At 40.8% G+C, this 144,179-nt stretch overlaps 2 protein-coding genes across 3 annotated transcripts; both read left to right on the forward strand.

Moving 5' to 3' along the window:
* Positions 1 to 13,370: 13,370 nt before the first annotated feature.
* On the forward strand, positions 13,371 to 81,424 carry ALPK2 (alpha kinase 2). Of its 2 annotated transcripts, XM_058171853.1 has the most exons (9): positions 13,371 to 13,419; positions 17,444 to 18,891; positions 62,450 to 65,351; positions 67,237 to 67,384; positions 69,328 to 69,455; positions 69,553 to 69,588; positions 75,146 to 75,420; positions 77,431 to 77,519; positions 81,105 to 81,424. In XM_058171853.1, exons 2-9 carry the CDS (start codon positions 17,566 to 17,568, stop codon positions 81,343 to 81,345), a joined length of 5,145 nt encoding a protein of 1,714 aa, XP_058027836.1. In that variant the 5' UTR covers positions 13,371 to 13,419; positions 17,444 to 17,565; the 3' UTR covers positions 81,346 to 81,424. The 2 variants fall into 2 exon arrangements, with proteins under 2 accessions (XP_058027836.1, XP_058027837.1); XM_058171854.1 differs by lacking the exons at positions 75,146 to 75,420; positions 77,431 to 77,519; positions 81,105 to 81,424 and adding an exon at positions 71,683 to 73,529.
* Positions 81,425 to 86,767: 5,343 nt separating this feature from the next.
* LOC131193035 (alpha-protein kinase 2-like) lies at positions 86,768 to 113,438 on the forward strand. Its single transcript, XM_058172779.1, has 3 exons — positions 86,768 to 87,068; positions 95,589 to 95,637; positions 109,542 to 113,438. Exons 1-3 carry the CDS (start codon positions 86,972 to 86,974, stop codon positions 109,756 to 109,758), a joined length of 363 nt encoding a protein of 120 aa, XP_058028762.1. The 5' UTR covers positions 86,768 to 86,971; the 3' UTR covers positions 109,759 to 113,438.
* Positions 113,439 to 144,179: the final 30,741 nt, after the last annotated feature.

Here is a 144,179-nt window from a genome sequence, read left to right on the forward strand (position 1 = left end):
TTTCAGCAAGAACTTTGCCATGAAGGTTCTTTCAGAAGAATGGATTCGTGACTTTATATAGGATTACACAGAAAGAATGTATTTAATTATTCAAAAATACAAACTGAAAAAAATGGGGACTTTTTGGATCAAGGCTTGGAAGAAATTAACCAGTGTGATCAGGACTTAAATGCAATGGAGGAGATACAAATAAAAATGGATAAATATGAAGATATGATCGTGAATAAACAAGTTGATGTAAAGAAGTTTCCTTTAAATAGTTTGGATGAAATGTCAGAATTTGTGCTACAGGAGGCTGTCTCCGGAACCGAAAAAATTTATAGGCTTAATGCTTTTCAAGAATTCTCTCTTTGGATTGATGGAATATATGGTAGTAATTTGTGGATTTTTGAACATAAGGATCTATTAGGCGATATTGTGACTGACTTTTCAAAAGGAGAAATGAAGGAAAGACAGAGATTAATGCATCAAAAAAAATGGCAAGAGACAAAAGTATTATCCTCTGAATTATGCAACTTATTCTGAGGAATTCTTGATGCTCTCTGAGTTTGGTTGTTTGCTTGCAGAGACTTCATTACACAACTAGATAACATAGAGATAAACTAGCTTTAGAGATAAAAAACGTAGTAAGGGAAACAAAAAGTCTACAGGTAGTCCTCGACTTACAACAGCCTGTTTAATGACAGTTTGAAATGACAACAGCACTGAAAAAAGTGACTTATTACCATTTTTCACACTTAAGATTGTTGCAGCATCTCCATGCTCACATGATCAAAACTGATGACTGGCATGTATTTATCTCGGCTGCAATGTTTTGGGGTCACGTGATCACCTTTTGTGACCTTCTGACAAGCAAAGTCAGTGGGGGAAGCCAGATTCACTTAACAACAGTGTTACTAACTTAACAACTGCAGCGATTCACTTAACAACCGTGGCAAGAAAGGTTACAAAATAGGGCAAAACTCACTTAGCAACAGAACATTTGGGCTCAATTTTGGTCATAATTCGAGAACTACCTGTACAACAGATCCATTCCAGCGAATAATATTTAGATAAGCAGGGGTTAACACCAGATAATAAAATAGAATAGAATAGAATAGAATAGAATAGAATAGAATAGAATAGAATAGAATAGAATAGATTAGATTTTTTTTATTGGCCAAGTGTGATTGGACACACAAGGAATTTGTCTTGGTGCATATGCTCTCAGTGTACATAAAAAAAAAGATACCTTCATCAAGGTACAACATTTAAAACACAATTGATGGTCAATATATCAATATAAATCATAAGGATTGCCAGCAACAAGTTATAGTCATACAGTCATAAGTGGAAAGAGATTGGTGATGGGAACTATGAGACGATTAATAGTAGTGCAGATTCAGTAAATAGTCTGACAGTGTTGATGGAATTATTTGTTTAGCAGAGTGATGGCCTTTGGGAAAAAACTGTTCTTGTGTCTAGTTGTTCTGGTGTGCAGTGCTCTATAGCGTCGTTTTGAGGGTAGGAGTTGAAACAGTTTATGTCCAGGATGTGAGGGATCTGAAAATATTATAAACCATCATGCAGAAAACTATCAAAGAACCACCAAAGAGGAATCCACCAAAATGGCAAAACACCTAATTTAGATGTGCTTGGTAAGTAACTACATAAATATCATAAATTTTTAACATTTTGTTTCATTTGTATGAGGGTGGGGTTTATATGGTGAATTCCTCTTTAGTCGTTCTTTGATAGTTTTCTGCCGGATGGTTCATCTGGGGTTAATCCCTGCTTATCTAAATATCACTTATCAAGCATATCTAAATTATATTAAAATAACCAAATATCTTTACAATCCCCAGGCATGTCACAACTTTTGAGCAGCTCTAATGTTTAGAAATTGATAATTGAAAAATTTGATACACTCTACCATACACCACCAATGATGATATTACCTAGTGGGGTAATGCAAATGGCTACAAGTGGCTCAGTAGCTAAGACGCTGAGCTTGTCAATCGAAAGGTCGGCATTTCAGCGGTTCAAATCCCTAGTGCCACGTAACAGGGTGAGCTCCCATTACTTGTCCCAGCTTCTGCCAACCTAGCAATTCAAAAGCACATAAAAAATGCAAGTAGAAAAATAGGGACCACTTTGGTGGGAAGGTAACAGAGTTCTGTGTGCCTTAGGCATTTTAGTCATGCCGGCCACATGACCATGGAGACGTCTTCGGACAGCGCTGGCTCTTCAGCTTTGAAACAGAGATGAGCACTGCCCCCTAGAGTCAGGAACAACTAGCACATATGTGCGAGGGGAACCTTTATCTTAAGCAACCAAGCTCAGCAAACATCAAGAATTCCACAGTTTAACCCCAAGCTAGCTATGTTCTCTTCTATTGGAACAACTTGTTCCCTCGCAGTAAAAAACCATGTAAGTATATCCTCTAGATATGTTCATCAAGTAACACTGGGGAAACATTTATGGGAGCCTTAGCATTGCAAATGTACGTGCAGGAATTCGAAAAGCGTCAATAACAAATGCCTCTTCAAAGGAAAATACTTGCAATTTAGGCTGAGCAGATGGTTTGATTGTCTTTTCTCCATGGCAGGGGAAGAAAGAGAAGGAAACACGTTGGCAATCAAATATAAAAGCTGTTTCATTCAAAGTGGAATAATTACACGTGTGCACTTAATTTACCCGTTTGTTCATATCTGAGAAGATGACTGTGGAGCAAATGCAGTAAACAAAAGTAAAGGATTAAAAAGTAATGGAGTTAGCCTTTCCAAATATTGTTTGCGTAATAATTATTTATCCTTGCACACTATAGTTTGCGAGTTCTTTTTCAACAAAATGTACAAATCAGCAGATGAACGCAAATAGTATTTGCTTTATCTACTTGTTGAAGTGCTATCGGTGTTCTGGCTGATATTCCATGAAACATTTGTGGCACGTCCCACAAAGGTGCTTCCCCCCTCACCCCCCCAAAAAAAGCAACTGGACTTTTTTTGCTTTTTCTTGAAGATGTTTCGCTTCTCATCTAAGAAGCTTCTTCAGTTCTGGACTCCAACTCTGTTTACAAGATGGATTTGCAACTTTATTATTTGTAATTCATCCATTATCTGGGTTCTCATAAAGGTGAACTCACCAGACAGGCTGGATATGTCCAATATCCCAAGTTAAAGACATAAAAAAAGCCCCAACATTATCCCAAGTTAAAATGAACCAAGCATAAAGGTAGTCCTCAACTTACAACAATTCATCTAGTGACCGTTCAAAGTTACAACAGTACTGAAAAAGTGACTTTTGACTTTTTTCACATGAAACATTTGTGGCACATCCCAAAGGTGCTTTTTGTCCCCCTTAAAAGGCAATTGGACTTTTTTTGTTTTTGCTTGAAGACATTTCGCTTCTCATCCAAGAAGCTTCTTCAGTTCTGAACTTGAGAACTGAGGAAGCTTCTAGGATGAGAAGTGAAACATCTTCAAGGAAAATAACGAAAGTCCTTATGGAGAAAAAAAGCACTCTTGGGACAACCATGATGTTCTGGCCTCCCTCGCCTCCGGACGTAATTAAGCCAAGTGATGGCTTAATTAGCCGGCACTATCAGCTCTGGCAGCAGAATAGCCAGCGTCTGCCAAGAGCGTCCGTTCTCTTCCACGACGCTGGTGAGTCACCCAGGAACAAACATCAGCTCAATCAGTGGATTTTCCTGTTACAAAGAGACACAGCAGCTCTCGCAGCCTTTTATATCCTGTGGGGGTGTGGCTCCATGACTCAGCACTTCCTAGGCCTGCCCCACCCTTGCTTCTGTTGTTCCCTCCTCTCCTGCCTACGAAACCTAGGGTTCAACCAAGCCTGATTGCTGTCAGCTGGGTCTGCAGACGTGGCCTGTGGTGGGGAAAGAGTCAGGGGACAGAGGCCTCGTTATCTCTTCCACCTGGCCTGTTTCTGGCTTCTGGAGCTGAGCTTAGGGAAGCCGGTGCTCCTGAGGTAAGTCCTGACGGCCCTTCCCCCTCACTGTCCAAGTCACTTTCTGGCAGCAGGGCCGGCTCCAAGTCACTTTCTGGCAGCAGGGCCGGCTCGGGGGGCACAGACACAACACATGATCTGAATGGCTGAGAATCTCTATAGACATTTGTGGCAATTGTAAAAGCTAAGTATATGGGAAAAAAACCAAAGTAAGGATAATTCTCTCTGCATATAATTTCAGAAGGTTACAGGTAATCCTTGCCTTATGACCGGTTGCTTAGTGACTTATGACCAACCTGCAAAAAGGGACTTATGACCCATATCTGAAGTTCTGATGGTTCACCTCACCTCCCATGATCACAATACTACATTTTGGGCTCTTGGCCACACAACGGCATTTTCAGTCACAAGTGTGAAAAATGGTCCTAAGTCACTTTTTTCAGGGCTGTTGTAACTTCGGACGGTCACGAAATGAACTGTTGTAAGTCGAGGACTCCCTGTATTATTGCTTAGGCAGGTGTAGCATCAGTCATGAATTTCAGTGCCAGGCACTGAGAACCAGCCTAATAGCTGCAAAACCTAATCTTAGCCAACTAGCTCAGGGATCTCCAACCTTGGCAACTTTAAGCCTGGAGGACTTCAACTCCCAGAATTCCCCAGCCAGCAAAGCTCCAGGTTGGAGACCCCTGAACTAGCTGATAACCACCAAGAATGGTAAGATTGGGAAGTTGCCTTTACCCAAACAGCTCACCTACTTAACTGTGGTCAACAGATAGGGAAAATTAGTTGCAATCTTTAGGGCTAGGATTTGGGGCAGGGCTTTGAGACTGTTTTTCCCCTCCCTCCCTTTAAACCCTATTTCCCATCTATCCACTCTTACAGGCATCCACCCCCAATGTTCCAAGGATTGAGTACTTTGTCACTCAAGTACTTTAGAAAATTGCAAAGTATTAATGCAGAAGTCAAGAAAGCTGGGGAAACCCCACACAGTAAGATTGGAAGAGGACGCCCCCATCCTTATAAATGGATGACCTGTTTTCTATTATGTTCTATAGATAGTGTAGTGTGGTATACCTACGGTAGAGCATTCCACGTTGCTTCCTGTTGCTTTCAATGGGAATTTCCTCTCTTATGTTCCAGGCCCATGAGTACTCCACCCTGTAAAATTAGAAGCCACCCACCTGGAGTCAGGAACAGCTTCCAATATAGCCATGTGAGGTTAGAACAGGGATGTCAAATTCAATTTCATTGAGGGCCGCATCAGGGTTGTGGTTGGCCTTGGAGGGCCGGGGCGGGTGTGTGTGGCATGGCTTGGGGCCTGACACGGGACTCAAGTCGGGGGCACCTGTGGTGGCCAAGTGCTAAGGCAGGTCTTCCCTGAGATCCTTGCTCATAATCTTCCTTCCTTCCTTCCTTCCTTCCTTCCTTCCTTCCTTCCTTCCTTCCTTCCTTCCTTCCTTCCTTCCTTCCTTCCTTCCCTCTTCATTCTAATTTCTTCTTCCATTCCCATCTTTCTTTCTTTTTCTTTGACTTTCCTCTTTCCCTTTCTCCTTTCCTGTCCCTTCTTGCATGTTCAAATTATGCCTTCCACCGATCCGTATACTCACACAGAGAGGGTCTTCTCAGGGTGCCGTCCGCCAAGCAATGTCGGCTGGCGGTCCCCAGGGGAAGGGCCTTCTCTGTTGGAGCACCTATTCTCTGGAACGAACTTCCCCCTGGTTTGCGTCAATTACCTGACCTTCGGACCTTTCACCGTGAGTTGAAAACGCATTTGTTTATCCAAGCGGGACTGGCTTAATTTTTAAATTTCTTGAATTTTAATAATTTTAATTGGGGTATTTTAACCCTGGGTCAAATTTGACGGTTTTAAATCTTTCGGCCACTAATATAATATGTTATTTTAATTGTTGTTTTAATCTGTATATTGTTTTTGTTTTAAATCTGGCTGTATACCGCCCTGAGTCCTTCGGGAGAAGGGCGGTATAAAAATCTAAATAATAAATAAATAAATAAATAAATAAATAAATAAATAAATAAATAAATAAATAAATAAATGCAAAAGGGGAAACATTTCTCCTTTTGTTTTGTTTTTAGTTAGTTTTGATAGCCATCTGCCAGCGAAAATGGAGGGCTGTGTGTTGATGGCCTCCTGCAGGTCTCTCCCAGCAAAAATGGAGCCCGGGGGTGCATGCATCCCCCTCTGTGTCGTCCCCCCTCCGAGCTCTGATTTCTCTGGCAGAGGCACCACAGGCTGGTCCTTTATTGTTTCCAGGCCAGCCCTGCGGGCCAGATTTAAGCACCCCACTATCCGGATCCGGCTTGCGGGCCTTGGGTTTGACACCTCTGGGTTAGAAGAAGATACAAGTACCTTTAATGATTTTGCTTAATAGGACTGAGTTTCAATGGAGGTAGATTTAGGACTGACATATTAACATCCCCTTGTTTAGAATGGAATGGAAGGGACCTTGGAGGTCTTCTAGTCCAACCCTCTGCTTAGGCAGGAAACCCTACATCACTTCAGACAAATGGTTGTCCGATCTCTTCTTAAAAACTTCCACTGTTGGAGCATTTACAACTTCTAGAGGCAAGTCGTTCCACTGATTAATTGTTCTCACTGTCAGGAAATTTCTCCTTACTTCTAAGTTGCTTCTCTCTTTTTTTTAAGATCAATGTTGCATCGCTCACTTTTGTTTACAAAGCAGTTTGCCCTCAAGATGCTGGCTATGCCATTGTGTTTGAAGCTCTGCTGGGTTTAAATTATACTTCTCAAATATGATTGTAAGGGATACTTATCAGTTTAATAATACCTAGTGTCAGTCCTGCTGCAACTAGAACCCTACGCAAGAATGACCCATGACTCCATTGTAAGAGTGAGGTATTGTTTTACTAAAGTCAAGTGAAGTACAATAAAGCAAAGTGAAGTCTGTGGTTCCCACGCCAATTCCCTAGTGAAATCCCCCTGTTTCCCACATCTGCCCTCCCATTGGTTCTCTTGTGTCCAATCATATTCAAACCAGATGTTTTTGGAATAGCAGTTCCTTGGAATGCAGCTGCATTCTTCTCTCTGGCCAAGTGCCCTTGAGATGTTGTTTCTGGCCGGCAAAAACTACAGATACTCCTCGACTTATGACCACAAGGGAGCCCAAAATTTCTGTTGTTAAAGGAGACATTTGTTTAAGTGCGTTTTGCCCCGTTTTACGACCTTTCTTGACACAGTTGTTAAGTGAATCACTATGGTTGTTAAATTAGTAATATCGTTGTTAATGTGAATCTGGCTTCCCTGTTGATTTTGCTTGTCAGAAGGTCGCAAAAGATAATCGCATGACTCCGGGACACTGCAAACCGTCATAAATATAAGTCATTTGCCAATGCATCTGAATTTTGATCACATGACCACAGAGATGCTTCAATGGTCGTAAGTGTGAAAACGGTCATAAGTCACTTTTTTCAGTGCCGTCATAACTTCAGATGATCACCAAACAAACTGTTGTACGTCAAGGACTACCTGTACTTTGGAATTCCCTCTTCCCCCATCCCAAACAGCTTCCCTCCTCACCCAGAGTCTATGGCAGGCTGGCATTGAAGCAAAGCGAAAGATCTGATACCTGTCTTCCAAGTTAATTCATCTGCAACCAAACAAATTGTTGTGTCTTCCTGAGCCTGGCCTCCTTGCAGAGAGTGACTCAGATACTGAGGGGGAAGAGATGACAGGGCTTCCCTCTGCAGGACCTTCCTCTCTGGTTCCACTCCAGGTCCCAGAGGCAGGCCAGGTGGAGGAGATGATGAGGCCTCTTTCTCCTGCACCTTCCCCCTCCCAGGCAACACCTCAAGACCCAGCTGCTGACAATCAGTCCTGGTTAAATCCCAGGCATCACAGAAAGGAGAGATGGGAACAACAAAAGAAGGGGTGGGGCAGGCCTAGAGAGTGCTGAGTCACGGAGCCACACCCCAAAGGGTATAAAAGCAGGAGGAGCTGCTCTATAGTTTCTTGTGACGGACAAAAACAGACTCTTGGAAACTTTGGCTGCAATATTTCGAGACTAAGAATTTGGCTTCTGGATTTCTGTTTATTTCTGAACTCTTCGTTGCTCCAGCAACGAACTACAGTTACGCTGGCTTCTGAGGAGATAAGAGACCTTGGCAGGCAATTGCAGGTTCGTTACCAGAACTAATATCTGTCGTAGGAATAAATTGCTGGCAGATATAGTCAGCTCGCGTGTCTTCTTGGTTGTGGTTGGGGGGGGGGATAGAACACAAATGATGGATGTCTCTGTGCAATAGAAAGAGAAATAGTTCGACTTAGAATTGTCTCGATATGATTGATTGATTGATTGATTGATTGAATGATTGATTGAAGGTTAAGATGTGCAACAGACCTACTTATATTACTGCCTGTGTTTGTCCCAAGTGAAATATGTAAATTAAAAATATAAACCACTTGGCTGGTGAATTATTTAGTCCTGTGCTCCTTGCAGGATGGTCTACTCTAGGCAGATGAAACCATTCCATTAAGATTTTTAGAAAAATCTAGGTTGTTTCCCATCCTCATTTTATTTCCTGGCTAACAAGAGACAGCAAAGAAGTTTCACGGAAGTAAGATTGCTGTGATTGATGGATGATGTTCTTTCTGCACAAACTCAGGAAGCTCAAACTGCCCAAAGAGCTGCTGATTCAGTTCTACAAAGGAATTATTGAGTCTGTTATCTGCACCTCCATAACTGTCTGTCTACACCTCCATAACAGACAAAGACAGACTTCAATGGATAATTAGAACTGCAGAAAAAAACAATTGCTACCAACCTACTGAGCACCTGTAAACTGCACCAGTCAAAAAGAGGGCTGTGAAAATATCTACAGACCCCTCACATCCTGGACATAAATTGTTTCAACTTCTACCCTCAAAAAAACACTATAGAGCACTGCACACCAAAGCAACTAGACACAAGAACAGTTTTTTCCCAAATGTCATCACTCTGTTTAACAACTAATTCCTATAACACTGTCAAATAATTTACTAAGACTGTATTACTATTCTTCTTCTCTTCCTTACTAGTATTGATCTCTTCCCACTTATTACTATAACCATGTTGCATGTATCTTTCAATTATATTGTTTTTATTTGTTTCCTAGTACGATTTGATAGCTTATGAATAACCTTGACTATCACTAAGTGTTGTATCTTTTTATTCTTGAAGAATGTATTTTATTCTCCTTATGTACACTGAGAGCATATATATCTAAGATAAATTCCTTGCGTGTCCAATCACACTTGGCCAATAAAGAATTCTATTCTATTCTATTCTATTCTATTCTATTCTATTCTATTCTATTCTATTCTATTCTATTCTATTCGATTCGATTCGATTCGATTCCCAATCCCAATCCCAATCCCATCCCATCCTATCCTATCCTATCCCTATCCCTATCCCTATCCCCATTCCATTCCTATTCCTATTCCTATTCCTATCCTATCCTATCCTATCCTATCCTATCCTATCCTATCCTATCCTATCCTATCCTTATCCCTATCCCTATCCCCATTCCATTCCAATTCCTATTCCTATTCCTATTCCTATCCTATCCTATCCTATCCTATCCTATCCTATCCTATCCTATCCTATCCCCATTCCATTCCTATTCCATTCCATTCCTATCCTATCTTATCCTATCCTATCCTATCTATCCTATCCTATCCTATCCTATCCTAATCCTATTCTATTCTATTCTATTCTAAAAATGAGGAGAGAGACAGACATCTCTCATTAGGAGAATTCTGTCTTTGTCAGAAGATGGAGATGTCATGCTTTCTACTGAGGTAGCTGGCAAGGGTCTCTCGGGTCATGTTCAAAGGCTTATTTGAATTCTTTAATCAAAAGACTTTTGTAGAATTAATGACTTGCAGACTTTGCAGAAGTATCTTGGAATGTATATAACATAATGGCCCTAAGAAATAGTTCTATCATTAAAGTTTAGACAAATTCATAAAAGAAGTAAAATCGTTGTTGAGTTTATTACACTCCTGTGAATTAAATGGACAGATCCATATTTTTGCTGGTAATGATTCGGAAGTCATTTATATTTCCTTCTCTTGAATTTTTTTTTTAAATTGCTAGTCTAGCCTATAACTCTACTGAGGGTTTTTTGAGGACACTTAAGTTTGGGTAGGCACTGAAGTCTGGTAAATCAACACTATTTTTTAAAATATTACCACCCCCTCTAGATTTTCTTTCTCTCTTTTTACTTCACACAAAATTCTAACCAGAATTCTAGACTTAGTTTTTAAACAATGGTTTTGTGGTTTAGTTCAATGCCTAAACCATGGGTAGTTTCTACTTACATCCGCTACTGGTTCGCAACAGGAGCACATGTGCGTATTTCTGCACATGCTCAGATCGTTTATGATGATGTCTGGGCGGGTGGGCGGAGCGTCCTGCTGCCATTAGTACCCATTCGCAAGAACTGGACCGAACTGGGAGGAACCTCCACTGGCCTAAACCCAATGTTTATTCACTGACTGGGCCCAAATATTGTCATAAACCATTATAAACTAAAATTTATAAAATAAATTACAGCATACTGTACTTATTTGGATTTGTACAATTTGCACTAACTATACTTTACAAGTGTAAAGATGAGTTCCCTCAACTCACATGTATACCCATCCACCCAGAGTTCATATGTTAAGAGTTATGACCATATCAGTTTTTATGAAATACTGTATTTCATATGGGTCACCCATATTTCTGTATGCATTCATTATTGACCTTCTTGTCATTTAACCAGGCAGCCTTCTTAAATACCCCATTGCATTCAACTTGATTTAGATTTCCTCTGACACACAAGTACTCCTTGGTTAATGATCACTCATTCAGTGACTGTTGGAAGTTATGCCACTGCATTCTTTCAATGTACATTCCCCATTGTGTGTCTGCTTACTCTCTTAAAAATCCCTTTCTCTCCAATGAAAGTAAATATAAACATTAATTCCCTTCTTGCTAATTATTTCGGCACTGGAGTGAGCATTCCAAGGGGCAGGGGGTGGGGAAAAGAAAAGTACAATCATGGCCATGTGATTTTCCACTTAGTGACTATTTGATAGCTTATGAATAACCTTGACTATCACTAAGTGTTGTATCTTTTTATTCTTGAAGAATGTATTTTATTCTCCTTATGTACACTGAGAGCATATATATCTAAGATAAATTCCTTGCGTGTCCAATCACACTTGGCCAATAAAGAATTCTATTCTATTCTATTCTATTCTATTCTATTCTATTCTATTCTATTCTATTCTATTCGATTCGATTCGATTCGATTCCCAATCCCAATCCCAATCCCAATCCCATCCCATCCTATCCTATCCTATCCCTATCCCTATCCCTATCCCCATTCCATTCCTATTCCTATTCCTATTCCTATCCTATCCTATCCTATCCTATCCTATCCTATCCTATCCTATCCTATCCTATCCTTATCCCTATCCCTATCCCCATTCCATTCCAATTCCTATTCCTATTCCTATTCCTATCCTATCCTATCCTATCCTATCCTATCCCTATCCCTATCCCTATCCCTATCCCCATTCCATTCCTATTCCCATTCCCATTCCCTATCCTATCTTATCCTATCCTATCCTATCCTATCCTATCCTATCCTATCCTATCCTAATCCTAATCTATTCTATTCTATTCTAAAAATGAGGAGAGAGACAGACATCTCTCATTAGGAGAATTCTGTCTTTGTCAGAAGATGGAGATGTCATGCTTTCTACTGAGGTAGCTGGCAAGGGTCTCTCGGGTCATGTTCAAAGGCTTATTTGAATTCTTTAATCAAAAGATTTTTGTAGAATTAATGACTTGCAGACTTTGCAGAAGTATCTTGGAATGTATATAACTTAATGGCCCTAAGAAATAGTTCTATCATTAAAGTTTAGACAAATTCATAAAAGAAGTAAAATCGTTGTTGAGTTTATTACACTCCTGTGAATTAAAAGGACAGATCCATATTTTTGCTGGTAATGATTTGGAAGTCATTTATATTTCCTTCTCTTGAATTTTTTTAAAAAACTGCTAGTCTAGCCTATAACTCTACTGAGGTTTTTTTGAGGACGCTTAAGTTTGGGTAGGCACTGCCACCCACTGTGATGGTTTTACACATGCTTTCAATTATTTTGTATTCAAGTCTGGTAAATCAACACTATTTTTTTAAACATTACCACCCCATCTAGATTTTCTTTCTCTCTTTTTACTTCACACAAAATTCTAACCAAAATTCTAGCCTTAGTTTTTAAACAATGGTTTTGTGGTTTAGTTCAATGCCTAAACCAGGGGTGGGTTCTACTTACCTCCGCTACTGGTTCGCAACAGGAGCACACGTGCGTACTTCTGCACATGCTCAGATCGTTCATGATGATGTCTGGGCGGGTGGGCGGAGCCTCCTGCTGCCATTAGTACCTGTTCGCAAGAACTGAACTGAACAGAAAGGAACTTCCACTGGCCAATGTAAACAAACCCAATGTTTATACACTGACTGGGCCCAAATATTGTCATAAACCATTATAAACTACAGTTTATAAAATAAGTTACAGCATACTGTACTTATTTGGATTTGTACAATTTGCACTAACTATACTTTACAAGTATAAAGATGAGTTTCCTCAACTCGCATGTATACCCATCCACCCAGAGTTCATACGTTAGAGTTATGACCGTATCAGTTTTTATGAAATACTGTATTTCATATGGGTCACCCATATTTCTGTATGCATTCATTACTGACCTTCTTGTCATTTAAACAGGCAGCCTTCTTAACTACCCCATTGCATTCAACTTGATTTAGATTTCCTCTGACACACAAGTACTCCTTGGTTAATGATCACTCATTCAGTGATTGTTGGAAGTTATGCCACTGCATTCTTTCAATGTACATTCCCCATTGTGTGTCTGCTTACTCTCTTAAAAATCCCTTTCTCTCCAATGAAAGTAAATATAAACATTAATTCCCTTCTTGCTAATTATTTCGGCACTGGAGTGAGCATTCCAAGGGGCAGGGGGTGAGGAAAAGAAAAGTACAATCATGGCCATGTGATTTTCCACTTAGTGACTATTTTGCCTAATGATAGAGCTGCTACCAATAGGTTTAACAACCACTAGTAGGGTTGTTAAACAAAGTCGATGTGTAGTTTCTGCACATCTCCATCGATATAAACTTCCTTATTCTCTATAAATGCCATATCACCTGTGAAATCACCATAGATATGACTCTTAGCAAGCTTATTACTGAACACAGATCAGCAAACTTGTGAATGTTTCCCATATCTATGGATTGATGGTGACTATTCAGACATACATTGAATGTCTCAGATTTATTCACAATGGAATATGTAGATTTGCCACTGCTCTGATCATTTTCTGTTCTTTATTTCCAGCTGAAGACAGCCTGAACATAAAACCCATTCTCTGATATTCTCAGGTAATAAAACTTGAATTGAAGTGTGTTGTTCAGGAAGAAGCTAATGTTTAAAAATATTTCCCTATAAATATGGAAAAGCAATTTTTCTCTTTTCTCATGTTCCCAGGCAAACAGAAACCACAGATAATTTGATTTAAGAATAAGCAAGAGATCAGTTAAAAAAAAAGCCAGGAAGATATTTCCATATTTGAAATTCAAGGAGATAATCAGTTTTATGACCTAAATATCTTATTGCCATTTTCTTCCTTTTTGGAGCATTTCTAAGAAATGAATCTAAAACTAGAAACTTGTCTATAAACACCAGTCCATGACAATGTGATCCTATGAACGTTTATTCTGAAGTAATCCTCCCTAGAACAGGGGTCTCCAACCTTGGCAACTTTAAGACCTGTGGACTTTGCTGGCTGAGGAATTCTCTGAGTTGGAGTCCACAGGTCTTAAAGTTGCCAAGGTTGGAGACCCCTGCCCTAGAACATAAGGTTGAAGAAACCTTGGAATTCGTCTAATCAGAGGTGGGGTTCACATACTTTATCTACTGGTTTCCTCAACACCCAAAATGTGAGCGTACACGCACCCTCCAAGCATGCTTGCAGCCTTCCGTGCATCCCCACAGCCTTCTGCACATGCGCTTTGCTCATGTGTGCAGCTTGCACACATGTGTGCGGCTTAGAAAAACGTGACTAAATAGGACGGCATAGTGCCGGGGCGGGTGGGTCACCCACAGGTTGCTACTACCAGTTCGCCTGAACTGGTCTGAACCGGTGAAATACCACCTCTGCTTCTAGTTCAGTCTCCTGCCCAAGGAGAACTTCTCTTATCATTCCAGTCAAATGGGTGTCCAACTTTGGCTTGAAAACTTCCAGAGACAGAACATCCATGACTCCAAGAAGCACAGCATTCCATAGTTAACCCACCACTGGTCTTAAAGATGCAATGTTACTCCTGTATTGGAGAAAACTGGCCTTCGAATAGAATAGAATAGAATAGAATAGAATAGAATAGAATAGAATTTTTTATTGGCCAAGTGTGATTGGACACACAAGGAATTTGTCTTGGTGCATATGCTCTCAGTGTACATAAAAGAAAAGATACGTTCATCAAGGTACAACATTTACAACACAATTGATGGTCAATATATCAATATAAATCATAAGGATTGCCAGCAACAAGTTATAGTCATACAGTCATAAGTGGAAAGAGATTGGTGATGGGAACTATGAGACGATTAATAGTAGTGCAGATTCAGTAAATAGTCTGACAGTGTTGATGGAATTATTTGTTTAGCAGAGTGATGGCCTTCGGGAAAAAACTGTTCTTGTGTCTAGTTGTTCTGGTGTGCAGTGCTCTATAGCGTCGTTTTGAGGGTAGGAGTTGAAACAGTTTATGTCCAGGATGCGAGGGATCTGTAAATATTTTCACGGCCCTCTTCTTGATTCGTGCAGTATACAGGTCTTCAATGGAAGGCAGGTTGGTAGCAATTATTTTTCTGCAGTTCTAATTATCCTCTGAAGTCTGTGTTTTCTTGTTGGGTTGCAGAACCGAACCAGACAGTTATAGAGGTGCAAATGACAGACTCAATAATTCCTCTGTAGAACTGGATCAGCAGCTCCTTGGGCAGTTTGAGCTTACTGAGTTGGCAGAAAGAACATTCTTTGTTGTCCTTTTTAATGATGTTTTGATGTTAGCTGTCCATTTGAGATCTTGCGATATGATAGAACCTAGAAATTTGAAGGTTTCTACTGTTGATACTGTGTTGTCAAGTATTGTGAGAGGTGGAAGTATGGAAGGGTTTCTCCTAAAGTCTACCACCATTTCTACGGTTTTGAGTGTGTTCAGTTCCAGATTGTTTTGGTTGCACCACAAGGCTAGTCGTTCGACCTCTTGTCTATATGCGGATTCGTCATTGTCTCGAATGAGACCAATCACTGTTGTGTCATCTGCGAACTTCAGTAGCTTAACAGATGGATCATTGGAGATGCAGTCATTGGTATACAGAGAGAAGTGGGGAGAGCACACAGCCTTGGGGGGCCCCTGTGCTAATTGTACAGGTATTTGATGTGATCTTGCTTAGCTTCACCTGCTGCTTCCTGTTTGTTAGGAAGCTTGTGATCCACTTACAAGTCTGTTCCGGTACCTGTAGCTGGTTTAGCTTAGTTAGAAGAATGTCTGGAATGATGGTATTGAATGCTGAACTAAAGTCTACAAAAAGGACCCTTGCATAGGTCTTTGGAGACTCAAGATGTTGTAGGATGTAGTGCAGAGCCATATTAACAGCATCATCTGTTGATCTATTTGCTCGGTATGCAAATTGCAAGGGGTCTAACAGCGGATCCGTGATGGTTTTCAGGTAGGAAAGCACTAGCCTTTCAAAGGTTTTCATGACTACAGATGTTAGAGCAACTGGTCTGTAGTCATTCAGTTCCTTGATGGTGGGCTTCTTGGCACTGGGATGATGGTAGAGCGTTTGAAGCAAGAAGGAACATAACACATCTCTAGTGATTTATTGAAAATATGGGTGAAGATGGGGCCAATTGGTAAGCACAGACTTTTAAGCAAGAAGGAGTTATCTTGTCTGGGCCTGGAGCTTTTCCTGGCTTTTGTCTGTGAAATAGGTCCTGCACTTCCTTTTCTGTGATCACTAGGGTTGTGAACCCAATGAAATGGGGTCAGTTGTAGGAGGCTTGGCTGTTGTTGGTGTGTCTGAGATGGGGGTTGTGGAGATAGGTGGCTGTAGTTTCCTTTCAAACCTGCAGTAAAACTCATTCAGGTCATCTGCCAGTTGTTGATTACCTTCAGCCTGGGAAGGAGGTTTGCCATAGCCGGTGATATTTTTAAGAGTTTTCCACATGTTTGCTGGTTCATTTGCTGAAAACTGATTCTTTAGCTTTTCAGAGTAGCTTCTTTTTGCTGCTCTGATCTCCCTTGTTAGTGCATTTCTGGCCTGATTGTACAGCATTTTATCACCTTTTCTGTAGGCTTCCTCTTTGGAATGTCGTAGCTGCTTAAGTTTAGGTGTAAACCAAGGTTTGTTGTTACTGTATATTCGCAAGTTCCTTGTAGGTACACATAGGTCTTCACAGAAGCTGACATATGATGTTACAGTATCTGTGAGTTCATCCAGGTCTGCAGAGGTATCTTTAAAAATATTCCAATCAGTGCAGTCAAAACATGCCTATAGCTTTAATTTTGATTCCTCCGTCCAGGTCTTTACTGATTTAATTATTGGTTTTGTGGCTTTAAGTCTTTGCCTGTAAGCAGGTACAAGGTGAATCATGCAATGATCAGAATGTCCTACAGCTGCACGTGGTAAATAGCAGCCGCAGGGTAACCATGGTAGAAGAGGGGTATATCTCTATCTATCTCCTACTTGTGAGTTGTCCAGAGATGTTTGGTCAGCTGCCCTGTGAAATAAAATACTGGACTAAGCCTTTGGAAAGATCCACCAGGCCTGGTCTTAACTTTTATAACCACACGAAACCTCTGCAGGTAATCCTGGAGTCATTTCTGCTCTAAAGAACATTCTGCTTACTTGATTCATTCTCCCTCCTTTGGAATTCAATTTACGTCATAGATTAGATGCTAGATCTCAAGAGTATTGTCTTTTATTCAATGGTTGAATTTTTGTCATTTGATAGTCAAAGATGCTTCTTATTTGGAACACTTCAGTCCTACATTAAAACATGTCTCTGTTAAATGAATGTATATTAATTGTTTAATATTACTATTACATGGATGGAATTGGAAGGCTTATAAATATAATAGTAAAGATTAACATTTAATGTTCTATGTGTTTTAAAATCTAGAGGTGTGCGAGCATCAAGCTGGTGTGTTTGGCTAGAAAAACCGGTTCTTCAGCTTTCTTAAACTGACTTCAAGAGAATCTGAAGAATATCAAATCTAGCTTGGCGATAAGTCATCATATAAAAAACTGAAATAAAAGTGCAAAAATTATAAAAGCTTTAGCTCTTACAAAATGCTCGTGACTTAACTCATGATTCGTCTGATTAATCATTAAATTTTCCAGAACCAGAATCCGTTGGACTATGAATGAAGAAAATCATAGGAGCAACAGTCTTCTATAAATGAGACACTTTTCCTACAATAGAAAATCATTATAAAAATGCTAATTGCTTGAAGAGGGAAAAAATGGAAATTAACAATGTATCCTCTCTGAAGAAAAATGACAGTTTTATTCTGAGCACAACCCAAAGTGTCTCTGGTCTTTTTATTTATGATGTGGTTGAAGAATGTTGGAATTCTATCGAAGGCAAGGTAGATGGATCTGACAGCTCACAAGTAGATTCCATGCTAGCAAGTCAGATTTATGAGCGCACGGACAGCTGTTGCTTTAATGCTAAAGTCTTAACTGCTTGTCAAACAACCGAATATGCCAAGACATGTGAAAAGGGTAGCCTCAGCAAAGTTTTGAAAAAGGACATGCTGTCTAAGAGTCACACAAGGGTTCCTCTAGAAGATAAGTTCTACTTAGCAGAGAATTCCACTTTTACGGCGGATAGTGGCCTTGACCTTGACCTGGATGGAAACTTTATTGAAGCCACTGAGGTTTTTCAGAATGATTTCCTTGAAGATACTGAATGTTCTGATGTGATGAAGGAGGAGATCTATGAGGACTGGGAAGCAAAGCTGAAGTTTCTGTTGGAAAGTGATGAGGAGGAGGAGCTAATCCCGAGTACCGATTGTGATGCGTGTTCTTACTTCCTCAGTGAAATGCCTCGTCTGTTTCAAGTATCAGATGACACTATGCCTATGGAGACCACCATTGGCTTCAGTAGACATCCGTCAAAGTCCAAAGAGGTAGCTGTCAGGAGCAACTTGACGGCGTGCAGACCATCAACTTTGCAAACAGGAATGACACTGACTGTTGGGCAACAGCAGAGTATGAATCTTGGTATGAAAACCAAAGAAAAGCAGAAACAACCGGTTATAATTAAAAATAATTACTCCAGAACAGGAGAAGAAAATCGTAGCAACAGTTGCTCAAGTTGTCATGTTTCTGCTCTTAGATCACAAGGCGTAGAAAATGGAACTTCAGCAATGAAATCACCTTCACGACGCTTAGATGTTTCTTCAGCGACAGCAGGCAAACAAGATACTGCAGAATGCAGAAACTTCTCAGGGGAAATCAAGTCTCAGCGAGTAATGCAGGTGGGAAAGAAAACGATGCGAGGGAAGTCCGGGCTGCCCCATTCCGCAGAAGATTCTTTAAAGGCGCTACCCACTAAACCGCTTCACAAATCCAAACTTCATACAATTCAGAGGGAAACAAATCATCTAGGTTCAGCCACTTCGCTTCACAGACAAGGAAAGACCACCTTGGGGTTAACCAATGTTGCAGACAACGATACTTTATTTTGTGGTCAAGGAAGCGAGCAAAGGGACCGATTGGTAGGCGAATGGATTACTGGCCCATCAGAAGAAAGCCAAGCAGCAGAGGAAAGTGCTATGCCGAAGGTAAGAAAATGTTTATTTCTGTAACGTATCTTTGGGAAGATGCATCTCCAGGGACTTCAAATGCACTTGATTCCAACATGTCTTGAAAGAATGCGAGCCATTCAAACTGTTGATTGACGGCTACTGCTGTTGAGGAAATCTGGTTTTGAAAAATGGCCCAGATTAACCATAGCTGCTGTCCTAATTATAGAAAGAGGGAAGGCGTGGAAGGTCCTGATAATAGCAAGTGGTACTAAGGGGACCAGTAGACAGCTGGAAAGAGAAATCTGATATTGAATCTATTCAATGTCCTTTATTGAAGCAGTGGCTTTTTCCTACCGGGCAGCTTCTCAACTCTGGACAGAATGAACTCCTTATTGCTTTGGAATTAGGAAGAGTTTAGAGAAAAGAGGTTGCTTGCAATTCTCGAATTACCTGGATGATATATTCTACTTCTTTCTCAAGAATTTTAGAATTGTAATAGGATCTCCTGCTTGAGCAGAGGGCTGGACTAGAAGATCTCCAAGGTTTCTTTCAGCTCTATTCTGATTCTCAGAACTCTAGCAATAGCACTTGGACTTATATACTGCTTCGTAGTGCTTTGCAGCCCTCTCTAAGCGGTTTACAGAGTCAGCATATTGGCCCCAACAATCTAGGTCCTCACTATGATTTCTCATTCCTAAATTTTCATGATCCTTTAAACAATCTTGAATGACTTAGCTAAACTAAGGCTTACTAGGCTATTGATCTATCATAGTATAATATTGCCATGCATAGAAAAGTGTTATTGCAATTTAACAATGAAAGAAATAAGGTAAATAGTAGCTGGGTCCAGCTATCATTTTCTACATGCATTATTATTTTTTTGCAAGCTCAGCAGAAAAAAACCTCTTGAAAAATGTCCTTCTTCAACTTCATTCATGGTGTGTGTTTTTTAAATGTAGAGAGATGGAAAATGAAAGAGAAATTATACAAAACAGGAACAAGGTAGTATTGGGAGGGTGTATGAAGAGTGGTGGTAGTGAACAGCTTTCATCTTCTCTTCCCATCTGGTGGCATATGGTCTTTCCATTTTTTCCCCCTCTGTGAATCTCACATTTGGACCAGCCAGAGTGTCAAGTCTGCTTCAACTTAGCAAACTTTACTTTCTACATTCCTTGCTACTCTTTTATTTTTTTTTAAAGGTGATGGGGGAGTGAGAACAAGAGAATTAAGTCTGCCATGAAATTATAATTGATCTGGAACATTTTGACATTTGGATCTTTATTTATTTATTTATTTATTTATTTTTGTCACAACAATGTACACAAGCATCACACAAAATGATTATATAGTATATAAACATATATATGAGGAAATATAAGGAAGTATAAGCATATATATATAAGACAAAAAACAATGGGACAGGAACGGTAGGCATGTTTGTGCTCTTATGCACGCCCCTTATAGTCCTCTTAGGAATGGGGTGAGGTCAACAGTAGACAGTTTTTGGTTAAAGCTTTTGGGATTATGAGAAGAGACCACAGAGTCAGGTAATGTGTTCCAAGCACTGACAACTCTGTTACAAGTCATATTTTCTGCAATCTAGATTGAAGCGGTTAACATTAAGTTTAAATCTATTGGTTGTTCTTGTATTATTGCAATTGAAGCTGAAGTAGTCTTTAACAGGAAGTACACTTTGCGATGTGTACTTTTTGTACACATCTTTTTGTACTTTTTGCATACACTTTGTGATGTGGTGATTGTACAAGAAAAGCTAATATGAAAGGACCTTGGAAATCATTATTATTATACACAAGAATGTAAAGTCACAACTGTTAGTCCTTTAGCTGGTGTTGACCTTCATTTGCATTGACTTCTTCCCAAGAACCTAGGATGTCATAGTGTGTTAGTGTAGTATATGTGCAGATCCACAAAAATTACCCCATATATTACTAGGACCATCATTGCCAATTTATACCATAATATTTCAATTTTAATTTTCAGATCTTGATAATTTCTGGTCTTCTCAAATTCTTTCCCTTCTGTTCTACAGTACTGGTACTGGTTCTGCCATCTCAGTTATCCACGATTTCTTTTTTACCCGTTTGTATTTGGAAAACCCACAATATTTTAATCCGCTCATTTTCAACTACTTTTCCAACAATATATCCCAACCAATTTTTCATTACTAGTGCATGATAATTTTTAGAAATGTTTCAGGACTCATTTTTGTGACTGTGTTATACAGTTGTTTATAATCAGTTTGTGTGATCTTCCTGCATGAGCACAATATATGAGCTACTGTTTCTTCTGCTTCTTTCTACAATTTGCACTTTGATTCATTTGATGATTTTTTTCAGTTGTGGTCTTGATTAGTTCAAATAGCTTGCTCTTGAACAAACAAAATTAAGCCTTCAGTTTCTTTTTTTAACATTCAGGTTTTAAGCCAGCTTTTATTTTTATCCATTTTTTCCTTGATGTTTTGTAGAACTTGAGCATGTAAAGCTTTTCCTTGCCAGCATTCTGTTTGTGTTTTTATTACATTATTTTGATATTTATGCTTTGTTACTTGTACCTTCAGGAAGTTCTGATTTTTAATTTTAACTTCAGTACTTGTTCTTGACTATCTTTTACATAATCAGTCAATAATTTCTTCTTGGACAGTTTGTTTGACTTGATGCGAGCCTCTGCCTCTATTCTTTTATAATTATGATGATGAAAGGCAATGTTGAGTTGATAGGTAGATGTTATTTGAGAGTGTTAAAGATATCATTACAGGATGCAAGGTGTTCCAAACAAAGCTGCCTTTTGCAATTGACTGACAATGATTTTGTTCAAAGGCAGTGAACATACTTAATGCTCTTGTTTCCTATTTCCCTCATCACAACAATTGTGAGATGAGCTTTGCTGAGAGAGAGGGACTGGCCCAAAGTCATCAGTCAGCTTTCATGCCTAAAACCAGTGCTGGGATTCAGCCAGTTTGCACCACTTCGGGAGAACCAGTTGTTAACTTTCTGAGCAGTTTGGCAAACTGGTTGTTGGAAGAAATCATTAGGGCAGAGAACCGGTTGTTAAAATACTTGAATCCCACCACTGCCTAAAACAGAATTAGAACTAATAGAACTCCAGGTTTCTAGACTAGTACTTTAACCACTACACCAAACTGGTTCTCTTTGTAAATTTGAATTAAATTTTAAAAAATACATTTTCTCTTTAAGACTATGTTTAGGTATATGTGTATATGTCTTATTTTATTGCCTGAATAAAGGATACTCCTACAGTGGAACATATTTCAGCAACTAACACTGAAAAAATTAGAACGGAATAAATAAAGCCAACTTCTATTGGAAAAAAAAAACAAGCTGAACTTTTAGCTTTCTTGATATATTGTCTCCAACTTTTATGTGCTTAGGTTTAGATGAAATTTTCAGGCTGAGCCCTGATGACATCATGGGTAGCTTCCTCAGAAGTAATTTCTGTTGTCTTCCTCTATTCCCAACCTAGCCTACATCCCTGGCATTTCCTGATGGTCTCCCATCCAGTGTGACCCAAGTTTCACTTTTGAACCTAGATAAGGTCAACCAGCTGCTGCCACTTTCTGCAGCTCTTCAGATTTAAGCACATGCTTAAATAACGATGGCGTATTGGTTGTTGACCATTGTTAATCCCACGTTAACCATTTTAATCTGATGTTAAAAAGCCGGAAATATGAAATAAGCTTTCCAATGCCCAACTTTATCCTTCCATTTCTAAAAACAGAAATGTTTTGGACTATTTAAAAACACATCAGTTGCTCATGGGCCCTAGAAGCCAGGTCATTGGATAGTCATTTTGAATCCAGCATGCTTCAGAATCACAGCATATTTCCATTTGCTCAGAGAGTGAGCAGAAACCATACGAACCCTTCCACGTCACCAGTTCAGAGTCATTTTGGTGACAGGCCTACCATGACAAATTGACATTTCTTCAACTTGCCAAAAGGTCAGAGGTGTCAGTGAAGGGTTGATGCAATCTGTCAGCGGGCAGAGTTTCAAGGCAGAAGAAGGAGAAAACAACCAAGCAAGTTCTTTATGTACCATAATGTTCTCGTAGTTTTCTTCCATTGCATCACTTCAGAGTTTGCCCACACATTGAGGTTGTCTGTCTTTCAGAAAGCAAAGGGCCACAACAATGGAAGATGTTTCCATAAGCAACCTCCAGCAGTGTCTCATTGTAAAGCTGCAAACAGACAAACTTTTTTATAAAAGAAAAACCAAACATAAAATCAACAATGATCAATGTAGGGGGGGGTTGTTGTAATTTTTTTTGTATTTTTTTACAAAAACAAACATATAATACATCAATCATTCCGTGTGCCATCTTGGTGTTTCTTTAGTAACTACTTCTTATTTATTTATTTATTTATTTATTTATTTATTTATTTATTTATTTATTTATTTATTTATTTATTTATTTATTTATTTATTTATTTATTTTGTCACAACAGTATACACAAACTTAATATATAAGCAAAAGTATGCAACAACTATATTAATTTGATATAATGAAAGGGAACAGTAGGACAGGAACGGTAGGCACTTTTGTGCTCTTATGCACGCCCCTTATAGTCTTCTTAGGAATGGGGTGAGGTCAGTGGTGGGATTCAGCCAGTTCGCACCACTTCGGGAGAACCGGTTGTTAACTTTCTGAGCAGTTTGGTGAACTGGTTGTTGGAAGAAATCATCAAGTCAGAGAACCGGTTGTTAAATTATTTGAATCCCAACATTGGGTGAGGTCAATAGTAGACAGTTTTTGGTTGAAGTTTTTGGGATTTTGAGAAGAGACCACAGAGTCAGGTAATGTGTTCCAAGCGTTAACAACTCTGTTACAGAGTTATTTACTGTCCTTTTGGACAGTACAGATAGTCCTTGATTTACAACAGTTCGTTCTGTGACCATTCAAAGTTACAACGGCTCTGAAAAACAATTCAGATTAAAAGTTAATTACTCCTCCTATCATCATTTCTTCCCTTATAGTTTCCATTTCTCTATTACAATATTTCCCCCCCAAGTACAATATATTTAATATAATGTTCTCCTCGTTATCAAAATCTTTATCTATTTCTCTTTTCTAACCAATTATAAAATTTTCCTCATATCTTAAAATATTCCGTATCTTCTCTCTCTTTAATCATCAAGGTTAGTCTATTCATTTTGGCACAGTCTAAATTTTTTTTAATTACTTCCCCTTCCGAAGGGATTTTCTCTGCTTTCCATCTTTGTGCAAATACTATCCTTGCTGCAGTTATTATATGAATAATCAAATATACATTTTCTTTATTAATTGTCTCTGGTAGGATACACAGTATCGGTTTTAAATCAATATGTTGTTGGGTCATTTCCTCTAGCCAAATCTTAATTCTGTTCCAATAAACTCTACCTGTTGTGTCTTGCCCGCTCTCACAGCAGCCGGGGCCTTCTTATCTGCTCCCGAACACGGAAGAATGTATGCCTCCTGGCCCCAGTCCTGGCTCCATGCCCAGACAAGCTGAAGAGGAGGGGGCACCTCCCGGTCCCAGCCCTGGCTCCATGCCCAAGCAGGCTGCAGAGGAGGGAGCATCCCCCAGCCCCAGCCCTGGCTCCATGCCCAGGCAAACGGAGCAGCTAGACCCCTCCCCCTCCTCCACAGCATGTGAGCCTGAGGAAAGTTTATTTCCAACAGCTGCTGATTGGAGTGACCCTCGCATCAGAAGACTGGATAGGCGGAGGCAACAGAAGGAAGGGAGGGGCAGGCCTTAATGAGTGCTGAGTCATGGAGCCACACCCCATGGCCTATATAAAGGATCTGCTTTCTGGCAGTCTCTGAGTCAGGCAAAGTCGAACTTATCTTGCTGAAGTCACTTTCTGGTCTCCTGCCTGCTCTGAGGACTTTGCTAGGACTTTGGGCAGAGCTGCAGAGGCAAGCCTGATTCGGATTTCCCTGACCCGGCCGTCAGCGGAGGAGTGGGACACGACACTACCTTTTTACCATGTCCACCACATATGATAATAAGATCCTGGTATTTGATGGCATTTCCAACAATTGGATGATTTGTCTTTAAACATTTTTGCCAATTTTTCAGGGGGCATATGCCATCTATAAAACTATGTGGGTTTTGTGTGTGTGTGTGTGTTGCAAGCAGTTTCATCTTCCCTCCAGCTTTGCTTTCTGTAAATCCAGAACCTATTTCTTGTTCTTTATATATTTGTCTTGGGAAACATTCCAAGGATTTACTTAAAAAGCAGATATTGCTTTTTTACTGTAGGAACAACGGATCAAAGCCGAGGACGGTACTGTGGGATTATCAGAATTACCTGCAAATTCATACTGTGAAATTTCCCTCTGGCTGCAATGCAAAAGAGAGAGGGAAAAATAAAACACCTTTTCCTCTGAACATAATCTGGTTAATAGTTGTATATCTGAGTAATGCATGATGTGAAACTGCTTTTATGCCCAGCCAAGCTTATCGTTATGTATCTCCAATGGGAGAGCTGAAGGTTTAATTTGAACGGAATGGAATTTTAATTGGCCTTTGGATAGCTGTGTAATTTGACGTACCCTTGTAGTTATTTTAAAAATGGTTAGTGTTTGGCACGAGTTATTTTCAGCTCTGGAGCAAGTCATTTTGTCATATGTATGTAGCATGTGGCGAAAATCATCTCTCAGAATTCCTGCTGATGTCATAGGACCAGGGGTGTCAAACTCGATTTCAGTTTGCATCAGGGTTGTGTTTGACCTCAGGGGGGCCGGGGTGGGGGGCGTGCTCAGGATGGGTGTGGCCAGCTTGACGTTACTTGTGTCAGGGGCGCCTGTGGCGGCCCGAGTGCTCTGCCAGCGAAAATTGGCTCCCAATCTCCATTTTCAGCTGGGATGGTTTCTGCAGCAGGGGATTGGACTAGATGACCTACAAGGTCCCTTTTAATCTGAAATTTTTTCAGGACCGTTATAACTTTGAATGGTCAGAAAATGAACTGTTGTAAGTCAAGGACTATCTGTACTGTCCAAAAGGGCTCAGCAGGAGGGGCTGACCAGTCCCTGATGCCTTGAACCCTCTGCCAGCGAAAACGGAGCTCCAGAGGGCTGCACGGCCCTCCCGAGTTCCGTTTTCACTAGTGGAGGGTTACAGGAGGCTGTCCCAGCTGAAAATGCCGATTGGGAGCCCATTTTTGCTGGCAGAGACAAGTCTGGTCCTTCGCTGTTTCCAGGGTGGCTCCACAGGCCAGATCTAAGCCCCTTTCCATAGAAGAGATCAGAGATCAGAAGAGATTATTTTCCAGTAACAAGTATATAAAACTCTTTTTAACCTATTCAACATCAGTTGAGAATATTTTGGAGAAATGTATGGTTTGGTGAAGTTATGAATAAATGTTTCGGAATGAAATGGGATTAGAATTTCAACACTTGTTGCATTCCATAATAAATTATTTTCTATTATGTTTGAGTTTTGTAACACTGACACCACATTTAGAGGAAGGATACAATCTCTTCATTACATATGCAGCATTAAAGGAGTTTTCAATAAAACTTCCCCCCTTCCTGTTTCCTCTTCTACTCTTACCTGTTACACCAAAAACCCAGCTGACTTAAAGCAACCAAGTCACTTTCAATTTGATTTAGCATGCAATTAATAAATGTTATATGCAGGGGTTCTAGCAAAGTTTTGGCACTTTGCCAAGTAATCCTGAGCAAAAGTTGACCCACTGTTTGTATAACTTTGACCCAATATATTCAAAAACAAGACAAAGGTGGACCAAATATATATCACAGAATGACGTTGTACCAGTGGTGAAATCCAATTTTTTTTACTACTGGTTCTGTGGGCGTGGCAGGGGAAAGATACTGCAAAATCTCCATTCCCACCCCACTCCAGGGGAAGGGTACTGCAAAATCCCCATTCACTCCCCACTCCTAGGGGAAGGATATTGCAAAATCCCCATTCCCACCCCACTCTGGGGCCAGCCAGAGGTGATATTTGCCAGTTCTCCGAACGACTCAAAATTTCCACTACCGGTTCTCTAGAATCTGTCAGAATCTGCTGGATTTCACCCCTGCGTTGTAATTTTTTTGATAAATCATTATTGCTCCCATCCTATTAGGTCAGCATGCTAGCCATACAGGTAGTCCTTAGGTTATGACTGTAATTTGGCCTGGCAATTACAGTCGTAAATCGTGAAAGTGATAAAGAGCATCACCATGCGGTCAAGAGGGCTGTTTTCACAACCTTTTTTGCGGTAGTTGTTAAGCAAATCCATTGATGGTTATTGGCTGATTTTTGCTGGAAACTGAAAGTAAACATGGTTTCTGGCACAACTGTCTTAAATTATGGTCATGTGACTACAGTGTACTGCAAAGGGTCATAAATGAAGGCTGGATACTAAATGGCTAAAATGCGGTCACATGATCTGTAGGGAGATGGCAGAACTTCATAACTCGATCATAAAGTCTTTTTTGGAGGTTCCATTGTAACATTGAATGGTTGCTAAACCAGGGGTCTCCAACCTTGTCAACTTTAAGACTTGTGGACTTCAACTCCCAGAATTCTCAGCCAGCTTTGCTGGCTGAGGGATTCTGGGAGTTGAAGTCCACAAGTTTTAAAGTTGACAAGGTTGGAGACACCTGTACTAAACGACCAACTGCATATTGAGGACTATCTTTGAGAAATGGTCAATGAATATAAACAATTTGGTTCACTGGGCCCTAAATTCTCTTCCTGTCACCTTCAGGGTCTTGCCGCAGGGATGTAAGATGAAAAACATGTGGTTGACTGTTTTGCATGTTTGGGATTTGACTGATTATGCGCTATCAGATGAGTGTCAACCCTTAGAAACCACATAGAACAGGGGTGTCCAAACTTGGCAACTTTAAGACTTGTGGACTTCAACTCCCAGAATTCTTCAGCCAGCTTTGCTTTGGAATTCTGGGAGTTGAAGTCCACAAGTCTTAAAGTTGCCAAGTTTGGACACCCCTGACCCAGAAATAGAATAGAATAGAATAGAATAGATTTTTTATTGGCCAAGTGTGATTGGACACACAAGGAATTTGTCTTGGTGCATATGCTCTCAGTGTACATACAAGAAAAGATACGTTCATCAAGGTACAACATTTACAACACAAATGATGGTCAATATATCAATATAAATCATAAGGATTGCCAGCAACAAAGTTACAGTCATACAGTCGTAAGTGGAAAGAGATTGGTGATGGGAACGATGAGAAGATTAATAGTAGTGCAGATTTAGTAAATAGTTTGACAGTGTTTGAGTGTTTGAGTGTTTGACAGTGTTGAGGGAATTATTTGTTTAGCAGAGTGATGGCCTTCAGGAAAAAACTGTTCTTGTGTCTAGTTGTTCTGTTGTGTAGTGCTCTATAGCGTCATTTTGAGGGTGGGAGTTGAAACAGTTTATGTCCTGGATGCGAGGGATCTGCAAATATTTTCATGGCCCTCTTCTTGATTCGTGCAGTATACAGGTCCTCAATGGAAGGCAGGTTGGTAGCAATTATTTTTAATTTAGCAATTTAATACCTTACCTAGGATGATCTGGTTCTCAACCATCCTGGTTCTCAAAGTCTGCCAATCGTTCATCTGTTGTCACAGAAATTGAGTGTATGTATTTACCTTATTAAAGGGACGCAGTGGCTCAGTGGCTAAGATGCTGAGCTTGTCAATCGGCAGTTTAGCGGTTCGAATCCCTAGTGCCGTGTAATGGGGTGAGCTCCCGTTACTTGTCCCAGCTTCTGCCAACCTAGCAGTTTTGAAAGCACGTAAAAATGCAAGTAGAAAAATAGGGACCACCTTTGGTGGGAAAGTAACAGGGTTCCGTGCACCTTTGGCGTTTAGTCGTGCCGGCCACATGACCATAGAGACGTCTTCAGACAGCGCTGGCTCGGACAGCCCCTAGAGTCGGGAACGGCTAGACACATATCTGCAAGAGGAACCTTTACCTTTACCTTTATCCACCTTAATGCTGAAATTGCTGCATCCATTTTTCCCCTCTTCCATATTTCCGATTTCTCAAACGGGCTAAGTCTTTGCATAATGTGTCAAAAATATAATATTTGAGCCTGTTCATTTATGCTTTGAATGAGAACCTTGGATTGATTTGTCTCGTGAGCTTAGAAGTTAGGGTTTTGCGGTCCAATTTAATTTCATTAGGGCAATGAATATTTTTCAAGAGCAAGTGTCAGATCTGAAAGGCTTCCTTAATGGCAAAAAAACTCCTTGTTAAAAATGTCATTCTTTTGTGGGTGGTGGGTAGTGGGAAGCTGCTGGCAGTTGTTAAGAAAATTCACAGGGGAGGCTGTTGCCTAGAAACCTGGAGCGGATAAAAGCACAATTCCCAAGGTGAAATCAGAGGCACCAGACTGTGCAACAAAGAGGCAAAAGAATGTATAGTAGATGAACAGGATGGCCCAACGGTGCTTTTTCAAGAGGCAACTGGAACTTTCTGGTTTTTCTTTGAAGACATTTCGCTTTTCATCCAAGAACCTTCTTCAGTTCTAGCTGAATGGTGGGGAATGGCAGGATTTATAGTCCTTGCAGACAGCTGCTCATTTGTATTCTTTTAGAGCAGGGCTGTCAAACTCAAGGCCCGCCAGCTGAATCCAGCCCATGGGGTGCTTAATTCTGGTCTGCGGGGCCACCCTGGAAACAGTGAAGGACCGGCCCATGCTGCCAGAGCTCTGTTTTCACTGGCAGAGGGTTGCAGGAGGCCGTCTCAGCTGAAAACGGAGCTCGGGAGCCCGTTTTTGCTGGCAGAGCTCTTGGGCTGCCACAGGCACCCCTGACAAGAGTGACATTGCACTGGCCCCGCCCCCGCCCATCCTGGCCCCACCCACCCAAGGTCAAACACAACCCTTATACGGCCCTCAATGACATCGAGTTTGACACCCCTGTTTTAAAGAGTTGTTGAGGCCACCTGGGGGTTTGTCTCAGTGGTGAAATCCAATTTTTTTTACTACCAGTTCTGTGGGCGTGGCTTGGTGGGCATGGTGTGGTTTGGTGGGCAGGGCAGGGGAAGGATACTGCAAAATCTCCATTCCCACCCCACTCTGGGGTCAGCCAGAGGTGGTATTTGCCTGAACTACTGAACTACTCAAAATTTCTGCTATCGGTTCTCCAGAACCTGTCAGAACCTGTTGGATTTCACCCCTGGTTTGTCTGTGTCCTCAAATATAAACCCTTCCATTCCTCACCACTCAGTCAGAGCTGAAAAAGCTTCTTGGATAAAAAGTGAAATGTCTTCAAAGAAAAATAAAGAAAGTCCAGTCGCCTCTTGAAAAAGCACCTTTGGAACAACCGTGATCTGGATGATGGAGAATCTCCATAAGCAAGTAGGGCAAGAATTTTTACTGTCCTACATAATAGGCCTACCATAAAACATAGATCTGTGTACAGAAACATCCTGGAAGTGAAATAAATTCACAACAAATAATAGATATTGGATAATTGAGACCTGGATGATTAAGAATCTCCATAGACATAAACAGGATAGTTTGAGAAGGGGCTACCTGAGGTGAAGAAATGGCTGCTGAGCTTTGAAATGCCACTTAAATGGATCCACCTTCTTGGTAGTACAAGGCACTGGTGTGGCCAGAGGTAACAAGTGGGGAATAAATAATTAGAAAATGAGGAATACATTTGTAGTTTAAAATGGGCATATCCAAGGTGGTTTGTACGTTTCTGATGGTGGAGGGATGAGGACTTCAGGGGAAATACACTAGCCCAGGGATCTGCAAACTTGGCCCTTTTAAGACTTGTGGACTTCAACTCCCAGAACTCTGGGAGTTGAAGTCCACAAGTCTTAAAAGAGCCAAGTTTGCAGACCCCTGCATTAGCCCAAATGGTCTAACACAGACATGTTTCATAGGGCTGTCATTATAGATATCAGGAAGCTTAAGATAAATAATTGAAATCGACTGTCATGCATATATAGGTAGCTCTCAATTAGCAACCACTCATTCAGCAACGGTTCAAAGTTACAACCGTGCTTACGGCTGGTAATAGTGCTTAGGAAAGATTCTTACGGCCAGTCCTCAAAGTTATGGCCGCCACAGTACCTCCACAGCCATGTGGATTGCAATTCAGGCACTTGGCAACTGACTTGCCTTTAGAATAGTTGCAGCATCCCATGGTTACACGATCAATTCGATTCTGAGCGGCTCAAGGTTGACTCAGCCTTCCATCCTTCAGAGGTGGGTCAAATGAGGACCCAGATTATTGGGGCCAATAGGCTGATTCTGTAAACTGTTTAGAGAGGGCTGTAAAAGCACTATGAAGCGGTATGTAAGTGCTATTACTATCAGCATTTGCCATCCTCCCTGCCAACTTCCCACAAGTCAATGGAGAAGCTGGCAGGGAAGTGGTAAATTGCCCCTGCTGCCATTGTATTTATTTCCTGAGGAGCCCAATGGGCAGCTGGGTAAGTGTGGGTCCCAGGCAGGCAGGTGGCTGCCCTGCTTGGTTGCGCTCGCACTGCACCTGCCACCCCCAGCCTTGCTGTACTCAGGGTGCAGCAACCCCTCCTCTGCCCAACAGCCCTCCATAGTGCTCACCTGCCTGCCCACCAACCTGCTTGTGACGACCAGGATCCATGACTTCCCGCTGGCTTCCCCATTGACTTTGCATGTTGGAAGCTGGCAGGAAGTCATAGGTCCCAGTCACATGAGGTTCTCTCTGGATGACCAACAATCCTTGTTTACAAAAGCAATGGGGATGTTGGGATGCTGCGATTGCTGTTGCTTAGTGATGCAGTGATATGACCTTGTGCTATTAAACCACATTGTTTAGCAATGAAAATTGTGGTCTCGGTTTTTTTTTAAAATTTGCATTTATATCCCGCCCTTCTCCGAAGACTCAGGGCGGCTTACATTGTGTCAAGCAATAGTCTTCATCCATTTGTATATTATATACAAAGTCAACTTATTGCCCCCAACAATCTGGGTCCTCATTTTACCTACCTTATAAAGGATGGAAGGCTGAGTCAACCTTGGGCCTGGTGGGACTTGAACCTGCAGTAATTGCAAGCAGCTGCTGTTAATAACAGACTGTCTTACCAGTCTGAGCCACCAGAGGTTGCTATAGTTAAGCAAGGACTACCTATAAACTTGTCCCGGTATCATGGAAAAGGTGATTCATGAATCTTTTGAAAGGTTGATGTTTTGGTTGGCAATTCATAAGGCACCACTGTACAGGCAGTCCCTGACTTACGGCCAGTTGCTTAGCAACAGTTCAAAGTTCTGACAGCACCCCCCCCAAACTGGCTCTGTTCTGAAATTCTGACAGCCACCCCTCCCCATGTGATCACATGACCACAAATTGGGTGCTCAGCACATTTAGGGCCATTGGCACCATCCCACATTCATCTGACCACATTCATCTGACCCACAATTATGACAGCTTTGCTGAAAATGGGCATTTATTTCCAGTTATCAGCAAAAATGCCCCATGGTGAGCAATGAGTTTACTTAACAACTGCGGCATTTGTTTAATGACCGCAGATTCACTTAAGGACTGCAGTGCTTTGCTTAATGACTGCTGCAAAAAAGGTTGTAAAACCAGATTGGTCACGTGATGATCCAGCGTATGACCATCAAGACTCACAACAATAATGAGCAGGCTCCATTAGAGTCATAAGTCAAGGACTAGCTGCGTATTCATACTTCCCTGTGGCAATAATCAAAGGCTGTTAAATATTTAACTCGTCTTTCATATAATTCAAAGTGAAGATCCCCAGAGGTTCAACTTGACAGCGGCTACAACTTCTCTAGTTGTTCAAAATGAACGGAAAGGGATAGCGATTTTTAATATTTAATGATCCAGTAGTTATAATTTCACTTTTTATTTCTCGTCCCAAATTTGGATGCATCGGCAGGAGAGGACAAAGTCAGCTTTTCTATAAGTTATTGCCAGTAAGTGTCTCTAGGCAGAATACCTCTGCTTGGATGTTTTTTAGGAATTTGGGCTCCGGGAATAAGGCTAATTGTGCAGTTACAGACTGATGTGTGCAGACAGATGTGTCTGCCTTAGTTTCTGAAAACATCTGCCTGGTCCAAATATTTGGAAGGTAAAACAGGAAGATTTACTTTATGAATGCTGCAGGTCCTTGCAGGTTATGAGCCTTGCAGCTTGTGTGCATGTGTGTGCATGTGTGCGCTTGCACTCGCACCCACACACTTGCCAAAGGTGCTTTTTTCAAGAGGCAACTGGACTTTCTGTTGTTGTTTTTGAAGACGTTTCACTTCTCATCCAAGAAGCTCCTTCCACTCTGAAGCTTCTTGGATGAGAAGAGAAACATCTTCAAAGAAAAACCAGAAAGTCCAGTTGCCTCTTGAAAAAAGCACCTTTGGGACAACCATGACCTGGATGACTGAGAATCTCTATAGACATGTGTGTGTGTGTGAGGATAATAGAATAGAATAGAATAGAACTTTTTATTGACCAAGTGTGATTGGACACACAAGGAATTTGTCTTGGTGCATATGCTCTCAGTGTACATACAAGAAAAGATACGTTCATCAAGGTACAACATTTACAACACAAATGATGGTCAATATATCAATATAAATCATAAGGATTGCCAGCAACAAAGTTATAGTCATACAGTCGTAAGTGGAAAGAGATTGGTGATGGGAACGATGAGAAGATTAATAGTAGTGCAGATTCAGTAAATAGTTTGACAGTGTTTGAGTGTTTGAGTGTTTGACAGTGTTGAGGGAATTATTTATTTAGCAGAGTGATGGCCTTCGGGAAAAAACTGTTCTTGTGTCTAGTTGTTCTGTGCTCTATAACGTCATTTTGAGGGTAGGAGTTGAAACAGTTTATGTCCTGGATGTGAGGGATCTGTAAATATTTTCACGGCCCTCTTCTTGATTTGTGCAGTATACAGGTCCTCAATGGAAGGCAGGTTGGTAGCCATTGTTTTTTCTGCAGTTCTAATTATCCTCTGAAGTCTGTGTCTTTCTTGTTGGGTTGCAGAACCGAACCAGACAGTTATAGAGGGGCAAATGACAGACAGACTCATTAATTCCTCTGTAGAACTGAATCAGCAGCTCCTTGGGCAGTTGATGTTATGGTCTCAAATGAATACAGATAATCCTCGATTTACAACCGTTCCTTTCAAACTTACAAGGGCACTGAAGAAAGTGACCATTTTTCACACGATCGTGAGAGCATCCTGATGGTCACGTGATCAAAACTCAGATGCTTGGTAACCGACTCATATTTGGAACGGTTGCAGTGTTTCAGGGTCATGTAATCCCATGTTGTGACTTTCGAACAAGCAAAGCTAATCGGCAAGCCAGATTCACTTAACAACCCGTGTTACTGACTTAACAATTGCAGTGATTCACTTAACAACGGTGGCAAGAAAGGTAGTAAAATGGGGCAAAAAACCCCTTAACAACTGTCTCAGTTAGCAACAGAAATTTGGGGCTTAGTTGTGGTCTACGTCGAGAATTACCTGTACATGGCTTGTGAATCTGTAAAAGGAGGATGAGTAAGGTAATAGGGCAGAAGCTCCTGATTGTTGCCTAATCTATGAGAAATCAACAGTCTAAATAATAGCAGCGTTCCAATATTTAAGGGGCTGCCACAAAGACCTGAGGGCAGGACAAGAAGCAATGGGTGCAAAGAGAGAAGCAACATAGAACTGAGGAGAAATTTCCTGACAGTTAGAACAATTAATCAGTGGAACAACTTGCCTCCAGAAGTTGTGAATGCTCCAACACTGGGAGTTTTAAACAAGATGTTGGATAACCATTTGTCTGAAGTGGTGTAGGGTTTCCTGCTTGAGCAATGTGTTGGACTAGAAGACCTCCAAGATCCCTTCCAATTCTATTATTCTAGTATTCTGTTATAGGAAGTGTTATGTATTTAAACTTTAGGAGGGAAGTTTGGGCGGGAACAAGCACGTTGCTGATTGGTTGATGCCTCAGCCAAAATAGTATTTAAAGAGGGGTTTTGCCTGTTGGTCTTTTGCTGGGTCACAATAAACTAAAGAGCTGTTGTCACTTGTATGGTCTCCTGCCTCGTCATTGCCCAAACTTAATATTGGCGACGAGGATGGGATACTGAGGCAGCGAGACCAGGAAAAGAGCTGAAGGAGTACGGATTCGCAAAACCCAGCCAGTATCAGAATCGGTTACATAGCCATGTCTAGCTATACACCGCCAGCACCATTTGACCCTGCCAAAGAGAAATGGGGGTCGTACATGGCTCGTTTCGAGTGTTTCCTTGAAGCAAATGAACTACAGGGAGTCTCGGACAATCGGAAGCGGGCTTACTTCCTGAGTCACTGCGGACCGGAGGTTTTCGATACTGCCGAATCGCTGTCGGAACCAACGCCGGTACAGTTGGTGCCATGGCAAACGCTGCAGACGACACTGAAGGCACACTACGCTCCGGTGCCGTCGAAGTTTGTTCAGCATTTCGAGCTAAGACAGAGAGTTCAGCAAGAGGGCGAATCAATAAGCGTGTACATGGCCGCATTAAGGAAAGCCGCGAACCACTGTGAGTACCGGGATTTGGATGACTCTCTACTGGAACAACTCATTTGTGGGGTCCGGGACATTCGTTTACAGAGGAGGTTGCTGTCCAAAAGCAACCTAACCCTGGCCCTGGCCCTGGACAAGGCTAGGGCACACGAGATGTCCACCAAAGCGGCGGAAACCCTACAGAAACCGAACACACCGAACACCGGCACGAAAGCAACGCCAGTCCACAGCGAAGTCATCGAGGCCAAATCCGGGGGCGAGGAAGAAGAAGAGGTTTTCCATACCGGATGGGCAGAGAGAGGCAACAGGGACGAGCGCGTGAGCTGCGGAGGCCAACGCCAATGACAAAATTGCAGATTCAAGGACGCAATTTGCCGGCGGTGCGAAAAGAAAGGACACATCGCACAGGCCTGTCGAGCCCCTCAACCGTCCCGCCCAAAATTCAAACCGGCCAATCAGCAGAGCGCTGGATCGACGAAACGGCCAGGGATTGGCTCATCCAAAAGAGGTGCGAAATTGAACCAAACAACTGTACGAGTGGGTCACACATCAACGCGAATAGAAAAGAAGATATTCACACAAACGCACATCGAAGGGGTGCCGTGTAAGATGGAGGTGGACACCGGATCGTCGATCACGATCATGTCCTGGGACACCGTCGCGAGGAACCTGCCAGAGGTCGTGAAACGCCAACTGCAAACCCAAAAGCTGAGAGTGCAAGACTACCAGGGAAACCGGATCCCTGTTCAAGGAGTCACGTCCATCAAAGTGAGATACGGGAATTTTAAGAAAACTCTACTGATCACCATTGTAGATGGAAACCTTCCGAGCTTGCTAGGCCTGGACTGGTTCAGAGCCCTGGGGATGGAAGTGACCGGGGTTCACAGAAACGGAGTCAACCTAAAAGATGAACTGCTGAAAGAGTTCGAGGACGTCTTCCAGGACTGCCTGGGCAAGTACGTGGGGACTCCTATTTCCTTTAATTTAGATCCCCAGGTGGCTCCCATTAGGTTAAAGGCTAGGCGGGTCCCCTTCGCCCTTAAGCCCAAGATTGACCGGGAGTTAGACAAACTAGTAAACCAGGGCATACTAGTCCCCGTCGACCATGCAAAATGGGAGACACCAATTGTAACTCCAGTCAAGCCGGACGGATCGGTCCGGATTTGCGCTGACTACAAGGCAACGCTTAACAAGGCGTTGCAAAAGAGCGCATACCCCGTTCCCGTAGTGCAACATCTGTTACACTCATTGGGACAAGGGCAGGTCTTCGCCAAACTCGATTTGGCCCAAGCCTACCAACAATTGCCCATAGACAATGACACAGCCGAGGCGCAAACGATTGTAACGCATCAAGGCGCATTCAAATGCACTCGACTCCAGTTTGGAGTCAGCGTAGCCCCAGGGTTTTTCCAAAATCTAATGGAAAGTCTGTTACAAGGAATACCGGGGGTCGTGCCATATTTTGACGACGTACTAGTTTCAGCAGAGAACCTAGATGAGTTAGGGGCCAAACTACGGAAAGTCTTGGGCATTTTCAGGTCTGCTGGACTTAAGGTCAAGCTCAACAAATGCCAGATAGGAGTTGAATCCGTAGAATTCTTGGGTTACCAAATAGACAGAGAAGGCATCCACCCCAAGGAGAGCAAAGTGCGAGCCATCAAAAAGGCTCCGGCTCCCAAAAACAAGGCTGAGTTACAGGCATTTTTGGGGCTTGTGAATTTCTACGCAGTTTTCTTGCGAAATAAGGCAACAGTAGCAGAGCCGCTGCACAAGCTATTAGCAAAAAAGGCTGTTGGACATGGGGCAAGGTTGAGGCTAGGGCATTCGAGGACGTTAAGAACCTCTTGTCCAATGATAACCTGCTAATCCAATACAACGGGACATTACCACTAGTGCTAGTCTGCGATGCGTCACCCTACGGGGTAGGGGCTGTCCTCAGCCATAGGTTACCGAACGGATCGGAAGCCCCATAGCATATTTCTCCCGTACGATGTCAGCAGCAGAAAGAAACTACAGCCAGCTAGATAGAGAGGCCCTGGCCATAGTTTCGGGAGTTAAAAAATTCCACGAATACCTATTTGGGCGACAATTCAAAATAACATAACATAACATAACATAACAATAGAGTTGGAAGGGACCTTGGAGGCCTTCTAGTCCAACCCCCTGCCCAGGCAGGAAACCCTACACCATCTCAGTCAGATGGTTATCCAACATTTTCTTAAAAATTTCCAGTGTTGGAGCATTTACAACTTCTGCAGGCAAGTCGTTCCACTTATTAATTGTTCTAACTGTCAGGAAATTTCTTCTTAGTTCTAAGTTGCTTCTTTCTTTGATCAGTTTCCACCCATTGCTTCTTGTTCTACCCTCAGGTGCTTTGGAGAACAGCCTGACTCCCTCTTCTTTGTGGCAGCCCCTGAGATATTGGAACACAGCTATCATGTCTCCCTAGTCCTTCTTTTGTTAAACTAGACATACCCAGTTCCTGCAACCGTTCTTCATATGTTTTATCCTCCAGTCCCTAATCATCTTTGTTGCTCTTCTCTGCACTCTTTCTAGAGTCTCAACATCTTTTACATCGTGGCGACCAAAACTGGATGCAATATTCCAAGTGTGGCCTTACCAAGGCATTATAAAGTGGTACTAACACTTCACGTGATCTTGATTCTATCCTCTGTTTATGCAGCCCAGAACTGTGTTGGCTTTTTAACAGCTGCTGCACACTGCTGGCTCATATCTAAATGGTTATCCACTAGGACTCCAAGATCCCTCTCACAGGTACTACTATTGAGCAAGGTACCACATATACGGTACTGGTGCATTTTGTTTTTGGCCTAAATGTAGAACCTTACTTTTTCACTGTTGAATTTCATTTTGTTAGATAGCGCCCAATGTTCAAGTCTGTCAAGATCTTTCTGTAACTTGAGCCTATCTTCTGGAGTGTTGGCTATTCCTGCCAGCTTGGTGTCATCTGCAAATTTGATGAGTTCCCCTCATCCAAGTCATTGATGAAGATGTTGTAGAGTACTGGGCCTAAAACAGAGCCTTGGGGTACTCCACTGCATACTTCCTCCATGTGGATGTAGTTCCGTTGAGGACTACACGTTGAGTGCGGTTGGTCAGCCAGTTACGAATCCATCTGGTGGTGGTGCTGTCTAACCCACATTTTCTACTTTATCTAGTAGTAGGTTATGGTCTACTTTATCAAATGCTTTACTGAAGTCCAAGTAAATTATATCGACAGCATTCCTCTGGTCTACTAATTTTGTCATTTTGTCAAAGAATGCGATAAGATTAGTCTGGGATGATCTTGTTTTGACAAACCCATGTTGGCTTTTGGTTATTACTTTGTTTGCTTCTAGGTGTTTGGTGATTCGTTGCTTGATTATCTTTTCCAGAATCTTCCCCGGTATTGAGGTCAGACTGATAGGTCTGTAGTTTCCTGGATCTGTTTTTTTTCCTTTTTTGAAGATGGGAACTACATCAGCTCTTTTCCAGTCCTCTGGCAGCTCCCCTGTGCTCCAGGATCTTTGAAAGATATAGTTCAGTGGTTCTGAGATCACGTCTGCCAGTTCCTTCAGAACCTTGGGGTGTAATCCATCTGGTCCTGGTGATTTGAACTCGTCTAGGGTAGACAGGTGTTCACTTACCATTTTCTTTTTTACCTATTTTAACTTGTGTTTCTAATCTGTTTTTTGTAGTGCTGTTTTTGATAGGTTGGATTGTTTTTTCCTTTTGTGTAAAGGCAGATGCAAAATATGAGTTAAGTAGATCTGCTTTCTCCCTGTTGCTTGTCATCTTCTTGCCACTTTCTCCCAGCAATGGGCCAATTGTTTCCTTGACTTTTTTCTTGTTTTTAACATGTTGGAAGAAGCTTTTTTTGTTATTTTTTATTTTTGTCACTAGCCTTTGTTCATTGTGAGCCTTAGCTTTCCTCACTTTATCTTTACAGGCTCGGGCTATTTGCTGATATTCTGCCTTAGTTATTTGCCCCTCTTTCCACTTTTTATATTTGTCCTTTTTGTCTTTCAATTTGTCAGATAGTTCTTTATGCATCCATGCTGGTTTCTTTTGAGATCTATTATTTTTCTTCTTCATTGGTATTGTGTTAGATTGTGCTTTTATAATCTCACTTTTCAAAATTTCCCAAGCTTCTTGAGTCGTTTTCCCCCTGAGGATTCTCATCCATTGAATCCTTCTCAAACTCTCTCTAAGTTTATTGAAATTAGCTAGTATAAATAGTAACAGACACAGACCACTATTGGGACTCCTGGCGGGGGACCGTCCAACTCCGGTTGCATTATCGCCCAGAATGACCCATTGGACTATCTTCCTGGCGGCGTACTCGTACAAATTGTCCTACCGTCCAGGGAAGGACATAGGACATGCAGACGCTTTAAGTAGATGCCCCTTACCAGAGACGATCGAAGACCCGACCCCAGGGATGCCCATCCTACTAATTGACTCTCTAGACTCCAGCCCGGTCACTTCTATGGAAGTGACTAGGGCATCGTACAGGGACGTTATTATAAGGACTGTAATTGGTTGGGTACAGAGGGGATGGCCTGATGCACCGGGAGATCATTTCAAAGACTTTACAAAAAAACGCTCGGAACTGTCGGTTCAAGGGGGTTGTCTGTTATGGGGGGATAGAGTGGTTATTCCAGAGAAACTGTGAGAAAACGTGTTGGAACTGTTACATGTGGGGCACCCGGGGATTGTGAGGATGAAAAGCCTGGCGAGGAGTTATGTGTGGTGGCCACAAATGGATAAAGACGTTAGCGACAGGGTAGGAAAATGCCAGGCCTGCCAAGAGTCAAGGCCACTACCCCCAACAGCCCCCATAAGAGAGTGGGAAAAACCCCAGGGTCCTTGGTCCAGGATCCACATAGACTTTGCCGGGCCATTCCATGGGCAAACCTTTTTAATCGTGGTGGATGCATTTTCAAAGTGGTTAGAAATATTGCTCATGAAGTCCACAACAGCCGAAGTCGTAATTACAACATTGCGGCACCTTTTTGTAACACACGGGTTGCCAGACACCCTAGTGTCCGACAATGGCCCGCAATTCACAGCTACCCAATTCGAGGGGTACTTAGCAGAAGAGGGCATCCGACATGTCCTCTCGGCGCCTTTCCATCCAGCGATGAACGGACTTGCAGAAAAATTTGTTCGCAGTGCCAAGGAAGCGCTATCTAGAATCACCCCCGGTGATTGGCAAGCCAAAATCGATACCTTTCTAGCGGTACAACACAGAACCCCCTGTGTAGCCACAGGGCACAGCCCATCCAAACTATTGATGGGTAGGAAACTAAGGTGTCCCTTAGATTGATTAAACCCAACATACTCCCCTGACAGGTACCAAGGCATTCAGGAAAAAACCAGGGAAATGGCAACGGGTGATTTAGTGTGGGCACATAACTATAGTGAAGGCCCAGCATGGCTTAAAGGAACAATCACTGGAGTAGCAGGTCCAAAATCATATATAGTGGACCTGGGGGATGGCCGAGTATGGAGGCGCCACATAGATCAATTACATAAAAGGGTACAAAACAAACCAGAAACCGCGCAACCAGACCCTGACTACCAAATATTTGAACCAACAGCTAACTCAAACCCGCGGCGATCGGAGGACTTATCTGAACTTGAAGAAGTCCAGCGACGCCAACCGGTTCCTCCTGAAGACTGCAGGGACGACTCTGCAAGTAATCCAGGGCCGGAGGGCCCAGAGGAGGAGCTGGGAGGAACAAACAGTCCCTCCAACCAGCTCGATCTACTCCCAGGGAATGAATTGCGCAGGTCAGAAAGAGTTAGGAGACGCCCTGTCTACCTGCGTGACTACGTGGAAAAATAACATGCAAATTCCATGCAAAGAAGTGGCTCAATGTGTTCTGGGAGGGGAAGAGTGTTATGTATTTAAACTTTAGGAGGGAAGTTTGGGCGGGAACAAGCACGTTGCTGATTGGTTGATGCCTCAGCCAAAATAGTATTTAAAGAGGGGTTTTGCCTGTTGGTCTTTTGCTGGGTCACAATAAACTAAAGAGCTGTTGTCACTTGTATGGTCTCCTGCCTCGTCATTGCCCAAACTTAACAGGAAGTTAGCACCCACCTCTCTCCTAGAAGAATAAAATATTCTGGGAAATATTAAAAAGGCAGAATATTATACCTCCCTGGACGAGAAATGGAGAAACATGTTTTTTAGGCAGGAAGCAGACTCACTCTTAATAACACCCACACTTTCAATAGCCCACAGCAGAGGTCCGTACTTAAGAGATAAAGAGATAGCTAGGTCTATTCATAAGCAAATGCCCTCACCCAAGACCCAACAAAGATAGGATTAGCCCTCTGCCCATCTAGCAAGAGAACTCACTACATGGCATCTGGGCAGATTGCATCACCCAGCAAGACTCAACCAAGCCTGGGACTCAACAGACAACCAACAAAGTTACCCCTGCATGGCCCCATAGGAGTCTGACAACCAATCAGACTACAAGCTCAAATTCAAGGACCAACAGAGGGTATAAATCTCTCTCTCTCACACCCATGTGCCTTTTTGCCCAGGACCTCAAAACCATGTGGTCCTGTCCACCATTAAACCATCTTTTCAAGCAGTCTCCATGTTTCCAGGGTCTTTCTCCCCACTTGGAACTGAACCCAGATGGACATTTCTTCCAACACTGTTATAACATATAAAGGGCCTCTGGTGGCTCAGACTGCTAAGACAGTCTGTTATTAACAGCAGCTGCTTGCAATTACTGCAGGTTCAAGCCCCACCAGGCCCAAGGTTGACTCAGCCTTCCATCCTTTATAAGGTAGGTAAAATGAGGACCCAGATTGTTGGGGGCAATAAGTTGACTTCGTATATAATATACAAATGGATGAAGACTATTGCTTGACATAGTGTAAGCCGCCCTGAGTCTTCGGCAAAGGGCGGGATATAAATGTAAAAAAAAAAAAATAACAGCAGGGTAGACACTTTTTAAGAGGCCTATTGTAGTGGATTATTTGGTTAAATTACCTATCATGCTAGAATGTATTGAAGACAAGAGATGCATTTTGGTGCCAAAGTAACAAAGTAATGATTAACTGCCCATATGTGGCTCCCTAGACTCAGTTCAACCTAATTTCTCATTTCCCCAGCCTCCCAGCCCTTTAGGGGCTGAAATCATCTCATTTTCTGACAAGCCAGATGCCAATATCCTGACAACTGAGCATTCCCAAGATTTTCACAGAAGTGTCTCTAATCACAGTTTTGAAAAGGAGAAAGGATTAGGTGACATAAATCTCAACAACTGCATTATTTCACTTTCAGGAGCCAATTTGTCTCTCCGAGTTTCTTCATTCTCGTGGTAACAACCTTTTGATGAATAGGAGGACAGCTGTACATTTTCCAAGTAACAGAAGACGGTGCAGATGTTCTGAATTTATAATATTGTGTTGTCTCAAGCCAACCAGGCACACAAAGCAAGGGATTCCATTCCAAGACTTTACTTCGGGTTTTTGCAGTTTATAAGTCAAGAAAGGCATCGACACAGAGCAACAAAATCACAATAACCTTCTTGGACCAACACTCTTCATATTTATTTTATTTATTTATTTATTTATTAATCATATTTATATACCGCCCTATCTCCCGAAGGACTCAGGGCGGTTTACAGGCAATTAAAAAACACATAGACACATAAATACACTATAAAAACAATTAAAAAACTTATTCTATAAGCCCGTATTTTAAAATATAAAAAATAAAACCCAGTTAAAACCCATAAATTTAAAATCTAGCTCAGTCCTGCACAATTAAATAGGTATGTTTTGAGCCCGCGGCGGAAGGTCCGAAGGTCCGAAATTATACATTAATGATCTCTGTGACCAAATTACAAGTAATTGTGTTCTCTTTGCTGACGATGTCAAACTATTTAACACCACAAATAATACAGCTACCCTTCAAAAAGACCTTGACTTTGTATCTGAATGGTCTAAAACTTGGCAACTCCAAATCTCTACCAGAAAATGCTCAGTCTTACATATTGGAAAAAAGAACCCAAACATTAAGTACAAGCTTGCTGGACATTACCTTACAGATGACCCCCACCCTGTTAAAGACCTTGAAGTTTTCATATCAAATGATCTAAGTGCCAAAGCCCACTGCAACTACATCGCAAAAAAAGCTTTAAGAGTTGTAAACCTAATCTTGTGTAGCTTCTTCTCCAAAAACACTACTCTGCTAACCAGAGCATACAAAACATTTCTTGAATACAGCTCGACTGTCTGGAACCCATACCACATTTCTGACATCAATACAATTGAACGTGTCCAGAAATATTTTACAAGAAGAGTTCTCCACAAGGGCCGGGATAGCTCAGGCTGTTAAGAAGCCTGTTATTAGAACACAGTAGCCTGCAATTACTGCAGGTTCAAGCCCGGCCCAAGGTTGACTCAGCCTTCCATCCTTTATAAGGTAGGTAAAATGAGGACCCAGATTGTTGGGGGGGCAATAAGTTGACTTTGTACAAATAGAATGAGACTATTGCCTTATACACTGTAAGCTGCCCTGAGTCTTCGGAGAAGGGCAGGATATAAATGTAAAAAAAAAAAAAAAACTCCTCTGAATACAACAAAATACCTTATGCCACCAGACTTGAAATCCTGGGTTTAGAAAATTTAGAACTACGCCGCCTTCGACATGACTTGAGTTTAACTCATAGAATCATCTATTACAATATCCTTCCTGTCGAAGACTACTTCAGCTTCAATTGCAACAATACACGAGCAAACAATAGATTTAAGCTTAATGTTAACCTCTCCAATCTTGATTGCAGAAAATATGACTTCAGTAACAGAGTTGTTAATGCTTGGAATACACTGTTAAGTTCGGGCAATGAAGAGGCAGGAGACCAATGAGTGACAACAGCTCTTTAGTTTATTGTGACCCAGCAAAGAACAACCGGCAAAAACCCCTCTTTAAATACTCTTTTGGTTGAGGCTTCAACCAATCAGCAACGTGCAATTTTCCCGCCCAAAATTCCCTCTCAAAGTTCAAAATACATTACACACACTACCTGACTTTGTGGTCTCTTCCCAAAATCCCCAAATCTTCAACTAAAAACTGTCTACTATTGACCTTACCCTATTCCTAAGAGGTCTATAAGGGGCGTGTATAAGAGCACAAGAGCGCCTACCATTCCTGTCCTATTGTTTCCTTTCGTTATATCCAATTAATTTAGTTATTACATACTCAAAAAGTCAATTAAATTAAAAAAAAGGAAAGTGCTTCATAATTGAACAAAACCCCTACCGCCCACCATGAAAGCTGGAACGCCCACTAGTGGGCGGTAGGGACCAGGTTGACTACCACTGGTGTAGTGAGTCATATATGAATCTGATTTCATGGGTCTAAAATCTAGTTCCCCGCTTGGGCCTACGGTTTATTGCATGACTCTGGATGAATGACTTTCAGCTTTATCTGCCATACAAGCTAGTTGTTCTGGGCATAAAATTAGAGTGAGTCCCATAAGCATGCTGTCTTGATCTCTCAAGACATGTCAAATGCAATAAACCAATCAATGTTCATTTGAGAATAAATAATAAAAGGCCATCTGTTTTCTAGGAAGAAAATAATGAGAAACTATTTCTGAAAATGTTGCCAAGAAAAATGAAAAGACTTGTCCAGGCAGTTGCCAGGAGCAAGGGGATGGATCAGGGGTGAAATCCAGCAGGTTCTGGAGAACCGGTAGTAGAAATTTTGAGCAGTTCGGAGAACTGGTAGCGGAAACTTTGAGTAATTCGGAGAACTGGCAAATATCACCTCTGGCTGGCCCCAGAGTGGGGTGGGAATGGGGATTTTGCAGTATCCTTCCCCTGGAATGGGGTGGGAATGGAGATTTTGCATTATCCTTCCCCTGCCACACCCACCAAGCCATGCCCACCAAGCCACACCACGCTCATTAAGCAGGCAGGCAGGTGGACAGACATAGATAGATAGAGATGGATGGATGGATGGATGGATGGACAGATAATAGATAGATAGATGTCAGCTCAAGGCAGAGAAATACCCAATACTCCTGCCTTCTATGTTTCCCACAATAACAATCCTCCTGAAAGGCACAAAGCCACCCAGCCAGCTTCCATGCCCAAAGAAGACCTAAAACTCAGTGTCTCCTGATTTCTTCACTACATCTTCACCACAACACCAAATTGGCTAACTCAATTACATATAGGAAAAAAGAACCCAAAAACTAAGTACATACTAGATGGACATTACCTTACAGACGACCCCCATCCCGTTAAAGACCTTGGAGTTTTCATGTCAAATGATCTAAGTGACAAAGCCCACTGCAACTACATAGCAAAAAAAGCTCTAAGAGTTGTAAACCTAATCTTGCGTAGCTTCTTTTCCAAAAACACCACACTACTAACCAGAGCATATAAAACATTTGCTAGACCAATTCTAGAATACGGCTCGCCTGTTTGGAACCCTCACCACATCTCTGATATCAATACAATTGAACGTGTCCAGAAATATTTTACAAGAAGAGTTCTCCATTCCTCTGAAAACAACAAAATACCTTATCCCACCAGACTCGAAATCCTAGGCTTAGAAAACTTGGAACTCCGTCGCCTTCGACAAGACCTAAGCTTAACTCACAGAATCATCTATTGTAATGTCCTTCCTGTTAAAGACTACTTCAGCTTTAATTGCAATAATACTAGAGCAACTAATAGATTTAAACTTAATGTCAACCGCTTTAATCTAGATTGCAGAAAATATGACTTCTGTAACAGAATCATCAGTGCTTGGAATACTTTACCTGACTCTGTGGTCTCTTCCCATAATCCTAAAAGCTTTATCCAAAAACTTTCTACTATTGACCTCACCCTATTCCTAAGAGGACCATAAGGGGGCGTGCATAAGCGCACAAACGTGCCTACCGTTCCTGTCCTATTGTTTTTCTTTTCTTCTTTCTATATATATGCTTATACCTCCTTATATTTACTCATATATGTTTATATACTATATAATCTTTTGTATGATTCCTACATATATTGTTGTGACAAATAAAATAAATAAATAAATAAATAAATTGCCTTGGCTTTCATGACCCATTAAACATAAACTACCCAGAGTTTGCCAATGAGCCTGCCCTAAACCGTAATTGACTAGCAATAATTCGGTGTGAGGTAGCCTTGATTTTCTCAGATAAGGCTGCAGTGGTGGGAAGCTGGTGAGATAATTACTCAATCAGCATTTTTCAGATAGTCAAGTAGATAATCAGTATCCTAGGGCTGTATGAAGAATGGAATGGGAGTTACAAAAAGAAGAGGAGCGAATCGGATATTTCTTGGGCCAAACGCCAGGTCCCCTGTCTACAAGAAATAAAATGAAGCTAATGAATCGTTTTTACCAGCTGAACAAACAGCTGCCAAATGAAAAACCCATAAAGCGTGTTGTTGTTTTGCTTTATGAATGACCAATCTTTGATCAAGAATATTACCATGCAAAATAATGACATTTATTTTTACTCCACTTTTAAAATAAAACGAGCCATTTGTTCTTGGCAAGCAGTCTTTGTTCTGTCAATGAATCTTTTTCTAAGCTCATTTGAGAAACATCCCCAGGTATTCTTTGTTGTGCCAGAACAGCCAAAACATTGCAGGCAGCAGCTGGTCTCACAATCCTGGAGCTTCAAATAAATATGTAAATGTGCGCACGCGTGCAACCTATTTAACATTCACTGAAAAAAAAATATATACCCGTATTTTTTGGACTATAAGATGCAATTTTTTCCCCAAAAAAAGAGAGAGTGAAAATCTGGGTGAGTCTTACACTCCGAATGTAGCCCCGCCCAGCTTTCAGAGGTTTCAGAGGCTGAAGAAAGCATCAGAAAAAAGCCTCCAAACAGAGCTTCAGAAAAAAAGCCCCCAAACAGAGCTTCAGAGGCTTTTTTCTGAAGCTGTTTCGGAGGCTTTCAGAGGCAGAAAAAAAAATGTTATTTCTGAAACGGAATTTCAGAAGTTTCAGAGGCAGAAAAAAAAGCAAAAAAAAGCAAGGCACAGAGCTCACAACCAAGGAACCTCTTGCTAAAATTCACCTCTGGGAACAGCTGATTGGGGGTATTCTGGGAGGCCCATCCACCTGCCAATCAACTTTTTTCTTATTTTCCTCCCCAAAAACTAAGGTGCGTCTTATACTTTGGTGCGTCTTATACGCCAAAAAATACAGTATACTTCTGTGCTTCTGCCTCCCTTAAGAATAGTTAAGTTGGTACTTGTGTGTAAGATAGGCATTTATGGCAAACAACCAGTTTGGTTTTATTTTTTTTTACCAAATATGATTTCATTTTTTATTAAAAAAAATGTTAGGACATTTTAACTTGCTCATAATTTTTGATGCCAGAATTCTTTTTTCTCATATAAATTATGAACTGCCACCATTTCTTGAAGAACAGTTGTGACAACGTGTCTGAATGGCACTTTTTCCAGCCGGGTGTACGTGTGGCTTTAAGGGACAGGGGCATTCTCTGAGGAGTTTACAATGTCAGTATATTGTTCCCAACAATCTAGGTTCTCATTTTACTGACCTCAGAATGATGGAAGGCTGAGAGAACCTTGAGCCAGTCAGGATCAAACTCCTGGTTGTGGGCAGAGTTTGCCTGCAATGTTGCATTTTAACCACTGCACCACCATGGCTCTAAACATCTTCTAACAGTAAGAACAATTAATCAGTGGAGTAGTTTGTAGTTTGTGGGTGCTGCATCACTGGAGCTTTTCATAAATAGACCGAACGATCATTTGACTGAAATTGTTGATTTCAGTCTGGGATTTGGACTAGAAGATCTTCAAGGTGGCTCAGTGGCTAAGACAATGAGCTTATCAATCAGAAAGGTCGGCAGTTTGGCAGTTCGAATCCCTAGTCTCCTGCGTGAGAAGGGGGTTGGACTAGATGACCTCCAAGGTCCCTTCCAACTCTGTTACGGTTACTTCTTCCAGCCCTATGATTCAATAGTCTATATTCCTTCCTGTCTCTTGAAACTTTCTTTCTCTAGTTTTTCCCCCAGAGCTGTTTTCTGACAACCACCCACTCCATTACTTAACTAGCAATTTCCCCTGATTCTCTTTCTTCCTGCTCCTCAGCATTTCATTAGGAAAGAGATAAGAAGGGAAATGGCTGAGTTACTTTGGTGTGCGCTTAAAATTTTTCTTCATCATGGGGTGGGCTTTTTATGAGGGGGGAGGACTTGAGGATTGTCCCTCTGTGTAGACCTTGAGTCATGCGTCTCCCTCTGGGTCTTTTGCTCCACTTTCCCAGAGTGAGGCTTCCTTAAAGGTCTTCAGGCATCCCCCTGCAGGTTGCTGCCTCTTTCTGACCCTCTTTGCTTTGGGGTGAAGCACATTTGGGCCTTTGCTTCTCTTCTCCTCTCCGGCTGATGCATTCACCCTCTTATCTCTCTACGGCGGGGATGGTTAACCTTTTTGGTGCCGAGTGCCCAAAGCGTGCACACGCGAATGCACATGCCCCAAAATGCAATGCGATCAACCCCAGCTCATGCGCTCCACCTGACGCATGCACACTCATCCCCGTGCATGTGCACGCATCCCCTTCATATCCGCGCCCATCCCTGAGCATGCCCCCCGCTCCCCAGGCATGTGCCCTGCTGCCCCGCACCCAGTTTTGGGCTTGGAACCAACCTGGAAGCCAAAATGGGGCATGCGGGTGCCACGCAAGACCTCCCCACACCCTGTTTTGGGCCTGGAAAGCCGCCTTCACCAACCTAAAACCGAAAATGGGGTGTGTGGGGGCTGCGTGAGGCCCTCCCATGCCCCATTTTGGGCCTGGAAAGCCTCCTTCACCAACCTGCATCTCCCCACACATGTGCCCCGCCTCCTGTGCATGCATGCATGGATCCCCCACATGCATCCTGCCCCCTGTTTATGCGCAGCAGAGACCCGAAGACCAGGGGCTGGCAGGAGGTGTGTGCGCATTTGTGGTGGTGCTGGTCTGGGGTGATGGCTGGCGTGCCCACAGAGAGGGCTCTGCCATAGGTTTGCCATCATGGCTCTAGGGCCAGAAAAAGGTTATTGCCCACTTCAGTGGCCCAGTGCCTGACAGTGATGTCTCTCTGTAGCTACCAAATTCCTGCACAGTTTCTTCAAAGCATTAACTTCCTGGATGTCTCCAGTGGCATAGGGTCAAGCCATTCAAGGTGTTAGTGCTCACCTTTAAAGTGCTCCATGGCTTAGGACTGGGCTATTTACGAGACCGCCTTCTGCCAGCGATAGCCTCCCAATGACCTGTGCGCTCCAACAGAGCGGGCCTGCTCCGGGTGCCATCAGCCAAACAGTGCCGGCTGGTGACCCCCAGGGGAAGAGCCTTCTCTGTGGCAGCACCGACCCTATGGAATGAGTTACCTCCAGGGTTACGCCAACTTCCCAACCTCCGTACCTTCAAGCGGGAACTGAAGACTCTGCTATTCAATCGGGCGGGACTAGCCTAAATATTATTTTAATTTAATATTTTAGTTTAACTTAATTTTAATTGAATTTTAAATTGTATTAATCTATTTATAATTTTATATTTTAGGGTTTTATATCGGTCTTTTGACCGTTTTAATTTTAAATTGGCCGGTTAAATATTTCATTTTAAATGTATTTTAAATTTATTGTGTACCTATGTGTTTTAATAAGGCTGTACACCGCCCTGAGTCCTTCGGGAGAAGGGCGGTCTAGAAATCTAATAAATAAATAAATAAATAAGCATGGAAATGTGTCTCTCCATATTTCTTCTCTCTCTCTTTTTTTTAGCTCAAACTAGCAGCACCTCTCCTAGCAAGTAAAGAGGTGGGTTACCTCCATGGTTTTAGAGAAGACTTGGCAACTTTAAGACTTGTGGACTTCAATTCTGAACCTGGCTGGCTGAGGAATGCTGGGAGTTGAAGTCCACAAGTCTTAAAGTTGCCAAGTTTGGAGACCCTTGCTTTAGGCCCTGTAGACTGTTGCCTCCATCTTCCCCCTCCAATTCCACCTGCATCTTTTTCTCTTCTTCTGTGGAGTCATGCCCACCCAGCCACAGCCAGTCTGGCCACAAAACTTATAAAAAGGTAAAGGTTTCCCTCGCACATATGTGCTAGTTGTTCCCAACTCTAATGGGCGGTGCTCATCTCCGTTTCAAAGCCGAAGAGCCAGCGCTGTCCGAAGACGTCTCTGTGGTCATGTGGCCGACATGACTAAACGCCAAAGGCGCACAGAACACTGTTACCTTCCCACCAAAGGTGGTCCCTATTTTTTCTACTTGCATTTTTTACGTACTTTCGAACTGCTAGGTTGGCAGAAGCTGGGACACGTAACCGAAGCTCACCCTGTTACGCGGCAGCACTAGGGATTTGAACCGCTGAACTGCTTCGACAAGCTCAGCGTCCTAGCCCCTGAGCCATCACGTCTCTTCACAAAACTTATAATAATTATTCACTACTTTGCTTTGTTGTACAATGGCTTTTTCCCCCTGTGTCTTTCTAAAACAAAGCTTTACACCAGACCATTAATCCATTCAAGTATTATGTAGATATTTCTGCTATTGAGATAAGTAATTTTCATGCAGGAAGTAGAAACTTAGTAATTTTTTTCCTGATTGTTAGACCATCAATTTTTTGTTCAGAGTAGCAAGTGTAATTGTGGAGAGAATTCAGTTTTTTGTTCAGTTATATATGACCTTTCATTAAACACCTTCTTCTGAAAATTTAAAACTTCAGTACATTCCCACCAGAGGTGAAAGAATATTCCCTTTAATTTAAGCCTCATAGCAACCTACTGTGAAGCTGCATTTAGGTGTTATTTGTAAGATTAATGGCATGGATTATGGTATAATGGTATTTCCTGAATAGATGCTAATATGAATCCCTCATGGTGTCAGACAAATTGTCAAGGATGATCTCTAATTGTTTCTCTAGATAAAAGTCTCGGGTTTCCTTAAGACCCGTGATAGACTTCATCATCGTTTATTTCAAGTAAAAACTGCTACATTTTTTATAATGATTTTTTAAAAAAATGATGTTTACAGATACCCATCTTCTTTACCACAATCTTGCCTCACAAGCAAATGATACAAACGTTAAAAAGTCCTTAAACCACAATCAAAACTCCAGGTGACTTAAGAATATCATGCCCCCTGGAGTTTTGATTGTGGTTTAAGGACTTTTTAACGTTTTTAACATTTAAATGGTGTTGGTTAGAAAAAAGAAATCAAAATAATAAATTGGAATGTTAACCTAATTAAGTTAAAATCAGGAAATGTAAACCATTGAACTGTGTTAACCAGATAAGGACGGATTGGTAAATAGATACTAATGTAAATATAAGCATGTAGAGGAACGATTGAATAAGAACAGAGAATATATATTTATGCCGATATGGCAATGTGTAAAATATGTAATGTTATATCTGTTATGTGTTTTTAATGTGTTTTTTTGTTGTATTTTTCTTTATTTTGTTTTCAAAAATTAAAAGTTTAATAAAAAATTATATTAAAAAAAAAGAGTATCATGCCCCTACATCAGTGTTATGTAACTCTAGCATCTTCAAACTGTGTGGACTTCAGCTCCAGGAATTCTGGGAGTTGTAGTCTATTATAATCTCAGTGAGGGTCGGCATGAATGAGGGGACGGCTTGTAAGTGCCGGACTACCTGTACTAAGGACAGAGTACAGTCCTTAGAGTCCTCTCTTCTTCTTTCCTCTTTGCTTTGGTCCCTTCCCTTCCCTTCCCTTCCCCGTCCCCTTCCCCTTCCCCACCTTCCCTCTCCTTGCCCTGCCTTTAGTCTCTTCCATTTTGGCAGCAGTGGAACCAGCTGTTCTCTAATATCAATTCCTTCCAGCTCAGGAAATAAGAATTTCCATGAGTCAATGTCATCAGAAATTAATTCTAGTTATAGTGCCTTCTCTTTATATGGCTGTTTACCTTTGGCAACCTGCTGCCCTTCTACACCCTTAGTCAGTTAGCTACACCAATCAATGTATGTATGTTGACCTACAAGCTGGTATCAGATACTCCTATTAAAGTCATTCTTGAATTTCAGCCATCATGCTGTATTTATAGTTGGATATTACAGCTGATGCTTTAAACTATTGTAGGGAAATATTTTAAATACAAACAAATACAATGATCTAGCCAATTTCTGAACGTGAGAAAACTCATCTACTAATAAATGCATTGCAATGTGCAAATACATGTTTTAATAAATAAATAATAAATTAACAATATATTAATAAATAAACAAACAATCATATAATATAAATATAAATACACCAATAAACCAACCAACCAACCCACGGAAATATCAGATCCAGTGCAAATGGATGTCAGCAAAAATGGAAAGAATAAAAAAAATACTGCACTATGCATCATCTTAGATTCCATGTAATTCATTCTAATTGGAAAAATAAATGAGAAAATGAAAACTAATCCAGATTTTATTAAGGCTTTACAGACATGCTCAACAATGAGGTTTTATGGACGGTGTTGGAATCTGCTTTTCAGTAAAGCTAAACTAAAGCCTCCCTAGTGGATCTTAGTTAAATGTTCCTAAAATAAATAGAAGTGGTCCTAATTAGGCATGGAGGATAGGAGAAGTTTCCACAGAAACTTCAGCATTTCAGAAAAGAGAAGCTCTTAGCTAACTTTGGATGATCTTGGCAAATTGGCTGATGAGAGTCAGAGCCAGTTAGTGTCCGTGTACAGTCGTGACCGACTGTAGGGCATGGTGTTCATCTCTGTTTCTTAACCGAGGAAGCCAGCGTTGTCCAAAGACATTTTCCTGTTCACATGGCCAGCATGACTATATGCCACAGACACACAGAACGCTGTTCCCTTCCCATCAAAGTGGTTCCTATTTATCTACTCGCATTTGCATACTTTAGAACTGCTTGGGGGCCAGTTAGTATATGGATGTAATAAGTTGAATGCAGTGGGAGTCGAGTACTTATGTATACATTCGAACTAGACTGTGATGTTTCTCTATGTCAAATATGTGTGTGTATGTGGCTATATGCATAATGGTTATCCTTTGAGAGCTGAATGCAATGAAATTTCATTTCAATGTATGATGATGCGTGTACATTTAAAGTTTTATTCTATTCCATTCTGTTCCACCCGACCTGACCCCACCACATCCCACCCCACCCCACCCCACCCCATCCCATCCCATCCCATCCTACTCTACTCTATTCTATTCTATTCTACTCTACTCTACTCTACTCTACTCTACTCTACTCTACTCTACTCTACTCTCCCATCCCATCCCATCCCACCCCACCCCATCCCATCCCATCCCATCCCATCCTACTCTATTCTATTTTATTCTATTTTATTCTATTCTATTCTATTCTATTCTATTCTATTCTATTCTATTCTATTCTATTCTATTCTATTCTATTCTACTCTACTCTACTCTACTCTACTCTACTATCCCATCCCATCCCATCCCATCCCATCCCATTCCATTCGATTCTATACGTACATATCTATTTTATATATACATATTCTATATGTGTAGCAGAACAATAAAGGGAATGGGTGCTGAAAGGACGTGGATAGAAAATTGGGGTAAACAGCACAAAAGAAGTATAAATTTACCTTAAGTTTGAGAACTGCAGAAGACATGTATGAGAGAAGATTGAATGGGTTGAGAGGAAGAGCAAGAGCAAGAATATTGTGGATGGAGTTGAGATCCTCAAAAATCAAGACCTAAAAAGTTTAAAGAATGAGCATGGTGAAAGTTTACAAAGGCAGATAGGCATGAAAAAGTGTAATGAAGGGCATGATAGATCGAGCTATACCTGTGATGGCAAACCTCTGGCACGCGTGCCACAGGTGGCACACGGAGCAATATCTGTAGGCACATGAGCATTGCCCTAGCTCAGCCAGCTGATTTTCATGCCTTCTGGGCCAATTGGAAGTTGGGAAATGGGCTGTTTCCGGCCTCCGGAGGGCCTCCGGAGGGGGAAGGTTGTTTTCACCCTCCCCAGGCTCCTAGAAAGCCTCTGGAGCCTGGGGAGGGTGAAAAATGGACCTACTGTGCCATCGCGTACCAAAATAGGGGGAGTGTGGGGGTCACACACACATGTGTGGGTGGGGTGGGGTGGGATGCAGAGGGGGCATTGCGTGCACAACCGTCCGTGCTCCCTCCGCTTTTGGCACATGACAGCAAAAAGGTTAGCCATCACTGAGCTATACAATATTTCCTAGGTTTTTCTCTTATCTCATGTTGTATTCCCTTGATTTGTAGTACAGGTAGTCCCCAACCTACGACCACATTTGAGCCCAAAATTTCTGTTGCTAAGCGAGACAGTTGCTAAGTGAGTTTTGCCCCATTTTGCAACCTTTCCTGCCGCAGTTGTTACGTGAATCACTGCAGTTGTGAAGTTATTAAAACAGTTGCTAAGTGAGCCTGGCTTCCCCATTGACTTTGCTAGTCAGAAGGTCGCAAAAGGTGATCGCATGAGCCCCCCGGACATTGCAATCCGTCATAAATATGAGCCCATTGCCAAGCATCCATGTGTTGTGTCTTGCCCGCTCTCACCGCAGCCAGGGTCTTCTTATCTGCTTCCGAACGCTGAAGAATGTCCTAGTATGCCTCCCGGCCCCAGCCCTGGCTCCATGCCCAGACAGGCTGTGGAGGAGGGGGCACCTCCTGGCCCCAGCCCTGGCTCCATGCCCAGACAGGCTGAGGAGGAGGGGGCACCTCCTGGCCCCAGCCCTGGCTCCATGCCCAGACAGGCTGCAGAGGAGGGAGCATCCCCCAGCCCCCAGCCCTGGCTCCATACCCAGGCAAACGGAGCAACTAGACCCCTCCCCCTCCCCCACAGCATGTGAGCCTGAGGGAGGTTTATTACCAACAGCTGCCGACTGGAGTGACCCTCGCTTCAGAAGAATTGATAGGCGGCGGCGTCAGAAGGAAGGGAGGGGCAGGCCTTAATGAGTGCTGAGTCATGGAGCCACACCCCATGGCCTATATAAAGGATCTGCTTTCTGGCAGTCTCTGAGCAGGCAAAGTCGAACATATCTTGCTGAGGTCACTTTCTGGTCTCCTGCCTGCCTTGAGGACTTTGCTAGGACTTTGGCAGAGCTGCAGAGGCAAGCCTGATTCGGATTTCCCTGACCCGGCCGTCAGCGGAGGAGTGGGACACGACACCATGTTCTGATCACATGACCTTTGGGATGCTGCAACAGTCATAATAAGTGTGAAAAAACTGTCCTAAGTCACTTTTTTCAGTGATGTTGTAACTTTGAGCAGTCTTTAAACGAATGGTTGAAATTCAAGGACTACCTGTATTTCTTATTTCGTTTCTGCCCTTGACACTTTGCCTGTCCCCAGCGTGATAGCATCTATATCTGTCCGTATTTTTTTTGAATCTACTTTTGGTTCTCATTTTTTCCTTTGCCTTCCCTTTCCATGGCCTCACTTGCCCTCACTGTATTTAATCAGATTATATTGCAAAGTTGATTGTTGCACTATAATATTACAGAGAAAATAAAATGGGACAAAGGACAGGAAAATGAACTTGGCTTCATGTTCCAAGGACGTTTTAAAAAAAAAAGTTCCACAATATTTACAACCACAACTGAGCCCAAAATATTTCTGTTGTTAAGTGAGACATTTGTTAAGTGAGTTTTGCCCCATTTTACGACTTTTCTTGCCTCCGTTGTTAAGTGAATCGTTGCCATTGAATAATTATTAACCTGATTGTTAAGTGAATCTGGCTTCGTCATTGACTTAGCTCCTCAGAAGATTGTGATCACATGACCCCGGGACACTGCCACCGTCATAAATATGAACCAGTTGTCAAGCATCTGAATTTTGATGACGTAATCACGGGGATGCTGCAAAGGTTGTAACTGTGAAAAAACGGTCATAAGTCACATTTTTTAATGCCCTTGTAACTTTGAATGGTCACTAAATGAACTGTTGTAAGTTGAGGGCTACCTATAATGCTTTAGCATTCTTTCGTTGGAAGAAATATCGAGGTCCAGTTCCAAGCCGAGAGAAAGGCACTGGAGACAAAATGAAAGCTGGAGGCTGATTGGAAAGAGGGTCCATTTATTGACGAACAGAAACACATGTTTGTGTGGTCCTAGTGCAGCTGACCACATGGAGTTGAGTGTGAGAGGTATTTATACCTTCTCTTGGGCTTTGCACTTGAGCTTCCTGTTCCTGTGCAAGGACATGTATTCTATCGGCTGTTGTCAAACTCCCATGGAGCCATGTAGGGGTTATGCAGGGGTCATCACTGGCTCTATAGGCAAAGTACAAATCCTAGGTGTTTGTCTGAGCTACGTTTGGTTGAGGTTTGGTCTGTTCTGAGATGATGCAATGAAGGAGTTTATGTTCTGAAAGAGTGTTGGGCAGTTCCTATTATGGCTTAACACAGAGGTGGGTTTCAGCAGGTTCTGTCCAGTTCTGAAAAATCAGTAGTGGAAATTTTGAGTACTTAGAAGAACCGGTAGTATAAATTCTGACTGGCCCCGCCCCCATCTATTTTCTGCCTCTCAGGTCCCAGCTGATTGGGAGGAAACAGGGATTTTGCAGTATCCTTCCCCTGGATTTGGGAGGGGATGGAGATTTTACAATATCCTTCCCCTGCCATGCCCACCAAGCCATGCCCACCAAGCCATGCCATGCCCACTATAAGCCACACCCACAGAACCGGTAGTAAAAAAAATTGAAACCCACCACTGGCTTAACGGCTTTGTTCTGGTTTGGATCTTGAGTGAGGGGCTAATCCAGAGGTGGGTTTCAGCAGGTTCTAACCAGTTCTGGAGAACTGATAGTGGAAATTTTGATTAGTTCGGAGAACTGGTAGTAAAAATTCTGACTGGCCCCGCCCCCATCTATTTTCTGCCTCTCAGGTCTCAGCTGATTGGGAGGAAACAGGGATTTTGCAGTATCCTTCCCCTGGATTTGGGAGGGGATGGAGATTTTACAGTATCCTTCCCCTGTCATGCCCATCAAGCCATGCCCACCAAGCCATGCCCACCAAGCCATGCCATGCCCACTATAAGCCACACCCACAGAACCGGTAGTAAAAAAATTTGAAACCCATACTGGCTTAACGGCTTTGTTCTGGTTTGGATCTTGAGTGAGGGGCTATTCCAGAGGTGGGTTTCAGCAGGTTCTGACCAGTTCTGGAGAACTGATAGTGGAAATTTTGATTAGTTCGGAGAACTGGTAGTAAAAATTCTGACTGGCCCCGCCCCCATCTATTCTCTGCCTCTTGAGTCCCAGATGATTGGGAGGAAATGGGGATTTTGCAGTATCCTTCCCCTGCCATACCCACCAAGCCATACCCACAGAACCGGTAGTAAGAAATTTTGAAAGCTGCCACTGGATTAATCCTATCGCTCTGCCTTTGTTCAGACTTTGCTGCAGGGAGTAATGGATTACCAAATCTGCATTTTTAAAAGCTGCCCCAGCTGAGTATCTGCTTGGGGGCAGGGAGCTGGGGCTCTGAGTTTCTGTTTCCGTTAAGGTTTTTTATTTCTCTTTTAGGGGAAATATGTTATCCTGCCTTTTTTTATAAAAAAATATTCCTCAAAATATTTCATTCTTCCGGGGATGGCTGGGTGAGGAGTTGGCTCCCCAAACTTTTAACAAGCCGTACAGATTCTTCTCTGCCCTTTTTTTTGGTCTCTGATGAGAAGAAGTTGTTACAGTGAGTAATTCAAGTTCCCGATAGATTGCTCTCCAAAATTAACTCAGGATGATCACTGTGAGTTTTCAACAAGTTTCAAGGATGATGAAGGTCATGTCACAAACATTCGCAGACCAGAAAGGGCAGGTTTCAAACATGATTAAGAGGTAACGAGATAGGCTGTTTTCCCCCTGGACTCTTACTCTGCTGAAGTATAAAAGTCTTTTGATTCCTTTTTGTAATCACACAGAAATAGCTAGCCAGAAGAGGAATTGCAGATGAGTTCCTAGTGTTTTATTTATAAAGCTGTAGCAGCGTAGAAATGTGGATGGAATTGAAAAATAGGAGATAAATCAGAAATACGTTTTACTTGGTTCTTTTTCGAGTGAACTGTACATATTCCTTTAAAAAGCACAATGCATTTTGGGGATTCAAAGAAATCTGTACAGATAGTCCTTGGCTTACAACAGTTCATTTAGTGACTGTTGAAAGTTAGAACGGCGCTGTGAAAAAGTGCTGTTTTTCACACTTATGACCATTGAAGCATCGCGTAAACAAAATTCAGACATTTGATAGCTGACTCACATTTATGACGGTTGCAGTGTTCCAGGATCATGTGATCACTGTTTTGCGACCTTCGGACAAGCAAAGTCAATGGAGAAGCAAGATTCACTTAACAATCATGTTCCTCACTTAACAACTGTGGTTAAGATTCACTTAACAAATATAGAAAGAAAGGTCGTAAAATGGGCCAAAATCAGGGGTGAAATCTAGCAGGTTCTGACAGGTTCTGGAGAACCGATAGTGGAAATTTTGAGCAGTTTGGAGAAACGGTAGTGGAAATTTTGAGTAGTTCAGAGAACCAGCAAATACCACCCCTGGCTGGCCCCAGAGTGGGGAGGGAATGGGGATATTGCAGTATCCTTCCCCTGGAGTGATGTGGGAATGGAGATTTTGCAGTATCTTTCCCCTGCCACGCCCACAGAACCGGTAGTAAAAAAAATTGAATTTCACCACTGGCTAAAATTCACTTAACAAATGTCTCACTTGGCAACAGAAATTTTGGGCTCAAAATTTCTGTTGCCAAGGACTACCTTTACATGAAACAAATGAAAACTCGCTCAGTGACAGATATATTCAAATGTCATCTTAAAAGCAAACAATTCAATTCAAATTGTGGGCCAAGAAATTGGCATATAGATAATAGGGATATACGTAGTACAATGAATGATTCCAGGACATTACATGGCATGGCAATGCAAATAAAGACTTGGTTGAAGCCTCAAAATCTTTTCTGAAATTTGATTCAATATTTATTTATTTTTTATTTAGGAGATTTACCGAAATACTCAATTCTCAGGGTGGTAAAGATTTGGGAGATACATAAACAATCCACCCCAATCTCCCCTGTATTATAATATCAGTGGAGATACTGGTCACTTCATTGGTTCAAGGAAAACAGCTGTGGGAAAAAGAGAATATCTATGCTCCAATATACAGGTAGTCCTTGACTTACAACAGTTCATTTAGTGACTAATGTTACAACCACATGGAAAAAAAGCGACTTATGACCGTTTTTCACATTTACAATCATTACAGCATCCCCATGGTCACGTGATTAAAATTCAGATGCTTGGCTAATATTTATATGATGGTTGCAGTTTCCTGGGGCCATTTGACCCCCTTTTGTGACCTTCTCACTAGTCAATAGGGAAGCCTCTGGAACGAACTTCCCCCCCCAGTTTGCGCCAATTGCCTGACCTTCGGACCTTTCGCCAGGAACTGAAAACTTATTTATTTATCCAAGCGGGACTGGCCTGATTTTTAAACTCTAAACTTTAAACTCTAAATGGACTAGTTTTAAATTTTTTAAATTTTAAATTTTTTAAATTTTATAGGGGTTTTAATTGGTTTTAATATTTATATTATTTTTAATAATTAGGCTTTCTGAATATGTTTCTTAATGGTTTTCTTAATTTGTATATATATGTTTTTATCTGCCTGTGAACCGCCCTGAGTCCTTCGGGAGATAGGGCGGTATATAAATTTGAATAATAAATAAATAAATAAATAAAATAAATTTTAAATTTTAAATTTTAAATTGTAATTTTATTGGGTATTTTATAGGGTCAATTGGACGGTTTTAATTTCGGCCTTTTATTGAATAAGTTTTTTAATTGTTATTTTAGTGTGTATATTAATTGTTTTAAATGAAGGCTGTACACAGCCCTGAGTCCTTCGGGAGAAGGGCGGTATAAAAGTTTAATTAAATAAATAAATAATAAATAAATAAGCCAGATTCACTTAACAATAGCAATAGCAATAGCACTTAGACTTATATACCGCTTCACAGCGCTTTTACATCCCTCTCTAATTGGTTTATAGAGTCACCATATTGCCCCCAATCTGGCTCCTCATTTTACCGACCTCTGAAGGATGAAAGGCTGAGTCAACCTTGAGCCTGGTGAGATTCGAACTGCCAAATTGCAGGCAGACGGCAGTCAGCAGAAGTAGCCTGCAAGTGCTGCATTCTTACCCCTGTGCCACCAAGGTTTAACAATCATATTACTAATATAGTAACTCTGGTGATTCACTTACCGACTGCGACAAGAAAGGTTTTAAAGTGAGGCAAAATTCATTTAACAACTTTCTCACTTAGCAAAAGAAACGTTGGGCTCGATTATGGTGGTAAATGAAGGAGTACCTGTGTAATCATATATTGATTTTCAGATGAAAAATAATTAAGCTGCTGGAATTCTTGCAGCCCTATCTCTTTTCTTGATATAAGAGACTCTTAAGAGTCATGTTTGGAAAAAAATGTTAGTTTTGATTCAGGCAGATGTCAAAGAGCCTGACAATTGTAATTTTTGTTTAAGTTTGATTAAGTAATTTTTGATTAATCTTGGTTAACTAAATATGATCAGTGCAGTTTAATCCTGAAGGCATTTAATTTTACAGTAAGTTAAACCCAATTTTAACCTTGCCAACTTTTGCCATAGTGTCTGCAGAGGCTACTTTGCAAATAGATGCTTTATGTAGTGGTTGAGAGAGCTTGAAATAATGTATAACCTACATAAAGGAAAATAAAGGAAATTGCTGGATTAGGAAAGATTGACCCAGGGCGAAGGCCTGCAATATAAATGTGCCCGTGTAGAATATGCTTGCAAATTGTATGAAGCCTGCTCGGTGCTCAGTGGGGAATTGAGTTTGAACAGGGGTCAGCTGCCCATTTTCGTTTCTCACTCTGCCACCACCTGCAGAGTAGGGAGACCGATCAGATGATGTTTGCAAGATTCCAAAGTATTTACTAAAAGGTTAAGCAAAATTTAAATAGAGGTTGCATTAAGCAACCAGAAATGAAGCTGACTTTTGCAGAAAGTTAACGTTGAACTTTGACCGTAGAGAGCTAATTAAACCTGTGTTGTTGCAAAAAACAAGACTCACATGGCATCTTAAAAGACTGAACATTTTTATTATGGTGTACCATTTTGTGGATTATAAAACGAAGAGAATATGCTCTCAAAATATGTTGTCTTGAGAGAAGATCATTATACTGTATATACAGTACGTAGCTTTCACATAAAAATCCCAAAGGTACTTTTTCAAGAGGCAACTGGAGTTACTGTTTTTTCTTTGAAGACATTTTGCTTCTCATCCAAGAAGCTTCTTTAGCTCTGAGCACCTTTGAAAAAGCACCTTTGGGACAACCATGACCTGGATGACTGAGAATCTCCATAGAGTTTCACATAAAAACTTTTGCATTAAGGAAAATTGAAATGGTGATTATGTGTTTGTGTGTGTGAAAGAGGGAGAGAAAAGATAAAGGAAGACAAAATCTATTAGAATATGTACTTAACAAACTACACTAAATTAAATAATTTTTAAATGAGGGCATCATCATTTAATGAAATATACTTGAATAAATAACCGGAGGCGACACCTGTTTTTGGAATATATTTCTAAATTAGAGAAATGTTTTCAGAAGTAAATAGGAAATTAAGAATCCTCGTTTTTTAATTGAAGTCTAATCACTTTGCCCTGATATATTTCAAATTTAGCCTATGTGAAACAAAATAAAATATAGAAAATATAACAAGATACACATAGCATAGAACTCTCCTTTCCCTGAAAATTTGCTGGAAAGATTTAAAGCTTTCTTGGTGGGCAGAATGATAGCGACCAGGATTAAGCTGGGTATCAATAAATCTATGGCACACAAAAAGAATATAAGGACTATTTTGATTAATATTCTTATTCAACAAATTGATGGATCATCCCTGAAGGTAAGTAGAGCAATGTACCTCTATGATTCAGTATTATATTTTTTTCTGTTATCGACATTCTTGTCAGCTAGCCTAATACTGAATGTTTTATGTGCCTCCTTCATTCTTTATTTTTATTCTGTTTTTTTTCTAGATAGAGCAACAAGAAATCAATGCTGAAACATCAGCGTCAATCAGCAACAATCAGGAACTATTTACAACAGATCCTACAGTGGATGAGAGGCTTGTTCTCGCGCCTTCTCATGGGGTTGCTGAAAATTCTGTTTTGCCAAAGGTCCACAGGAAAACTGGATTTCAGATGGGTGACGTCACTTTGGAAAACTCTGTAGCTCTCGATGGAAGGGGTAGAACTCAGGAGGCTGAAGAGCAGAAGCCAGGCTGGGATCAAACTCCTCATCTCCCAATGGTGGGTAACAGGACAAGCTGTGATGGGCCCGATGCCTTATGTGATATTCCGGTGTCCATGCTTGATGTACCAATGGAAGAGACACGTGCAGGAAAAGCCCATGAGCTCAACAGAATAAACATACTCTGTGACATTCCTAGGACTCAACATCCATCCGAAGAAAATTTCCAGAGCATCCTGGAATCTACAGAACTTAAGGACAGAGATGCTGGTTTATCAACAATGTGTGAACTTTCCCAGAGACTACTTTATGAGAATGGTGACTGGGATGATGACTTCAGTTGCACCAGCAGGGAGGTTAAGAGGGTAGCAGCTGAGACTGCTAGTGCCAAGGAGGTCAGAGGACTTAACATTACTGCAGATGTAAGTGGTGGGCAGCTTGTGCCAGAAAATTTAACAGAAGATAATCAGCATGTCTCAGAATTGACAACAGAGATGCAAGGCCTTACTGATTTTAGTTTGCTAAAAACAGATGAAACATATAGCCATCCATCCAAGGTCAATTCCATGACGCTACCTGTGGAACCAGTTTCCATAGATCTGGGCTCTGTTTATCAACGTAAAAGAGAAAAGCCATCTGCTTACTTTATAAGGAGCGATCTCCAAAAGAGAAAATATCCAAATAAGCAGTGTGAAGCCCAGCATGATAATCACGGATCCATCCAGAAGTCTGTTGATCACGAAGACACAGTTTTGACTGAAAAGGCTTTCCAGCGTTGTGAACAAGAACCTACATATAGATTTGTAGACGTTCCAGATGATCCTTTAGAACCAGGCCAAGAATTTTTATTAAAACAGCTGCCTAATAATCATGGCCAGTTCTCTTACACTGAACAGAATGTGAATTGGGACAGTGGCCACATAGCAAAGCAAGCTAATGAGATACCTTTGAAAGAACATCAAAGTCCTGCAAATCGGTCAAGAATAAATGATTGTCCATTGAAAGAAGATTCCTCTAGAAATTTCTGTGGAAAAATTATGGCTCCATTAATAAGTAGAAAACAAACTTCTGTTACGGCAATCAATAGAAGTGCCAAGCAAGAAAATCAGGGAAAAGAAAGTAAGTCAGAACTGAATGCAAAAAGAGACAGGAGTTGTGGTATTTATCACGATAAAAGTAACAATAGAAATTTTAAGGCTGTATCTGATGCACAGAATCACATCTACCGCATTCCAGAGTCTAATTCGCTAATGGCTACTGAGCCTAAAAATGATTGGCAAGCATTAGAGACAACGAGCCAGGAAAACATTATAGAAAGAAATGCATTGAGACCCATATTCACAGCATCATACAAAGTTAGATTTTTCACTGAGGTGCTGTTAGAAATTAACAAAAGTGTTAAAACCAATGCGAGCCAAAAGTGCACAGACTGTGTTGCAAGCGTGAAACCAACTCTCCTGGAGTCCCAAAATTCCCAACAATTAGTATCGGAGAAAAATTCTCTTCCTGCAAAACATTTGGATGAGAGCATGAAAAACTTAGGCTCGGATCTGGCGTGCTCTCCATCTGAAATGAATACAACAGTGGGTTCGAACACTGTGCAGTCTTCAACTATTACCAGCAATGAGGATTATGGCATAGATCAAAAGACTCAGAATGGCAGGACAGGCAATTTAACAGTGCCTGGTCAGGATATAAGTAACCAAAAAAGAGCATCAGAAAGTTGCAATGCAGATATACTGATGTTATCTGAACATGTTGGGCAAACTGAGTCCATCCGGTCTCAAATGGACAGTAGCATGGATGCAAAGGCAATGACGTCACAGCAAGATACGTGCAAAGGGACAGAAGAGAACCAACATGAAGGAATAATGCAATCCGAGAAAGAAAATGACATGCTTGTGGCACCTGATTTTGAGGAAGCTGAAATAGAGCTTTATATGAGAGCTCTACTTGGTTCAGAACAGGGGCCTCCTGTTATGGTGAGTCATGGTGAGTATCAAAAAAGGGAAAGACAAAGTCAGAGCAAAATTATGCCAGATGAAATGGACACCAAGGAAACCGAAAAGCTGGTTGAAGATGACTTGGAGGAAGTTGAAGTGGAGCCCTACATGAGGGCGCTCCTTGATTCAGAACCAATGTACTCTTGGCATGAATACCCAGACTGTATGCCTCCATTCATGGAATTTTGCAATGAGCAAGCTGCTGTTTTGGTAGGGCGATTAAAGACTGGATGTACAGTTACAATTACTGACCCCAATCAAAGCAGAGCCTTCTCAGATGGCGAGAGACAAAATTCATCTGGGCGTGGAATGGGGATTTTAGAGAGGCCCTTGCCTTCTGCTTCGGAGGACAACCACCATTCTGAAAAAGCATTACCACTGGCTCAAACTGAGCCATGCACATTAGGAACAAATGAGGGAGATATTTCTGCATTAGAAAATGAGAGGACAATATCACTAGAAGCTTTGGAAATCTCCAAGCCATTGTCCCCTCACAAAAGTGCTGAGGCCATGAAGAATGGGCATGAAATAACAAACAACATGATGCCCAAGGTGCCCAAGAAAACACATCTTGAAACAAAAGAAAGTATCTGTAATGATGCCAGCTGGAGAACAGAGGCTGATTTAGCTTCAAGGGAAGAGAAGAGAGAAGAACAGAAAATGCTACGACAAAAGGACAACAGAGGTATGTGTAGAAAGTAAAGTGGTGGGGTTGTTGTTTTTTTGGTCAGTAATCTTTTTTTATCAACAGCGGTTCCCTGTGACAATTGCTGTAGATATCTGGCAGAGGTTGTTGCTTCCTGAAGATATTTGTAAGTAAAGATGCCAAATACGGATTCTGAGTTTGTCTCCTTGGTATTCTATACTCTACTCTCTAACCGTTCCAAATCCCAAATTATTTAATCAGTGAGACACTGAGATGCAATTTTTGGGGCACCAAGGGCCCTTTAGCAATGGATCATAAGCTGCACTCCAAAATGAGCTTCTTCTTTTTTTAACTAATTAACTTGAATTTATTATCTTAGTTAATATGGCTTGTCCTCATTAGTGGGATGCAAAGCATTTTAAATTCAACACACCTTGTCTGAAATGTGAAAAAAGTTGTTTCAAGGGCAAAATAGCCTAGTTGTGGAAGTGATTTGAATTTAAAACAGCTTCCCCCCACCACTTAGTTTGGAATGCTTTGCTTCGAGATCAAAATACTCCCCAAATAATTAAAACAGCTGTTGAGCATGTGGAGGACTAATCTAAACTCATAATGGGCATTTTAAGTTAGAAATTTGGAATTCGGAACACATTTATACACTTTTGTTCCTTTGTATTTAATGCCTCCTTCCATTTGTCAAGTTTAAAATTATAACTCAGTGGGTATTTGTGGAGGTGCTCTAGGACAGGGGTCTCCAACCTTGGCAACTTTAAGACTTGTGGACTTCAACTCCCAGAATTGAAGTCCACAAGTCTTAAAGTTGCCAAGGTTGGAAACCCCTGCTCTAGGATCTATCCTTCAAAATCTGTGGATCACCTTTGATGTATGAATCGCCATTGGTGGATCCCAAGTATGCTTTTATTACCTCAGCAAAACAATTCTCCACAGATCAGTTATGCAGTAACTAGACTCTAGTTACTGGAGTCTCCACCTAGTTGTATAAACAGGCTCTTTTTTGATTAAAAAATACAAGTATGGGGCACAGAGTTAAATGAAATCTAAATTGACTTAATGACAATGTTAGGTTCCTTAGACTGCAGAGGCCACAGCTTCATTGCATTTGGAACTTAGTCTTCAGTCTGTGAATCTTAACAGTCTTAAAAGGAACAATTTTAGCGGTCTTACCTATAGCCTAGGTCAGTGTGTCCCAACCTTATGAACTTTAAGATGTATGGACTTCAACTCCCAGAATTCCCCAGTCAACCATGGCAGCCAACCTCCCAGAATGCTGGTAATTCAAGTCCAAACCCTTTAAAGTTCACAATTTGAGAAACACTGGTCTAGGTCAATCAACTTCACAATGTGGTATCCTCTATCTGTCATACTTCATGAGTTATAGTTTGGACCACAAGAGAGTAGACAAGGTTGCTTAAGGGTGACATGCCAGATTTTATTTCTTCTGAATTAAAAAGAACATTCTAAAACATTGATGTTGTCTCTAGATTCAATATATTGTTAAGGAATAAATATATATACCCAAAGCAATAGTCAATTGAAATGATTCAAGGACTGGTCTATATCAATGGTGGGTTTCAATTTTTTTTACTACTGGTTCTGTGGGTGTGGCTTGGTGGGCATGGCATTGCTTGGTGGGCATGGCAGGGGAAGGATACTGCAAAATCCCCATTTCCTCCCAATCAGCTGGGACCTGGGAGACAGTAAATAGATGGGGGCAGGGCCAGTTAGAATTTTTACTACCGGTTCTCCAAACTACTCAAAATTTTTGCTACCGGTTTTCCAGAACTGGTCAGAAACTGCTGAAACCCACCTCTGGTCTATATATAATATACAAATTAACCCTCAAATGCTACTGTATGTATGTTCTCCCCCAATAACTCATCTTTTTTTTAAAAAAAAAATTCAGCACCCAGACTGCTGAGGAAAATCCATGCAGAATTGTTTCCTGATTTCTCTGGAAATGTCAAATTATGTTGCCAGTTTGGAGAAATTCATTCAGATTCCACCATTACCTGGACAAAAGATTCTAAGCTTCTTGCTCGAGTTCACAGAAGGTAAGACATATTAACGTGCTTTCCAAAGCTTTTGGGAAAGGAAGGATGCGGGAGGGGTATATAGTTTATTTATAACTCTTATGTATGTTGAGGTTGTAGAAATGCTTTTCTCGTTAAACTGCTAGCAGATAGAGGCATCTGTGGTTGCAGATTATAAATTGCAGAATGTTAGGACAAGAAGATATTGGGCACACTGCCTTATATTTTCAATATTTACCTGATTTAGTGGGACGCGGTGGCTTAGTGGGTAAGATGCTGAGCTTGTCGATCAAAAGGTCGGCAATTCAGCAGTTCAGATCCCTAGTGCTGCATAACGGGGTGAGCTCCCGTTCCTTGTCCCAGCTTCTGCCAACCTAGCAGTTCGAAAGCATGTAAAAAATGCAAGTAAAAAAATAGGGACCACCTTTGGTGGGAAGGTAACAGTATTCCGTGCACCTTTGCCGTTGAGTCATGCCGACCACATGACCCCGGAGACATCTTTGGACAGGACTGGCTCTTCGGCTTTGAAACAGAGATGAGCATCGCCCCCTAGAGTGGGGAACAACTAGCACATATGTGGGAGGGGAACCTTTACCTTTACCTGATTTAAGGTTTACAAATTCTAATGCCAACCATATTACCGCATCTGTTCATTCATACAATATTTTTAGGTCTCAGACTGGTTTTCCATAATATTTAATCCAAAACAAGTTAATAATCATGTTATGGTTTATAGAACAGAATAGAATAACAGAGTTGTAAGGGACCTTGGAGGTCTTCTAGTCCAGCCCCCTGCTCAAAGAGAAGACCTTATACCATTCTGGAGAAATGGCTGTCCAGTCTCTTCTTAAAAACCTCCAGTGATGGAGCACCAACAACTTCTAAAGGCAAGCCATTCCATAGCGGTGAAATCTACTTACCGTCCTTAGCGGCTCGGAAGTGCATGCGCCGCGCATCACATGCGCACGCAGACTGTCTGTGCATGCGCAGAAGGTAAAAAACACATTACTTCCTGGTTAAAACCAGGAAGTAATGACACCAGGGCGGGTGGGTGGAGCTTTGCTCCACCATTGTTACTGGATTGCCGAACCAGCCGCCAAGATCGCTACTGGATCGTGTGATCCAGTCCGAACCAGAAGCATTTCACCACTGCCGTTCCACTGATTAATTGTTCTGTCAGGAAATTGGATTTCTTCTTAATTGGTTTCCATCCATTGCTTCTTGTCCTGCCTTCAGATGCTTTGGAGAATAGCCTGACCCCCTCTTCTCTTTGGCAGCCCCTTAGATATCGGAAGACTGCTATCATGTCAGCCCTAGTCCTTCTCTTCTTTAGACTAGACATACCAATCTCCTGAAACTGTTCTTTATAGAATACCTGAATTGTAAGAAGATAGAAAAATAATTAATAGAGTGGTTTTTAGAAAACTAACTAATGTGCAAGCGCTGTGTGAGTACGCCCCAGCCCACCACTTGCACAAGCGCTGTGCAAGCACACATACAACCCAGTTCCAGTGGCGGATTTCAAATTTTTTTACTACCGGTACTGTGGGTGTGGCTTTGTGGGTGTGGCATGGTTTGGTGGGCGTGGCAGGGGAAGGTTACTGTAAAATCTCCATTCCCACCCCACTCCAGGGGAAGGTTACTGCAAAATCCCCATTTCCTCCTGATCAGCTGGGAATTGGGAGGCAGAGAATAGATGGGGATGGGGCCAGTCAGAATTTTTACTACCGGTTCTCCAAACTACTCAAAATTTCTGCTACCGGTTCTCCAGAACTGGTCAGAACCTGCCAAAACCCACCTCTACCCAGTTCCCCTCTCCCCGCCCAGCCTGGTTGCCCAGCTACAAAGGTTAGGGACCACTGATCTAAAAGGACATGCACCTTTGAAAAATTAAGGAAGTTGTGAGGTGTTGTTTTTTAAAAAATAAATAAATATGAATTTTCCAATGTTGATATATTTTCTAGTGCAAGCGATGATCTTCCAGTTTCTCTGGCAATAGTTCAAGCTGGGAAAAAAGACCAAGGCCTGTATCATTGCTGCCTGAAGAATATATATGGAAAAGCCATTTCAGAATTTAACCTAACCTCTGAAGGTAACATATGATGAATTCTTCCTTAAACGTAAAACACAACTGCAATTAACAATGTGTAGACTACATTCTGAATATATTTCTTTTCATCTTTCTACAGTTTTGGAACATCTGTCCATACTTCAGGATGTTGAAGGTAAAACTGTGGTTTTTTCCCCTATATATTTCCCTCTTGCAGAACTATGCAAAATTATATTGCAAAAAATTGTTTATTTTGTGTAATTCTTGACAAATTGATAGGATGCATCAAGGTTTCACTCCAAAATATATGATAATTGTTTCCATTCTGGAACAAGAAAAATAGTATAGAATAACCAGTGATGGGATCCTACCCTTTTAACAACCAGTTCGGTGATCGCATTCTCTGTGCGCGCACACACTTGATGCACACTGCACGGACATGTGCAGCTTTATGAAAACTTGCCTTCCGTATTACTGCTGGGAGGGGTTGTGCACACATTCACAGGGGCAGACAGTGGGGTAGCACATGCATTTCATTATGGGTGTGCTTAGGCATGCACGCACATTCGTAAGCATGCATGCTTTTTTTTTTTTTTTGTTTTTGTTTACATTTATACCCCGCCCTTCTCCGAAGACTCAGGGCGGCTTACAATGTATAGGGCAATAGTCTCATTCTATTTGTATATATTTACAAAGTCAACTTATTGCCCCCCCAACAATCTGGGTCCTCATTTTACCTACCTTATAAAGGATGGAAGGCTGAGTCAACCTTGGGCGGGCTCCTGGAGGTTGCTGGTTTTGAAGAATTTGTTGAAGTCTCACATATGGAGCTCCAGAGGGAAGAAGAAACATCTCCCAAAGATTATTTTTCTTTGAAAAATAATTCCATGATCAGGAGGAAGCTGAGAAAAGATCTAAGGGTGTTACAATTTAGCTTCTTCGTTCAACTACTCCTGAAATAAAAGAGAAAAAAATTATACTTATTGATTTGAGTATAGTGACTCGCTTCCAGACTAAACTGTGGGTTTTCCAACAATGTGACCATCCCCATAGGAGTGAGAGATAATTTATTCTCTTTCCATGCTACCTTACACCAGTGGTGGGATTCAACTGGTGTTAAAACTGGTTTGCTAAGCACTTTGCTTCGCGTTTAAAAACTTACTTTTTACTGCAGCCCTGGGGAGTAAAACAGCTGAGGTGTGACAATCCACACTGTCAGCTGGGCTTCAAACAAAGGAAATATAGGTCGACAGGCGAGCACAGCTGATCATCGGAGTGAACCGGTTTGCTCTCAGCTGATTGTCGGAACTACCAGTTCGCCCGAACTGGTCCGAACCGGCTGGATCCCACTCTTGCATTACACCTAGTTGCTCTAAACATCTACCAATGATCAACAATAAGAGACAGAAAATATTTACCAACTTAAAATAGCAAGTTTTGGAGGAGGAGGAGGAGGGGGAGGAGGAGGAAGAGGAGGAGACAGCCCTGAATGAAAATAATTAAGGCTTGAGATCCAGATTCTATGTTGAATCTAGTTACTTTACATTTATATTGGCTTAATCCCTATAGTTACAGATCTGGTAAGCAACAGCCATGTCTTCCTTCAGTAGCAGGGGTGGCAAAGATAGCTCTTTACTCACCAACTTCCTGGGGGGTCCACAAAATATGGTTAAAATGTGCCAATAATTCAAAAATGGATAAATTGCATTTTAATCTGTCTGTCTGTCCCAAAGGTGCTTTTTCAGGAGGCAACTGGACTTCCTTGTTTTTTCTTTTGAAGATGTTTCACTTCTCATCCAAGAAGCTTCTTCAGCTCTGACAGGATAGTAGAGAATGGAAGGATTTATATTCCTTGCAGACAGCTGGTCATCTGCACCCTTTTAAAGGGTTGTTGAAGCACTAGGAGGTTTCCCACTATCCTGTCAGATCTGAAGAAGCTTCTTGGATGAGAAGCGAAATGTCTTCAAAAGAAAAAACAAGAAAATCCAGTTGCCCCCTGAAAAAGCACCTTTGGGACAATCATGACCTGGATGACTGAGAATCTCTACAGACTTTTAGCTACACAATTTGGGATGAATGCTCTTTGAACGGTATGGGGGGTAGGAATGGATTTCCAGAGAAAAAATTGTAGACTGCAGGAACCAGGAACACGACTCAGGTGAACCTGAGGGCACAGATAAACCTCCAAGTGCTCCTACGACTCTCTAAAAGGATGCAAATGACTAGCTGTTTGCAAGGAGTCTAAATTCTTCCATTCCCCATTATCCAGTCAGAGCTGAAGAAACTTCTTGGATGAGAAGCAAAACGTCTTTAAAAAAAACCAAGAAAGTCCAGTTGCCTCCTGGAAAAGCACCTTTGGGACAACCATGACCTGGATGACTGAGAGAGTCTACAGACTTTCTGTCTGTCCAAAGAAAAAAAAGCAAAGAATTATGTTATGAAAAGTTTTCCTCATATGTCCTTGATTCTTTAATCACATCAGTATGTGGACTACAGTGTTTGTGCTAAACATAGATAATGCTTTGGCCAACAGGTTTTGTCAATGCCGTACATAACGTGTTACTCAACTTTTGCTCATTCAATCAACCAAATGGTGACTTGTCCTGACTCCTTAAGAAGCAGGATTAATTGTTCCATTCCTTTTAAAACAGGTGCATGGCTTTTCATTTACTAACTGCAAATGTTTCCTTGTGTACATTCAGTCTTGAGATGTGATCCATGTTGAGTGCTCTTAAAAGGGAATTTGGTGTAGCAATAGTATGTAAGTTAAAGAGAAGATGACTCTTTTAGCACAACGAGATAGTTGCAAGTAATAATCACTGTTGATTATGGTCCCTTTTAAGTTCTCGGAAGCAAGGAGTCATAGGGGGTAGAAATGATACGTCTTTTGGAGAAGACTTATTCTTCAACTTTATAGCTGTCCTTGACTCAAAATATGAGGAATTTTGGCCGGTTCCCTATCACATTTCAGAGAGATGTTCAGAGGGGATTCTGGGTCCCTCAAAACAGAGCTATGCAGGTTGATAGCCCATGGATATATAACATCAGATTAACAGAGTTCGAAGGGACCTTATAGGTCATCTAGTCCAACTCCCCGCTCAAGCAGGAGACCCTACACCATTTCTGGCAAATGGCAGTCCAATCTTTTCTTGAAAGTCTCAAGTGATGAAGCTCCCACAACTTCCGAAGGCAACTTCTGTTCCATTGGTTGATTGTTCTCACTGTCAAAAAGTTCCTCCTCATTTCTAGGTTGAATCTCTCCTTGGTCAGTTTCCATCCATAATTCCTTGTCTGGCCTTCGTGTGCTTTGGAAAATATCTTGACTGCCTCCTCTCTGTGGCAGCTCCTCAAATACTGGAACACTAGAGTCTCAACATCTTTTTTATAGTGTGGTGACCAAAACTGGATGCAATATTCTAGGTATGGTCTTACTAAGGCTTTATAGAGTGGTATTAGTACCTCTATAAGTACCACTATAAGAGGAGGTATCATAGCATTTGAGAAACTAGAAATTGGTATTCTTCTTAATATAATAAATGTTTCCACACATTTATTTGGTGAATTTAAATATCTACACATTGCATTTGGGGAGTTCGGGTGCACATGCTTTGGGTACTTGGTCCAGAAAAGGTTAGCCATCAGTGGCCTAAACTGTTAATCAAAGCTTAATAATTCAGGGTCCTCTACTCCAGTTTATACTGAACTCTAGAAGGCAGGGAGACTGAGAAGGAAGAAAAGGATTTGGAGAACTTATGGAAAGACAACTATGAGGGAAGGTTAGAATTCTCGTCCATCTAACTGAGTGACAGCTTTATTTATACAGGTAGTTCTTGTTTAGTGACCACAATTGGGACTGGCCACTTCACTATTAAGACTAATTTCTAAGTGAAACTGCAACTGTACTTGTGATCTTACTGGATCTTTCACTTACTTCATCGACCTCTGACGGTTATAGATACAAGGAATGCCCTTAAAGTTACCTTTTCCCCAGCATCGCAACTGCAAATGATTGTTAAAGAAAGCAGTCAGTATATGAGTGCTATCTCTATATCCTTAGTGCCAGGGAAGGCAAGGATGGGTAGCTCTGACCTACACTGCAATATTAAAGGAACATGAGAGAGAGGGAGGGAGGGAGGGAGGGAGGGAGAGGGGGGGAGAGAGAGAGAGAGAGAGGAGAAATGAAAAGAAGGACTAGGGTTGATATGATAGCCGTGTTCCAACATCTAAAGGGTTGCCACTAAGAAGACAGAGCCAAGCTCTTCTCCAAAGCAACCGAAGACAGGACAAGAAGCAATGGATTCCCCTTATTACTAGAACCAATCTAGAAGCTCAAACTGCCCAAGGAGCTGCTGATCCAATTCTACAGAGGAATTATTGAGTCTGTCATTTGCACCTCTATAACTGTCTGGTTCGGTTCTGCAACCCAACAAGAAAAACACAGACTTCAGAGGATAATTAGAACTGCAGAAAAAATAATTGCTACCAACCTGCCTTCCATTGAGGACCTGTATACTGCACGAATCAAGAAGAGGGCCGTGAAAATATTTGCAGATCCCTCGCATCCTGGACATAAACTGTTTCAACTCCTACCCTCAAAACGACGCTATAGAGCACTGCACACCAGAACAACTAGACACAAGAACAGTTTTTTCCCGAACGCCATCATTCTGCTAAACAAATAATTCCCTCAACACTGTCAGACTATTTACTGAATCTGCACTACTATTAATCGTTTCATAGTTCCCATCACCAATCTCTTTCCACTTATGACTGTATGACTATAACTTGTTGCTGGCAATCCTTATGATTTATATTGATATATTGATCATCAATTGTGTTGTAAATGTTGTACCTTGATGAACGTATCTTTTCTTTTATGTACACTGAGAGCATATGCACCAAGACAAATTCCTTGTGTGTCCAATCACACTTGGCCAATAAAAATTCTATTCTATTCTATTCTATTCTATTCTATTCTAAAGGGAAATTTCCTGACAGTTAGAACAATTAATCAGTAGAACTTAGAAGTTGTGGGTGCTCCCCACTGGAGGTTTTTAAGAAGAGATTGGACAACCATTTGTCTGAAATGGTATAAATCTCCTTATGAACTGGAATAGGGTTTCCTGCCTGAGCAGGGGGTTGGACTAGAAGACCTCCAAGGTCCTTCTAACTCTGTTATTCTGTATTCAGGCAGAGATGAAACAGAAGGTTTGGTGATAGCAACAAAGCCAGTACAGATCATTCTAGTTTGTTATAATTATGTTTTAGTGCTAAGATAAAAAGATAAAAATGTAGACACCAACCACAGAAAGGATGTATGACAATTTTTTCCCCGCCTTCATTTGTCTTCATGTTGCAATCGATACAAACACACTACTTTTCCTTTCTTTGGATTCATACATGCATTTATTCCAGTGGTGGGTTTCACATTTTTTTACTACTGGTTCTGTGGGTGTGGCTTGGTGGGCATGGCATGGCTTGGTGGGTGTGGCTTGGTGGGCATGGCAGGGGAAGGATTCTGTAAAATCTTCATTCCCTCCTCAATCCAGGTTACTGCAAAATCCTCATTCCCTCCCGATCAGCTGGGAACTCGGGAGGCAGAGAATAGATGAGGACAGGGCCAGTCAGAATTTTTACTTCCAGTTCTCTGAACTACTCAAAATTTCCGCTACCGGTTCTCCAGAACTAGTCAGAACCTGCTGAAACTCACCTCTGATCTACTCATTTCACAGGCTTGGAAGAGATAGAATTCTTACAGCTGATGTTCAAAGAAGACTTCATCTGTGACAGTTACTTGAGTAAAAGTCTGCGCGGAAGGATTACCACGGAAGAATTACATTTCGGGGAAGGGGTGCATCGAAAAGCTTTCCGAAGCAAAGTGTTGCAAGGTTTGGTGCCTCCGCTCAGCCCAGGTCACCCCTGTGTTTTGAAAGTGCACAATGCCATTGTGTATGGGACCAAAAGTAATGATGAACTTGTGGAAAAGAATTACAAATTGGCGCTACAGGTAAGTGCGTGCAGGAGCCCCTCATGATTGAGATGATCACAATATTGATAGCCGTGGGAGAGAGAGGTCAAACAGGCAATAAATACAATTTTTTATTAGCCAAGTGCGATTGGACACACAGGGAATTTGTCTTTGGTGCATAGACTCTCAGTGTACATAAGGAGAATACAATACATTCATCAAGAATAAAAAGATACAACACTTAGTGATAGTCAAGCTATCAAATCATATTAGTCAATATAAATCGTAAGAATACAAGCAACAAAGTTACAGTCGTACAGTCATAAGAGGGAGGAGATGGGTGATAGGAACGATGAGAAGATAGGTGCTTTTTCTTCAAGAGGCAACTGGACTTTCTGCTTTGTCTTTGAAGACGTTTCGCTTCTCATCCAAGAAGCTTCTTCAGCTCAGACTTCTTCAGTCAGAGCTGGAAATTTCTTTCCAAAATTCTTTCCAGTCAGAAATTAGAAATGGTAAATGACAAAAAAGAGGAAAAGGTCACAAAAAAAAAGGTAGTGCGTGAAAGAAAATGGATTGTTATAATAATAGGTATGATGGAATATGAGACGTGGTGGATCAGGGGCTATGACCTTGTTAATTGAAAGGTTGGCAGTTCAGCGGTTGGAATCCCTAATGCTGCCATGTAATGGGGTGAGCTCCCGTTACTTGTCCCAGCTTCTGCCAACCTAGCAGTTCGAAAGCACGTAAAAAATGCAAGTAGAAAAAATAAGGACCACCTTTGGTGGGAAGGTAACAGCGTTCCGTGCGCCTTTGGCATTGAGTCATGCCGGCTACATGACCATGGAGACATTTTCGGACAGCGCTGGCTCTTCGACTTTGAAACGGAGATGAGCACCGCCGCCTAGAGTCGGGAACGACTAGCACCTATGTGTGAGGGGAACCTTTACCTTTACCTTATGACGGAATATATACAGAAATAAGGGATAATGGGACAAAAAAGATAAGTATAATTAAAGAAAATGAGAGGAGAAAAATGTAAATAATAGAGGAATACTGATACGAAGCTGATGTAAAGAAGGAGTATATGTTTTATGTTACTGTTTGTTATGTCTTGTTTTTTTAAAAAACAAATAAAAAATATTTAAAAAAGAAAGAAAGAAAGAAAAGCACCTTTAGGATATCTTACTATCTCATTCTCTGCTGTCTCCTTCTCCTTTTGCCTTCCATCTTCCCCCAACAGCAGGGTCTTCTCTTCTTGTTAGGTGGCCAAAGTACTGGAGCTTCAGCTTCAGTATCTAACCTTCCAAAGAGCGGTCAGGGTTGACTTCCTTTAAGATTTTGGAGGTGGCTGTAAAGATCTCACCTCTACCTTGTCTACACATTGGCTTTTTATCTATTAGATATTGAGACTCTAGAAAGAGTGGAGATTAAGATGATTTGGGGACTGGAAACTAAAACATACAATGAACGGTTGCAGGAACTGGGCATGGCTAGTCTAGTGAAGAGAAGGACCAGGGGAGACATAATAGCAGTGTTCCAATTCTTGAGGGGCTGCTACAGAGAGGAAGAGTCAAGTTATTTTCCGAAGCACCTGAAGACCAGACAAGGAATAATGGATGGAACTGAACAAGGAGAGATTCAACCTGGAAATAAGGAGAAATTTTCTGACAGTGAGAGCAATCAACCAATGGAACTTGCCTTTGGCAGTTGTGGGAGCTTCATCACTGGAGGCTTTCAAGAAGAGACTGGATTGCCACCTGTCAGAAATGGTGTAGGGTCTCCTGCTTGGTGGGGGGAAGGGTTGGACTAGATGATCTACAAGGTCCCTGCCAACTCTGTTAATCTGTTATCTGTTAATATTCTAATGCTTTAGCTTTAAACATTTGATGTTTTAATGTTTTAATCCTATCATTGCTTTATTCTGTTATTTATGGTATAGTAAGCCATTCAGAGTTGCTTGATAGAAAGATGGCTGGCATACAAATTTAAAAAATAAAATAAAATAAAAATAAAGTCTTTCTTTTTTCCAATGGATTTTCTTCCATCTAGGAATGTTATGTTCAGAACACAGCAAGAGAATACGCCAAGATCTATGCTGCTGAAACACAACCTCTCGAAGGCTTTGGAGAAGTACCTGAGTGAGTAGACTTTTACAACTTCCTGGAAATATAAGTAGAATCATTGCATGATGGATGTCATTTAGAAGAAGCTCTGCTGTTTGATAAGGAACATGTCAGCAAAGATCTCATGTTTATTCCTAAGCAGTTATGATGGAGAATTTATCAGTAAAAGTTGTACATGCACAATTTATTCCTCCCTCTATCAACAGGCTTGATTGGACAAATTGGTTTGTTTTGTTTTTTTGGTGGTGTATTCATGTTTGGTGAATTCAGAAAATGTAGAGGGCCGTTCACTTCCTAAACTTCCTAATTTTTGAGCCCTGCAACTTAAATCAAGTAATAGAATTTTTAGAACGTTTGGTAAGGAAACTAGTCTAGAGACCCGGGTGTCTATGGAGATTCTCAGTTATCCAGGTCATAGTTGTCCCGAAGGTCCTTTTTTTAACTTGATCAATTTTATTTTTATTATATAAAATACAAAGAAGAAAAGAAAATAGGAAATTAAGGGAGGAAAAGGGATTGGGGGGGGAAAGGGGTGTGAGATACGAGGGGGAAGAGAAAAAGAAAGAAAAGGGGGCATTGACTTCCAACTCTTCCTAGCACAGTACAGGATAAACACACTCCAACCTCAACTTTTTGCTTTCACACATTAATATATAAGTAGCCATTCCTATAACACCAAATCTTTCTGATCTACAAAACCAAGATCAAATTTTCATTTTTTTTCTTCACAAGCACAAATCCCAGAAGTGGCATCCAAATAAGAATGTATTTTCCTCTTTAAATAAAGTAATCAATTTAACCATTCCTGCTTCCTTGCTATGGAAATAATGTGTACTTCTAGTTGCACCTAGTAATCTTTGTGAACTGTTACCATTTTTATTTGCAAAATATATTGTAGTCTTTCAAATTCTTTGGCCTTACTGAAAGAAAAGAAAACAAAGGGGGGGGGGACATTTCTTTCTCCCACCCCCACCCTCCTCTTTCCTTCAAGAGGCAACTGGACTTTCTGGTTTTTCTTTGAAGTCGTTTCGCTTCTCATCCAAGGAGCTTCTTCAGCTCTGACTAGATGGTGGGTAGAGACCTGGGTGTTCCATATCCCTCTATGATTCATGGAGGACTGCAGACCTGCCATTCACTCTGTTATTGCTCTACAATTATGCCCACGCCTTTCATTTTGACTGCTCTTATGTTGTGGCCGGCCAGCAGAGTTGGCAGCAGAGTAGGACAGTGAGGAGGCTGGGGAGGAACATAGGACAGTCCTGGAGTCTGGGGAAGGCTCTGATGGGGGCTCTGCATCGGAGGCAGAGAGGGAGCCAGGACCATCTGGGAATTATGTGTGGACTCCGGAGCTTCCAGAGTCAGACATCAGAGAGGCAAAGGAACAGGGGGAGCCTGTTCCTAGTGCTTGCATGCGCAGAGCTGCCAGAAGGCAAGAACAGTTAAGACAAAAGGGATGACTCGGGAGTAAAGCTTGGAGATGATTGGCCCCTCCCATAAGACATAAAGGAAGAGCAAAGGCACGTGGGCCTTTACAGGAAGCAACGTTGTGGATGGTGTCTGTTTGAACTTTGAAGCTCCGTTTTTGACTCTGTGTTTCCGTGTGGCCTTGCCAAGATAATTGCCAATTAGGTCTGTGGCAGCGTGTCAAAGAAGATAAAGGTAGGTGTTTACCAGCCTTACTGTGGCAGACTTTTGTTGGACTCTTTATAAACTCTTGGTGATTCAGCACATGCTGTGAATGAAAGAAATTCATAGCTGTTAAAATAAAAAAAGGGATTTTGGGATTAATTATGTGCTTTTTACTATATCAGGAAGCCTAGGTCAGAACATCTTGTTCCATAAAACACTTCTTTTAAAAAAAGAAACCTTGGGAATGGTTAAACTTCCTCATTCATTTTCATTAGCATCTACAGTTTTTAACACACAGGTTTATTTCTTGACCATTTGATTAAAAAAAGAAAGAAAGTCAAGTACATTTCTCTAAGTCTTTAAGATGGTTGAAAACACACATGCATATTTTCTTCCAATGTGTATATTTTAAAAGTAATTTGTTTTAATATAGGCCTTTTGGGATATTTATTTTTTGGGGAAAAATGTATACTCTTTCTTTCAATTTATCATCATCACACACAAAAACCTATAAGATGATGGAAAGCTAAAGGATAATTGTATTTTGATTTGTATGTTAATTCAATTATTGCAAATTAGGCTGTTTTATTTTAAAATCCAAAGCATACTTTTTAAAAATCTTTGATCCCTAGATAATCGAGACTACTTTGATTGATTAAGTCTCTTTAGACTGTAAAGCTGCAGTTTTAAAAAAATAGTTCAAACAAACTGAAAATGTGGAGTTAAAAACAGAATCAATACATATATCGGAAAAATTTAAAGAAAAATGTAAGCAGCTCATGAAAACACATTGTGCTTGAACTGGAACTAATGATGGAATTACCCTAGGAGTCTTACAGCATGTATATTGTAATTGCACTTATACATGTGAAGCAGGGGTATGATTCAGCCAGTTCAGACCAGTTTGGGCCAACTGGATGCTAATTTTATATCTGGTTCGCCGAACCCGTAGTTGCAAGTACTGGCTGGCCTCTCCCTCCCACCTCTCCCCCCCAGGAGTCTCCACGCAGCCCATTTTGGATGCCAGGTAAGTGCAGGGTCCGCACGGAGGCTCTGGGAGGGCGAAAAAGGGGTCTACCAGAAGTCCGGAAACAGGCCTGTCTCCGGCGTCTGGAGGGCCTCCAGAGGGCCTCCGGAGCCCTGGGGAAGCTGTTTTCGCCCTCCCAGAAGCTCGAGGAAAGCCTCCAGAGCCTGGGGAGGGCGAAAATGCCCTCCCCCACCATGGTGCAGGTGGGAGGCCGAGTAGGCCACGCCCACAATGGCCATGCCCAACCAACAACCAGGCAGAGAACCGGTTGCTAAACTTTTTGAATCCCACTCCTGATGTGAAGTATTTGTTATATGAACACACAACATGCAAGGGCTAGCGAAATTTGCTAGTGATAAGGCAGTTTTTACAGTGTTGGCTCCTTGATGTCCCAGGCCTACAAGTGCTGTGAACCTTTTCCACTTTTCTCATAAATGAATTAATATCTTTCAAGTATAAGGCACAGCTTGCCAAGATCCTAATGCTCAACATCTTACACCATCCAGAAAAAAAACATTGATATATAGTGTGGTGAAAATATACATTATTCAGTGTCAGGAGACAGTTTCTAATCCCCTTCCCTTCCCTCCTCCTCCCTCTCCCTCTCCCTCTCCCCCTCCCCCTCTTCCTTTTCCTCCTCCTCCTCCTCCTTATATGCCCTCTTCTACACTTTCCTTCCCCGCTTAACAAATCCCAGCATACCATTCAGTATAAAGGGGTATTCACTATACAGTTGCTTTGTACTGTCATTCTCATTGTTCCCTAATTACTGGGCATGCTGAATGGGACACATGAAGTTAGGGAAGCATTGTTTTTCTCCATTAAAGCACTGAACATACCCCACGTTTTAACTTAGTAGGTCCTTGAAATATGTTTTCTGAAATTCTTCCTGAGACCATAAGTTTTCATTGCGTATGTTTCTTTTTTACTGGCTCTGCTTTCAGAATCATTCCTATTTTCCTTATCCATCGGCCCAAGAATAACATCCCTTATGCAACAGTGGAAGAGGAACTCATTGGAGAATTCGTGAAATACTCTGTTAAGGATGGGAAGGAAATAAATTTCATGCGAAGAGACTCGGAAGCTGGCCAGAAATGTTGCACGTTTCAGCACTGGGTGTATGAAAAAACCAGTGGCAGCTTGCTTGTAACAGATATGCAAGGTGAGAATCTTGCTGTTATATAGTGGTTAAGTGGTAAATGTAGTATTATGGTTGGTATAGCCACAAACAGGCTCACAGACAAATAAAATGTGTCTTGCTGTACCCAGATTCTCAACTGATGATTGCAGATCTGGGAGTTGAAGTCCACATGTCTTAAAATTGCCAAGTTGGAGAAAGACTGCCGTAATGGAACCTGGACAGTTAGCATTCAGTTCCTCCCAGGGCCATTCGTCAATTGGGTGTAGAAAATAATCAACATGACAACCACAATTATATGATTGACAGCTCACTTGTGTCATATACACACAGTGGTCAAGGCTATCAAATTGACCCTCCATGAATGCCTCTGGTTCCTGCTATTTTCCATAGTCCTTCAGTGGTTCGCATGATTATGAACTTCCTCAATACATCTTTTAAAAATGCAATTTCTCTTAATCTACATTTTTTGGATTCAGGTTTTAATATAAATATGCCCCATGATTGTCAGGCTTGTTGAGGACTCCATTCAGAAGTCTAAGACAGAGTCAGGTTTTTTGTGAATGTCTGAAGTCATCAAAAAAATAATGACATATGTATTTTACATTTTGAAGCTGAACATATATATATATATCAATCACAATATAAATTATATAATATAATTATTATTAATTGTATATAGGTCTTTGGTTATTCGGGTTTTCTCCGGCGTAAAATTGGAAGTGTCTTGGCGACGTTTCGACAAAGTCTCATTCGTCATCTTCAGGCTTCAGCTTTGTGCTTCTGGGAGCAAAGCCTGAAGCTGAAGCCTGAAGATGAATGAGACTTAATGTCGCCAAGACACTTCTCATCTACCCTGCAGACCACCAAAACCTCAGAAAACAAGTATATACATATATACATACATACATATATATATATATATATATATATATATATATATATATATATATATATATATATATATATATATATATATATATATATGTTTTCTGAGGTTTTCGCGCGTGTTTGTATGTAGGTCTTTGGTTATTCGGGTTTTCTCCCGCGTAAAATTGGAAGTGTCTTGGCGACGTTTCGACGAAGTCTCATTCGTCATCTTCAGGCTTCAGCTTCGTGCTTCTGGGAGCAATGTGTGATTGCAGCTGTTTCTTCCTTTTTAACTGCTAGTGGGGGTTTGAACTGATTGGGTGGGAGCTTGGCTGTGCTCTGATTGGATGTGGGTTTTTTTGTGCTCTGATTGGCTGGGGGTGTGTCCTCCTCCCATATATAAAAGGCACCACAGACAGAATCAGCAAGATCCTCAACAAACATAACATCAAGACAGCATTCTGCACAAACCAAAAAAAATATCCACCATCCTAAGAAACCCCAAAGACAAAATTGAGTTAGAAAATCAAGGAGTATATGAAATCCCATGCACCGCCTGCCCCACCACATACATTGGACAAACCAACAGAAGAATAAGTGCACGCATTGAAGAACACAAGAACTCATTCAAAAAAGAGGAACCAACTTCTTCCCTGGTCCAACACTTTAAAGTCACAGGACACGATATTGACTTTAAAAAGACCAGAACTATCGCCAAAACTGAACACTTTAACAACAGAATAATCAGAGAAGCCATCGAGATAAACGCCCACACAGCATGAACAAACGAGATGATACCTCCGCCTACCAGCCATTTGAAACCTGCCCTTATTGACAAACGTGTCCCTAACACGAGGAATGACACCAGACCCACACTCACGAGGTCCACACAGGATGTCACCACCACATCCACCCAGAAAGCAGACCCAAACCCACACTGATCAGGAAGCACGACCAAGGACCAGAAGCCAGACCGCAGCTGCAACATTAGCCATTTCAAACCCCTCCAATCCATACATGCAGCAGACTGACACCCACTATGAAGATGTAGCACGACCACGAACACGAAGCCAAACAGCAGCAGTGCAGCTCACCAGCTCAAATCCCCCTGCAACTCAGTCTAATTTGAGCACAACCAAGCCCCCACCCAAACAGGACACACCCCCAGCCAATCAGAGCACAAAAAAAACCCCATCCAATCAGAGCACAGCCAAGCTCCCACCCAATCAGTTCAAACCCCCACTAGCAGTTAAAAAGGAAGAAACAGCTGCAATCACACATTATTCCCAGAAGCACGAAGCTGAAGCCTGAAGATGACGAATGAGACTTCGTCGAAACGCCGCCAAGACACTTCCAATTTTACGGGAGAAAACCCGAATAACCAAAGACCTACATATATATATATATATATATATATATATATATATATGTAAAAGGGACGAGTGTTCGTTCAGGCTTCAGCTTCGCGCTTCTCTGAAGCCTGAAGATGACGAATGAGACTTCGTCGAAACGTCGCCAAGACACTTCCAATTTTACACGGAGAAAACCCGAACAACCAAAGACCTATATACAAACACCGTGAAAACCTCAGAAAACAAATATATATATATATATATATATATATATATATATATATATATATATATATATATATATATCACAATTTTAAAAGCAAAATATTTAATAGTAATAAAATAATAGTAACAACAACAAAACAACCACCACAATAATAATAACAACAACAATTTTAAAAAGATACTTGGTTGATATCTAGGATGGTGGCAGCAACCCGTATCAACAATCAGTGCCAGTCAATGATATTTGGGATACATCTTTAAATGTTCAGTTGATTGAGTTTCATGAATAAAAGAGATAACAACAACAACAACAGCTCTTGTGACCAACATAGGTCCTATTAACTGATGGTTGATACAGGTTGCTGCCAGCATCTTGCAGCAAGTATCAACCTGTATCAACCATCAGTACCGGTCAATAATATTTGGGATACATCTTTAAATGTTCAGTTGATTGAGTGTTATGTTTAATAAATAAAAGTATAACAACAACAATAACAACAGCTCTTGTGAGCAACATAGATGCTATCATTTATTTATTTATTTATTTATTTCGATTTTTATACCGCCCTTCTCCCGAAGGACTCAGGGAGAACAGCCAAGTAAAAATTCAATATATAAACATTAAAAAGAAGTTAAAAAGAAATATTATAATGTGGCCGAAATTTTAAAACAGTTTAAAATCTTAAGACATAAATACCCCAATAAAATTTCAATCCAGTCCCGCTTGAATAAATAGGTGCGTTTTCAGCTCACGCCGAAAGGTCCGAAGATCAGGCACTTGACGTAAACCAGGGGGAAGTTCATTCCAGAGCGTAGGAGCTCCAACAAAGCTCCAACAGAGAAGGCCCTTCCCCTGGGGGCCGCCAACCGACATTGCTTGGCGGACGGCACCCTGACGGCACCCTGAGAAGGCCCTCTCTGTGTGAGCGTACGGGTCGGTGGGAGGCAAAAGGTAACAGCAGGCGGTCTCGTAAGTACCCGGGTCCTAAGCCATGGAGCGCTTTAAAGGTGGTAACCAAAATCTTAAAGCGCAAAATCTTAAATCATCAATGTAATAACGTGGAAGAACACTCCTTTGCATTGAATTTCATTCCCAGTGACCCCAGTGACACCTTCTTTTACCTTTTCTTGAGAATTGTATGGAGAGAGTTTATCAGTAATAAATTCTCAGCTTACAAACATGGGAATCCCATCCGAGTCGTATACAGAATTGGCCTGCTTAACTTCTCGGCTCAGACAAGGTCAACTAAGTTCTCTCACCTGATGAGACATTTGACTTCTTCATGTGCCCTTAAGCTGCTTGTCTCCTATGTATAAATCACCTGGAAATCCTTTTCTGAATGTCAGGTTGTTTGTTGGGACACATTAATCATAGTCCCGATTGGTGAATTCCTTGATCTCCTGGTTAGGAAATATATAGACCAGGGGTCTCCAACCTTGGCAACTTTAAGACTTGTGGACTTCAACTCCCAGAGTTCCTCAGCCAGCAAAGCTCGCTGAGGAACTCTGGGAGTTGAAGTCCACAAGTAAGTCTTAAAGTTGCCAAGGTTGGAGACCCCTGATACAGACAATAGCAAAGGCTACCATTTTTCCCTCCCCATAAAGGGAAAGTGGAAGAATTATTTTCTTTTTTTTTAGTAAAGTTTTTTAATTTTTTTAACACACACAACAACATACAATGCATTTTTTTCTGAACAGAACATTGGCCAGGTTTCATACAACTTTTAGTTCTCTTCCAACACATCTTATATGCTTACATTAATATATTTTCTCTCATTTTTATTTTCCTTCTTCTATTTATGTTATATATCTAATCTTACCCTTCACCCTGAATTCTAATCATTTATCAACTTTTCTCTTCCCCCCTCTTCTTACTCTCTTTAAATTAAACCATTTATTTCCCAGTTAATATTTATAAGCTTTTATATAGACAACTTATCAGACATTAGAATCAGTCATATATTTGCAATTCAATAACAATTCATATAGTATTCACCATAGTCTAAAAAGAAAAGGAAAAGAAAAACTCAATTTATCTTTATAATATCATTTCTAATACTTTTAGAAAATTCCGTAGTTATATTTAAAAACTTTTTATAGGTTCAAATTTCAATATTAACATTTAAGCCATTTAATATATTGCCAACTATTTTTTGTGCTTTCAAATTCCGTTTTCAATATTTGAACCATTTAATATATTTTCAACTATTTTTAAATTTTCCTCTTTTTTCTCTTTCTCCCCCCTCCCTTTTTTCTCTTAAAATCCTTCACTCTCTTTGCTTGTGCTATATTTCCACCTACTCTCCTCCCCCTCCTCCCGGTTTTTATCTTAACATAACATAACATCAGAGTTGGAAGGGACCTTGGAGGCCTTCCAGTCCAACCCCCTGCCCAGGCAGGAAACCCTACACCATCTCAGTCAGATGGTTATCCAACATTTCTAAACTTTTTGAATCCCACTCCTGATGTGAAGTATTTGTTATATGAACACACAACATGCAAGGGCTAGCGAAATTTGCTAGTGATAAAGCAGTTTTTACAGTGTTGGCTCCTTGATGTCCCAGGCCTACAAGTGCTGTGAACCTTTTCCATTTTTCTCATAAATGAATTAATACTTTTCAAGTATAAGGCACAGCTTGCCAAGATCCTAATGCTCAACATCTTACACCATCCAGAAAAAAAACATTGATATATAGTGTGGTGAAAATATACATTATTCAGTGTCAGGAGACAGTTTCTAATCCCCTTCCCTTCCCTCCTCCTCCCTCTCCCTCTCCCCCTCCCCCTCTTCCTTTTCCTCCTCCTCCTCCTTATATGCCCTCTTCTACACTTTCCTTCCCAGCTTAACAAATCCCAGCATACCATTCAGTATAAAGGGGTATTCACTATACAGTTGTTTTGTACTGTCATTCTCATTGTTCCCTAATTACTGGGCATGCTGAATGGGACACATGAAGTTAGGGAAGCATTGTTTTTCTCCATTAAAGCACTGAACATACCCCACGTTTTAACTTAGTAGGTCCTCGAAATATGTTTTCTGAAATTCTTCCTGAGACCATAAGTTTTCATTGCGTATGTTTCTTTTTTTACTGACTCTGCTTTCAGAATCATTCCTATTTTCCTTATCCATCGGCCCAAGAATAACATCCCTTATGCAACAGTGGAAGAGGAACTCATTGGAGAATTCGTGAAATACTCTGTTAAGGATGGGAAGGAAATAAATTTCATGCGAAGAGACTCGGAAGCTGGCCAGAAATGTTGCACGTTTCAGCACTGGGTGTATGAAAAAACCAGTGGCAGCTTGCTTGTAACAGATATGCAAGGTGAGAATCTTGCTGTTATATAGTGGTTAAGTGGTAAATGTAGTATTATGGTTGGTATAGCCACAAACAGGCTCACAGACAAATAAAATGTGTCTTGCTGTACCCAGATTCTCAACTGATGATTGCAGATCTGGGAGTTGAAGTCCACATGTCTTAAAATTGCCAAGTTGGAGAAAGACTGCCGTAATGGAACCTGGACAGTTAGCATTCAGTTCCTCCCAGGGCCCTAAGTCAATTGGGTGTATAAAATAATCAACATGATAGCCACAATTATATGATTGACAGCTCACCTGTGTCATATACACACAGTGGTCAAGGCTATCAAATTGACCCTCCATGAATGCCTCTGGTTCCTGCTATTTTCCATAGTCCTTCAGTGGTTCGCATGATTATGAACTTCCTCAATACATCTTTTAAAAATGCCATTTCTCTTAATCTACATTTTTTGGATTCAGGTTTTAATATAAATATGCCCCATGATTGTCAGGCTTGTTGAGGACTCCATTCAGAAGTCTAAGACAGAGTCAGGTTTTTTGTGAATGTCTGAAGTCATCAAAAAAATAATGACATATGTATTTTACATTTTGAAGCTGAACATATATATATATATATATATATATCAATCACAATATAAATTATATATATATATATATATATATATATATATATATATATATATATATATATATATATATATATATCACAATTTAAAAGCAAAATATTTAATAGCAATAAAATAATAGTAACAACAACAAAACAACCACCACAATAATAATAACAACAATTTTAAAAAGATACTTGGTTGATATCTAGGATGGTGGCAGCAACCCGTATCAACAATCAGTGCCAGTCAATGATATTTGGGATACATCTTTAAATGTTCAGTTGATTGAGTTTCATGAATAAAAGAGATAACAACAACAACAACAGCTCTTGTGACCAACATAGGTCCTATTAACTGATGGTTGATACAGGTTGCTGCCAGCATCTTGCAGCAAGTATCAACCTGTATCAACCATCAGTACCGGTCAATAATATTTGGGATACATCTTTAAATGTTCAGTTGATTGAGTGTTATGTTTAATAAATAAAAGTATAACAACAACAACAACAATAACAACAGCTCTTGTGAGCAACATAGGTGCTATCATCAATGTAATAACATGGAAGAACACTCCTTTGCATTGAATTTCATTCCCAGTGACCCCAGTGACACCTTCTTTTACCTTTTCTTGAGAATTGTATGGAGAGAGTTTATCAGTAATAAATTCTCAGCTTACAAACATGGGAATCCCATCCGAGTCGTATACAGAATTGGCCTGCTTAACTTCTCGGCTCAGACAAGGTCAACTAAGTTCTCTCACCTGATGAGACATTTGACTTCTTCATGTGCCCTTAAGCTGCTTGTCTCCTATGTATAAATCACCTGGAAATCCTTTTCTGAATGTCAGGTTGTTTGTTGGGACACATTAATCATAGTCCCGATTGGTGAATTCCTTGATCTCCTGGTTAGGAAATATATAGAAGTCTCAACCTTGGCAACTTTAAGACTTGTGGACTTCAACTCCCAGAGTTCCTCAGCCAGCAAAGCTCGCTGAGGAACTCTGGAAGTTGAAGTCCACAAGTAAGTCTTAAAGTTGCCAAGGTTGGAGACCCCTGATACAGACAATAGCAAAGGCTACCATTTTTCCCTCCCCATAAAGGGAAAGTGGAAGAATTATTTTCTTTTTTTTTAGTAAAGTTTTTTAATTTTTTTAACACACACAACAACATACAATGCATTTTTTTCTGAACAGAACATTGGCCAGGTTTCATACAACCTTTAGTTCTCTTCCAACACATCTTATATGCTTACATTAATATATTTTCTCTCATTTTTATTTTCCTTCTTCTATTTATGTTATATATCTAATCTTACCCTTCACCCTGAATTCTAATCATTTATCAACTTTTCTCTTCCCCCCTCTTCTTACTCCCTTTAAATTAAACCATTTATTTCCCAGTTAATATTTATAAACTTTTATATAGACAACTTATCAGACATTAGAATCAGTCGTATATTTGCAATTCAATAACAATTCATATAGTATTCACCATAGTCTAAAAAGAAAAGAAAAAGAAAAAACTCAATTTATCTTTATAATATCATTTCTAATACTTTTAGAAAATTCCGTAGTTACATTTAAAAACTTTTTATAGGTTCAAATTTCAATATTAACATTTAAGCCATTTAATATATTGCCAACTATTTTTTGTGCTTTCAAATTCCGTTTTCAATATTTGAACCATTTAATATATTTTCAACTATTTTTAAATTTTTCTCTTTTTTCTCTTTCTCCCCACTCCCTTTTTTCTCTTAAAATCCTTCATTCTCTTTGCTTGTGCTATATTTCCATCTACTCTCCTCCCCCTCCTCCCGGTTTTTATCTTCTCACTCTTAATCCCAGTGTGGTCCTTTAATTTTATACTTTTTTTCCTCCCCTCTTTTTTTTCTCTTTGTCTCTTTTTTCCCTCATTTTTTTCCCCCTCTGCCCTCCTAGTTTGCATTGTTTTTCCAGCTGCTCTCCTTATTCCACTTTTAGTTATTCTGGAAGAATTATTTTCAATTTACCTATTTCATTAGAGAACACTTTAGAAATAGTTTTCAGCTGTTTTACTGATGAACTTGTGAAAAAAAGAGCCATAGAGGACAAGGATATGGAATTCTTTTGAAGCAGCAGTCCCCAGCCTTTCTAATTTGGCTGCCTGAGGGGGTGTGTGTGTGTGTATGTGTGTGTGTGTGTGAGAGAGAGAGGGGGGGGCAGGTGAATGTGCACGTTTACAACTCATGCTCGCCCTCCGCTCATGCAAGTGAAGCTTCATGCACGCTTGCGCTTGTCTGTCACTCATGCAGCCCAGTTCCAAACAGGCCAAGGCCCGGTTGTGAGCTGTGGCCCGGGGGTTGGGGACCCCTGCTCTAAAGCACAGTAGCCAACTGAAGTGGAGGTCTTGGTTACAATGTACGGTAGCACAGGGCCAAACTGGATAGCACCCACTGAGCCAACAAATCAGAAAAATATTAGTTTTGATATAGCAGGAAAAGACAGGTAGGGCCTTGTTGTGACTCGGCCCTCGAGCCTGTTCTCATGGAAGAGAGTGACTTGGAAAGTGAGGGAGAGGAGCCAGCAAGGCCTCCTTCGCCAGGACCCTCCTCGCTGGCACTGCCCCAAGTTCCAGCTGCAGGTCAGGAGGAGGAGCTGACAAGGCCTCCCTCTCCTGCACCCTCCTCCTCCCTGGCAACGCCTCATGTCCCAGCTGCTGACGATCAATCCTGGGTTGATCCAAGGCAGCAACGTGAAGATAAGCATGCGCAACAGAGGAAAAAGTATGGCAGGCTCAGAGATTGCTGAGTCACTGAGCCACACCCCACAGGGTATAAAAGTGGGTGGAGCTGCCATGTGGCCCTTGTGACGGACAAAAACACTACCAAGGGTGCACTGCAGCTCAGTTGTAGGAGGGTTAACAGACTTTGTCAGTGAGTTTTGGCAACGGACCTTGGATATGAGATAATGGACCCAGCACTTGGCAGGCCTTTGCACGGTCACTGCCAAGTATTTCCTCAATTGAAGAAAATCAGGTCTGTAGCAAATAAAAAGACTGGGAGACACATGTCTTTGTGTTTGCTCTGTGAAGTGGGGATGGGGACAGAACAGGCCTCCCTTCTTGACGCAGTGATACTCCTGTCTACGTACCAGTGGAAGATGTCATCCCACATTCTCTTTGCCCTTCAGAAATGGTTGGTGGTCTGTAGTGGGACAAGATCAGCCCATAGTAACATAAGCTGTGAAAACACCCCAACCTTACCAGGTTGTAAGAGATGGAGTTTTCTCAAAACATAGGTTTGTCAAAATATGGAAATAGATCAGAGGTGGGTTTCAGCAGGTACTGACCAGTTCTGGAGAACCGGTAATGGAAATTTTGAGTAGTTCAGAGAACTGGTAGTAAAAATTCTGACTGGCCCCGCCCCATCTATTCTCTGCCTCCCAAGTCCCAGCTGATCAGGAGGAAATGAGGATTTTGCAGTATCCTTCCCCTGGATTGGGGAGGGAATGGAGATTTTACAGTATCCTTCCCATGCCAAGTCCACCAAGCCACACTAAGCCATGCCACGCCCACCAAGCCACATCCACTAAGCTACACCCACAGAACTGGTAGTAAAAAAATTTGAAACCCACCACTGAAATAGATGCTACTGTAGTTGAATTCAGCCAAAAAGCATTCTTTATATTCATGAAGCTCATTTGTACTGTTCTGATCTATTAGTGCAACAAGGCTCCTTGGCTGATTTCCCTTGGATGCCATCCTGTGGCCTGATTGAAATGGCCAACAGAATCTGAAAATGCGATGACTACCATCAAGTTACCTTTTTATTTGACTATCCAGGGTTTGAGATCTGCAAATAGGAAACCACCTACATAGAAATGGACACCCTACCTAAAGATAGTTGTGTATTTCCTTTACTTGGACCCACTCAAGTTTGTAACAACATTCAGAATGTGTTGCCTACTTTTTTGGCAAAGGAAAGGAATCAATTAGCTGCCTGCTGTGTCAGATATTCACTCTCGCACTGATATTACATTAAACCAATATAACAAATGCAGCAATTCCTAAATTATGCCCCTGCTACAATAGATTGAAAACAGGATCAAATATTGTAATATAATGTGTGCCTATGTTAGATATGCAGTGTGTATTTCAGCTCACTTGTTAATAACAACAACAACAACAACAACAACAACAGAGTTGGAAGGGATCTTGGAGGTCTTCTAGTCCAACCCCCTGCCCAGGCAGGAAACCCTACACCATTTCAGACAAATGGTTATCCAACATTTTAAAAAAAATTTCCAGTGTTGGAGCATTTACAACTTCTGCAGGCAAGTTGTTCCATTGATTAATTGTTCTAACTGTCAGGAAAATTCTCCTTAGTTCTAAGTTGCTTCTCTCCTTGATTAGTTTCCACCCATTGCTTCTTGTTCTACTCTCAGGTGCTTTGGAGAATAGTTTGACTCCTTCTTCTTTGTGGCAGCCCCTGAGATATTGGAACACTGCTATCATGTCTCCCCTAGTCCTTCTTTTCATTAAACTAGGCATACCGAGTTCCTGCAACCGTTCTTCATATGTTTTAGCCTCCAGTCCCCTAATCATCTTTGTTGCTCTTCTCTGCACTCTTTCTAGAGTCTCAACATCTTTTTTACATCGTGGCGCCCAAAACTGAATGCAATATTCCAAGTGTGGCCTTACCAAGGCATTATAAAGTGGTATTAACAGTTCACGTGATCTTGATTCTATCCCTCTGTTTATACAGAACTGTGTTGGCTTTTTTGGCAGCTGCTGCACACTGCTGACTCATATCTAAATGGTTGTCCACTAGGACTCTGTTATTCCTCTGTTAACTCCTTGAAATAATCATGGGATACGGTCATGGAGATACTAGTTTTGCTCATATTTTAACAGGAAATGGAACCAATCTAAGACTGAATTACACACTCCCACTGGCCATTTCTAATTAAGATGGATTGGAGATAAAGTGCAACTAATTTTTAGTCCTCTAGTGGCTCAGGGGCTAGGATGTTGAGCTTGTCGATCGAAAGGTCGGCAGCTCAGCAGTTCGAATCCCTAGTGCTGCCGTGTAATGGGGTGAGCTCCCGTTACTTGTCCCAGCTTCTGCCAACCTAGCAGTTTCGAAAGCACGCAAAAATGCAAGTAGAAAAAATAGGGACCACCTTTGGTGGGAAGGTAACAGCGTTCTGTGCGCCTTTGGCATTGAGTCATGCTGGCCACATGACCACAGAGATGTCTTCGGACAGCGCTGGCTCTTCAGCTTTGAAACGGAGATGAGCACTGCCCCTTAGAGTCAGCAACGACTAGCACGTATGTGCAAGGGAAACCTTTACCTTTACCTAGTGATTAGTGTATAAAACAATCAATGTTCTGTAATCCAAGAAGAGATGGAAGGCTGCTGGTTACAGAATGTTGGTGTCTATAAATTTAAATGTCAATTCCATGTGGCTCAGTGGCTTAAAAGACACCAATGAAAGTCTATACTCTGGTAGTTTGAATCCTAGCACCATGTGACAGAGTGAGTACCTTTCATTTGCTCCAGCTCCTGCCCACCTAGCAGTTCAAAAACATGTAAATGCAAGTAGATAAAGAGTACATACAACTTTGATGGGAAGGTAATGTTATTCCATGTTTCAATGTACGTTTTGCACTGCGGCATGAAGTCATGCTGGCCATATGACTGTTGAAACATCTTCGGATGGTGCTGCCTTAGTGGCTTAAAGAAACAGAGATGACCACCATCCCTTAAAGTTAGCTACAACTAGCAGAGTAAAACCCATAGGGACTCCATTGCCTTCACCTTTTCTGTTATGTGTCGCCAATATATTGAGGTGGGAGAGATACTATTCCCTGTGCTTTGGATGTTCCTGGTTTAGATGTGGGAATTAGTCTTCTGTTTACTCTAGCATCATTTATCATGAGCGGGGAAGTCTATCAAGAAGTTTAAATGTTTTCAGTGCAGAGAAGATGTGTAGCTCAGGGTTGAATGTTGAGTTCTTGGTCTTCTCTGAGTTGGGTTGTTTTGTCGTGGAATCTGGTGCTGAGTTGCAGGATGAAGGAGGATGAAGAGACAAATCAATGCTGAGTCATTGTTATCCAGGAAAAGATCCAGAAAATATCCTTCCTAATTCTTCACAGCATCTACTGGATAATTATTCAGTCTGGCAAGATTCCTGTCTATAGCCAAACAGCAATAAAGAAAGTACTTTGAGTAATTCATCATGTTGTTTTTGGTTTCCTTGTGCCAGACAGTTGTTTTCTTGCAGATATTTCTCGCAAAGAAATCTAGAATACATCCTCTCTAGCAACCAATACCTAAAGAATCAAATAAAGAGTTGGAGAAGAATCAATGCTGTGATCATAAAATCATCAAGAAAAAAAACAACATACATCTGAAATGAAACCACCAGGGCTACCTAAACAACCAGTAAATTCCTCATTTACTGATGATGTTACCTAGCCTGGTAATGAAATATCTTCAGGAATACAACCAAGCTCAAAGAACACCAAGAACCTAACAAGTTTAAATGTGCCAATTGTTTGTTTGTTAGAAATGGGATCCTGCACTTCCAAACAGTTTTTCTTAGGGCAGCTTGTAAATAGCGTGCAATCAACCATGCTGCACTGTTATACATGCTTACATGGAAATAAGTTCAGTTTGGGATAGATTCCTAGAGTGGCAGTGAATGTTAACACATTAAATTCAAGATGGTCCTTTGCTAATTCCCTCCTTAGCTATTGTGAAACAACCATTTCTTCCTTCTCCATCTTGCCTCTCTTATCTGTAGTGTTTATTTATTTATTTATTTTGTCACAACAATATATGTAGGTATCATACAAAAAGATTATATAGCATATAAACACATATATGAGTAAATATTAGGAGGTATAAGCATATATATATATAGGAAGAAGAAAAGAAAAACAATAGGACAGGAACGGTAGGCACGTTTGTGCGCTTATTCCCGGCCCTTATGGTCCTCTTAGGAATGGGGTGAGGTCAATAGTAGAAAGTTTTTGGTTAAAGCTTTTAGGATTATGAGAAGAGACCAAAGAGTCAGGTAAAGTATTCCAAGCACTGATGATTCTGTTACAGAAGTCATATTTTCTGCAAGTGTTCTCACACTTTCTGTCATTTCTTCTGGTATTTTAGTTTGGAGACTTTATGACATAGTCGTGGCACTGTGACATGGCTGTGCTTTCGAGATTAACCACTATCATTATTTTCTTGTCTTAAGCTGCTTTGAGCACATATTGGGAAACCAATATATGCATGAAAATGAAGATAATGGCGATGGAGATAGCTATCATACATTTTGGGCAAAAGTAATAAGTTAGTCTAAGCTCCTGCTTAGAACCCAGAAGCAGCAATGGCTGGGTGCCAAAGCTGTAGGAGAAGTGCCAACACTGCATGAAAGCCAGACTCAGTACGGCTCCAAACAGTAGGATCTTAAATAAGAGATATTGAATAAATGAAATATGACAGTAGTCTTCAAACAGACATGGATTTGCTCCCAAAGTTATAAATAAGATTGCAAGGAAACTATTCAGTGCATCCAGCCATCACAAATCATAAAACACCTCTATAAAATCTAGGACAGGATGTATAGAACAAGGTAGATGTACATCAGTCTGCAAAACTATAGCTTATATGGCTCCTGTTTCCGCCCCCCCCACCCCACAAGTAACGCATCTTCCGTGCTCCCCATCCCCCAGCAAAGTGCTAAACTGAGAGCAAAATAAATTGCTTGTCCTGGAGGAATTAAATATTTGTGACAACTGATATATCTATCATATATAAAAAGCGATAGATAGCATCTGTGATCGGTAGCAAGATCACTAAAAATGACATTGATGTATTAAATGTTTCTGTACCTGATCTGTTTTGTGGTAATGCTGACTTGCTGTTTGGTTTTCCAGGTGTAGGAATGAAACTAACAGACGTTGGCATAGCAACACCGGCCAAAGGGTGAGTGGAGAAAAAGCATATAATTTGTCCCAGGTCTGCTTTGTGAGTTGGGTATCAGTCTTGTGATGGTGTGCAGACTGCAAAATGAAAGGTTACCGCACAAAGCATCCGTTTCATATCCCAGCTCTTAAAAGCAGGCAAAATCTCAGCCAGCTTTTCCTATCAACTACCAGTTGATAAAATGTTAATGGGATGGATGCTGAAAGTTAAATCTTCTAGAGGAGGGTGATGATACACACATCACAAAGAGAGTGCATATTTATCATATAGATCAGTGATGGCTAACCTTTTTGTCATTGTGTACCGAAAGCGTGGCCCGTTTTTAGTCCCAGGAGGCTGCAGGGAGGCCTGCTAGGTCCAAAATAGACATGCGCACGTGTCTCCCGCATGCACCTTCCACCCCCCTCATGCGTGGCAGAGGCCCAAAAATCAGCTAGCCAATGGGAGGAGCGTGTGTGACAGCTCACGTGCCCCCAGAGTGGGCTCCACATACCACCTGTGGTATGCGTGCCATAGGTTCACCATCACGGATGTAGATCCATGTCTCTTCTAATTGAAATGATAAGTAACTTAATTGGCAGGTTTCCTTGGAAGACAATGAAAAAGAGAACCAAAAGAATTAGTTTTATTATTTGACTCAAGTTATAATCCAGGAGTGAATGCTTAGAAGCATGCAAAAATCAAGATCATACGTATTATTTGAGGGCCAGCACAGACCCAAACCCTTGTTTATAAATTGTAATGGGACGAATGTAGAAAACAGTCTGAACACTTTTGGAATTCATTGAAAATAAGTGAATATCTTTCTGATAATCAGATTATGGGTTCCTTCCATATTTAGCACTTCATCAATATTTAGCACTAAATTGTGGCTAACCTTAAATTGTGGCAATGTTTTCATGGTGCATTGAAGATCTGAACATGTACCATAATAATAATAATAATAATAATAATAATAATAATAATAATAATAATAATAATAATAATAATAATAATAATAATAATAATAATAATAATAATAATTTAATTTTTATACCGCCCTTCTCCCGAAGGACTCAGGGCGGTGAACAGGCAAATAAAATAATACAATACATTTCAATAAAAACACTATTTAAAAAACTTATTCCAAAAGCCTAAATTTAAAATACAATACAAAATATAAAATAAACCCCATTAAAATCCATGTTTAAAAACCCTATTAAGTCAGTCCTGCTCGGAAGAATAGATATGTTTTAAGCTCACGGCGAAAGGTCCGGAGGTCAGGAAGTTGTCGAAGTCCTGGGGGAAGCTCATTCCAGAGGGTAGGTGCCCCCACCGAGAAGGCTCTCCCCCTGGGGGTCGCCAGCCTACACTGTTTGGCTGACGGCACCCTGAGGAGGCCCTCTCTATGGGAGCGTACCGGCCAGTGGGAGGCATGTGGTAACAGAAGGCGGTCCCGAAGATATCCCGGTCCTATGCCATGGAGCGCTTTAAAGGTGGTAACCAACACCTTGAAGTGCACTCGGAAAACCACAGGCAGCCAGTGCAGCCTGCGCAGGATCGGTGTTATATGGGAGCCACGAGTGGCTCACTCTATCACCCACGCGGCTGCATTCTGAACTAACTGAAGTCTCCAGGTGCACCTCAAGGGGAGCCCCATGTAGAGAGCATTACAGTAGTCCAGGCGAGAAGTGACGAGGGCATGAGTGACCGTGCATAAGGCATCCCAGTCTAGAAAGGGGCGCAACTGGCGGACCAGGCGGACCTGGTAAAAAGCTCTCCTGGAGACGGTCGCCAAGTGATCTTCAAAAGACAACCGTCCATCCAGGAGAACCCCCAGATTGCGCACCCTCTCCATTGGGGCCAATGATTCGCCTCTAACAGTCATCCATGATGGGGATGTGGAAAAATGCATTCAACGTTCAATTTAATCTTAGTTTCTGAACTCTTATACTTATTATACGTTATTTTTGGGATGAAATTACAGAGTGAACAATGTTCCACATCTATACAGCTGTTCAGATTCATTTTAATTAGTTGAATGAATGAAATTGTAATGAAGAACATTTTTTTTAAAAAAAATTGGAGTATTAAAGCAGGCTCCTTGATCAATTTTGATAAAGAGACAGAAATGTTCACTGGGAAAAAAAATAGTTGATTCTTTTTTCTCTGAAGGTAAAGATTGTTTTTGTGCACTGCTAAAACAGTTTCATCAACTATTTTATCAACTGGAGACACAAAACTTACACCAAGATCTCTGCCATTACTGTATACTTTTAGATACAGCCTTACAAACTATGATAAGGAAACAGGGAAGATTTAAAGGACAAAACTAATTTTGGGACTTAAGAGATAGGGATATTTTTTTTAAACTATCTGTAATGGCAATGATATTGCCTTTCAAAGAACCAGAAGGAAGATTCAAAGGATGTTGTAGAGAAGTCACAAGAAAATGATCATTGCTGGAACCTTTTGAAGTTACATAGATCGCTCCAGGTGTGGAATTGAAAAATTTCAGCAACCAGTTCACTGCCCGATTGCTGGGTGGCATGGCCTTGGGGGCGTGGTCTACTTGGCTTCCTGCACCACCGGGCCGGGGGGTGGCGTTTTCACCCTCCCCAGGGTCCGGAGGCTTTCTTTGAGTCTCCAGGAGAGCAGAAATGGCCTCTCCCGGGCACCAGAGGCTGGAAACAGGCTGGCAGCGTGGAAGATTGCCTTGGAGTTTTTAATTGGAGTGGGGCTTTCTAGAACACTGACACAGGCCTGTTTTCAGACTTCCGATAGGCCCATTTTTCTCCCTCCCAGAGCCTCCACGCATGCCCTGTACTTACCTAGCATCCAAAACGGGCCACATGGGAGATTCCTGGGAGGGGTGGGGTGGGTGGGATGAACCAGTCCTTGGAACAACCGGTTCAGCAAACCAGATTAAAATTAATATCCGGTTCGCTGAACCAGTCTGAACTAGCTGAATCCCACCCCTGGACCCCTCCCTCAAGAGCTACTGCTGACCCAATTCAAAGTTACAATAGCTACACACACACCCATGATCTCATGATCACATGTTGGCAGCTGGCTCACCTTTACAGACCTGTGGTCACATGACTATAACGTGTGATTTGGAGGGGCGAGTTGGTTTCTACAATTTAGTTCCAGTTTCTGGCAAAAAAAAATGCCAATTGAGGAAACTTGATTCATTTAACAACAATCACATTTACTTAATGACCACCGTGTTCATGTAACAATCATAGTGTTTGCTTAAGAATTGCTGCAAAAATTGTCAAAAAATCAGGTCCGGTCAAGTGATGGAGCAGCTTTGTGGATGCATCGTTGGAGATTTTCAAGAAAAAATTGGACAACCATTTGTCCAAGATGATACAAGGATTCCTGCCTTGGGCAAGCGGTTGGACTAGAAGACCTCCAAGACAAGGGTGAAATGCTCCCGGTATGGATCGGATCGCCCGATCCGGTAGCGATGGCAGCAGGTGGTTCGGAGAACCGGTAGCAAAAATCCCTGCCCCCCACTTCCCCCCTGCATGCTCAGCTGAGCCATGCGATCATCAGAGGTTTTTTTTACTTTTAAAAGCATTTTTTCTTTGGTCGAAAAAATGCTTTTAAAAGTTTTAAAAAAAGCCTCTGATGATCGTGCGGCTCAGCTGGGATTGTCAGAACCTTTTCAAAGCATTTTTTCTACAACCTCTTCAGCCAAAGACGCTGTAAAAAATGCTTTGAAAGGATTCTGGCAATCAGGCAACTCAGCTGGGATTGTCAGAACCCTTTCAAAGCATTTTTTTTCTACAACCCCTTCAGCCGAAGAGGCTGTAAAAAAAATGCTTTTAAAAGGATCCTCTGGCGATCCCAGCTGAGTTGCCTGATCATCACAGGCTTTTAAAAATATTTTTTTTACAGCCGAAGAGGTTGTAAAAAAAATGCTTTTAAAAGTAAAAAAAAAAAAAGTTGGCCCCACCCACCCAGTCACATTACACACATACCCCACCAAACGACGCCCACAGAACCGGTAGTAACAAACTTTACATTTCACCTCTGCTCCAAGGTCCCTTACAATCTTACAATTCTATGACTTCTCCATTCATAATTCATCATCTTAACCATAGCAGCACTGATAAGTCACCAGGGTCCTTGATGGAGTTCCGAAAGCCACAATGAGAGAATGAAACATATGGCAACAGCCCTGAAACCCATAGAATGTGATATTTCACCATGGCTATCTGGAACTGCCTCGGCTCATTTCCATGCTGGTGACTTAAAGTGTCTTTAAAGTACTATATATAGTATCTTACCATAACTCATTATTCACAGACATATCGAAAGCATTATGAATAATGCATGAATATTTATTTTCCTTTCTCTGACGTTATACATTTCCAGTAAGCATATCACAGAGAATTACTCTAATTAATATTCTGTATGTCATTTCCAGCAGTAGCCAGAGGCTATTAATCTCTTCCTAAGCAAACAGGAGTATTTTGGGAATGCAGAAAGTGATTGTAGAAGCAAACTTTTGGTGGCTCATTTTTTTTCCTTTCAAATCTTTCTCTCTCTCTCTCTTCCTCCCTCCCTCCCTCCCTCCCTCCCTCATTCTCTCAATCTTTTTACCTAATAGTTTTTTTACCTAATAGTTTTAAGTATACAGCAGTTTAATTAGATTTTTAATTTTGTTATGGTATTTTAAATGTTTTTTTGTATTATTGTCGTTTTACTTGCTGTACACTGCCCTGAGTCTTCAGAGAAGGGCGGTATAAAAATGTGAATCAATCAATCAATCAATCAATCAATCAATCAATCAATCTCTCTCACAAGCACATCTATCTATCTACCTACCTACCTACCTACCTACCTACCTACCTACCTACCTACCTACCTACCTATTCATTTAGTGACCATTCATAGTTACAGTGACATTGAAAAAAGTGATTTATAGCAATTTTTCACACTTATTCCTGTAGCGGCATTCCCATGGTCATATGATCAAAATTCAGACAGTTTGGCGATTGACTCATAATTATGTTGTTGCAGACTTGAGTTCCAGAGTTGAAGTAGAATAGAGACCTCCAAAGGGACATATATTTGAAACTAGAATCTTTGGGTGGTAAAATATAAAGATACTCTATTAGACCAGACTTCATTCTTGAGCATGGAAATAAGAGAAGCATGTTGGGGTAGTGATGATGGAGACTGATGGCCCATGGTGGGCCCATGGTGGGCCCCTGGTGGGCAATCTTCTTTGATGCCTTGGTTAAGTGCAGGGAAGGGGGCAGCTATACTTTCATGTCTTGAGAGCACTCTCTTCTATGCCTTGGCATAGTGATCCGCCAGCAGCCTGCAGACCTGGCAATGGAGTTGGACAACGATGGGGCTGAGGAAGAACATGGGCCAATCCTGGAGGCTGGGGAAGGTCCGGATGAGGGCTCTGCGTCAGAGGCAGAGATGGGGCCAGGGCCATCTGGGAGTGATGTGCAGACTCTGGAGCCTCTAGAGGTTGACAGTAGTGAGGCAGAGGAACAGGAGGTTCCTAATGCACACACGAGAAGAGCTGCCAGAAAGCAAAAGCAGCTAAAGCAAAGAGGACGACTCGGGAATAGGGCCAAGAGATGATTGGCCCCTCCCATAAGGCTTAAAAGACCAGCAATGGCATTTGGGCTCTTTGCTGGAAAACAATGTTGATAGCCTTGCTCCTTGTCCTGCTGCATTTATTTCTTGTCGGTGTCTTCTGCCTTTGAACTTTTGCCAAGAAAAGCCTTTGGCAGTTTATTTATTTATTTATTTATTTTATTAGATTTTTATACTGCCCTTCTTCCGAAGGACTCAGGGCGGTGTACAGCCAAAAAGTAAAAAACCCACAATATACACATTAAAACAAAACTAAAACCAAGCATATTACAGGAATGGCCGAAATTTAAAACAATTTAAAACCCTAAAATTCATAAATAGCCCCAATTAAAAATTTAATAAAACTTTTAAGCCAGTCCCGCTTGAATAAATAGGTGCGTTTTCAGCTCACGGCGAAAAGTCCGAAGATCAGGCACTTGCCGTAAACCAGGGGGAAGTTCGTTCCAAAGCGTAGGAGCTCCAACAGAGAAGGCCCTACCCCTGGGGGCCGCCAGCCGACATTGTTTGGCGGACGGCACCCTGAGAAGGCCCTCTCTGTGTGAGCGTACGTTTGCCTAATTAGACCAAGGTTGGTGGTAAGACTGAACAATTGTGTTATGAAGAATTTGCTTTGATTTAGTTCAGACTACGCTGAGAATGAGTTAATGCTCAGCTGTTCTAATAAAGTCTGTTTGTTTTTGAACTGATTGTGTCTACTACTACCTATTTGGACCTGTGTCACAACACATAGTTTATTTAATTCATGATCCTATATGATGCATTCACATACACAAAGAGAGGTTTTGCATCTTGAGGGCACAACACTTTTGAGCTTATTAATAGTCCCAAAGGTGCTTTTTCGAGAGGCAACTGGACTTTCTTGTTTTTCTTTGAAGACATTTTGCTTCTCAGCCAAGAAGCTTCTTTGGCTCCGACAGAACAAGAAAAATCCAGTTGCCTCTTGGAAAAGCACCTTTGGGACAACTATGACCTGGATGAATGAGAATCTCTTATAGACATTGAGCTTATTAATACATTTAAGCATGGTGTGGAAGTGGAGTTTAGATGTGTCGTTGTATGTTGTGCTAATCAAGCAATGGTTGTTAATTACATAAAAGGATTTGGACTTTAATTTTAGAACTATCCAGAGCAGTGGCCCCCAACCTCTTGGGCAGCAGGAATCACTTCCGTGGAGAAAGGTGGGCGTTTGTTGTGCTGCCTGCATCCCATAGGTGTGGCTTCCCTTGCTTGCGGGGCCCAGTTTCTGGCATCTACAGCCCAGTTCTGCTCCAAGGACCTGGGGTTGGGGACTCCTGATTTAAAGGATTGTTAGGAAACCTTTATCCATTGCTGACCTACAAATCAAGCAGTCAGAGACAGCCTTGCTAATGGTAAGGTATATTCGGTTTTGTAGTTAACAAATTTAGAAGGCTTTCTCGGAGAATCAAAGCATCTGAGTTGATGAACTGGAAGCCTTGTAGGTATCTTCTCCATGCAATCAATGCCTACTGTTATGAAGAAAGATGGGCTTGGAAAACTTCCTCTTAACAGTTCATTGAGTGCCAGCTGGCAATTCTTTGTTGGTGATTGTTGAATGCAATTATTTTTATGCCATTGACGTACATATATACATATTTTCCTTTCCTCCTGGGTTGACACACAAAGATCCGCTTTCGTTCATTTAAATATAGATTTAGTCTATTTCACCTGTTATCTGTGGTTTCTCTTTTAAATTGCTTTGAGGATTGGTACAGTTTATTGGAATCTTTCTAATATAAATGGAAATGCCTGATTCAAAAGTTATCTTTTGAACTCAAACGGATTTAATAGAAGAATGTTTGCCAACTTCCTGAGGACTTTGGCTCCCAGAAATCCCTAGCATGGTCATTGCTGAAGATCCTGGAAGTTAAAGGTTTAGTTCAATTGGAAATATTCAATATTGATGAACAGTGAATTAGAGCAGGGGTCTCCAACCTTGGCAACTTTAAGATTTTTGGACTTCAACTCCCAGAATTCCTGAGCCAGCCATGCTACAGAATTCTGGGAACTGAAGTCCACAAGTCTTAAAGTTGCCAAGGTTGGAGACCCCTGAATTCCAATTGAACTAAACCTTTAACTTTTTCTCTTTATAGCAGGAAAAATTAACAGCTTGCCAAACAGAAGTTTCTTTCCATTCAGCAGAGGGCATACTTTCTCCCTTTTTAACAAAAAGCAGTTAAAACACTGAGCACCAAGTGTTCCCAAGTGTTGGGAAATCAACTTTTGTTAACCAAATAACAATGCAGTTCACTCTGCTAAGTCTAAACAGATGGATTCCTGCAAGGGCCAACTGAAAACAGGCCAGATGCAAAAGTATATAGGAGACAGGTCAAAATAGCTCATGTAGATCACCGTATCTAACTCACTGCTTAGTGCTGAAATCTAAATGGAAGCTCTTGATTGATGAATGTCCAACACATCAAGTGAAGTGAAGGCTGCCATCTCTCTGCAGAACTGGTTCCAATATTGAATTATTTACTGTTTGGGAGGCTTTTCTTCATGCTCATTGAGAGTTTGCTTTCCTGTAATCTAAGATGATTATTCTTTATCTTGTATTCTGGAACAAGTCCTCTAATGTGTGACTACTACCATAATTTGTTATACTTCTTCATAATAGTATATCCTTGCAAGTCTTGCTTCAGCCATCTCCATGGATGACCAACAACTTCACACTGCCTTTTGTTCTTTTCTCATGTCGCTCTTTTCCAAAATTTCATCATCTTTTTCCATCTTCCCCTTCATGTCAACCTCCTTCATTCTCTCCAAACCAACTCAAGCCACTTGGTGGTCAGTCAGTCATTTTGATGTTCAGTTCACATTCTTTAATCTTATTATTCTTAACCCTTTATCTTCCTACTTTACTACACATGCTTCAAAAATGTCCCCTTCCCATGGTACTCTTGACATATCCAACTGACACTTCCCTTTAAAAGATGAAACATGCTCTTCAGGCAAATGCTCGCTCCTTACAACTATTGTTAGTATGTGTTACTAGCCTTAGTGGTACCTATGCCACATGCAGTAATCTCCGGTACTAACACAGAACATAGAACCTAAAATATCAGAGTTGGAAGGGACCTTAGAGGTCTTCTAGTCCAACCCCCTGCTCAAGCAGGAGACCCAATACTATTTCAGATAGGTGGCTGTCCAGTCTCTTCTTAAAAGCCTCCAGTGATAGAGCTTCTGAAGGCAAAGCCGTTCCACTGGTTGATCGTTATCACTGTTGATCGTTATCACTGTAGGGCCTCTGTGGCTCAGACTGGTAAGACAGTCTGTTATTAACACAGCTGCTTGCAATTACTGCAGGTTCTAGTCCCACCAGGCCCAAGGTTGACTCAGCCTTCCATCCTTTATAAGGTAGGTAAAATGAGGACCCAGATTGTTGGGGGCAATAAGTTGACTTTGTATATAAATATACAAATAGAATGAAGACTATTGCTAACATAGTGTAAGCCACCCTGAGTCTTCGGAGAAGGGCGGGATATAAATGCAAATAAAAAAAAACTGTCAAGAAATTTCTCCTTAGTTCTAGATTGGATCTCTTTTTGATTAGCTTCCATTCATTGTTTCTTGTCTTGACTTCTGGTGCTTTGGAGTCTCCAACCTTGGTCCCTTTAAGACTTGTGGACTTCAACTCCCAGAGTTCCTCAGCCAGCTTTGCTTTGCTGGCTGAGGCTTTGCTGGCTGAGGGACACTGGGACAGAGCTTTGCTGGCTGAGGGACACTGGGAGTTGAAGTCCACAAGTCTTAAAGGGACCAAGGTTGGAGACCCCTGCTTTGGAGAATAGGTTGACACTCCCTCCTCTTCTTTGTGGCAGCCCTTCAAATATTGAAACACTGCTATTCATGTCAGCCCTTGTGACATGAACAATATCAGCCAATTTTAGCACATTGCAGTGCTAAATTTGTACATTAATGTAAGCAAATATCAGTGCTATCATGCTGTGATCATGCTGATCACTGAAAACTAGGATCTCTGATTTAGGAACTATCTTGCAAGCCAACACACTGTTGTCTGCATCCCACCAACTAGGAAGCATATGGCCATGACCAGGATGTACTGTGCTCTAAAAGCACGCTTCTTTTTTAGCAGTCTTATACCACAGCCAACTCCCGTTAAGATAATGCTCAGCTAAATTTCAAGGACATTTCACAGACACCTTTATCTACCCAGTTAGGGTAGAATTTTATTTTTCTTACGTGAAAAAAATCTGGCACGCGTTTTTGGTTAGATTTCATTCTGTGGCTTTCAGCTCAGTTCTCTGAGCTATTAGAATTCTTTCGAATTTTGTTTTCTTTGATTAAACACTCCCTGCATGGCCTAGTTTTATAATGGCAGGAAGACTGCGTAGTTTACCTTAGGTCTGTGGCATCTGCAAGGTGTACAGATGTTTCTCCATTGCACCTGCCCTCGTTGGAGAGCTGCCTTCGTAGGAGATTTCTCAAAATGACAGGCATCTTCTTAATAGGAGATTTGTCTTGGCAGAACTGGGCGGTGGGGGGGGGAGGTTTCTTGCAGCTGTTAACATCAGACCACATTTATAGCTTTTGTTTTCCCTGGATTTCTGTACGGCCTCGTCTGTTTTTTGTCGCAGAGCGGTGGGTCTCTGACAGAAGAGAGATGGAGAGAAAAAGAGGAAATATTAAAGGGAAAAGTAAATGCAATTACGACATTTCAAGAAGTGGTTTCCTACTATGGTCGCCTTTCCAAAACAATTGTTATTCTCCCCCACCCCCAACATTCCTGGAGTGTGTGTGAAAAAGGGGGGAAAAAAGAGGAAACATAAAAAGATTTCCCGCTTCCAGCATGATTTAGCTTCACAAATCATGGCTGGGTTTGTTTCTTTTTTTGCAACAGTCACGACGATGATTGAATGAAGACTTCTTTTGGAAAAGGGAAATGGTTGAATGAAAAATTAAACTGGATAAAAATGAGACAACGCCGTTAGTTATATAAATAAGCTGGTTGGTGTAGCTTGGAAGAACAAAGCTGAACTGTGGATTTTTATACCAATATACAGTATTTTTCGGAGTATAAGACACACTGGAGTATAAGATGCACCTTAGTTTTGGGGAGGAAAATAAGAAAAAAGCTGATAGGCAGATGGATCGGCCTCCCAGAATACCCCCAATCAGCTAGAGGTGAATTTTAGCAATAGGTTCCTTGGTTGTGAGCTCTGTGCCTTGCTTTTTTTGTTTTGTTTTTTTGCTTTTTTTTTCTGCCTCTGAAACTTCTGAAATTCCATTTCAGAAAAAAAAAAAAATCTGCCTCTGAAAGCCTCCAAAACAGCTTCAGAAAAAAAGCCTCTGAAGCTCTGTTTGGGGGCTTCTTTTCTGAAGCTTCATTTCTGATGCTTTTTTCAGCCTCTGAAACTTCCATTTGAGGAGCTGGGCGGGGCTACATTTGGAGTATAAGATGCACCCAGATTTTCACCCTCTTCTTTGGGGAAAAAAGGTGTGTCTTATACTCCAAAAATATAGTAGGTACAACCAAATTGAGCCCAAAATTTCTGTTGCTAAGCGAGACAGGGCCACGGTGTGGCTCAGGCTGTAAGAAGCCTGTTATTAAAACACAGCTGCCTGCAATTACTGCAGGTTCTAGTCCCACCAGGTCCAAGGTTGACTCAGCCTTCCATCCTTTATAAGGTAAGTAAAATGAGGACCCAGATTGTTGGGGGGGCAATAAGTTGACTTTGTAAATATACAAATAGAATAAATATACAAATAGAATGAGACTATTGCCTTACACACTGTAAGCCGCCCTGAGTCTTCGGAGAAGGGCGGGATATAAATGTAAAAAATAAATAAATAAATAAATAAAAAATTAAGTGAATTTTGCTCCATTTTATAACTTTTTTTTGGCCACAGTTGTTAAGTGAATCACTTCAGTTGTTAAATTAGGAACACAGTTGTTAAGTGAATCTGGCTTCCCCATTGACTTTACTTGTCAGAAGGTCGCAAAAGGCTGATCACACAACTCCGGGATATTGCAACTATCATAAATATCAATCAGTTGCCGAGCATCTGAATTTTGATCGCATGATCATGGGGATGCTGCAATAGTCATAAGTATGAAAAAACGGTCATAGGCCATTTTTCCCCAGTCCATTGTAACTTCGAATGGTCACTAAATGAATTGTTGTAAGTCGGGGACTACTTGTACAGGAAAACAATAATCCCAAAAGGTTGATGTTGCATTTTTAAAGACTGGCATATTTTCAGTATTCACATTTTTATGAATTACAGATCAACTTTGAACAATAAGCTTATATGCAGCCATACATAGAAAGAAAAACTTAAGGATAAGAAGGAAATGAAAAGCAGACCTTATAACACACAACCACACTCATAGAGAACCACACACCATACACACACCAACACCCAAAAAAGCCCACCTTATTACGAATGTTTGGTTTTTCTGTAACCAAATTTTAGTCACATCATCATTTAACTGTAGACAATGATAAAATAGGAAACCACTGCCTTTGGTTAGTCGCTCTGTATTTTGTCAAATGAATTGCTGATTTTTTTTTTCTTTTGCTCTAGCGCAAACCTGGGCATCTTATGACTCCTAGGCCACATTTAGCCCTTTGGCTGTCCCTGTCTTGTCCATGTGAATTGCTTTTATTTTGAAGATGGATGCTATTTCCCCTCCCAATTTACATATGTGCATTCATGCAGGCCTTTGCAACTTCACAGCCCTATTGGTTTGGCCCTCCAGAACAGTTCCAGCTTCTCATGTTGTAGAAAGATATTGGGGAACTGATACCAGACATAGGGGAGGTAGCACAAATATGTTCATAATGATAACAGGATGTCTTTGCTGCAAGGAAACAGAATATGGTTATCTGAACTCAGCATATTTATGGGTGGTGTGTAGCTATACATCAGGCTGAGAAAGCAGTTCCCTTAAAATAGCTGACAAGGCATTTCCTTTTGCTTGACCAAAGATTATTTCCCAGGGGTCGAGGCCTGTACCCTTGATTCTCACGCTGCCTCACTCATAGGTGGGAAGAGTAATTGCCACCTTGGGAAGAGTAATTGCCCATCCGTGTTCTAGCCCCAATAAGAGGACACCACTCATTGAACTTGCAATGACACAACCCAATTTTCTTGAGGATAAAGTTGATGGCATTCTTTTTCACTAGAGTGGTGATACCAGCAATGGCTCATATGGATGAATACAGAGAACACACGTTTTTTATTATTGTTGTTGCTGTTGTTGTTGTTGTTGTAAATTTTCATTCATAAACATTTTGGAAAAATAGTGCATTGGCAGAGAATCATTTACAAATAGAACACAACCAACAAGAGTTGGTAGTAAATCTTTAGCACACAAACTAATAGTAATAATATAATAGCAGTAATAACAATATAACCAAAAAGTTTAAACTAGGTTTCTTCTTGCATTAGTTTATTTACATATTTATCAATTACTATGTTTATAGTTATATACCTCTTTACTTTCGATACTTATAATATTAACATTCATAATCTTCCTTTCTCTAGCTTCTACCTCTTTTCTCTACCCATTCATAAAATTGATTCCATGTCCGATAGTATTCTGAATCTTCTTTAACTTTAATTTTTAAAGTTAGTCTATCCATTTCAGCACAGTCCCAAATTTTTCTAATTACAACATCATCTGGTGGGATGTTCATATTTTTCCAGTATTTAGCATATGTAATCCTTGTTACGTTCAGTAACACTGAATATGTGGTCGCTTTATCATAATCCTCTGATAGTATACCTGAAAGGCATGTTTCTGGTTTAAACTCAATATTTTGTTCAGTTATTGTTTCCAGCCAGTTATGTATGTTCTCCCAATATTTTCTTGCTTTACTGCATGTCCACCACATGTGCTAATAGGTGCCTGAGGTCTGTTTGCATTTCCAGCATTTGGCGGATAGATTACTGAACATTTTTGCCAGTCTTGCAGATGGTTTATAAAATCTTATAAAGATTTTCTTTGTATGCCGAGGCCATAGTCAATTTGTAATTTCTGTCCCAAAGTTTTTGCCATTTCTCTAATTCTATATTATAACCAAAGTTTTTTGCCCATGCAATCATCGTTTCTTTAACTATTTCTTCCTCCATTTTGTAGTTCAGTAAATAATTATATATTTTTTAAATCAGTTTTTCATCCGTCCCCATTAAACACACATTTTTGTCATTTCAATCTAGGAAGATTAAGCATTTTAGTGGAAATTATTTTTTTTTTAAAAATACATGAAGCTAGAGGATTTAAATCCATTTTTTTCTTGTCTCTCCTTTTGCAGGTACAAAGGTTTCAAAGGCAATTGCTCCATCTCTTTTATCGATCAGTTTAAGGTTCTTCACCTGTGCAACAAATATTGTGAGATGTTAGGACTGAAACCCCTTCAAAGCAGTGGTCTGAAACAGAAGAAGTCTGCAGTCTCCAGAATCAAGGCACAATCCAATCCAACTATTGCAAAGAAAAGATTGGTCAATACGCAGACTTCCAAAAAAACATAAGATCGTCGGTTTTTTCCCCAAGGAAATATTGATGACTTTTATCTTTGCCACAGGACATCTTTGGAAATGTATACTGATTTTGCTTTATTATTTTTCTGCAATGTGCCAACGATGGCCCTTCTTCCAAGCAACCTTGGCAGCATGTGGGTGGATGGCATAAAAAGACCAGAGAATATTTACACTGCATCTCTTGGTGGCAGCACTAAACTTGGGAAAAATTGAATTTAATGGATTCCTTCCGTCTAAGTCAGCTGCTACAAAACCAGAGACATACATGTAGGGTGTTTCAAAACACTTGTGATAAATATATTCCACGTTTTTCTTCTGTTTGCTGTATCTTCGGGTACTGCTTTTTCTAGGTCTTTCTAAATGCTTGCCTCACCGAGTAACATAAAAGATTGGCAGAAACTGTACGTAGAAGAGGAATATAACTCTGGAGTTCATATGTATTTTGTTTTATGTTGCACAACGTGGAATTGAGACCTGTGTCAAATATGTAATAATTGTATTTATAAAACACAGAGTGGTAACCTTCAGGTGATCTGAGAGCTGCATGGAACTCATGACCACGATCATGTTATTTTATAGAGTCCTAGAGTTGGCAGTGACCTCAGATGGCAGCTAGTGTAACCCTCTGCTGAGTTCAGGATCTGTCATTTGTAACCTCATATCCCTAACTTCCCCGGATACAAGTCCTGGCGACTGCAGATGCTGCCACTAGCTTTAATGTAGCATAGTACGACTTAGTAGGTCTTCCTGTCTCATTGCTGGCAAGTATGTAAATGAAGAAAAGAGAAAAAGAACAACAGCTGTAGGAACAGCTGCCCTGAAGAAGGTATATCTGCAGTAACTATACTGTAAATCCCATCAGATCTGTCTATGGAGATTCTCAATCATCCAGGTCATAGTTGTCCCCAAGGGTGTTTCTTTTTTCCAAAAGGCATCTGGACTTTCTTGATGTTTTCTTTTGAAATCTTGGAACTTCAGTTCTCTGAACCTGAAGAAGCTTCTTGGATGAGAAGTGAAATGTTTTCAAACAAAACACTTCAATTGCCTTTTGGAAAAAAAAAACACCTTTGGGATCCAATTATATCCAACAGAAGTTTGTGCCATAAACAAGAAATGTCCATGATGCTGACAACCAATATATGAAACCAACATCCTCCTTGCCTTGCTAGGCATGCTGTAAAACATGGAGTTTCCATCAATATATTTCAGGACGAGAAGAAGAATCCCAGTTCAAAGTAGTGTAGAAATCTAGCATTATTTTGACTCTTCACAGATCTCAAAAGAGACTAAATTGATTTCAGAAGAGACTAAATCATTTTACTACATCTGTTAAATATATATTCGATCTTAACCATCTCTGTTTTTGTTCTTTCTTAATGATTTGCACAGTAAAACTTGTTACTGTTGTGCTTATGTTCCCAATTAAATTCTTTCCTCCAATTAATTAAGATTTCACTTTAGGCAAGACTGTACCAATATTTTCTGTTTCCTCTGCATACATTAATGGCCTCTGATAATGAATTCATTATTAAATTCGGTCAGTCATTTTGATATTTAAAGCGGTTGGACCTGGTAAAAGAAATATTAACCACGATTCAGCCATCGTATTGATTAGTTTCAGAAAAGTCTTAAGTGTTGACATAGTAAAATATTTCATTTGTGAATGTAGGGTAATAAACCTATCTCGACTTATTATCAACTGTAGTTGTAGCCATTCTGCAGGTTTAAAATGATAATTATTTCAACATTAAACAAGTATGTGTGCAGGACAAAACAGATGAGTTCAACTAATTGTTGAATATAATGGTGTTCTAAAAGCAACATTGATTTATTTGATCTGTGCTATTGTAAAGCACACTAAAAGGTATCTGAAGCACCTTTGAATTTTCTATCGGATGGCTGATTGGTTTTTGCAGACTCTCATGTACTTTTCAATTAACGAGAGGTGAATAACGGACACTTGCATGCGTTGATGAACACAAAATAATTGATATGAGGGGGTGAGAAAAATACCTCTTCTCCCTAATTGTACAGTGGCTCCATGTTTCTCAGTCTCAACGACTTTAAAATATGTGATTTCCTGGGGGTTGAGGAATTCTGGGAGCTGAACCTCCCCATATCTTAACATTGCTGAAAGGCACCTCAATGTCTCAGAGCATCTGTAGATGGAAATCAAAAAAGTTGATTACAGCCACCTCCCCTTTTTAATAGGGATGTGGTGGCTCAGTGGCTAAGATGCCATTGATTGACCTTTTGTTTGGGGTGAGCTCCTGTTACTTGTCCCAGCTTCTGCCAACCTAGCAGTTCGAAAGCTCGTAAAAAATGCAAGTAGAAAAATAGGGACCATCTTTCCATGCGCCTTTGGCGTTTAGTCATGCCGGCCACTTGACCATGGAGACGTCTTCAGACAGCGCTGGCTCTTCAGCTTTGAAACAGAAATGAGCACCACCCCCTAGAGTCGGGAACGACTAGCACATATGTGCAAGGGGAACCTTTTCCTTTACTCCTTTTTTATATGCATCACAGATAAAAAAGGGGTAAGACTTCACTGGAGAGATTTAGCTGCCATCTTGATTATTCTGGTTCCCTCCCCAGCAGTGGCCTAACAAAATTCCCTTCTGTTTCTAAACCTGAACAAATACTGTTTGACCAGCAATCGGATTGGAATAATTTTAGAAATGTGCACTGCATTTACTAAGCTATATGTTTAATTACCTAGTTATTTTTCTATTGTTAAGAAAAAAATATTTAAATGTTGATAATGTCATTGTACAATTATAAAAAGTATATGTATGTAAGATTAGATTTTATTAATGTACTTTTTTTGTTTTTGTGGGTCTTTTCTTTTTGCATATCTAAGTAAGTCACAATATATAAAGAGTCTGAGGATAATAATTATGAGTAATTTAAAAGATGCAAGAAAATAACTAGCTAGTTGGGACATGATTATATATACTCGTCTATATTTTTGGGAATGGTGTGATGCAATGGGCAGTCTTAAAAATGTACAAATTACATATATTAAAAACTAGGTGCTCAAAAGGCATCATATGAGTTTACTTCAGTTGCAAAATCTTATATTACGAAGCATGATTTCTTCTTATATTCATACAAAATTGTGAAAATAAGAAGAAATCATTCGTCAAAGCAATTGAAACACAGGTCCTAGTAATGATTGAGTGAAAATGTGCCTGCAGTAAAATGATTCAATTAAAATAGGTACTGTCTCTCAAATGTATTTTATGGAGGAATTCAAAATACTGGTGAAGAAAATGTCTCTGGATCTACAATAATTCCTGACTGCAACTGATGCAATTTGCAGAGTGCCCAAACGGACAGATTTCTGATCCAAATCACTCTAAGCAATTCAAACCCTTTTCAGAAATTTGAATGGTGATACTTGTTCACTATATAATTTCCAATAATAATTAACCTTGAACCAGGTATTTAAAACTTTGCTCCATTTGATGAATGACTTGAGATATATGAACCAGACACATCCTCCATAATTGCTATCCACACTAAGAAAGAGTTCTCCATAGTATCTAAAATATCCCTTAAATTATAGTGATTTTCTCAAAGCGAGCTTGACTCTTATACCTACATGTCTGTATCCATGTACTCTTCTTGTTAACATATAAAAGTTATTAAATATTCCCCTTCTTGATGTTTTTTTTTTTTGCAATTTACACTACCATCCTGAGATTACCAGATTGTGTCTCATTGGTGCAACTCTGTGTTGCTGTGTTTCAAAAATATTCAGAGTTCCACTCAGTGCTGCTATCTTTTCCCTACCAATTAACTAAATGACATTCACTACATTCACTGTTATTTGCATACAAATGCACTCAGTCTTCTATGTATCGCGTATACCAAGAGTTCCCAACTTTTGTGAGATGGCACACTGGAAGCTGGAGAATGTGGACATGACCGTCTTACAAAGCCGTTGCCATGTTTCTGATTATATCTATTCACAAAACATGAAGTTATCACCCCAATCCCAAAATACCATCTTAGTTTTGTCTTTGTTTCTTGGAAAGATGGGCACAATTCCAAAGAGAGTATTAGGCTGACATACATGTCTTTCCCTTAGATGACATCTACAATTGATTCTTAGCCATTTTCAGTTTATTTTTGGTGAAAAATAATCCCATATGCACTTTTTGAAGCTAAAGATGACCCTTGAGGATAACTGTCAGCCTTACCAGGTAGACTGTCAGGGTTCCAACGGATGCCTTAATTAAATCATGAGTCTTGAGCCAAGCTTCAAAAGAAATGCAGTCATTTATTAGGAGCTTCATGTCCGCAGGTTCCCAAGTGAAGCCAGCTCTAACCCTACTGTAATTTACATTCCAATTATGACCCTGTTTCCCCCCTCCTCCGAGGGTGTCATCAATCACATTTGCCAATGGAACAATTAAAAACAATTAAATTAATTAAAAACAATCTACTATTGACCTCACCCCATTTCTAAGAGGGCTATAAGGGGCGTGCATAAGAGCACAAAAGTGCCTACCGTTCCTGTCCTATTGTTCCCTTCATCATATCAAATTGATATAGTTGATGCATATTTTTATACATATATGTATATTTTCTTCAAAATATGTTGTTTTATCTATAACAATTGTTTGTGTATTCTGTTGTGACAAAAGAAATAAAAAAAAAATTTCAAGGGTTGTAGAGGTCACTCCCCTTCAGCTACTGTAGGTATCCCTGGGATACAGCCTTGAGGGAGACAAGCGTGGAATGTGCATCTGTTTTTGGCTGCTGTGCAGTTTTGCCAGTTTCCCATCCCTCCTGGCCTATGACAACTCAAGCTAAACAGGTCAGGCCTGAAACTGGGCTGTAGACTAGATCAGGAACATCCTGGAAGAGGACAGTGACAAACTACTTCTGAATTGTTGCCAAAGCAAGTAACAGATATGTCCCGTGAGCTGCCAAGAATTGAGCATGACTCAAAGGAACCAATTTAATTAAAATAAATTCTCCTAAAGATAAAGATTCCCCTCGCAAATATGTGCTAGTCGTTCCCGACTCTAGGGGGCAGTGCTCATCTCCGTTTCAAAGTCAAAGAGCCAGCGCTGTCTGAAGACATCTCCGTGGTCATGTGGCCGGCATGACTAAATGCCAAAGGCGCAAGGAATGCTGTTATCTTCCCACCAAAGGTGGTCCCTGTTTTTCTACTGGCATTTTTTATGTGCTTTCGAACTGCTAGGTCAGCAGAAGCTGGGACAAGTAATGGGAGCTCACCCTGTTATGCGACACTAGGGATTTGAACCACTGAACTGCCGACCTTTTGATCGACAAGCTCAACGTCCTAGCCCCTGAGCCACTAGAGGACTAAAAATTAGTTGCACTTTATCTCCAATCCATCTTAATTAGAAATGGCCAGTGGGAGTGTGTAATTCAGTCATAGATTGGTTCCATTTCCTGTTAAAATATGAGCAAAACTAGTATCTCCATGACCGTATCCCATGATTATTTCAAGGAGTTAACAGAGGAATAACAGAGTCCTAGTGGACAACCATTTAGATATGAGTCAGCAGTGTGCTGGGTATGGTAGAGCCTGTAAACAACGTGTTGGGGATCCAGTCCTCGCAGTGTAACTAACTGAATTTATTGGGATCCTTTGTTGATACCAAAAGCTAAGGAAAGTTTCCTTTGGAAAAAGATTCTTTGCAGAACAAATGTAGCTGTCGCTACATTTGATTCATTAATCAACTGTTTAACAAGTGTCATTATCAACAAGTGCTGCAATCAGTTGCCATGACGATTGGCAGCATTGCATCTATTATTTAAACGGAATAATAATGAAAAAAAAAATCTGTGCAGGAGCTCATCAGTCTTATAAGAACACCATGACATATCAGAAAGAGACAAGATGTTTTTTTTTAAAAAAAATGACTTCAGTTTGAGACTCTTTTGTGGTCTGCTTGCTGCTTTGAAAAGTATCTGGGAAGATTTGCCCTTTATGTATCATACCAAAAAGTTTCTTGTAGCTCAATCCTTTGGATATTTACTGAGAATTGAGGATAATTCTAACTGCCATCTTACTGCTATAGGAAAAGTCATATATAACATTTAAATACAACATTCCCATAATCTCACACAAATCGGTGCTGTGCATGGATCAACACATCTATTTTTTTTATGAAAGTTGACCTCCAGTAAATGGAGGGCAATATGGCTGTACTAAGACCAGAAAGGGTTGGCCATAGAAAGTCACATCTTTATCACTACTCTGCTGGACTGCAGGTAGTCCTCAACTTACAACAGTTCATTTAGTGACTTAAGTTACAATGGCAATGAAAAAAGTGACTTATGACTATTTTTCGTACTTACGACCATTGCAACATTCTCTTTTTTTAAAAGGTTTTTATTTTATTTTATAGACAAACAAACATATAGTACATAATCATTCAGTGTATCGTCTGAGTACATCTTTTGTGTCTTCTTCCTACTCCTCCACTATTTATCATATCTTAATATCATTTCATTTATTATAACATTTCTCCCACATTTCTTGCTTTTCTATTAATACATTTATCTATCTTCTTTCTCTTCTTTCTCTTCTTTCTTCTTCACTCATATCATTACATTATCCTATATATATATATCCTATATATACTTAGGTGTCCTCCTGGATGATCGGCTGTCGTTTGAAGATCATTTGACGGCCGTCTCCAGGGGGGCCTTCCACCAGGTTCGCCTGGTTCGGCAGTTGCGCCCCTTCCTTGATCAGGATGCCTTATGCACGGTCACTCATGCGCTCGTTACCTCTCGCTTGGATTACTGTAATGCTCTCTACATGGGGCTCCCCTTGAAGTGCACTCGGAGGCTTCAGTTAGTCCAGAATGCATCTGCGCGGGTGATAGAGGGAGCTACACGTAGCTCCCATGTAACACCGCTCCTGCGCAGACTGCACTGGCTGCCTGTGGCCTTTTGAGTGCACTTTAAGGTGTTGGTTATGACCTTTAAAGCGCTCCATGGCTTAGGACCTGGGTACTTACGGGACCGCCTGCTGTTACCACATGCCTCCCACCGACCCGTACACTCCCATAGAGAGGGACTTCTCAGGGTGCCGTCCGCCAAACAATGCCGGCTGGCGGCCCCCAGGGGAAGGGCCTTCTCTGTGGGGGCTCCCACACTCTGGAATTTTTATGTTAAATTTTATTAATTTTTAAATGGGGTTTTTTAGTTTATGGCAAATTTTAATTTTCAGGGTAATTTTAAATAAGTTTTTTAAATTGCATTTTAATCTGTATATTGTATTGTTGGTTTTATCTTGCCTGTACACTGCCCTGAGTCCTTCGGGAGAAGGGCGGTATAAAAATCAAATAAATAAATAAATAAATAAATAAATAAATAAATAAATAAATAAATAAATAAATAAATAAATAAATAAATAAATAAATAAATAAATAAATAAATAAATAAATAAATAAATATATATATATATATATATATATATATATATATATATATATATATATATATATATATATATATATATATATATATATATTTTCTTTAACCACTGATAAAATTGCCCACATACCTTAAAATATTCTGATTCCTCTCTTTCTTTAATTGTCAAAATCAATCTATAGATGAGGAAGAAATGGAGGCAGTGACAGATTTTATTTTCCTGGGCTCCAAGTTCACCGCAGATGGGGACTGCAGCCAAGAAATTAAAAGGCGCTTGCTCCTGGGGAGGAAAGCTATGGCAAATCTAGACAGCGTACTAAAAAGCAGAGACATCACCCTGCCAACAAAAGTACGTATAGTCAAGGCTATGGTTTTCCCAGTTGCAATGTATGGCTGTGAAAGTTGGACCATAAGAAAGGCTGAGCGCCAAAGAATTTAGGACTTTGAACTCTGGTGCTGGAGAAGACTCCTGCGAGTCCCTTGGACTGCAAGGCGAACAAACAAGTCAGTCCTAGAGGAGATCAACCCTGACTGCTCTTTAGAAGGCCAGATCCTGAAGATGGAACTCAAATACTTTGGCCACCTAATGAGAAGGAAGGACTCCTTGGAGAAGAGCTGAATGCTGGGAAAGATGGAGGGCAAAAGAAGAAGGGGACGACAGAGAATGAGGTGGCTGGATGGAGTCACTGAAGCAGTAGGCCTGAGCTTAAATGGACTCCAGAGGATGGTAGAGGACAGGAAGGCCTGGAGGAACGTTATCCATGGGGTTACGATGGGTCGGACAAGACTTCGCAACTAACAACAACAACAAATCTATTCATTTCTGTACAGTCCAATATTTTCTTAATTACTTCTCCCTCTGTAGGGATTTTCTTTGCTTTCCATCTTTGCGCAAATACATTGCAGCATCCGTCATGGTCACATGATCAAAATTCAGACGCTTGACAACTGATTCATATATATGACAGCTGCCGTGTCCCAGGGTCATGTGATCCCCTTTTGTGACTTTCTGACAAACGATGAGGAAGCCAAATTCCCTTAACCACCATGTTACTAATTTAACAACTGCAGTGATGCAGTAAAAAACTTCGGCAAGAAAGGTCGTAAAATATCCAAATGTTACTTAACAAATGTCTCACTCAGCAATAGAAATTTTGGGCTCAATGGTGGTCGTAAGTCGAGGACTACCTGTATTGAAATATGTAAAGTAACTCAGAAGGAACAACTGGTTCAGAATGCAACAGTAGAATGGTTGGTAGGTGGATCCCATCGCTGCAGAAAAACACCTGTTCTTGATCATCACATTGGACTTCCAGGCCCTATTCAGAGTGCTGTTTATTACCTCTAAAGCTTTACATGGTACAGTGCCAGGTTACCTTAGAGATGGCCTTTTCCAAGATGAGAGAGCTGATCTTACAAGGTCATAAGAGAGGTCATCATCCCTGTGTGAACGCAAGAGGGATATGGGACCGAATATGAGTCACCTCATTTGTGACTCTAACTTTGTGAAAAATGGCATCCCTGAAGATATGTTTGCTCACTCACCCTCCCAGCCATTAACCATTTTTAGAAAGGAAAACTACGCTTTAGGAAAACTATGCTTTATTATGACTTCTGCTTGTTTTTACTGATGTCCTTATTCATACTGTAAATTTGAGATTTGAGTTTTAGTACATTTATTTTATTTATTTATTTGTTGAGTACATATTAGATAATATATATAAAGTATAAGCATGAATTGAATACATAAAATGAATACAATTAAAGGGAATATTAGGATAGGGACAGTAGGCAGGCTGGTGCTCTTATGCACACCCCTTACAAACCTCTTAGGAATGGGGTGAGGTCAACAGTAGCCAGTCTAAGGTTAAAGTTTTGGGGATTTTGGGATGAAACCACAGAGTCAGGTAGTGCATTCCAGGTATTGACCACTCTGTTGCTGAAGTCATATTTTCTGCAATCAAGTTTGGTGCGGTTTACCGTATCTATCATGTGCTCGTGTATTGTTGTGGTTGAAGCTGAAGTAGCCATTGACAGGTAGGACATTGTAGCAGATGATTTTATAAGCTGTGCTCAGGTTATACTGAAGGCGGCGCTGTAAATTTTCTAAACCCAGAATTTCAAGTCTGGTGGCATAAGGTATTTTGTTGCGAGCGGAGGAGTGGAGGACTCTTCTTGTGAAATATTTCTGGACACGTTCAATTGTATTAATGTCTGATATGCAGTGCGGGTTCCAGACAGACAAGCTGTATTCAAGAATTGGTTTAGCAAATGTTTTGTATGCTCTGGTTAATAGTGTAATATTACTGGAGAAGAAGCTATGCAAGATTAGTTTAATGCGTATCTTCTTCTCCGGTAATGCCTTAATGCCTTTTTTGGCGATGTTGTTACAGTGGGCTTTGGAACTTACATGGCTCAGAGTCTGATACTGAGAGTTATGGAAACACTGATGAAGTACTTATAAATACATAAAGGTAGGTAGGAAGGTAGGTGGTAGATGGATGAAAGGAAGGAAGGAAGGAAGGAAGGAAGGAAGGAAGGAAGGAAGGAAGGAAGGAAGGAAGGAAGGAAGGAAGGAAGGAAGGAAGGAAGGAAGGACTGACTTATGACCAGTTGCTGAATTGTACTTATTACCAATCCCAAAACTTACAGTAGATCTGAACTTCTAATGGTTGCAGTCAAGTGACTCAACCACTTTACAACCATTTGCAGCATTCCGTGGTGACCTGACCTCATTTTATGAAAATTTTGCAGAAAACTGGTGGTTGCTTCTGGTTTTCGGTGCAAAATTGCACCCATAGTAAACCACGGGTTCACTTAACGACCACTGAAAAAAAGAAAATCAGGCACACACCTTATCAGTTTTATTATCATTACAACTTATGAATGAAATGGACAGACTCCATTACGGCTGTAACTCAAGGACTACTTTTACATTCATAAATAAATGTTGTCTAAAATCAGATCCACTTTAAAAAAAGACCAGCTAAATTCAGTTAGACAGCCTCAGCTCTAGACTGCAGATGTGAGATTTTCTTAAGAACATTTAGTAAGACATTTTCTGAATAGGCCATTATTATACTTCACCAGAGGAACAGTTGGCTAACACTTTCTCAAATTCTGAGGAGACGAATCCTAATGCAGAGTTTTTAGCATGTTGTGTTAAGGGTAGTCTTATCTCACAACCGATATTGTGGGTTATTGAGCAGAGTACCCTTTGAGTTTACGAATGAAAGCGACTGAGAATGATTGTGGACAATAACAGTTAACATACAAACAAACTGGGTTTTGATAATATTTTTCTTTTAGAGAAAAAGCAAAATTATAGTCCAAAAACAATCCAAGTCAGACACATATAAAGTGAGATAAAGATCAGTCCAGGGATATTTTTCAAATATAAAGCCATCTTACCAGTTGTAGCAAAATACAATAAAACAGATCTTCTTTAGTTTCATTCAGGAACAAAGTTCAATATAAAAACAGTCAATAAATATTAAAGAAGCAATAAATAGCCATGACCAAGCAATGATCACGCACAGAGATCAAATATAGAGTTACAGCATATCAGCAGTAAAAATGGTATAGTGTCTACATAAACCATAATTCAACTTTCCTTTGGTACATTGGCTACAGAGCTCAGCCAATCAGGATGCATGATGATGCAACAAAGTTTTTAAAGCCAGATAATACTTTTAGCTCCAAACACACAATGTTGGTTTATATATTTCCTGACCAACCAGTTAGGCAGTAACAATTTTCCAACATGTTGGATGGGAACTTTGGGAATTGAAGTCCACACATCTTAATACTTCCAAGTTTGATAAAGACTGTCCTAATATGTGTGTGTGTGTGCAAAATAATTCATTAAATAATAATAAACAAAAATGGTAGAATCAGTAAGTTCTTGAGCCATGAACTGGAGAGTTAAATTTAAAGCAACTTGCTGTAGCTTTGGCACCAAACAGTCATGCAAAAATTTTCTTTCTTTCTTTTTTCCTTCCTTCCTTCCTTCCTCTTCCTTCCTTCCCTCCCTTCCATTTCTGGAGATATCTTGTCTAACCATTTTTAAGCTGCTTTAATTTTAGTGGAGCTGGATTTTTAATTTAGTTTCAATATATATTTATGCAATGATTGCTTTGCATTATTGTCTACTTTATCATTTTAAAAGCTTGGCATGTTCCACGTTCACAGTAGAAAATGCTATGCAGATGCCTATTGCATAAATAAACATGAAATGCAATTTCAGCATGATTTTCAATGGTGTAAGAACAGTAATAAGAAAAATTCATTTAGCCTTTGAAATATGTACTTGTCTGACTGGAAGTGCAATGAAAAAGAACAAAGAAGTCTAAATTGCAGATTTAATCCAAAACCCCTTGCAGCTCTCAGGAACTTTTAATAAATGTCAACTTTGGGTGTTATTTGAGTTCAAAAATACAGATTTGAGATGATAGTTTGAAAGAATGCTGTGACATTCTGGGGCAAGGCAGCATTTTGCTTTCAGAAAAAAACAACAAAGCATTTGCTTTTAAATGATGGTTAAATGTTAAGATGGTTTTCTACCACAGTGCTAAGACATGTTTAGTGCTTTCATCAATAGCCTGGAAAGCATGGCATCTCTTTTTCAGTTCATTCCCTCAGATTTGTGTCATCTCCTATGTCAGTGTTTCTCAGCCTGGACAACTTTAAGGGGTATGGACTTCAACTCCCAGAATCCACCATGGCTGGCTGGGGGGGATTCTGGGAGTTGAAGTCCACACATCTCAGAGTTGTCAAGGTTGAGAAACACTGTTTGACAGGTGTACCGTATTTTTCGGAGTATAAGGCGCACCATTTCCCCCTAAAAGAGGGTGAAAATTTGGGTGCGTCTTATACACCAAATGTAGCCCCGCCCACCCACCAGCCCCCACCCTTCGGAGGTTGTTGGCCTCCGCGCGTCGCATTTTCCAGCGCTCTAGGTGGCGGGGATCCTCACTTCCACTTTATTTTGATAATGAGCAGCAAAGATCATTTTATCTGTATAAAACAAACCTTATCACCCTACGCACATTTAACTGGAGGGGGTAAGGTGGGGTGGGGGATGATTTTCATGGTGGCAGAAGAGGGACATCGCACCAAAAGCTCCACTCTCGAGACTCCCCCATCTTCTTACCTATAGCCATAGGCGTTGAAAGCCTGGCTTTCTCGCAGCAAGGCCGGATAGAGACGCAGCACTTCAATCCTCCTGGATGCTGCCATCTCATAAACACGGTGCCGGGCTTCCCGGCAAGCCCCCTGTGCCTTTGCTGCCTCTGTTGGAGCCTGATTCTGGAAGCAGCCCAGGGAAGCACGGAGGTTGGGACTCAGTTGGCAAAGAGGGTGCTGCGCAGGGGGTGTAAGGCAAGGCGCTGCCACCTGAAAACACTTTCCTCCCCGATTCCAAAAACGGGGCGTGTGGCAGCTGCTGCCACCCGAAAACACTTTCCTCCCCAATTGAGCTCAACATTTCTCAAAAGCTTAAGCTCAAATTCTAAATTAAAAAACCTCCTAAATTAAAAAAGAAATCAACCAGCAAATGTTCCCATATGGCTATTTAAAGGATATTTAAATGCTTAAATATAGTATTTGCTTCTGTGCTCCATTCTTATTATACTCTCTGTTGGATGTTCACAAAGACCAATTATCCCTTTTAGGATGCCATGCAAAATATTTTTTTCATTCTTTTTTCTTTTGATTCCCCCATAGAAATGTCTTAAGAGCAATACTGGCAGAGCAGAGGACTCTCTTGAGGGACAATTAGCAAAAGAAAGCCAACCAGCTCTGCTTCCTATATTTTTCACCTGACTGGAGAATTTCTCAAAAGAGCTTCCTTTGACTTTTGAATTAGAAGCAGCTGTTTCCCTGGGCCTTCCTCACTTTTTAACTGGCTTGAAATTTGTCATTCAGTTTTTGGTATTGCAAACTCATTAAAACCACAATGCGATTGAGTTTCAAGCAAATTCAGCTTGTTTGAGATTGATCTTTTGTAACTAAGACCTAGGCTAGACTCATCTGTTTTGTGAGAAACCGATGGTTCGATTTGTACACTTGCACAGTTTTAAAAACAGCCTAGTTATTGTGTAAGTCACTATTTCACCTTATGCTGCGTGTGGCTCTTTGCTCAAAGTTTATGGTTTATAATGTCCTAATCCAAAATGGCTACTTCTGCTGACTGCCGGCTGCCAGCAGTTTGGCAGTTCTATTCTCATTAGCTCAACGTTGACTTAGCCTTCCATCCTTCAGAAGTCGGTAAAATGAGGACCAAGATTGTTGGAAGCAATATGCTGACCCTGTAAACCACTTAGAGGGGTCTATAAAGCACAGTGAAGTGCTATATAAATCTAAGTGCTATTGCTAATAGTTTTCCATGCACCTCAGTGTATAGTGATGACCATGCAGTGGTGGGCTGCTGCATGGTCTCAAGGGTTCAGGCGAACCCTTAGCTTTGATCACTGGCTGGGCCCGCCCACCTGCCCCTGTTCTATGCTATCCATTTATAACTTATTTTCTGGGTAGTTTGACTGGCCCAGCTGCGTCCCGCACCACCCCTGCTGTTTTCATTGGAGCTGCCTGAGCTGATTAGGCGCCTGTTTGAAGCTCCGTTTCTCTCCCAAAGGGGCACGTGCGAATGAAGCGAACCTTTGTTAAAGAAAGTGCAGCCCACCTCTGTTACCCAAGCTACCTTCATTGGACAATGTGACCAGTGACACCTGGGGAGGGATTATTTGCTCTTTTAATTAGGGGAAAAACCATGGAAATTTTAGAGTTGATTTTCACTATCTGTGCTGATATGGTGTGTCCAATAAACATGTTCTTTGAGGAATCTACCTGCCTGGGAGTTCTGCTTTTGGTAGATACATTACTTGGAACCAGGGGTGGGCTGCTGGGGGTTCACAGGGGTTCGGGAGAACCTCTAGCTAAGATTCTGTGCAGTTCAGAGAACTCCCAAATCCCACTCCTGGCTGGCCCCGCCCACCCTTCCCAGGAGTCCCCACGCAGCCCATTTTGGATGCAGGTAAATGCCGGGCATGCACAGAGGCTCAAGGAGGGTGAAAAACGGGTTTACTGGAAGTTCGGGAAGGGCCTCCGGAGCCTGGGGAGGCTATTTTCACCCTCCCAGAGGCTCGAGGAAAGCTAAACCTGCTGAAACCCACCTCTGGTCTTCACGTGCTGTTTCTGTTGTGTCCGCGGAGCTGCCGAGTGGAGCAAGGAACATGCCGACCGAGACACATTCTGATTGGTTGATACATAACTCACTCCAGGCAGGAAATTGAAGCACGCCTATTGGCTATGGCATTTTACAGCTCTTTATATAAGAGCTGTCAACTTGGTCTCTGGTTGTTGTTATTCTGTCCTGGTTGCCTCGTTAAGGTTAGAACGTAATAAACAGTTAACTGTTAGCAATCTGTTTCACCTTATTAATTCTGACCCATGGTCAGTATTTAAAATTTGGCGACAAGGATGGGATTTTCGGAGGTAATATAAGGGTGAGTCACAGAGCTGTTCCTATTTTTCCCTTCCTGCCTTTGTATTGACAAAACACTTCACTATATCTAAAAGACAAAGAAATTTCCTTCCTTCCCACTCTCCCTCCCGTCCTGTTCTTTACCTCTCTCCAAGATACCGCATAGTTTAGTTCAGTGGTCTCCAACCTTGGCAACGTGAAGGCTTGTGGACTTCAACTCCCAACTTCAATTCTGGGAGTTGAAATCCACAAGTCTTAAAGTTGCCAAGGTTGGAGACCCCTGGATTAGTTGTAAGTAAGGCTCTTTTGCCCTCTTCAGCTTTAATAGCAAAAGCTTCTCTAGCTTTTATTACAGTAGCATTATAAAATTAGCACTCATTCATTCATTGATAACTAACTAAATCCTAAAACCTCAAACATAAGCAGAGTTTCTTTTTAATGGGATATTCTGATATTTAATGTTCAAAGAACAATTTTGGAAGTCTGCTTATATTTATGCTCTAACGAGGGTTTATCTTGAATTCAAATCTCCAATCTCTCCTCCCACATAAGTTTACTTTAAAAAAAAACTGGCAGCTCCAACCCAGTGTATTCTATAGAAGGAGATTTATTTATTTCAGAAAAATCTGGCTAACTATTCTTTATCCTTCCATTAATCCCTTATCTAAAGCATATCTAGCAAGAACCTTTAGCTGGGGAGCATCCTATAGGATAGAAAAAGGGACTGGAGACAGAAGGCACATAAGCATCTTGATTCCATGGCAGCCATTTTATGACTGGATGGATGAGCTGTCAAAGCAGTCATTTTGTGGAATAGCCCAAAAATGCACTGAACTCAGAATGATTGTCTATGGAGATTCTCAGTCATGCAGGTCATGGTTGTCCCAAAGGTACTTTTTTCAAGAGGCTGAAGAAGCTTCTTGGATGAGAAGTGAAACATCTTCAAAGAAAAACCAGAAAGTCCAGTTGCCTCTTGGGAAAAAAGCACTTTTGGGATGACTCAGAACCTTCTCAGTAACTGGCCCAGCTCTTCCCTGAGATCCATCTGGTCTCTATCCTTCTAGCCTTCCAAAAAGTCTTGAAGGCTTAGCTTTTCCTCCATGAGTTGGGTAATGTGTGGCTGAACCCAATATAGTTGGTGGCGGATATGCAGTGTTGTGTTGTGTTGAGGAGCACCAGGAATTTCTGCATTTTTAAAACTGTTTTCATTGTTGTTTATGAGCATTGTAAAGCCATTGACTATATAACTAACTCATTAAGAAGTTTGAGATGTTTTTTGGTTCTATGAAACAGAACTAGGAAATAAGTAATCTTCTAATGTGATTCTTTTTAGAAATCCAGAGGTTTAATCTAGATCAGAGAGGCAGGAAGAGACAAAAAAACCTTGTTAGAATAGAATAGAATTTTTTATTGGCCAAGTGTGATTCGAGACACAAGGAATTTGTCTTGGTGCATATGCTCTCAGTGTACATAAAAGAAAAGATATGTTCATCAAGAATCATAAGGTACAACACTTAATGATAGTCATAGGGTACAAATAAGCAATCAGGAAATATAATATTTAAATAATTAAAACATCCCTTGTTCACAGGGATGTTGTAATTATTTGCTCAGATGGAAATGAAAGATTCTTCTTTCAACAGAGGACTTGTATATCATTGTCTAGATGCTTGTTAGTTGGCTATATCATGTTCCTTTGCATTAAAATGATTTCACTCATATACCCTGTGGGTACCAAATGGTTCTTCTTGCTAAAAAGTACAGGGTGATGTATTTAAGCAGGGTAAATCAAAGACTTGAGAGGTATTTTGGATGGATGAATGAATGAATAAGTATATATCTGAAGTCCAGGTTGCACAATAGTATTTTAAATGCAAGCTTAAGACATTTGAAGAATTTCTTTAAAAGTAGAAGCTGCAACTATGGTGCACACACATTTCTAAACACTTTTATTATACCAAATGAATTGGTTAGCCAGAATTGGACTCCCTCTTGTGCAGAAAAATAAATTAATAGAAAAACTGATTTTGATAACATTGTTCAGAGACAGCTATTATTACACCAGCATAAAAACCTAGTAAGTACATACGTAAATTTGATTAGATAGAGTAAACTTTAGTTATTGTTGGATATTGTTGGAGTTATTGTTGGATATTTAGTAGACAGTTTGCCTATATATAAGATGGTGATGTCAGTGATGTTTTTGATGAAATTTCCAAATCAGATTGGAATAGTACAGGCCACAGTGGAAATTAGAGACTGAATATTAACATGCCCAGTTAATTGTACTTGCAGCCCAAATTTTATTTCAAAGTAATAGGCCACACGATAATGGAATGTTTCTTTTGCAGTTATGGGAATGGATCTTGGCTACTTTTCTGCCAAATGTCAGATACTGTGAGAAGTTGGCTGCTATTTTCTTTAACAGTTGGCTAAATGATTAACGTATTCACAGCTGAGCGGCTTGCAGCTGAGTCCCAAAAAGAATTATGCTTCCATGATCCAGCTTATTTATCTAAGATCAATGCAACAATACAGCTACTGCTTCAGGCTAAAATAGCCATAACTATTAACTTATTAATAAATGGAATGAATACTTAATAATGTCATTTGGATTGGAGAGGGAGGGAAGAAAAAGAGAGACAGTGGTACATAGGCAGTTTGTTCTCATTAATTTACATAACCATTTACTCCTGAGCAGTCCTACCATTGATGAACATACATTTGAGTCATGCCATCTCAGCAAAACTAGCTGGATTACCACGTACATTCTTAAGAAACAGACTATATTATTTATTGCTTGACATTTTGGCAATGAAAAGCAGAGTTGTCATGGCATGTTATTGTGGTATTCTTTCATAGCTGCCAGATAATGCATTTCTCAAATATTCTTAACTTCCTCTGTTAGCATCAACATCTCCTCCTCCTCCTCCTCCTTTTCCTGCACCTGATGGTTTATCTAACAGTAGCTATTTAGTGTGATAATGGCGTTTGACATATTGGATACAAACACCATTGTCACACTCCAAAGCTCCAGCAGGAGAGAAATCTTGGAGGAATGAAATATTCATAATGCTAGCTCGATTTATGGAAAACAGCCAGAAGGACCTGCAATAAAGAGAAAAAGGGTTAACGATCACAAATGGAATAAAGACAAATGGGGAAAAAATTTAACAGAAATGACACCAATTTTTAAAAGATAAATAGCTGTGGAGCAGTTTAGAATAAATTCTAAACTTAACATTAGTGGCAATGTTGGTAAATTATTTTCGTTCTGTTTTGTTTACATTCTTTTCATTTCTTCCTTTTCTATTGTTGTAAGCCACCTAGAATAGACCCACAGCAAGATAGGCAGCAAATAAATTTAACAAACAAATAAACAAACAAATTCTTCAATGTCTTAAGATTTGCCTGGGACTGTTCTGATCAAAGTCACTTTACAGCTGTTGAAGAAGAAAATTATGGTATGGTTGTCAACATTTCTGCTTAGTCAACTATTTTTTCAACTTTTCTATTGCACTTTTCAACTTACTCATTAAATTACTAGAACATAGCAACTTAAAACTCACTATATTCTAAGGGGATTTGGAGCTACATGCTAGATGAGATTTGGAACTACATGGTAGACAAGAGATTTTGAAGAACGCTGATGGAAAGGAAGTCTCCGCAAGGTCTTTAAATCTTGAAGGAGAAATCTATCCAAATCGAATCATGAAATGTGATACTGAGGAGGCTATTATAAATAATTCCAACAAGAAGTGGGGGAAAACGGAAGAAATTGATTGCTACGTGAAGAACTCCCTAAATTTTGTTGTGGAAAAGGGACACGTAAGAAATGGAAGGACAAAAACATAACCCAAGAAGAATATGAGGGAGACTCCAGAAACAGTAAGGACAATGCCAGAAGGCTAAGCATTCAGAATGATTTGAAGCTTGCAAGATGTACCAAGAAAAACTACAACTGAGTCCTTTGGCTATGTTAGAAACGAAAGGGGAACCAATGTGATTGCAGATGTCCTGGGAGGAGAATCTGGCAATGGTGAGAAATCCTGTTTTGAGACTTTCATTTCTTGGAAGAAAAATGGAGTTGGCCATGGTTATCCCATTGGCAGAAGAAATGCAATTTAAGATAGGCAAGGAGAGGGTAAGAGTGAACTCAGCTAATTTAAATTAATTCAACCCTCCAGAGTCACATGGCTTATATTGCAGGCTCGTAAAATGTGGTGCAATTCATTTAACAACTGTCTTGCTTAGCGATGGAAATTTTGGGTTGAACTGTGGTTGTAAGTTGAGGTCTACCTGTAATACGTTCCTAGTATCGGCCAAGCAATTGTTTAGTTATAACAATAGCATTAAGAAAAATATCTGTAAATTGCTGGTACAGAAATGACTCTTCTATAGAACAAAAGGAAAATCTCATGAAATAGAGGTGGTTTAATAGTGTTTCAGCAGGAATGCTTATAATAAGATTCAGCTAGACTTAAGTCAGAGAAGTAAAATCTTGGCTGTTACTAACGCTGGGTCTTCTTGGGTCGTACAATTTTTATTGACAAAGATTTTTATACTAAAGCTACAGTAACATAAAGAGATAATTGGAAGTAAGGAAAAGTATGATAAAGGAAAAAAATGAAAAAGTCAAAGTCAAAGAAAGGGAAAGAAAAAAAGAGAGAGAAATATTTAAAGAAGTAACTGCTGATCAGCAGTTACAAAAAATGGTTATTACCCTTTCCACCCTCCCAAATTATATATCTTCTTCCCTTCTTCCCACAAACAACTCTTTCATTTTTCATTTCATTTCAATTCATTTTTGTCTATTTTCAGGAAAAAAAAGTCCATAAAGACTTTTCAGTCTTTTATAAAAGTAGTTATTTTTTCTTTCCCAATTGCTAGTCATCACCGAGTGATTATATATCAACCTAATGATGATTATCTGAGATTCGAACTTCGGAACTTTAAGATGTGCATAGCTGGCTGGGGAATTCTGGGGGTTGAAATCCACACCTCTTAATGTTGTCAGGGTTGAGAAACAAGGTTAACAATGTCCACTCTAACTACTATTTCTGGGTTTGAAGAGATGGATAATACCAGGCAGCTTAGCTTTTGAAAACAGAATTACAGTTTATAAAGTATATATTTACTACCAGAAAACGAGTTTGGTGTAATGGCCAATGGTGAAATCCAAATTTTCTTACTACCGGTTCTGTGGGTGTGGCTTGGTGGATGTGGTGTGGCTTGCTGGATGTGGCAGGGGAAGGATACTGCAAAATCCCCATTCCCTCCCCACTCCAGGGGAAGAATACTGCAAAATCCCCATTCCCTCCCCACTCCAGGGGAAGGATACTGCAAAATCTTCATTCCCTCCCCACTCGTGGGAAAAGGATACTGCAAAATTTCCATTCCCACTCCAGTCTGGGGCCAGCAAGAGGTGGTATTTACCGATTCTCTAAACTCCTCAAAATTCCCACTACCAGTTCTCCTAACTGTTCAAAATTTCCGCTACCGGTTCTCCAGAACCTGTCAGAACCTACTGGATTTTACCCCTGGTAATGGCTGTGGCATTGGACTAGAAACTGGGAGAGTGTGAGTTCTAGTCCCACTTTGGGTAGGACGTCAGGTGTGGGATCTTGGACCATGTTCTCTCACACCCCTAGGAAGCAAGAAATGGAAAGCCGCTTGTGAAAACACTGAACTCAAATACACACACACACACAAAACCTAATTAATTATCATTACCTTCTTTCTCTCTTTCTTTATTGGTTTGGAGTTTTCTTTAGTCTCCGACCTTAATATCAACACAGTATATGCATATATAATCAATAAAAGCGAAGATGCATTTAAGGAAACTTCCAGGATTTTTGCTTTGAATGGGTAATCCTCAATCCTCTTGACCCACACGCTCTGCAAACAGAAAAAGAAAAAAGGGTTTTAAAAACTGAAGATAAAATCTTCAGTATCCTTTTTACTTTTACTTTCTTTTTAAAAAAAATCCCACTTGAAAGACCGAGCAGTTTCCTTTTTGCCTTTTCCATCTGCGGCACTTATTTTGCTTTTCATTCGAATTTCAATAGTCCTTCGGAACAAATAAAAATAATAAAAAACAGTCTTTAACCACGTTGATTAAAGTGCTATTGTGAGGAGAGGCCGTTTCGAAAATAATTAGGAATAACTAGGAATCGGCATTTCCTTTTTAGCAAAGGTCCACTTTTTATCCTTTTCTTCAGGAAGAAAACCAAGTGAAAGGGGATGTTTTGTCAACCTTTTGAGAAATAAAATAGAGAATTTATCAAGGAACTGAAAGGTAATGTTATCTCGCTATTGTTGAAAGCTTGGCTTTCAATAAAGTGGAAAGCCTTTCTTCTCTCTGCCTGCCACATTTGATTGAATGCTTCTGAAAGAAAAATCAAGATAATTGAAGATAGTTTGAGGATGAGAATCAAAGACTGAAATAATAAAGACATTCAACTGACTCAGAAAAGAATGCCCTGATAATGTTTCATTCAAAACAGTCACTGGTTTGCATGCATGCATACAAGCCCTTTCTTTGTTTGCAAACTTAGCAATGGCTTGTAATGAAATTATTCACAAAACTCAATAAAAGGAAGGGCATTTACTCTGAATGCCGAAGGTACCAGATTCAATTCCCAGGATATCCAGGTAAAAAGAAATGGTTTGCAAACAACAGAAAGATCCTTCTCTATTTGCTAACTAACATTAACTAACTTTAACTAACATGTGAAAGTCAGTGAAAAATTGGATGTAAAGTTCAGCCAGATTTTTTTTGTGTAATCTGGATTCCTCATACATTGATAGTTCTGGTGAAGAACTAGTCCATGTTCCTGGATTTTTTTTAAACCCCTGTTTTTTTTAAACCCCTGGTTGAACCCTGGCATTCAAAACCTGGGGTCAAAAATGGCAAAGAGAACGTATCAATCCATCCTTCTCTATCTCCCCTACTTAATACCTTCAATTGAGTTCTGTCAATCTCCATAATTCCAGATCAACAAGACCCTTGGTTCTTGGAATTTATACCCAAAGCATTTGGAGAATATAGCATCGAAGAAGGCTGTACTACCGTAATTAAATAACAGGGGGAAAAAAATCTGTTTTCTGTCAGAAACAGCTTCCAGATATGAAGGTTATTCTCCAGCCGTATTCAAGGTTTTCTTTTTTTTTTAATCAGAGGATCAAACTTTGAAGTTCTCCATCTGTTGTCTTTCAAATTTTTCTCCCATTTTTTTTTCTCAGCATTTTTTTTTCTAGTAAGAATCTTTTAAGGAGGATCTGATGGAAAACTGTACCTGTGCCTGTGGAGCCTCTCTCTTACTTATTCTCAATAAACAAAATGTATTTACATAAGTAAGAAATTAGACTCTTTTCTCACTTGCAATTTACAGCATTACTAGAGCCCCCCCCCAATCACATGACACTGGCCTTATCCAATTTTGTTATTAAAGAATAGAATAACAGAGTTGGAAGGGACCTTGGAGGTCTTCTAGTCCAACCCCCTGCTTAGGCAGGAAACCCTACAACACTTCAGACAAATGGTTATCCAACATCTTAAAAACTTCCAGTGTTGGAGCATCCACAACTTCTGAAGGCAAGTTGTTCCACTGATTAATTGTTCTAACTGTCAGGAAATTTCTCCTTAGTTCTAAGTTGCTTCTCTCCTTGATTAGTTTCCACCATTGCTTCTTGTCCTGCCCTCGGGTGCTTTGGAGCAGGGGTCTCCAACTTTGGCAACTTTAAGACTTGTGGACTTCAACTCCCAGAATTTCTCAGCCAGCAAAGCTGGCTGAGGAATTCTGGGAGTTGAAGTCCACAAGTCTTAAAGTTGCCAAGGTTGGAGACCCCTGCTTTGGAGAATAGCTTGTGCTCTAAATAGGCTTATGTTGTGCTTGATTCAACACTGAACCATGTGTTACAAAAAATTCATTACTCTTTCCCCTCTTTGGGGAAATGGTGTTCGTGTTACCTCTCAAGTTTTGATCATTCATTATTACTTTGAATGGAGATGTGTCGGGTAGGAGATCAAGCAATCAACATTCTTGTAATATCCTAAAACCCACCCACTCAATTCCTGTACAAGAGAGATAATCTATCTTACCAGCCAGTCTAGGCAGCAAGGAGGATAAGCAGTAATCACTATCCTTGTAAGATATGAGTAGTGCCGAGCTAGGCGACAGATCTTTTATACTCTACCTGTGGAAAAGTAGGGCACACTGTGCACACAAGCAGGAGTGTCCATGGAACCTCAGGGTCAAAAAAGCCAAGATGGAAGCTACAACCATGTGATCAAAATCTGGCTGGTTTTTAGACATGTTGCCCACTGCACATTCTAATTTCTTCACATAAAAAAGAGCTAGATAAGTAAGTTTGAGAAAGGAAGTTCTCTTTGGAACAGACAAGCTAGAATTCCCAAATTCTTCCCAAATTCTTCCCAAAATCCCCAAAGCTTTAACCAAAGACTATCTACTATTGACCTCACCCCATTCCTAAGAGCCTCTTGTGGCTCAAGGGCTCAAGGGCCTCTTGTGGCTCAACAGACTAATGCAGTCTGTTATTAACACAGCTGCCTGCAATTACTGCAGATTCTAGTCCCACCAGGCCCAAGGTTGACTCAGCCTTCCATCCTTTATAAGGTAGGTAAAATGAGGACCCAGGTTGTTGGGGGCAATAAGTTGACTTTGTATATAAATATACAAATAGGATGAAGACTATTGCTAACATAGTGTAAGCCGCCCTGAGTCTTCGGAGAAGGGCGGGGTATAAATGCGAATAAAAAAAAAAGAGGTCTGTAAGGGGCGTGCATAAGAGCACTAGCATGCCTACCGTTCCTGTCCTAATGTTCCCTTTGATTGTATCCAATTCGTATGGTTATTTCATGCTTATACTTATATATCCTGTTGTGTTTGACAAAATAAATAAAAAAAATTAGGCAGTTATGCTGCAAATAGTTCAAGTTTCAATAATTGTTTAGAAAGAAATTTAAAAAAGGAGGCGACATTAAGTCTTCTTTTCCTCCTATAGAATCCTGGGCCATAAAAAGAAGCATGTGAGCTAGTAGAAGGTCATAGCAAGCATAGCTTTAGCTTTTGAGAGGAATGCTTCTGCCAAGCATGGATGTGAAGTTGACTTCTATGTAGGCAGTCACCAAATCCAGGTTCATCAGCACTATATGAATCTTTTTTACCTGGGTCGTTTGTCACATCGCTCTGAACTGGCACAGCATCTGTATTCCATTTAGAATCAAGGAGAAGCCAGTCGCAAGGATCTACGCACTGGAATCATGTATGTGTGCGCTTGTGTGTGAGCGCAATGCAGAGGTTCTAGCCTGGGTAGTCTGAATAAGACGAAGCACAGGAAATAACGGGGGGGGGGGGGTGGCATAGACATAACCTGCAGAATTTATTGCCACCAGAGGTGGCACTGGAAAAATTAGTGGGAGATTTGGCTACCGATGACTACTATCTTTGATTGCTACTTACTTTAGCAATCTTTACTACCCCAATCTTTACTACTTACTTTACTTTAAAGTACTACTTACTTTACTACCCCTGTAATCACTGGCAGTTGCTGGTCATTTCATTGGAGGATCTATCTACTATCACTGGGTTTTTAAACTTCTATGACAGGGGTCTCCAACCTTGGCAACTTTAAGACTTGTGGACTTCAACTCCCAGAGTTCCTCAGCTAGCTTTGCATTCAAAATCTGGGGTCAAAGCTTTGCTGGCTGAGGAACTCTGGGAGTTGAAGTCCACAAGTCTTAAAGTTGCCAAGGTTGGAGACCCCTGTTCTATGATACATCTCTGGTTGTCTATTGTCTGGCACTGTGGACTGGCCATTTGCCTGATCTCACATTTGCCTGATCTCTCCCTTTCCTTTATGTTCTTATGAGGTGAATGCAAGAGATAAACAGAATTACTAATTTCGTGTTCATAAAGAACTATTCCCCAAATTGAGTACCTTTTAATGAAATTTGGGAATCTAGTTTTCCAGAGGTCTTAAGACAGAAGATTAAAGATGGGCCCTCAAAAATGTTTCACTAGAAAATGTGTGCTAATAAACTATCCTGCAGATTCTCCAAGAGCGGAAGATGTTGCTATTCGTAGTGTGATGCCATCCCAGGAGCCATTGTGTTCTCAAAAATACATAAGCAGAACCTGCAAAATGTGAAATTATAGAAAGGGATGGGCAAGCAAGTTTAGATAGAGGATAGCTAAAGTGAAATGTATCGGCTCTATTTAATATCCGTGTGCATTCACTTTGTCGCTTGTTGAAGAAATATTTTCTGATAGCCCTTTAATTGGTTCTTTTTTGCAACGTTAAGAAAAAAAAGAACCGATTAAATGGCAATCAGAAAATATTTCTTCAATAAGCAACAAAGTGGATGCACATCGATATTAAATAGAAGTCTAAAGAAATGTACAAATTAAGATCAAGAATTATAGAATCCACTTCAGGGATCAGCAGGGATTAGATCCATTTGCTGGAGCCTGCTGTCCTCAGATAGCTTGGATTATGGAAAATAGGAAGAATGTACATTAATCAGCCGTAGTGCAGTGAGAAATTACATTGTTCGTTGCCCTGTTTAATTGATGAAATGAACTAAACTGAACTACACCTTGTTGCTGCTATATCATAGTAAATTATCTCAACGAAAAGTGGGGGGCGGGGGGCAGAAGACCAAACCAGTTATGAAACTAAGCTTAAAAAATTGAGCATTTCTCAATTCTTTCTCGCTGGTGTGGAAATCATGGCCCCGTTGTTGTGCATTGGTTATTCAAAGGAAAGCAAGCAATAAATGAAGGATAAAAACATGTTCTGATGATTTATTGTTATTTTAGAACTGTGGGGTTGCAAGAAGTGGCTGGAGAAAGGGTTATGTGTAAGTATAAAGTAGAAGTCTGAAAATTATTGCCGGTTATTTCTGGACATCACAAGAATCTTTTCATCAGGTTCTTGATTTCCCTCTGGTGGAATTTTGGTTGAAAGAATGATGTGAACCCAGAATAAAATTTTCTGCTCAACCCATTGGAGACCAAATTGATTGGACTGCACAGAAGGAAATATTTCAAAAAGCCTCTGGTGGCTCAACAGACTAATGCAGTCTGTTATTAATACAGCTGCTTGCAATTACTGCAGGTTCTAGTCCCACCAGGCCCAAGGTTGACTCAGCCTTCCATCCTTTATAAGGTAGGTAAAATGAGGACCCAGATTGTTGGGGGCAATAAGTTGACTTTGTATATAAATATACAAATAGGATGAAGACTATTGCTAACATAGTGTAAACCGCCCTGAGTCTTCGGAGAAGGGCGGGATATAAATGCAAATAAAATAAAATAAAAATAAAAAATAAAATAAAAATTTATACTGTAGACTGCAATGAAAATATCAAAATATGCCTATTATAATCATCCCTTTAATTCTGACAATGACCAATCAGTTGAATTGCTTGTTAATAGCACAGTTTTTTTTTTTTCCTTATAGCAAAAAATGAGGCATTGAAGGTTTAGTTCTACCATAACACTGGCAGCCAGCAGGAAGAGAGGGAACAATTGCTGCAACTTCATACAAAATCCTCTTTTTTCTTTCATACATGGGAAATTCCAACTTGAGGTTTTTCGCCTATAGAGGAAAATCTGGGATCTCGCAAGGGTTCACATCCCTGATATCTGGTCTAAGGAATTAATTTTGTTTCTCTCTTTAATCACCCTTTCATTGACAAAAGGTCCACTAAAAAATTGGGCTGAGCATATTTCCTTCCTTCCTTCCTTCCTTCCTTCCTTCCTTCCTTCCTTCCTTCCTTCCTTCCTTCCTTCCTTCCTTCCTTCCTCTACTGCTTGTTTGTGTAACCCCTAAAACAATTGGTATCAGGACAATAAACAACCTTATAAAACCATATAGGACATTCGATAAATATTTCAATATTCTTTTGCTACTCTTCCACTAACAGAGGTTTTCGTGAAGAGCAAGTTGTTTAGCCTACAAGTCCTTTTTAAGGAAACATACCCATAGAAATCACTCACCATTCCCCACAACGCTGTACGATCCTATGATTTTCATCCATTGTTAAAGGTTCTCTCCAAAACCAAGTGAGCGTCTGTATCTCATGTACGTGGCTGTACATTTACAGTATTAGGGCAGGAGTTCAGAGTGTCTGTTTCTAAAAACTCACTCTGCCTGGCCTTTATGGGATCCAGGGCTTTTTAAATAAACAAACCACTCTGATAAGTCACATTAAAATATTGATCCTTGTGGGATGGCTCTCGGTTCTCTACATAAATGAGGACTGCTAGTTAGACACAAGCAAGAAGAACAACAGTAACAATAATATTCTCTCTCTGTTGTACCTCATGATTCTTGATGAACATATCTTTTCTTTTATGGACACTGAGAGCGTATGCACCAAGACAAATTCCTTGTGTGTCCAATCACGCTTGGCTGATAAAAAAATCTATTCTATTACTTAGGACAGATTTAGAATAATTTGAGGGAAGAAATAAAAAATAAAAGATAAAGCGAGGCAATACATAAGTACTTCCAAGCTGACTCATCAAATACCTGTACATAAAATCCTATAAAAGGTAATGATTGCAGGTGTTTTATGTTCTGATATGGAAGATGAGAAGATTAGTCGTATCCTTCAGGTGTATTAGAGCAGGGATCTCCAACTTTGGCAACTTTAAGACTTGTGATCTTCAAGTCTGGGAGTTGAAGTCCACAAGTCTTAAAGTTGCCAAGGTTGGAGACCCCTGTATTAGAGCAAAAATCTTAGATCCAGCCATCCTGGCAACCTTTTCCCTGACAGTAGAAAAGGTCATTATTATTCTTATTCCTTTGCTGAAAAAAATATAGAATATACATAAAGCATTTTTTAAAAAAAACATCACCAGAGGATTTTCAGAGTCATTGCCAGGTCTAGTCTTCTTCTTAGAATGATTTCCCATAGTTTAAATTCTAGTTTTATTTTATGGCATTTTTGTGACGGTGGTTAAGTGAATCACTGCGGTTATTAAGTGAATCATGAAGTTGTTAAGCAAGTGTGGCTTCCCCCTTTGACTTTGCTTATTGGAAACCAGATGGGATAGTTAGAAATGGTGATCACATGACTCCAGGGCAGTGCAACTGTCATAAATTCACTCCAGTTTCCATGTCCCAAATTTTGATCACATGACCAGGGGGATGCTGCAAGGGGAAAAATGGTCATAAGTCCCATTTTCTAATCCTCTTGTAGCTTCCAACAGTCATTAAATGAATGGTTGTAAGTCAAGGACTGCCTGTACATAGACCCACAGATCACCATATAGGTCAACAAGATTGTTAACGTATCCCATACAATTTTTACAGAACACAACACAAACAACAAGGAACAGCCATCTTAATAGTTGACTTGTTAAAATGCATAGCAGTCTTGCTGCTATTCTGCGCTGTTCCTGTATTTTTTAAAAGAGAAGTCTAGTTCTCTCACTAAATCAGTCGTCTCCAACTTTTGTGGCTTGGTGGCTTGGCAGGGGAGGGAGGGGAACTGGTCTGTGTGAGTGGCGGGCCGGTGCACATACAGTCCTTGTGCAAGTGGCAGGCCAGTACCCATGCCACTGGTGGGTTTCTACTGGTTTGCCCCGCAAAACGATAGTGGTGGTGGCGAGAGGCTCCGCCCATCCTGCCGGACATCATCACGGATGCTCTGCACATGCGCAGAAAGTTCTGCACATATGTGTGCTCACAGTTCCGAACCAGTAGCCAAGGTAAGTGGAACCCACCACTGACCCATGTGTAGCATGATTTGCACAAGTGGCCAGCCAGTGTGCACACACGACAGTGCCCGCCAGCCCGCCACTTGTGCAAGTTGAGCTGCGTGCATGTGCACTCTGGCCAGCCACTTGTGTGGCTCAATTCCAAATAGGCCACAGCCCAATAGTGGACCATGGCCCAGGGGTTGGGGACTCCTGCGCTAAATGGTCTCTCACAAGACCACTGAACACCAGTTTTAAGAAAGATTTAGCACTGTTCCACTAGAAAGAGGGAAAAAATATTAATAAAGAGCTCGCCCAACTTGGTTATCAGAAAGTAGGCCCCAACAAACAGATCGGAGGAGGTGTTTCAGCAGCCAATAGGAGCTGAGCAGTTGCTATGTCACAACCATCATTGCTGCCAAAATGCCAGAAATTGTGCATTCAGCAAGGTTGGGATTGGAAGATGGAAAATATCAGATCAATATGACATAAACTAAAAATGAAGTTACACCGCCCCAGGTATGCTGAAGGGGGATCAGCTGAAGGTAGCAACCTGAGGACATGTCCTTAAAGCACTGTTTCTCAACCTTGCAACTTAAAATCCACCCACCTTCAAGTTGCCAAATTTGAGAAACATTGCCATAACGAATGGTGAGCAAAGCATCTTTGACAACCCAGACAAAGAATGCATAAATGAGCCCTAAGAGAGGAGGTCTACCGGTTTTAAGGATCTTGGACAATACCTCAGTCACACCATTGGGAAGCATCTGGGGGTCCTGGATGCCAACAACACAAGAATTAAATATAGACAAGAGGGAACACTTTCTGCATTGACAAAGGATATAATGGGGATTTTTAACTGTTTTTCTATATGATTATCGTGACCAGACATCCCGCTTTTGGCGGAACAGTCCCGCTTTTTAATAATTTGTCCTGCGTCCCACGGCAATTCCAAAAAGTCCCGATTTTTTTTTGTTTCACTCCCATTCTGAAAATGGGAGGCGGCAACGCAAGAGGAGGAGGCGGAGAAGGGGGAGTGGCAGAGAAGGGGGCGCGAGAGGGAGGAGAGACGCCGCTTGACTTCACCCGAGAGGAAGAGAAGAGCGGAGAGGAGAGCCGAGGAGAGCCGAGCCTGCCTGGAAGAGCAGAGAAGCAGCAGCCGCTCCTCCTCCTTCAGGCAGGTGGCAAGACTCAGCGCGCATGCGCAGCGCCCCCCCCCCCGTCAATAGTGTCCCGCTTTGCCATTGCTGAAATCTGGTCATTTTATATATGATCTCTTTGGCCTTGTGAAGTATGGCCACTCTATATTAAAGGAATCACTGTATTGGCATCTCAGGATGGAATCAACCCAGGCTTGTTATTAGAAAACTGTATTTTAGTTCTAGAATTTTGAAATGTAGGCAATATTGGATGAGGGGATATTTATTGCAGATGACACCAAAGTGGCAGGAATAGCCAACACTCTGGAAGATAGGCTTAAGATACAGAAGGATCTTGACAGACTTGAACATTGAGCTGTATCTAACAATATGAAATTCAGTGGTGAAAAAAGTAAGGTTCTACATTTAGGTAAAAAAAACAAAATGTACAGGTATAGTATATGTGATACCTTGCTCAATAGTAGTACCTGTGAGAGGGATCTTGGAGTCCTAGTGGACAACCATTTAGATATGAGCCAGCAGTGTGCAGCAGTTGCCAAAAAAGCCAACACAGTTCTAGGCTGCATAAACAGAGGGATAGAATCAAGATCACGTGAAGCACTTTATAATGCCTTGGTAAGGCCATACTTGGAATACTGCATTCAGTTTTGGTAGCCATGATGTAAAAAAGATGTTTCCTGATGTTCATTTTTTCCCTAGTAATTTAAACTCATTTCTTCTCCAGGTTCAATCTTTCCAACTTCTCATGAATGGCATGTTGCCATCTTGGTTGTTTTCTTCTAGATACAGAATATTCCAATTTGTCACTTTTTCCCCTAAAAGTCACTGTCTTATCTTTTCAATCAGTGATTTTTTTTTCAACCATAGAAATCCATATGCAATATTTATTTATTTATTTAAAGACCTATCTAAATATATTTCACTTTAAAATACTCTGCTCCAATATGGTAACCTTTGGACAAGCTCACACTATATATTTTGGAATCCTGAGCTGGTTATGTTGAGGATAAAGGGAACTGGAGTCTCAGCACATCTGGATGGTTGCAGCCAGACCAATTCTCGAATACAGCTCGTCTGCCTGGAATCCACACTGTAATTCAATTAATACAATTGAGCAGATCCAGAGGTATTTCATGAGAAGAGTATTCCACTCTTATGCTTGCAACAGAATCCCTTATGCCAATTTTGGGCTTGGACAACCTGGAACTATGCCGCTTACGGTCTGACCTAAGCAGAGTACACAAAATTGTCTGCTACCATGTCCTACCTGTCAACAACTACTTCAGCTTCAACCACAATAATACACGGGCAAACAATAGATACAAACTCAAGGGCCTCTGGTGGCTCAACAGACTAAGCAGTCTGTTATTAACACAGCTGCTTGCAATTACTGCGAGTTCAAGTCCCACCAGGCCCAAGGTTGACTCAGCCTTCCATCCTTTATAAGTTAGGTAAAATGAGGACCCAGATTGTTGGGGGCAATAAAAGTTGACTTTGTATATAATATACAAATGGATGAAGACTATTGCTTAACACAATGTAAGCCGCCCTGAGTCTTCGGAGAAGGGCGGGATATAAATTCAAATAAAAAAAATTTAAAAAGGTAAACCGCTCCAAACTTGATTGCAGAAAATACGACTTCAGCAACAAAGTGGTCAACACCTGGAATGCTCTACCTGACTCCATTGATACAGTCCCCAGACCTTCAACCTTAAACTGTCTATCGTGGCCCTCACCCCATTCCTAAGAGGTCCATAAAGGTGGTGTGTAAGTGCCCCCCCACCCCGCTGTGGTGCAGGAGGCTGACTAGGCCATGCGCCAACCATGGCCACGCCCACCCAGCAACCGGGCAAAGAACCCCTTGCTAAAATTTTTGAAGCCCACCCCTGGGTGGGAGGCATTCAAATGAGATTTCTGGACTTGGGCCTTTCCCGATTTCAAAAATACCAGAGGTGAAGTAACCCTTAAACAGGGTCCATACCTAAGAATTCTCTTAATAAAGTAGATCTGTGGTCCAAACCAGGGGTGAAATGTAAAAATTTGTTACTAACCAGTTCTGTGGGCATTGCTTGGGGGAGGGTAATGTGACTGGGTGGGCATGGCCAACTTTTTTTTTTAACTTTTAAAAGCATGTTTTCTACAACCTCTTTGGCTGAAAAGGTTGTAGAAAAAATGCTTTTAAAGGGATCTGACAATCCCAGCTGAGTTGCCTGATCGCCAGAACCTTTTAAAAGCTTTTTTTTTTACAACCTCTTCGGTCGAAGAGGTTGTAGAAAAATGCTTTTAAAAGGTTCTGACAATCCCAGTTGAGCCATGTGATTATCAGAGGCTTTTTGTTTTACTTTTAAAAGCATTTTTTCGGCCAAAGAAAAAATTGCTTTTAAAAGTAAAAAAAACCCTCTGATGATCACGCGGCTCAGCTGGGCATGAGTGGGGGGCAGGGATTTTTGCTACTGGTTCTCCAAACCACCCGCTGCCATCGCTATCGGATTGGGTAATCCGGTCTGAACCGGGAGCATTTCACCCCTGGTCCAAATCAATTTATGGCTCTTCCCACAAAAAATGGTGGCATGTTTCTTTCTTCAATTTCCTTCTCCTCTCTTATTTTTCTATTCTTCCTTTCGATCACCCATTTCCTCTTTCATTAAGTGGTCTAACAAATTCATTGTAGAATAAAATAGGGGAGGATGGAGAGGAAGGAAGACTGGTCTTCCTTCCAGTTCTGTGCACCACAATATTAAAAAAAGATGTTGAGACTCTGGAAAGAGTTCAGAGAAGAGAAACAAAAATGATTAGAAGGCTGCAGGCTAAAACATACGAAGAACAGTTTCAAGAATTGGATATGTCTAGTCTAATGAAAAGAAGGACTAGAAGAGACATGTCTATGGAGATTCTCAGTCATCCAGGTCATGGTTGTTCCAAAGTGCTTTTTCAAGAGGCAACTGGACTTTCTGGTTTTTCTTTGAAGATCCTCATTTCGCTCCTCATCCAAGAAGCTTCTTCTCCATCCAGTCAGAGCTGAAGAAGCTTCTTGGATGAGAAGCAAAACCTCTTCAAAAAAACCCCAGAAAGTCCAGTTGCCTCTTGAAAAAGCACCTTTGGGTACAGAAGAGACATGATTGCACTGTTCCAATATTTGACGGGATCCTACAAAGACAAGGGGATTTTCCAAAGCACCGAAAGGCAAGATGAGAAACAATGGATGGAAACTAACCAAGGAGAGAAGCAACCTAGAGCTAAGGAGAACATTCCTAATGGTGAGAGCAATCAACCAATGGAACAATTTGCCTTCGGAAGTTGTGGGTGCTGCATCACCAGAAGAGAATGCACAGCCATTTGTCTGAAGTGGTCTCCTGCTCGAGCAGGTTGGTTAGACTAGAAAGACCTCCAAGTCCCTTCCAACCAGTGGTGAAATCCAAATTTTTTTACTACTGGTTCTGTGGGTGTGGCTTGGTGGCGTGGTGTGGCTTGGTGGGCATGACAGGGGAAGGATACTGCAAAATCTTCATTCCCACCCAACTCTGGGGCTAGCCAGAGGTGGTATTTGCCAGTTCTCCAAACTACTCAAAATTTCCACTACCAGTTCTCCAGAACCTGTCAGAACCTGCTGGATTTCACCCCTGCTTCCAACTCTCTTATTCTATGTTTTATGTTCTAAGATTAGACTCTTCTGGGATGAGTGAGTGAGTGAGTGAGTGAGTGAGTGAATGAATGAATGAGTTTTAAGTTGCTCCTCTTGAATGCTGTGTCCTGTTTTTCAACGTGGGCAACCAGACTCAGGCCTATAGTGCAACATCTATTTCAGCAGAAGCAAGCCAGGATGGGCAACCTCAATGATCCAGAAAATCCTAACCCAACAGATCTGGAGGGTACCTGGTTGTTTTCTCTGTGCAGATATACACACAGCAGACTTCCCAGAGATGTTAAGGGGTCCCCAACCTTTCGGACCTCAGGGACCACTAAATTCATAATTTTAAATCGCGTGGACCACTAATATGATGTGCTTAATGACCGGCTGGGTGGTGTGGCTAGGTAGTCATGTGACTGGGTGGCCATGACCAACTTGATGTCACTCACGTCGAGGGGCACCTCACCGGCCTCTGCTCACTCCTCCCCTCCTACCCATTTCTCCCCTGTCTGCCCAGGCTCCTTAGGGCCCCAACAAGAAGCAGTCATTGGAGCTAAGCAGCCACCATGAGAAAGAGTTGGCAAAACAGCTGCCTCAGTTCAAATTGGATCTGACCGAGAAGGAGGCTCAGCAGAAGCACCTCACTGAGGACTACAAGCAGAGGGAAGACCTGCAGGAGTGCAAGGCCAGGTCCTGGCTCCTGTAGGCTCAGCGGGCTGAGATGGTCAGCCAGTTCTGGGCCATGTTCCACTAGAACAAGGCCCTCCGGCTCTTCGTCACCAGCAGCACTTCCCTCCAGCCTTCGCCCAAAGTCCTACACCAGGAGGCTGAAGCAGACCCCAACCCACACAAAAAGACCCTGAAGGGGGAGACTCTCTGCAGCAACACACGCATTCATTGCATGTATCGAGTCCAGGGGCCAGAGTTTGAGAACCCCTGATTTAGTCCAATATAAAAAATGCAAATAACCTTTCTGGGGA

This window comes from Ahaetulla prasina, chromosome 2 (genome assembly GCF_028640845.1).
Source record: "Ahaetulla prasina isolate Xishuangbanna chromosome 2, ASM2864084v1, whole genome shotgun sequence".
NCBI classification, from domain to species: domain Eukaryota; kingdom Metazoa; phylum Chordata; class Lepidosauria; order Squamata; family Colubridae; genus Ahaetulla; species Ahaetulla prasina.

Bases quoted from the DNA above. Each gene is read 5' to 3' on its own strand.
- LOC131193035 (XM_058172779.1), top strand. From the start codon at position 86,972: ATGCGAAGAGACTCGGAAGCTGGCCAGAAATGTTGCACGTTTCAGCAC. The intron at 87,069-95,588 runs GTGAGAATCTTG...TTGGTTTTCCAG, and splicing joins GCTTGTAACAGATATGCAAG to GTGTAGGAATGAAACTAACA. The intron at 95,638-109,541 runs GTGAGTGGAGAA...CTCCTTTTGCAG, and splicing joins ATAGCAACACCGGCCAAAGG to GTACAAAGGTTTCAAAGGCA.
- ALPK2 (XM_058171853.1), top strand. From the start codon at position 17,566: ATGGAAATTAACAATGTATCCTCTCTGAAGAAAAATGACAGTTTTATT. The intron at 65,352-67,236 runs GTATGTGTAGAA...AAAAAAATTCAG, and splicing joins ACGACAAAAGGACAACAGAG to CACCCAGACTGCTGAGGAAA. The intron at 77,520-81,104 runs GTGAGTAGACTT...CTCTGCTTTCAG, and splicing joins GGCTTTGGAGAAGTACCTGA to AATCATTCCTATTTTCCTTA.